We start from the raw sequence: 144,179 nt of genomic DNA on the forward strand, positions 1-144,179 counted from the left end.
AGAAGTCAATTGCCAAAATCACATTTACAATATGTTGTGGTTAAAAATATCAGATATTCTCCATAGAGTCTTAAGTAGGTTCAGAACTTTGTGAAATGCGATAGACAACACATTGAAACATCAAATAAGTGGACGTAACAGGGAACATTCCTGATTGTGTTTGCAAATTCCTATGTTGATACCACAGGAGATTATAACCCCCTTCTTGTTTTACATTGTAGTGCACTGAGACAAAATGACATCCTTTGAAATAAACAAAAACTTTATTGATTTTTTAAAATCTTCATTGCACATTAAACCATGTTTTTACAAATAGGCACTACAATGGAATGTCTGAAATGTTAGCCTACATATAATGGTTGCAACAGCATTATTCCTTTTCTAAAGTCAATGCTTGAGAATCTTGTTATGGCTTTTTGTTGCACTTTATGGGGTTGTCCGATTGTTGATAAAATTCTGGAGACGGACTGGGGAGGGATTTTTAAATGAACAAATCTGTACTCATCTCCTCCATTGTTTCTGGAGTCCTGCACTGCTGTCTCACGGGTCTGTACCTCTGTTTGTTTACAGAGGCATGTAAGCTGCGCTGAGGTCAGCTTTCAAGCGGCCGAAGTGGCTGGCCACACCCACCCGTTCCCATATCTCATCACCAGGTACAGCGTAGCCACATAGATGACCCCATGGCGGCCGTGTGAATGCGGCTGAAGTCTGTAAGGAAACACACTACAAATTGCCCCTTAGTTGCAATGGCAAATCTGTGTAAAGAATGGGAAAATGGATCTCTCTCTTGTTTGGTTACACAGCTGTGTGTATTCAAACTTTCTGCTCTCTCCCTAGATGTAGTATGCCATGAGCAGTATTTTCAAAGATCAAGCTGAAAGTGAAGGGGTTAATCCTCCCATCTAAGAGCTGTTTAACCAAACACAGGGAGATTAGATCTAAGCTCATACAGTCTCCATAGACACACACTGTACAGGCTGGAATACACATTTCTATGGAAGGGAGTAGCTTGATTTTCTTTACAAACCAAGCAGAACTTCTTAATGAAGTATATAAAAAAATTAGATGAGTTGACTTGATGGGTTCGGAGTGCAGCTTTGGCCGTCTGACCTGGAATGTATTGCCGGACCAGTGGCGAACAGTCTCTTCAGCCTATCATAGCCATGGCTAGTTGCTAGGGGTGTTCATTGATTGGCTATTCGGCCACCAAAACAGCAGTGCAACCAGGTCATGCAGCTGAACCTGAATGGCGAATGTGGACATCAAGTCCACTCATCTAATTTTTCTAATATACTTCATTAACAAATTTATTTTTAAGGGAGGAAGCAAAATAATATCCCTACTATGACCTTACATAAAAATCAGACCACTCAAAACTTTTGATTGAAAAAAATGTTCCTCATGCTTGCATCTATTAAAATCTAACATTCCATGCCGCTAAAAGGCCACCACTGCCATATATGCGCATATGAATACAACAGAATCTTGGATGGAATCTCTAATTCTAACAATTTTTAAGATGGAACATTGGACAATTGCTTCCATACTGCTTTTTTAAAGAAGGATCTACTTCTAAGCCTACTAGTAAAACAATATATACATAAAAGAAGCCACATGGACCTTTAAACGCTCATGATTATTAAATTACAACAAAAAAGAAAAATTGATTAAAAACAGGATGTCAAAGTGCCTAAAAGTCCAAAAGTGAACGTCAAGCTGTCACCTTTGGGTTTAATATTCTCAGATAATTTTTTAATGCATCTTTATAGCAGATGAAGCTTTATTTTAGAAGATACAAAGCACAATTTCCTAGAATGGATCGAAAATTATGCATAATATTGTCTGACTGCAGCCTCCACTAGAAGCAAACTGCATACGGTTTCAGTTTTGAGTTCAATCTAAACACAGTATGAATTACACTCCTAAGCTCCCTCTAGTGGTGTCTCTGATTGTGTTCAAAGTAATTCATCAAGACAAAATTTTGTTTGGGGGTGGACATTGTAAAGTCGCTTCAATATACTGGGTATAAATGTACCAAAAAACTATTTTGGGTGCGTGTGGGTTCCCACAGAATTTGACACCCACTCACTTATACACAACACCACCTGAAAACTGGGAGAAAAATAACAACCCCCAGAGGAAACATACCTAGTGAAACATGTGGAGGACTACAAGTGAAAACCGGAAGCATGTTCTTTATTTATTATAGACCAGAACACTTACTGTAACCTAATTGGTTGTTATAGGTCTCCCAATGAATTGTCATTGGTTGTTATAGGTCCCCAATGAGTTGTCTTTGGTACTAGCTTTCATAAATAAGCCCCAATGTGGGGAGCCGTTTGTGACTAAATCAATGTTACAGAAAATACATACTCCATAAAGGATGTCAGGACATTAAATGGGGTATTAAATCTTACATGTTATATACTTGTTTTTGTCTTATTTTATAGTAATATAATGTGAAAACTGAATCACCAAAGTAACAACTACATGCAAGGGGAAAACTTAGTACAGATGATAAGTTAAGTGGCCATTACAGGTTTGAAGCTTGCCATCAGTACATATGCATGGCTTGCTCTATAGATACATTGATGAATGTGTTGTATAATTTTCCAATAAATACATAAGAAAAATATTTTCACATGAAAAATAAGGTGAATGAAAACCTATCATCTCATTTTTTGCCATAGGCAAACAGATAAATTATATTACATGACACTTCTGTCCTAATTTCTTTAGTAAAAACATGAAACACAGAGTAAAATATGCTCTATGATCATCTTGTGATCGTCAGGAAATAAAAAAAAGTCATTTACATATTGAAATGCTTATTGCAAATATTTTTGGTAATGTATCATTTTGTTAGTCATGGTATCTATGATAGTATCCCTCATGGTGTCGATAATCATCCTGGTAACCCTCCTCATATCGCTCATGAGGGTAACCGTGGTATCCATATCCTCCATACTCATCTTCAGGGCAGCGCATTCCTAAGGATTGTTGGATGGCCATTTCCTGTCTCCGGAGCTGCATAGAGTCTATCAAATCATACACAATATCCATGGACCACATGGGTGAAGGGTACCAAGACTTGACATTTCCATCTTTGCCAACCAGAAGCATGGAGAAATATTCTGGGCTGATCTGAAAATAGTTTCTTATATCTCTCACTAAGTTGAAAGCAAGATCCTCTCTGTCAACACTGGAACTTCCTGTAAGGACAATGAGAAAATATTCCATTAATAATATCTTTCACAGACTGGTTAAATGTTCAGTGGAACCTGCTGCATCGAAGAACAGTACTTTTGGGAATATTTATGAATGCAAGATCAGCCCGTCCTGTGTTATGGGATGACCACACTGTGCGCACAGGATTCCTTGCATCATGTCTATCTATGATGCAAGGAATCCCAGCTTCCCCCTTTAAATAACAGTGTTGACATTGTAATTAATTGATTGATTGATTGATTCAATGCTGCTGTTTAGAGGCGAAAGCAGGGATTATTTGCATCATAGATCGATATGATGCAGAAAGTAATGTTCCTGCAGTGTAATAAGCCTGGCTGGCTGGATGGGTCAGTTTGTAAGTGTCAAGAAGGACCAATTAGTAGTAATAAGTTCAGTGGTAACCCATGAAGCGTGAAAACGGGAGATGTGGAATCTTTTTGCCAAGAAAATCCCTTTAATTTGTTTTATTTTAGATATTAGATTTTTTAATTTATTTTTTAAGGACAACTTTGGATTTAATGAGATTGTTGTATTTTTCTTGAAAGTTCACAGATCTGTTTAACACAAAAAAACTGGTGCAGAAATATGAGAGAAGACATCAGCGCAACTCTGACTGCCTGTATGTTTTCTTCTTGCAGGCACAATCTTAATTGATGCCACTAGTGATGTCATTTGATCTGCTTGCCACATGTTATATGTACAATACATTTGGAAAGTCTTCTGAGACATTTTGTTATTTTGAGGCGTTGGGCTAAAATAAAAAAAAACTAATTAAAAAAAAAGTAATTGGGGGCAGAGGGGCCTTGGTAATAGAGATGACTGAAATGCCAGTGGTTACTCTGGATGAGATACAACGTTCCTATGTACCGATAGAATTAAATTCCAGAAGGTAAACCAACACTGGCAGCCAATCTGGACTTTACAGTGGACTGAAAACCAACTTGAAGTTTGCAAAAAATGCACTTCAAGAAACAAGATCATTTGGTCTGATAAAACCAATAACTATTTTAGCTTCAATTATAAGCATCATGTCTGATGCAAACACTGTGTATCAGCCACCATGCTACTTTGAAGCATGGTGGTGGCAGCATCATGCTGTGAGGTTTATATTTTAGTTGCTGGGTGGTCAGGTATGAGGGAAAGCTGAATGTAGCAAATCACAGAGATTTTCTCCATAAAAATACATCATTGAGAGACCCAGCCAGATTGACCCAAACATTTGTGAAAATGGCTGTCCACCACCTGTCCCCATTCAACCTCAGGGAGATGGAGACAATCTACAGAGAATGGCAAAGACTCCCCCAAAAACATGTGTCCACGCATTATTATAAGTTTTTACTTTTCAATAAATTGACAAAGATTTAAAACTTTCTATTTTAACCTTGTTTTATGGGTTTCCTGTTTATTTTAGCACAAGGCTGCAAAATAACATAGCAAACTGTGAAAAAGTGATGGGGTCTGGAGACTTCCCCAAGGCATTCTATAAATAAAGTTTATTTGTTGCTTTTGTGTTTTGGTTCTTCAATATTTTCTCTTTGGCTAGTTATGGGTTTTCACAAATCAAGAAGACTCCAGAAGAGATTCTTTCTTTTTTTGTCAATAGATCTTACCTACATAAACTTTTTATCATGAAAAATATGTAAATGTAGTAGTGTGAATAAATATTTTCCTAAAAACCCTTAATGAACCTAAAATAAATGACTCTATTAGGTACTTACCATTGATAGGGTAGAGCTCTAAAACACCACCGCCGTCCACACCAATGCCAACCATTTTCAAAATGGCCATGTGCCGTAAACCTAAAAGGAAACAACAACAGTCATTGTACCAGAGTCTTTTCATCATAGTCTGCTATCTTTAAAAATGACCTTGATAAACTAAAGATGATATTTCTAAAAGTCTAATAAACATGGTAAATTTATATCCCATGACCATAGTTGTCAACTTATTATCTGAGTCTGAGTGACACAATTTACAAGGAAGCAGGAACTAGAGAAACAGGGAAGGGAAAACTGACCCTTATTCTTAGGGTGAAGACACACGTGGCGTTTTTAGATCGGAAAAAAACGCATTCGTTTTTGAGCAGTTTGAATTAAGATAATTGGTGAAACATGTCAAAACCGCATGCGTTTTTTTACAATCTGAAAACGCACTAAAAATGGCCCAAAAACGCCACGTGTGTCTTCACCCTTAGGGTCAGACAGTAGGTGTTCTCTTTATGGAGAGATTGCCAGCTAAGGTCACCTGTACGCAAAAGGAGGCAAACATATTTCCATACTTCCCAGAATTCCCTAGTGGAGCATCAGCTTTAAAGGGGTATTCTCATATGGGCATTCACATCCAGATTCATTAATCTGCCATATACATACATTTCTTCAATTAGATGTTATTAAATTTTTTTTACCTGTGTGAAGATAATTTCTCATAAATGTAGTCTTATGGTCCCTTAGAAACTAGACTGTGTCCCTGGATACGGCCACCTCTGCTGGAGGGATTGCACAAAGAATCTAAAGGTTTTTGTATATGAAATGTCCGGGAGTTACTGCATGTCCTACAGCCGTCCCGTGGTAATGATCGCTGAATCCAGGAGGTCAGGCAGGGCTCAATAGCGCATGTCTGGCCACTGCTGCCAGAGTGCGGGGTGGTTGTATCCGAGGAAGCTATCTCGTTTCTAAGGGACAACATGGCTACATTTATGAGAAATTATCTTCACACAGGAGCATTTTTATTAATAACATCCAATTGAAGAAATGTTTAAATATGGCAAATGAATTAAGTTATATGTGGATGCCCAGATGGGAATACCCCTTTAAGGCTAAATTCACACTGCCGTGAGCCCGCCGCACCGTAGTACGGCGGGCACACGGCAGCGCGGGGAGAGGAGGAGGAGGTGAGCGCAGCTCACCCCCGCCCCTCTCCATAGAAACTAATGGCGCACGGCGCCGTAATACGGGGAAAGATAGGACATGACCTATCTTTCCCCGGGCTACGGAGCGGTACGGTGCCGCACGTGTGCTGCACCGTACCGCTCCCGTACAGGGCCGTGAGCCCATAGGAGTGTATGGGGGACGTATATCGGCCGCATATACGTCGGCCGTATATACGTCCCCCATACTGTAGTGTGAATGCAGCCTAAGTCTCCACATGCCGTTCAGGTGGCAATCTCTCCATAAGGAGAACACCTGCTATCTGACCCAAGTCAATAGCCTCTCACATAGCCAATCCAGTTCCCTACGCCGTACTGAGGAGACCCAACCAGGTCAAAACAGTGCTGTCTACAGTTGGGAGTCTGTTCCTTATGGAATAGATATACTGGTTTGGCTTAATCCCACACCATATTTTTAGACTTCGTGTAGGTCATACTTCGTGTTAAGGGGGCATTGTTTTCTATTTAACACCTTGGGAAATATATTTGCATACTTCCCCTACTCTTAGGCTAAATTAGTGCTGCTGGTGATGGTCAGCTTACCTGGGCTAAGACCAGACCTGACAACTTCTCTCTCTCTCTCTCTGAACACAAACACCTTTCCAGATAGTTGAGAAAAGAAAGAAAGAAAATAAACACAGGCAAAGGGAAACAGATAGGCCATAGGACATCAGTTCAGATCCTGACACTGAGCTCCAGAGATGCAGTAGGGAGATGGGAGGAAGTTCCACAATGTCAACTATCACTGCGGCTTCCCACCAGTCAGGTCTTTATGGCGGAGTGTGCCGATGGAGGCCATATGAACGCCGCATACAGTTTGCAGCAAAACACATGATTCTGTTATCTGAAGCGGAATGTTTGGAGAAAACCAGACGCTGCTCATCACCTGCCAAATACAACCCCAACAGTGAAGCATGGTGGGGGCAGCATCAAGCTATGGGGGTGTTTTCTAGCTACAGGGACAGGACAACTGGTTGCAATTGAAAGAAAGATGAATGCAGCCAAGTACAGAGATATCCTGGATGAAAACCTCTTCCAGAGTGCTCTGGACCTCAGACTAGGCCGAAGGTTCACCTTCCAACAAGTCAATGACCCTAAGCACACAGGTAAAATAACAAAGCAGTGGCTTCAGAACAACTCTGTGACCATTTTTGACTGGCCCAGCCAGAGTCCTGACCTGAACCCAATTGAGCATCTCTGGAGAGACTTCAAACTGGCTTCCATCAACGTTCACCATCCAACTTGAGGGAAATGGAGAGGATCTGCAAGGAAGAATGGGGGAGGATCCCCAAATCCAGGTATGAAAACTTGTTGAATGAAGATCCATGGCTGTACTAGTGCAGTCTGTACTATGTGCAGTTTGACTGTGTAGTGTGCAGGGGGCGGCATATTAAAACTGGTCAGCGGTCTTCATTTATCTGGCGCCCCTGCACTGCTCTGGAAGTGTGCATCTTTACAAGGAAGACACTTTATAAATACATGTACAAGCAGCTTGCATTCTTTTCTGTGCAAAGTCAGACTAAAAACTGCTGCAAACGCTTTAATAAATGTGGGCCAATGAGTTTCTGTGTTAACAAGCATTATTCACTGGCTGGCAAACACATAGCACAAGATTACCAGAAACACTAATTAATAAGAATCTTGTTAAAATGTGTGAATGTTAGTTGCTTCTATCTTAATAATTATCATTTATAATGGAGTTAGTGATTCTAAGGTTGGGTTTGTCATGTTTAGTTTTTAAAGCCAAAACTAGGAGCATATTGACAATTCTGCTTCATTATTTTATGATCCACATTTGGTTTTGGTTTTGAAATTGGAACCTGAACATTTGAACACAATATTAAATAGCATCTGTCACCAGATGGCTAGACAATAGCTTAATTTGATCTTTAGTTTGTCAATTTGATTTTGGTTTGTTAGATTTTTATAGCTTATACAGTTGGGAAAGGGTTATTTCAGGATATTAGGGATCTGTATATCATTTTTTTTAACATAAAGGAATCTGATAATATTATTTATGGTGAAGCCTGGTATGCAATGTAATTAAATTTGGTGGGGGTATGATTGCTTTTTATAATAATTTATTAGTAGGCCTACTGAAATTATTTTAGGATGTGAGACAGGGAGAAGTTATTGTGCATAAAATAAATTAATGGAGGGAGGCCCTGGAGGAAGGCCACTTTGATATGCAGTGTGTATATATAGTTCAGCGGGTATTGTTTATAGTTAATACAATACACAGTTATTCTTTTAGTGGTTTTTGCTTTGTGTATAATGCAGTTTATTCCATGTGGTCAGTTGTAAATGGTAATTTTTAGTTAGGAGAGGTATTGTGTGTAGATTTCCTGCGATAGCCAAAATATGCAGAAGTCGTCATGAAGTTATATTCACAATGGAAATGAATTGTCACCTGTAAATTGTTAAATCCACAGAGAGATCTCCATCTAAGGGATGCCCAGATGTTTTGTAAGCATTTGTAATATTTTTTGTACCCAATTATTCTAGGTGTGCACCTTGTATTTGTGCTCTTTATTAAACTCCAAATTTGTGTAATCAGTATGAACTTTTTGCACTAGAATTGTAGAGCTAAATGTGTCTAAAAGGGAGTCCTATTAATATTTTGAACAATTTCAATGTCTAAAATAGGTTTTTATGCAGACAACACCCCAAATATGGGGTGGGTAGAAAAAAATATTTAGATTATTTTTGAGGTTCACAATGCCCTTTGTACCCTCTTAAAGATTAGATGAGAAAGACAGATCGTAAGAAAGTAAAGAAATCACATGCATATATTCTCTTTTATGTTTAGCATTCTTGAATTAAAGTGGGTTCAAAGTTATCTCCTAGTCAGATACAGCGGGACCACCAAAATAATCTTCCCTACTCTTTTTTATTGCAATAGTTGCAGCAATGGAAAATATTTAATAAAGAAATATATATATATATATATATATATATATATATATATTTCTTTATTAAATATTAGGTACACCATGCTAGTAACGGGTTGGACCCCCTTTTGCCTTCAGATCTGCCTCAATTCTTCGTGGCATAGATTCAACAAGGTGCTGGAAGCATTCCTCAGAGATTTTGGTCCATATTGACATGATGGCATCACACAGTTGCCGCAGATTTGTCGGCTGCACAGGATGCGAATCTCCCGTTCCACCACATCCCAAAGATGCTCTATTGGATTGAGATCTGGTGACTGTGGAGGTACAGTGACTGTGACTGTGAGTACAGTGAACTCATTGTCATGTTCAAGAAACCAGTCTGAGATGATTCCAGCTTTATGACATGGCGCATTATCCTGCTGAAAGTAGCCATCAGATGTTGGGTACATTGTGGTCATAAAGGGATGGACATGGTCAGCAACATGGTCAGGCTGTGGCGTTGCAACGATGCTCAATTGGTACCAAGGGTCACAAAGAGTGCCAAGAAAATATTCCCCACACCATGACACCACCAGCCTGAACCGTTGATACAAGCACGGTGGATCCATGCTTTCATGTTGTTGACGACAAATTCTGACCCTACCATCCGAATGTCGCAGCAGAAATTGAGACTCATCAGACCAGGCAACGTTTTTCCAATCTTCTACTGTCCAATTTCGATGAGCTTGTGCAAATTGTAGCCTCAGTTTCCTGTTCTTAGCTGAAAGGAGTGGCACCCAGTGTGGTCTTCTGTAGAGATGAGCGAACATACTCGTCCGAGCTTGATGCTCGTTCGAGCATTAGCGTACTCGAAACTGCTCGTTGCTCGGCCGAATACTTCGCCCGCTCGAGAAAATGGCAGCTCCCGCCATTTTGCTTTTTGGCGGCCAGAAACAGAGCCAATCACAAGCCAGGAGACTCTGCACTCCACCCAGCATGACGTGGTACCCTTACACGTCGATAGCAGTGGTTGGCTGGCCAGATCAGGTGACCCTGGGATAGACTAGCCGCTGCCCGCGCTGCTCGGATCATTCTGTGTCTGGATGCCGCTAGGGATAGAGCTGCTGCTGGTCAGGGAAAGCGTTAGGGTGTTCTATTAGAATAGTGTTAGGCAGGAGTGATTCAACAAGAACCCAACAGCCCTTCTTAGGGCTACAATAACGTTATACTTTTTTTTTTTTTGTTTGCTTGTGGCTGGGCTTGCTGGCACTAGTAGTGCAGCTAGTACCATATTGTGAGGAATTTGCAGGGGGACTTGCTACCGTTGTGTTTAGCTCTTAGTGACACACATATCCACCTCAAACACCAAAGTGGGAAAATTTATTAGGGGTTTGATTTCAATTAGGCGCAGTCTGCCATTTACTTTTTATTTTACGTTTATTTTTTCATAACTCAGCGTCATCTCATCTGGCATAGCAGTGTGCTTTCATACTTGGCTAGAAAATAGCCATAGGAGAATCCAAACGGCTTACTTACTCCTACAATAGCGTTATATATATTTTATTTCTGGTTGATCTGCTGGTGGCTGTCCTTGCTGCAGTGCATCTACTAGCCAATTGTGAGGAATTTGTAGTGAGACTTGCGACCGGTGTGTTTAGCGCTTAGTGACGCACATATCCATCGCAAAGACCGAAGTGGGAAAATTTATTAGGGGTTGGATTTCAATTAGGCACAGTCTGCCATTTCCTTTTTATTTTACGTTTATTTTTTCATAACTCAGCGTCATCTCATCAGTGTGCTTTCATACTTGGCTAGAAAATAGCCAAAGGAGAATCCAAACGGCTTACTTACGCCTACAATAGCGTTATATATATTTTATTTCTGGTTGATCTGCTGGTGGCTGTCCTTGCTGCAGTGCATCTACTAGCCAATTGTGAGGAATTTGTAGTGAGACTTGCGACCGCTGTGTTTAGCGCTTAGTGACGCACATATCCATCGCAAAGACCGAAGTGGGAAAATTTATTAGGGGTTGGATTTCAATTAGGCACAGTCTGGCAGTTTCTTTTTATTTTACGTTTATTTTGTCATAACTCAGCGTCATCTCATCAGTGTGCTTTCATACTTGGCTAGAAAATAGCCAAAGGAGAATCCAAACGGCTTACTTACGCCTACAATAGCGTTATATATATTTTATTTCTGGTTGATCTGCTGGTGGCTGTCCTTGCTGCAGTGCATCTACTAGCCAATTGTGAGGAATTTGTAGTGAGACTTGCGACCGCTGTGTTTAGCGCTTAGTGACGCACATATCCATCGCAAAGACCGAAGTGGGAAAATTTATTAGGGGTTGGATTTCAATTAGGCACAGTCTGGCAGTTTCTTTTTATTTTACGTTTATTTTGTCATAACTCAGCGTCATCTCATCAGTGTGCTTTCATACTTGGCTAGAAAATAGCCAAAGGAGAATCCAAACGGCTTACTTACGCCTACAATAGCGTTATATATATTTTATTTCTGGTTGATCTGCTGGTGGCTGTCCTTGCTGCAGTGCATCTACTAGCCAATTGTGAGGAATTTGGAGTGAGACTTGAGACCGCTGTGTTTAGCGCTTAGTGACGCACATATCCATCGCAAAGACCGAAGTGGGAAAATTTATTAGGGGTTGGATTTCAATTAGGCACAGTCTGGCAGTTTCTTTATATTTTACGTTTATTTTTTCATAACTCAGCGTCATCTCATCAGTGTGCTTTCATACTTGGCTAGAAAATAGCCAAAGGAGAATCCAAACGGCTTACTTACGCCTACAATAGCGTTATATATATTTTATTTCTGGTTGATCTGCTGGTGGCTGTCCTTGCTGCAGTGCATCTACTAGCCAATTGTGAGGAATTTGGAGTGAGACTTGCGACCGCTGTGTTTAGCGCTTAGTGACGCACATATCCATCGCAAAGACCGAAGTGGGAAAATTTATTAGGGGTTGGATTTCAATTAGGCACAGTCTGGCAGTTTCTTTTTATTTTACGTTTATTTTGTCATAACTCAGCGTCATCTCATCAGTGTGCTTTCATACTTGGCTAGAAAATAGCCAAAGGAGAATCCAAACGGCTTAGTTACGCCTACAATAGCGTTATATATATTTTATTTCTGGTTGATCTGCTGGTGGCTGTCCTTGCTGCAGTGCATCTACTAGCCAATTGTGAGGAATTTGTAGTGAGACTTGCGACCGCTGTGTTTAGCGCTTAGTGACGCACATATCCATCGCAAAGACCGAAGTGGGAAAATTTATTAGGGGTTGGATTTCAATTAGGCACAGTCTGGCAGTTTCTTTTTATTTTACGTTTATCTTGTCATAACTCAGCGTCATCTCATCAGTGTGCTTTCATACTTGGCTAGAAAATAGCCAAAGGAGAATCCAAACGGCTTACTTACGCCTACAATAGCGTTATATATATTTTATTTCTGGTTGATCTGCTGGTGGCTGTCCTTGCTGCAGTGCATCTACTAGCCAATTGTGAGGAATTTGGAGTGAGACTTGAGACCGCTGTGTTTAGCGCTTAGTGACGCACATATCCATCGCAAAGACCGAAGTGGGAAAATTTATTAGGGGTTGGATTTCAATTAGGCACAGTCTGGCAGTTTCTTTATATTTTACGTTTATTTTTTCATAACTCAGCGTCATCTCATCAGTGTGCTTTCATACTTGGCTAGAAAATAGCCAAAGGAGAATCCAAACGGCTTACTTACGCCTACAATAGCGTTATATATATTTTATTTCTGGTTGATCTGCTGGTGGCTGTCCTTGCTGCAGTGCATCTACTAGCCAATTGTGAGGAATTTGTAGTGAGACTTGCGACCGCTGTGTTTAGCGCTTAGTGACGCACATATCCATCGCAAAGACCGAAGTGGGAAAATTTATTAGGGGTTGGATTTCAATTAGGCACAGTCTGGCAGTTTCTTTTTATTTTACGTTTATTTTGTCATAACTCAGCGTCATCTCATCAGTGTGCTTTCATACTTGGCTAGAAAATAGCCAAAGGAGAATCCAAACGGCTTACTTACGCCTACAATAGCGTTATATATATTTTATTTCTGGTTGATCTGCTGGTGGCTGTCCTTGCTGCAGTGCATCTACTAGCCAATTGTGAGGAATTTGGAGTGAGACTTGAGACCGCTGTGTTTAGCGCTTAGTGACGCACATATCCATCGCAAAGACCGAAGTGGGAAAATTTATTAGGGGTTGGATTTCAATTAGGCACAGTCTGGCAGTTTCTTTATATTTTACGTTTATTTTTTCATAACTCAGCGTCATCTCATCAGTGTGCTTTCATACTTGGCTAGAAAATAGCCAAAGGAGAATCCAAACGGCTTACTTACGCCTACAATAGCGTTATATATATTTTATTTCTGGTTGATCTGCTGGTGGCTGTCCTTGCTGCAGTGCATCTACTAGCCAATTGTGAGGAATTTGTAGTGAGACTTGCGACCGCTGTGTTTAGCGCTTAGTGACGCACATATCCATCGCAAAGACCGAAGTGGGAAAATTTATTAGGGGTTGGATTTCAATTAGGCACAGTCTGCCATTTCCTTTTTATTTTACGTTTATTTTTTCATAACTCAGCGTCATCTCATCTGGCATAGCAGTGTGCTTTCATACTTGGCTAGAAAATAGCCATAGCAATAGGATAGCATCGTTTGGTTTTAAAAACTAAAAAACACAAAAAAAAACTAAAAAACAAAAAAAAACACAAAAAAAAGTAAAAAAAAAATTAAAGTTATAACTTTCATTTTCAAAATGTTTAACCCGAGGGCTAGGGGTAGAGGACGAGGGCGGGGACGTGGGCGTCCAACTACTGCAGGGGTCAGAGGCCGTGGTCCTGGGCGGGGTGAGACACCACCTGCTTATGAGGGAGCAAGGGAACGCCGCAGAGCTACACTCCCTAGGTTCATGTCTGAAGTTACTGGAACTCGTGGTAGAGCACTGTTGAGGCCAGAACAGTGCGAACAGGTGATGTCGTGGATTGCCGACAATGCTTCGAGCAATTTGTCCACCAGTCAGTCTTCCACGCAGTCCACCCATGTCACCGAAATCGGCACTCCTCCAGCTCCTGCACCTCAGCCTCCTCCCCCCCAGTCTGCCCCCTCCCATGAAAATTTGGCATTTGAACCGGCATACTCTGAGGAACTTTTTTCTGGACCCTTCCCACAGTCACAAACCACTTGTCCGGTTGCTGCTGAGCAATTTTCCGATGCCCAGGTTTTCCACCAGTCGCAGTCTGTGGGTGATGATGACCTTCTTGACGTAGTGGAAGAAGTGTGTAAAGAGGTGTCCGACGATGAGGAGACACGGTTGTCAGACAGTGGTGAAGTTGTTGTCAGGGCAGGAAGTCCGAGGGGGAGCAGACTGAGGGATCGGAGGATGATGAGGTGACAGACCCAAGCTGGGTTGATAGGCCGGGTGAACACAGTGCTTCTGAGACGGAGGAGAGTCCTCGACCAGAACAGGTTGGAAGAGGCAGTGGTGGGGCCAGACGGAGAGGCAGGGCCAGAGCAGGTGCATCAGCGCCAAATGTGTCACGTAGTGAAGCTCCCGTGGCGAGGGCTCCCGCGGCGAGGGCTAGATTTTCAGAAGTCTGGAGGTTCTTTAAGGAAACACCGGATGACCGACGGACTGTGGTGTGCAACCTTTGCCACACCAGGATCAGCAGGGGTTCCACCACTACTAGCTTAACTACCACCAGTATGCGCAGGCATATGAATGCTAAACACCCCACTCAGTGGCACCAAGCCCGTTCACCTCCGGCCGTGCACACCACTGCTCCTTCCCCTGTGTCAGCTGATAGTCAGCCCCCTGCCCAGGACCCTGGCACAAAAACCCCATCGTCGCCTCCACGATCCTCCACAGCATCCACCAGCGTTCAGCTCTCCATACCCCAGACGCTGGAGCGGAAACGGAAATATAGTGCAACCCACCCGCACGCCCAAGCCCTTAATGTCCACATCTCCAGATTGCTTAGCCTGGAGATGCTGCCCTATAGGCTAGTAGAGACCGAGGCCTTTCGCGACCTCATGGCGGCGGCCGCCCCTCGGTATTCAGTCCCCAGCCGCCACTACTTTTCCCGAAGTGCCGTCCCAGCCCTGCACCAGCACGTGTCAGACAACATCATCCGTGCCCTGACCAACGCCGTTTCTGACAAGGTCCTCCTGACCACGGACATGTGGACGAGTGCTGCCGGGCAGGGCCACTATATTTCGTTGACGGCACATTGGGTTAACTTGGTGGAGGCTGGGACCGAGTCTGACCCTGCGGCTGGTCATATACTGCCGACGCCGAGGATTGCGGGGCCTACCTCGGTCCAGGTCTTTCAGGCCTACTATGCCTCCTCCTCCTCCCACCCCTCCTCCACCTCCTCCTCCGAACTACCATCCGTGGGCATGGCGCCATCAGTCGCTAGCTCTAGGCACAGCAGCAGTGCAGTCGCTAAGCGACAGCAGGCGGTGCTCAAACTGCTGAGCCTAGGCGATAAAAGGCACACCGCCCAAGAACTATTACAGGGCATCACGGCGCAGACTGATCTGTGGCTGGCACCACTGAACCTGAAGCCAGGCATGGTTGTGTGTGACAACGGCCGTAACCTGGTGGCGGCTCTGCAACTCGGCAGACTGACACATGTGCCATGCCTGGCCCATGTGTTAAATCTGATAGTTCAGCGTTTCCTCAAGACATACCCCAATCTGTCTGATTTGCTCACGAAGGTGCGCCGCATCTGTGCGCATTTCAGGAAGTCCAGCACAGATGCTGCCACTCTCAGGGCAGCGCAGCGCTGCCTCCAACTGCCCACTCACCGACTGTTGTGCGACGTGCCCACGAGGTGGAATTCAACATTAACCATGTTATCCAGAGTTTACCAGCAGCGCAGAGCGATTGTAGACTGCCAGATGTCAACTTCCACCAGAACTGGTAGTCAGGTCAGTCAGCTTCCTCAAGTCTACAATGAGGAGTGGACGTGGATGTCTGATATCTGTCAGGTGCTGAGTAACTTTGAGGAGTCAACACAGATGGTCAGTGGCGATGCCGCCATCATCAGCCTCACCATCCCGCTGCTTGGCCTGTTGAAAAACTCTCTGATCAGCATGAAGTCGGAAGCATTGCGCTTGTCACAAGAGACGGGGGAAGAAGATTCCCTTGTTGATAGCCAAAGCACCCTTAGGTCTGTTTCTCAGCGCATATCGGAGGAGGTGGAGGAGGATGAGGAGGAAGAGGAGGAGAATGTTGGCGAGACACAAGAGGGGACCATTGTTGAGTCCTTCACTGTTCAGCGTGTATGGGCAGAAGAAGAGGAGTTGGAGGAGTTGGAGGAGGAGGAAATGGACAGTCAGGCCAGTGAGGGGAGTGAATTCTTACGCGTTGGTACTCTGGCGCATATGGCAGATTTCATGCTAGGCTGCCTATCCCGTGACCCTCGCGTTCAAAGAATTTATTCCAGCACCGATTACTGGGTATTCACTCTCCTGGACCCACGATACAAGCAAAATCTTTCCACTCTCATCCCTGGAGAGGAAAGGAGTGTGAGAATGCATGAATACCAGCAGGCCCTGGTGCACAAGCTGAAACACTATTTACCTTCTGACAGCGCTAGCGGCAGAGTGCGTAGTTCTGCGGGACAAGTAGCGAGGGAGAGTAGGCGAGCAGGCAGCTTGTCCAGCACTGGCAAGGGTACGCTTTACAAGGCTTTTGCCAGCTTTATGTCACCCCAGCAAGACACTGTCACCTGTCCCCAGTCTCGGCAGAGTAGGGCTGATCTTTACAGAAAGATGGTGAGGGAGTACGTAGCTGACCATACCATCGTCCTAAATGATCACACAGCTCCCTACAACTACTGGGTTTCAAAGCTGGACATGTGGCACGAACTGGCGCTGTACGCCTTGGAGGTTCTTGCCTGCCCTGCCGCTAGCGTCTTGTCCGAGCGGGTTTTCAGTGCAGCTGGTGGCATCATCACCGATAATCGTACACGCCTGTCGACTGACAGCGCTGACAGGCTGACGCTTATTAAGATGAATAAAGCCTGGATTTCTCATAATTTCCAATCTCCACCAGGTGAAGGAAGCTCAACCTGAATAATTTATGCATTCCTCCTCCTCATTTTCCTCCTTCTCCTCCTCTTTGTACACTAAAGCAGAGGAAACTGGCTATTTTTTGACAGGGCCCACTGGCTCTAGCTATAGTACTTTATGCATTTAATTTTTCTGGAGGGCCACCTACCCGGTCCTCTGTTTTAAACAATTTTTGGGAGTGCCACATACAGGCACTCAATCTATTTAATTTTTCTGGAGGGCCACCTACCTGCTCCTCTGGTTTGAAAACTTTTTTGGACTGCCACATACAGGCACTCAATCTATTTCATTTTTCTGGAGGGCCACCTACCTGCTCCTCTGGTTTGAAAACTTTTTTGGACTGCCACATACAGGCACTCAATCTATTTCATTTTTCTGGAGGGCCACCTACCTGCTCCTCTGGTTTGAAAACTTTTTTGGACTGCCACATACAGGCACTCAATCTATTTCATTTTTCTGGAGGGCCACCTACCTGCTCCTCTGGTTTGAAAACTTTTTTGGACTGCCACATACAGGCACTATCCAAATTAAATTGTCTCCATAGCAGCCTCCACACGTTGTCTCCATTGCTACCTCCAAAAGTCGTCCATATAGCTGCCTCCATACATCGTCCCCTTATCAAACGAGGTGTGTCAGGCAGAAATTTGGGTTGTTTTCATGGATTCCACATCAAAGTTGTTAACTTTGTCGCCACCCTGCTGTGTTATCCACAAAATATACTGGCAAACTTTTATCATTTACCGATATTATTTCAGCGCTTCTTGCGCATCTGTTTACATTCCCCTCACCCGCCATATCCTAAACTTATAAGAACGCTACTACACTTGATCTTATACAAAAGGTTCTTAGAAGTGCTGTTTGGGGAGTAGCCTAGAGACAGGAGCTTGGATTGGCGAAAGCTCACCTGGCAGCGGAGCGCCAGCTCCATGCGCATCATGCGCTTCTTGCGCATCTGTTTACATTCCCCTCACCCGCCATATCCCAAACTTATAAGAACGCTACTACACTTAACTTGGTGCAGGCTGGGACCGAGTCTGACCCTGGGGCTGGTCATATACTGCCGACGCAGAGGATTGCGGGGCCTACCTCGGTCCAGGTCTCAAAGGCCTAGTATACCTCCTCCTCCTCCCACCTCTCCTCCACCTCCTCCTCCTCCGAATTACCATCCGTGGCCATGGCGCCATCAGTCGGTAGCTCTAGGCACAGCAGCAGTGCCGTCGCTAAGCGACAGCAGGCGGTGCTCAAACTGCTGAGCCTAGCCGATAAAAGGCACACCGCCCAAGAGCTATTACAGGGCATTCCACATCAAACTTGTTAACTTTCTCGCCACCCTGCTGTGTAATCCACAAAATATACTGGCAAACTTTTATCATTTACCGATATTATTTCAGCGCTTCTTGCGCATCTGTTTACATTCCCCTCACCCGCCATATCCTAAACTTATAAGAACGCTACTACACTTGATCTTATACAAAAGGTTCTTAGAAGTGCTGTTTGGGGAGTAGCCTAGAGACAGGGGCTTGGATTGGCGAAAGCTCGCCTGGCAGCGGAGCGCCAGCTCCATGCCAAGATCCAACTAACATAGTTTTAACTGCAGCACCTTTAATCTACTACTAGTTCACTGTCTCCATACATGGTCCCCTTATCAAACGAGCTGTGTCAGGCAGAATTTTGGGTTGTTTTCATGGCTTCCATGTTAACTTTGTCGCCACCCTGCTGTGTAATCCACAAAATATACTGGCAAACTTTTATCATGTACCGATATTATTTGAGCGCTTCTTGCTCACCTCCTTTGGTTCCTCTCTGCCACCCATTGGTTTGAAGCCTGAGTCCATTTAGGGTATGTCGCCATGCCACTCTCTAGCCTGCCGCTGCTGCCGCTGCCTCTGCATGCCGTCCCCTATAGTGTCAGGGTCAATTATTGGATGTTTTAGATGCTATCTAGCTTCATTCTGTCACTCTGTCATGGCCATGCTGTTGCCCATAATTTTGGCATAATGGTGCGATTAAGCAGCCTCAGAGGCATCCATGCATGCTGCCCCTGCTGTTTCCTGTCCATTTCCATGGTGTTTCCATCCTTTTCTGAGGTTCCCAGGTGTTTGGCCAAGCTTCCCTGTGCAGAGCCTTGGTCCCCTTGAAAAATGCTCGAGTCTCCCATTGACTTCAATGGGGCTCGTTATTCGAGACGAGCACTCGAGCATCGGGAAAAGTTCGTCTCGAATAGCGAGTACCCGAGCATTTTAGTGCTCGCTCATCTCTAGTCTTCTGCTGCTGTAACACATCTGCCTCAAAGTTCGACGTACTGTGCGTTCAGAGATGGTCTTCTGCCTACCTTGGTTGTAACGGGTGGTGATTTGAGTCACTGTTGCCTTTCTATCAGCTCGAACCAGTCTGCCCATTCTCCTCTGACCTCTGGCATCAACAAGGCATTTCCGCCCACAGAACTGCCGCTCACTGGATGTTTTTTCTTTTTCGGACCATTCTCTGTAAACCCTAGAGATGGTTGTGCGTGAAAATCCCAGTAGATCAGCAGTTTCTGAAATACTCAGACCAGCCCTTCTGGCACCAACAACCATGCCACGTTCAAAGGCACTCAAATCCCCTTTCTTCCCCATACTGATGCTCAGTTTGAACTGCAGGAGATTGTCTTGACCATGTCTACATGCCTAAATGCACTGAGTTGTCGCCATGTGATTGGCTGATTAGAAATTAAGTGTTAACGAGTAGTTGGACAGGTGTACCTAATAAAGTGGCCGGTGAGTGTATATATAAAAGATATTAGAGGAGACCTCAGACATTTTGAAATAGCACTTTTAATGTTGGTTGCCAGGACTGCTAATCTTTGTTTCTAGCTCCATAGACCTCCCTGTTTGAGAAGAAATTTTCCATAACTTCCAGGCAATAGTGCGTGTCTGGAAAACACATGTCCATTGGGATCAGTGTTTATTGGGCCAGCAGCCAAGAAGTGAAAGCAACTAAGTTGTCAGTTGTTAAAATAAATTGTTCTAAATGTCCCTTTTACTTAGAGTAAGATATACAAGTACATGCAAATGTAATGTATTCAAGCCATGGCCTAACCCCGGCTGGTCCCCTGCACTACTGCAGGAAGGCAGGACTAGATACTAGAAATAGCAAGTTGGGCCAGTAGCCATAGCAATAAATGAAGGGGAAACAAACTGCAGATGCTTGTTTTGTGGTAAACCACAACAAAAGACATATGTCTATGTTATTTATATTGGTATTTTTTTTAAGGTTTTGTTAATTACACATGATGAATCCAAGACTGATCTGAATAGAGAGCTAAGAAGTTCAAGAAGGTAAAATTGTGACTTCTCACCAGTTCTTCACCATTGAGGGCAGAAGTTATTATTGCATCTATACAATGCAATGTCCAATGCAGAAAAATGGAACTGACTAGGGTTAGCAATTGTGATGCCAATATACAAAAAAGGTTCAAAAAGTGATCCTAGAAACTACAGACCTGTTAGTCTAACTTTTGTGGTGGGGAAAATATTTGACAGGTTTGTTAGAGATGCTATCCTGGAGTATCTCACTGTACTTAACCTTATAATCCAGCATCAGCATGGGTTTATGAGGGATCAGTCCTTTCAGACTAATATGATTGGTTTCTACGAGGAAGTAAGCTTCAGACTGTATCTGGGGGATGCTGTGGATGTTGTGTGTGTAGACTTTTTTCAAGGAATTTGATACAGTTGGTACATAAAATGAGAATCCTGGGACTAGGGGAAAATTTGTGTATTTGGGTTACAAATTGGTTTAATGATAGAAAACATAGGGTCATTATTAGAGATGAGCGAGTATACTCGTCCGAGCTTGATGCTCGTTCGAGTATTAAGGTACTCGAAACGGCTCGTTGCTCGGACGAGTATTTCCCCTGCTCGAGATCGAGCATTTAATTAAAAAAACACAGTGAAGAACAATGAAGAATAGAATAAAAACAGTGAACACAGTGAACACAGGATCATTTAAGTAAAAAACACAGTGAAAAACACAGTGAAGAATAGATTACAGATGTTCGGCACATCTGCTTACTTGTCGGAAGATACGCGCGGAACGGTGCGAACAAAATAGTATGTGAAGAACAATATATATGTGTGAAGAACACATTGAAGAACACAGGGAGCAGCACAGAGACACCGGGGAGCAGCACAGAGACACCGGGGATCAGCACGGAGACATGGGGCAGCGGCAGCACGGAGACATCGGGGAGCAGCATGGAGACATGGGGCAGCGGCAGCACAGAGACATGGGGCAGCGGCGCCACGGAGACATCGGGCAGCAAAGGCACGGAGACATGGGGTAGCAGCAGCACGGAGACATGGGCTAGCAGCGGCACGGAGACATGGGCTAGCAGCGGCACGGAGACATGGGGCAGCAAAGGCACGGAGACATGGGGTAGCGGCGGCACGGAGACATGTGGCAGCGGCGGCACGGGGACATGGGGCAGCAAAGGCACGGAGACATGGGGTAGCAGCGGCACAGAGACATGGGGCAGCGGCGGCATGGAGACATGGGGCAGCAAAGGCACGGAGACATTTGGCAGCGGAGTCACGGTGACATGGGGCAGCGGTGGCACGGGGACATGTGGCAGCGGCGGCACGGGGGCATGGGGCAGCGGAGTCACGGTGACATGGGGCAGCAGAGGCATGGAGACATGGGTTAGCGGCGGCACGGAGACATGTGGTAGCGGCGGCACGGGGACATGGGGCAGCGGAGGCACGGAGACATGGGGCAGTGGCAGCACGGAGACATGGGGCAGCGGAGGCACGGAGACATGGGGCAGCGGAGTCACGGTGACATGGGGCAGTGAGTAAGCAGATGTGCCAAACATCTGTAATCTATTCTTCACTGTGTTTTTCACTTAAATGATCCTGTGTTCACTGTTTTTATTCTATTCTTCACTGTTCTTCACATCTGCTAACTTGTCGGGAGATAATATACGCACGGAACAGTGAAGAATAGATTGCAGATGTTTGTATACATCTGATAACTTATCAGAGGACATTCTTTTTCAGTTAATTAACACATTTTATTCCCGAACCATGGTCCCCTTGAAAAATGCTCGAGTCTCCCATTGACTTCAATGGGGCTCGTTATTCGAGACGAGCACTCGAGCATCTGGAAAAGTTTGTCTCGAGTAACGAGCACCCGAGCATTTTAGTGCTCGCTCATCTCTAGTCATTATTAATGACACATTGTCAGATTGGTTTGATGTTACTAGTAGAGTGTCACAGGTGTCAGTATCGGGCCCCCTTCTTTTTTAATATTTTTATTAAAGACCCCATAGAGAATTTACAGAGTTAAGTTTCAATATTTGCAGATGAAACTAAGCTGTGTAAAGTAATTAACACGGAGGCGGATAGTATTACAGAGGGATTTGTGGAAGCTGCAGGAATGGGCGGAGAAATGACTGATGAGGTTTATTGTAGATAATGGTTATGCACTTTCCATTGAAACAAATAAGTACAATTATGTTCTAAACAGTCAGTTACTTGGTAAAACTGCAGCTGAAAAAGACTTGAAAGCAGGCAGCACTCCAATGGTGCAAAATTCAAAAAAAGGTGGCGATGTTTTGGTGTCTTTCACCTTTAGGCTTGAGAAAGGTGATAAGACACTGTAATGTCGCCACAATTTCACCTCTTTTTGAATTTTAGACCATTGGAGTGCCCGCTTTTTACAATTTCTATCTATCTATGTATCTGAAGCAAACAAAACACTGGGGGACATTTATGATCAACTTTCAAACGTAAAACTGGCATATTCTTTTTTTTTCATTTGCTGCACTTCTTGTGCCTTAATTTAAGAAGTGTCAGTGCCACAATATCGGTGTTTTCAGACACTCTTCTTCTTGTTTTGGGCACAAAATTGTGGCTCTGCTTATGAATCAGACACTTTTTTCCAGCTTCCAGTGGCCAAGGAGAAGAGAGCCCGGCTGTGGACATAACAGTAATGATGGAAGGAGCATCTGGAGTGGACATTTCATTAAAGGGGGACAACTGGAGTGGACATTTCATTAAAGGGGGGGGGCATCAGGAATGGACATTTCATTAAAGGGGGACCCTGCCGGTGGTCATTTCAGTAAAGGGGGACTCTGCTGTGGACATTTCAGTAAAGGGGGACGCTGCTGTGGACATTTCAGTAAAAGGGTACCCTGCCCGTGATCATTTCAGTAAAAGGGGACCCTGCCCGTGGACATTTCAGTAAATGGGTATTCTACGGTGGACATTTCAGTAAAGGCAGGCTCTGCTGTGGACATATCAGTAAAGGCAGGTCCTGCTGTGGACATTTCCGTAAAGGGGGGGCTCTGCTGAATGACATTTCATTAATGAGTAGCAGCTGCATTTCCCAACCCAAGGGTTGTCCTCCAGTCAATAATTTTTCCCATTTATTTTTTTTGTGAGGGGGGGGGGGGGCGATTTAGGACCCTCGGGTTATATGTGAGTATTTAGAGTATGAGGGGGAGTTCAGCTGCATGATGCACAGAGGCCGGACAGCCAGGGGTAGCATCTGCATCTCCAACACTGTCTGGAAGACCTGGACTGGATGGCAGTCGCGGTGGAGGTTTTCATGCAGTTAGGGAATGTTCGGCTTTTCTTAATAGATGGGTTATAAGAGCACGATTGTAGTTCATCATTAAATTACTTTTATAAAAAGTACAAGACTAAGGATATAGAGTAGTACTTAAGTTTTAACACCGGACACATGTTTTTTTGGATGTTGGTGGGGGGCCCTAGTAGTGTGAGCAGCCCGGGGCACATGGGACACTTAATCCGCTACTGTATGAACATATGTGCAGCAGTTTCTTCCCTGAGGGGGTTGTACATGTAGCAGGGGCTAGAGCTATCTTACAGACACATATTGTATTAAAGTTGTAACATATTTATGACACGTGCTATGATAGGTTCATAAATATGCTGCCGGCTGGAAATCATTGCCAGGAAAACACACAACATCCGCACTACACTGTTGATGGGTGTGATATTACAGTAAAAAGAAAAGGCAGGTATTATGATCTTAGCAGGCGACTTTAGAAAACTTTAGCATGCGCTTGTTAGGCACAAGAGGAGCATGCATATAATATGAATATAAGGACCCACATATATGGAAGTAAGGACCCATTGACTATAGGTGTTTAATGAATGGCAACTGACAGTGCAGCATTTTTATCAGCGCTTATTTTTATAGAGGTTAGACTTACTTATCCTGGATCCACAGGAAGGGACCCCATCATTCAAGAGAAAATCCTTGTGTGAAGGAAGCACTAGTTTGCATTCGCTTCTATGGGACTGTTGTTTGGGGATCTTTTATAGAAGTATGACGGTGACCATTGTGCACCAGCACTTCATTTACATTTCACTGTTCATTCACTAATAATAATAATTCTTTCATTTATATAGCACCAAAAGATTATGCAGCGCTGCACAAAGCATGCCAAATTGGTCCCTGTCCACATGGGGCTCACAATCTAAACAACCTAACAGTATGTTTTGGAGTGTGGGAGAAAACTGGAGGACCCAGAGGAAACCCACACAAACACAGAGAGAACATACAAACACTTTGCAGATGTTGACCTGGGTGGGATTAGAACCCAGGACCCTGGCGCTGCAAGGCAGAAGTGCTACTCACTCAGCCACCGTGCTGCCCACTAATCTCCTTATCACAGTGGTTGGACCCCTAGCTATCTGAAATATATTGCCTTTTGTTTCAATAGAGTCTACATTATGTTTCCAACACATACAGACATAATCCCCTTAAAATGTTAATTATCTTTGTGATTAAAATTACAATAATGAAGGTTGTAACTTGAGAATAATTCAGGGTTACTACTGTGATGTTGTTACATAGTGACTTATTGTAGACTGTAAATGCATGAAATCTTTATTTATACAATGAAATCAGAGAGAAGGCCGGTGGCCTTTATCTGCAGCAGGCATGTTTCTATTGTGCATTCTTTCCTAGTGAATCATGAAGAGAAAGTTGAAGGTACGTACATGTACTATCCACTACACAACTCCCCCCCACAAAGTTTAGAATTTTTTTCTACATAAACAACTTGATTTTTCAGCATTTTTACATAAGCCAGAAATTGAAGTAGAGGAAAGGCAAACAACATATGAAATTCCAGCTTTATACTTCTCTACCATAACTCATACAGTAATGAACATTGCCAGATTGTGTAATTTGAAATTTATTTTCCTATGCATATGACATATATATAGGGCATTTGTTCTAAATAAAGTCTCTTTATGACCTTAAAAGAAGGTCCGCAACACGTTTGGATCCGCCGGTGGTCACAAGAACAGGGGCACAGAATTGTTTCAAGATGCTGCATAGGTCAGGAGATATTGGTACATGGTAATGGTTGGCTTTTGCTAAATTGGGGTTACTTAAGGTAGACCTATGCTGATCATTTGTCATCCCTTAACTGAGCTTGATTAACCTGTCAGTAGAAACTGACCATATAAACCACATCCAGTAAGATATTAAACAGCTTAACTCCTTCCATGCTTCTGTTATAGTCTAGTGTGGTTGCAAGTGAGATGAAAATTGGTTGCAAGAAGGCTGAGAGTTTAGCATTGACATCAAGCTCTTCCCACTTCAGATTGCCCCCCCCCCCACATCAAGTTTCATTGATACCCTCGTGTCCAGGATAATCACTTTCAATGTTTTCTGATAAGGTGCACCATGTCCTTCACAGCAGAAAGGATGTTCTGAGGATGGGAGAGCTTGACTTCACTGCTGAGTTCTTCATCTCTGTTGATGTTCTGAATGATGCCATCACATGAAGGAAACACAATCTGGGGGTGTTAAACTACTTGACAACATACTGCTAGTGGTTTAGTATGTCAATTTCTGCTGACTGGTTCCCTTTAATGTAATGCTCAAGGCTATACTGAAATCTGGGTGATGTTGGGATTGTGGTGATATCTATTCAAATCAATGATAGAGCAACAAATAGGCAAGCAACCAGCCATGGCTATTTCTTTTAAATTATTAATTATTTTCTTAAATTATTAGTAATTATTAAATACAAGATTCACACTGGTCTTATTACTTGTGTATAGAGATGAGCGAACACACTCGTTCGAGCAATAGCGTACTCGAAACTTCTCGTTGCTCGGACAAATATTTCGCCAGCTCGAGAAAATGGCATCTGCCGCCGTTTTGATTTATGGCAGCCAGAAACAGAGCCAATCACAAGCCAGGATACTCTGCACTCCCCTCAGCATCACGTGGTACCCTTCGATACCCTTCGTGGTACACGTCGATAGCAGTGGTTGGCTGGCCTGATCAGGTGACCCTGGAATAGACTAGCCCCTGCCCGCGCTGCTCGCATCATTCTCTGTCTGGATGCTGTTAGAGAGAAAGCTGCTGCTGCTGCAGGGATAGCGTTAGGGTGTTATATTAGCTTACTGTTAGACAGGAATGAGACTACAAGAACCCAACAGCCCTTGTTAGGGCTAGAATATTTTTTCTTTGCTTGTGGCTGGGCTTGCTGGCACTAGTAGTGCAGCTAGTACCATATTGTGAGGAATTTGCAGGGAGACTTGCGAACGTTCTATTTAGCTCTTAGTGACACACATATCCATCTCAAACACCTAAGTGGGACAATTTATTAGGGGTTTGATTGAATTAGGCACAGTCTGCCGATTTTTTTTTTACTTTTATTTTTTTTTCAAAACTAAAAAAAATTACAGTTTACACTTTAATTTTGAAAATGTTGAACCCGAGGGCTAGGGGTAGGGGTAGAGGATGAGGGCATGGGCGTGGGCGTCCAACTACTGCAGGGGTCAGAGGCCGTGGTCCTGGGCGGGGTGAGACACCACCTGCTGATGAGGGAGCAAGGGAACGCCGCAGAGCTACACTCCCTAGGTTCTTGTCTCAAGTTACTGGGACTCGTGGTAGAGCACTGTTGAGGCCAGAACAGTTCGAACAGGTGATGTCGTGGATTGCGGACAATGCTTCTAGCCATTTGTCCACCAGTCAGTCTTCCACGCAGTCCACCCATGTCACCAAAATCATCACTCCTCCAGCTCCTCCACCTCAGCCTCCTTCCCCCCAGTCTGCCCCCTCCCAGGAAAATTTGGCATTTGAACCGGCATACTCTGAGGAACTGTTTTCTGGACCCTTCCCAGAGTCACAAACCACTTGTCCGGTTGCTGCTGAGCTCTTTCCCAATGCCCAGGTTTTCCACCGGTCGCAGTCTGTGGGTGATGATGACATTGACATAGTGGAAGAAGTGTGTAAAGAGGTGTCGAACCATGAGGAGACACAGTTGTCAGACAGTGGTGAAGTTGTTGTCAGGGCAGGAAGTCCGAGGGGGGAGCAGACTGAGGGATCGGAGGATGATGAGGTGACAGACCCAAGCTGGGTTGATAGGCCGGGTGAACACAGTGCTTCTGAGATGGAGGCGAGTCCTCGACAAGAACAGGTTGGAAGAGGCAGTGGTGGGGCCAGACGGAGAGGCAGGGCCAGAGCTGGTGCATCAGCGCCAAATGTTTCACGTAGTGAAGCTCCCGTGGCGAGGGCTAGATTTTCGGAAGTCTGGAGGTTCTTTCAAGAAACACGGGATGACCTACGGACTGTGGTGTGCAACCTGTGCCACACCAGGATCAGCAGGGGTTCCACCAGTACCAGCTTAACCACCACCAGTATGCGCAGGCATATGAATGCTAAACACCCCACTCAATGGAACCAAGGCCATTCATCTCCGGCCGGGCACACCACTGCTCCTTCCCCTGTGTCATCTGTTGCCTCTGCTAGTCAGCCCCCTGCACGGGACCGCGGCCCAAACACCTCCCATGCGAAAACCACACCTTCGCCTCCACGATCCTTCACAGCATCCACCAATGTCTCCATGCGCAGCATTCAGCTGTCTATACCCCAGACGCTGGAGCGCAAGAGGAAATACAGTGCAACCCCCCCACATGCCCAAGCCCTCAACATCCACATCTCCAAATTACTCAGCCTGGAGATGCTGCCCTATAGGCTGGTAGAGACCGAGGCCTTTTGCAACCTCATGGCGGCGGCCACCCCTCGGTATTCGGTCCCCAGCCGCCACTACTTTTCCCGATGTGCCATCCCAGCCCTGCACCAGCACGTGTCAGACAACATCATCTGTGCCCGGACCAACGCCGTTTCTGACAAGGTCCACCTGACCACGGACACGTGGACGAGTGCTACCAGGCAGGGTCACTATATATAGCTGACGGCACATTGAGTTAACTTGGTGGAGGCTGGTCTCTCAGGCCTACTATGCCTCCTCCCACCCCTCCTCCACCTCCTCCTCTGAATTACCATCCGTCGGCATGGCGCCATCAGTCGGTAGCTCTAGGCACAGCAGCAGTGCCGACGCTAAGAGACAGCAGGCGCTGCTCAAACTGCTGAGCCTTGGTGATAAAAGGCTCGCCGCACAAGAGCTATTACAGGGCATCACGGCGCAGACTGATCTGTGGCTGGCACCACTGAACCTGAAGCCAGGCATGGTTGTGTGTGACAACGGCCGTAACCTGGTGGCGGCTCTGCAACTCGGCAGACTGACAGATGTGCCATGCCTGGTCCATGTGTTAAATCTCATAGTTCAGCGGTTCCTCAAGACATACCCCAATCTGTCTGATTTGCTCACGAAGGTGCACTGCATCTGTGAGCATTTCAGAAAGTCTAGCACAGATGCTGCCACTCTCAGGGCAGAGCAGCGCCACCTCCAACTGCCCGCTCACCGACTGTTGTGCGACGTGCCCACGAGGTAGAATTCAACAATAACCATGTTATGCAGAGTTTACCAGCAGCGCAGAGTGATTGTAGACTGCCAGATGTCAACTTCCACAAGAACTGGTAGTCAGGTCAGTCAGCTTCCTCAAGTCTACAATGAGGAGTGGACGTGGATGTCTGATATCTGTCAGGTGCTGAGTAACTTTGAGGAGTCAACACAGATGGTCAGTGGCGATGCCGCTATCATCAGCCTCACCATCCCGCTGCTTGGCCTGTTGAAAAACTCTCTGGTCAGCATGAAGTCAGAAGCTTTGCGCTCGTCACAAGAGACGGGGGAAGAAGATTCCCTTGTTGATAGCCAAAGCACCCTCAGTTCTGTTTCTCAGCACATATCGGAGGAGGTGGAGGAGGAAGAGGAGAAGAATGTGGACGAGACAGAAGAGGGGACCATTGCTCAGTCCTTCACTGTTCAGCGTGTATGGGCAGAAGAAGAGGAGTTGGAGGAGGAGGAAATGGGCAGTCAGGCCAGTGAAGGGAGTGAATTCTTGCGTGTTGGGACTCTGGCGCATATGGTAAATTTCATGCTAGGCTGCCTATCCCGTGACCCTTGCGTTCAAAGAATTTATTCCAGCATTGATTACTGGGTATTCACTCTCCTGGACCCACGGTACAAGCAATATCTTTCCACTCTCATCCCTGGAGAGAAAAGGAGTGTGAGAATGCATGAATACCAGCAGGCCCTGGTACACAAGCTGAAACAGTATTTCCCTTCTTACAGCGCTAGCTGCAGAGGGCGTACTTCTGCGGGACAAGTAGCGAGGGAGAGTAGGCGAGGGGTACGCTTTACAAGGCCTTTGCCAGTTTTATGTCATTCCAGCAAGACACTGTCACCTGTCCCCAGTCTCGGCAGAGTTGGGCTGATCTTTACAGAAAGATGGTGAGGGAGTACGTAGCTGACCATACCATCGTCCTAAATGATCACACAGCTCCCTACAATGACTGGGTTTCAAAGCTGGACATGTGGCACGAACTGGCGCTGTATGCTTTGGAGGTTCTTGCCTTCCCTGCCGCTAGCGTGTTGTCTGAGCGGGTTTTCAGTGCAGCTGGTGGCATCATAACCGATAAGCGTACACCGATATGCGTACACGCCTGTTGACTGACAGCGCTGACAGGCTGACACTTATCAAGATAAATAAATCCTGGATTTCTCAGGATACTGCCCCATACTGTCGCTCTTAATCATGGAAGTCGTCTCCATGGCTGACTCCACATGTCGTCCCCTTATCAAACGAGCTGTGTCAGGCTCATTTTTCGGGTGTTTCACCAGATACGTTATGGAACTTGGTCACTATGTTGCCACCATGCTGTGTTATCGACTAAATATACCGTCAACCTTTTGTTGACATAGGAAATCATTTTAGCGCTTCTTGCTCACCTCCTTTGGGTCCTCTCTGCCGCCTTAACCAGGCAAAATACTGATACATACAGTGCTACATGTTATCCTCGCCAAAGGAATTTTTAAAATTGGTTTGAAGCCTGAGTCCATTTGGGGTATGTCGCCATGCTCCTCTCTAGCCTGCCGCTGCCGCTGCCTCTGCATGCCGTCTTCTATAGTGTCAGAGTCAATTATTGGATGTTTTAGATGCTATCTAGCCTCATTCGGTCTCACTCTGTCATCGCCATGCTGTTGCCCATAATTTTGCCATAATGGTGCGATTAAGCAGCCTCAGAGGCATCCATGCATGCTGCCCCTGCGGTTTCCTGTCCATTTCCGTGGTGTTTCCATCATTTTCTGAGGTTTCCAGGTGTTTGCCCAAGCTTCCCTGTGCAGACCCTTGGTCCCCTTGAAAAATGCTCGAGTCTCCCATTGACTTCAATGGGGCTCGTTATTCGAGACGAGCACTTGAGCATCGGGAAAAGTTCATCTCGAATAACGAGCACCCGAGCATTTTAGTGCTTGCTCATCTCTACTTGTGTACAATCATCTGAAAGTGAACGAGTAACAAACTCAACAACTTTGTGCTACAGGTAAATCACATATCCACTTTTAAGAAAGAGAGAAAAACAACCACAATGGTATAAGGGTACCACACTTGTCGTAATCTGCAGTAAAGCCCATCCTCCCCCAAAAAGTCTGCAACATTTGAAGTTGAATGGCAATGGAATTACCCGAGTAGCCGGGGAGTCACACCAATTTCCCCACACTTTATTGAACTTCTCAGGGCAACCCCATCCCCTGTACATCAGGTCATGAAAAGGAAGAACCATATTTACCAGTTTCCTCCACATTGTGAGCAAAGTAGCATCCAAAATAAAGCTATTGCCTCCTTAAGGAAGATCCAAATGTGGCCATGATTCCTTGTCAAGAAACCAAGGAGACAAATTGCAGGATTAAATGGGAGAGGGATGCTTGTTACAGTGGACAGTAGGGAGACTACCTCCTGTCAGAAGGAATGTATTATCCAATGGTCTTGGCTATTTCTGGTGCTCCATTTGACTAGAATGAAGGGAGTGCTATGAACCTGACCACCACTCTATTCAAGAAAGTGAGAAGGTCTGTAAACCCTCTTTAAGGATTTAAACTGCCTGATCTTTTTGTTCCACAAAAGTATTGGCAAACTATCATGAGTAGCACAATATCCAAACCTTGATTAGAACCTATACCTACTAAGGGGAATGCTGGTGAGATAGCAGTTGGCTGAAGAAAGGCTTGGTTTGGGGAAGTAAGAGTTCTCCTTATGGAGACTTATTGGCAGTCTCCATAAAGAAAACTCTTACTTCTCAAACCTAGTCAAAAGCCTCTCACTCAGCCAAACCACTACCCTATACTGTACTGAAGAGACCCAACCAGGTCAAAACAGCGCTGTCTACAGTTGGGAAGCTGTTCCTTCTGGAACAGATATACTGGTGGGGCCTTAATCCCACATGTTATTAAACGTCTTGTAAATCATGGTTGTCGTTGAGGGGGCTGCCTTTCATTATCCCATCCTGAAAAACTTATTTTCATATTTCTCCAAAAGGCTTGGTTGTCAACCTGTAACTTTTCCTGTTTCTAAAGCTGATCTTAGACATGACGATTAAATTTACAGTTAATTTACATATTACTAAAATAAAGTTTTAACAAGTTAGGTTAGGTTCCAGGATTATTAAATTACAGATTAGGGCAGAGGCAGGCAGCAGCAGAAATCTACCATCAGATCTACTTATGTTAGTAGATTCCTCATGGTAGGTTTCCTTTAACATTTTACAGCCTCTTGCTGAGGCCAATTGTAGGATGCAAAAAAAGCCTCGATTTCAGTGACCAAGGTAGTCACATCCCTTTTACTATTCTCTTCCACTGGATTTACTTCTACTCAAGGAGAGATGTTATAAAGTTTAGTGTGGGGACCCACCACATTATGGGGTGCTGCTACATCTTTGTAATGCACGCTGGAGTCAAAATATATTTATTTCACTTCTTCTATAATACCAATAAATATAAAATTGACACGTCACCAAAAGTTCAAAATAAGAATATATTTTTGGACATTAGACTTACCCATATTACAAGCTTGTCCACTTAAGGCATAAAGCTGCTGCTGATAAGCCCATTCTTCATCATTGGCGGAAGAAATAATGAGCAAACGTCTTCTCCAGCGGAACCTTATGAAGAATTAAAAAAATGTGTTAAAAAATGAATTATTCAATGTGTTCAGTGTACAGTATAAGTTGAATTATCTGCCAGTTTTAATAAATTCCCCCCAATGTTACCTAAAAAGAAAAAATTTGAGAAGCTGTGATCGTTCTTCAGGTGTAGGACTTGGGATCTTTACTGTTCCTTTACCGCCTTTAATTTTTTTGTATGGACTTATCATACAGCAGAATATTTATGGATGCTACTAGTTCTTCTCCCCTAAAGATTTCTTTGGAAGCCCATGCAGCCTATGAAGCAGTTTGGGGTGGTCTTGAATATTTGTCAAGGACTTGTGCATCTGCCTAGTAGTAAATACTGAACATTATGCCGTAGCCAGTGATGTGTGAACAGATCTTGTACAACAGCACATATTGGGGACCATACTGGCGAACAAGCCTTGATAAAATCGCAATTCCTGGCACACGGGTAGGAATTGCAACTATTTTCCACTGTACTGTACTATGGTCTCTGCCAGTTTTCTGGCAGCAACATTCTCAGCCAAATTGGACTTAGGCTAAACAAGACCAAGTTGGCGGAAAAACATTAGTGGAAAACCATCAGGGATGCAGGGTGGTGGGGGTGGTGATCAATACCCCCTTTATGTGCCATGTATGTCCCTAAAAGAAATGGTTTTAGGGTAGAATATTGCAGTTTTATAGCATTTGACTCAATATTTCTGTTTGAATTTCACCTTTATGACTTTGTATATCACCTTTATGAATTTAGATCACATTGAGGTACAGTATGGCACAGTACAGCTTGAAACTTATAAACCACTGTAATAAAAGGCAACAGAATAAAAGTAACCCCTAAAGGCTACAAAAACCAACACACTTTATTTTTACATGGACAGCTTTTCACATGTGCAGGACTGCCATATATTTTTTTAGAAAGTACCACTTTGAGCATGTCCTCTGGATATAATACACAATCCTCATTGAAACAGAGTTTAGAAAAGGCCCCATTGACTTTTTCCCATTATTTTTTTAAAGACTTTTCTGTTCACTTTGAACATATCTGGCAGTATGCTTGCAAAGAGAAATGTCTCCTCTGGAGGGTAACGCTACATTCTTTATATTTTACTAAGAGAAAATAGCTTTTTTATATACTGTGTGATTAGATTTCCAACACAGATTGAACCAATAAAATCTTTGTTCTACTTTTTCCTTTTCTTTTAAATACCCTTTTTAAAAGACGTTAATTTGCAAATGTAATTTTCCTTCTGTAAAAAGATGAATAGAAAAAAAGTATAATTCCTCTTGGCTGAGTGCTGGAAAATGTATTGAAGCAACAGACTTGAGCTGCATTGCATACTTGGAAACTGTTCATCTACAATGATGAAAATACTTTATCTTTACCCATAGGACTCCAGCAGAAAATCCCCACACTGCTCAATATAAATATTGGGAGGAAAATCACAGATTGTCTGTTAATTGCAGTAATTAACAAAGACAAGCGGGTTCTTTGTTATAGTAGCTTTAATGCCACTTTACAGAATTAGAGACTTCTGAAGGTGTTAGCTAAATAAGAAGGAGAAGCAAATATTTCAAATATAAATCAGTGGGCTGTTCAGTATGTCCATGGGCCAAATGAACAAAGGGGGAGATTTACTAAGCTATTTGTGCCAGAAATCTAATGTGACTTGGCATACATGTTTTGTATTCATTAAATACCAAAATTTGAGAGAAAGATCTGGACTGCACATCCACACATTATACAATGATCGATCTATCTATTGATTTAATAAATCAAACTTACAGTTCAAAGTTACATTTTGATCAAACCTTGTTTAAGTGGGTCTTTATGCTAGTGGATGCAACATCACATATTCGCTGCAAAACAGCACCCTGTGGGACCAGGAGCCAGCAGCCCAGTGGTACCCACAGTACTCACAGGATTAACCCCTATGGACCCCAGCAACCTAAAAGAACGCAGTAGATAAACAGTTGCTGTAATGTGAACAGGTCTTGAATGTTCACCATTCTATGCGGTCTCAGAAAGTGAGAGTAAGGCCCCTTCCACACTAGCGTTGCATTTCACGTCAGGGTGCAATGCGTGAAAAACTGACGTTTTTGGCTGCGTTTTTGTTTCATTTTTCCTTGGAGTAATTAGCGTTTTTGCGTTTTTCACGCGCGTGTTGTTAGCGTTTTTTTTGCGTTTTCGGCGCATTTTTCACGCGCGAGTCAATGGGAGACTCGAGCATTTTTCAAAGGGACCATGGTTTGGGATTAAAATGTGTTATTTAATTGAAAAATAATGTCTTCTGATAAGTTGCAAACATCTGCGATCTATTCTTCACTGTTCCCCGTGTATATTATCTCCCGACAAGTTAGCAGATGTGAAGAACAGTGAAGAATAGAATAAAAACAGTGAACACAGTGAACACAGTGAACACAGGATCATTTAAGAGAAAAATACAGTGCAGAACACAGTGCAGAATAGATTACAGATGTTCGGCACATCTGCTTACTTGTCGGGAGATACGCGCGGAACGGTGCGCCCAAAATAGCATGTGAAGAACAATATATATGTGTGTGAAGAACAAATTGCAGATGTTTAAATACATCTGCAATGTGTTCTTCACACATATATATATTGTTCTTCACATGCTATTTTGGGCGCACCGTTCCGCGCGTATCTCCCGACAAGTAAGCAGATGTGCCGAACATCTGTAATCTATTCTGCACTGTGTTCTGCACTGTGTTTTTCTCTTAAATGATCCTGTGTTCACTGTGTTCACTGTTTTTATTCTATTCTTCACTGTTCTTCATTGTGTTTTTTAAATTAAATGATCGTTCTCGAGCAGGGGAAATACTGTTATTCTGGTCACCTAGCAACCCTTACGTTTAAAACGCATTGCACTCGCAATGATTGCGAGTGCAATGCGTTCTTGATGCATCTCCATAGACTTGAATGGGGCGTGAAAAACGCGCGTGACACGCAAAAGTAGAGCATGCTGCGATTTTGACGCGCGTGAAAACGAACGCAAGCACGTGCGTGAAAACCAACGCTAATGAAGAAAGACCCATTGAATACAATGGGACAGAGTGCAATGCAAGTTCTGCGCGTCAAATGCACGCGCAGAACTCGCGCGTGAAAAACGCCAGTGTGGAAGGGGCTTAAGTAAGCAGGCACCAACTACATGAAGCAAATAGAATGAAGTGTTGGTGCCAGGAAAAAAATATTAATCTAAGATATCTCAAATCGGTTGGATAGCTTATGGTGAAACATATGGGGTATAGAATGCAGCAACACATGATTTTATAGTGGGATAAAGTGTTCAAAGTCACTTTTATTAATTTTGCCTATCTTTTGACTATCTGGATCTAATATAAGGATGTTATGTTTCACTCATATGCAAATTTGAATCAAATAAAGCTACATATTAAAGTCTTGTGCTTCCAATGGTGCCCATTGGTCTTCCCTTCCAGAATTTTTGTAAATATCTGTAGGGGTCACTTGCTAGTGATCAGGTTGGGGTGACTGCTGAAACTGCAGTGTTAGATGGCTGGTGGAAAAAAAAGGTAAGTAGTAATTTTTTGTTAAGATATTTTTTTTTTTTTAAATGGATAACCCCTTTAATCCAGACACATTTATCAGGGCTTGAACACCAGAAGCTCTGAAATAATTGCAATTACTGCTGAACCGCCCATAATTGTGATTATTTCCCTTTCTGCCATCTCCAAGCCAAGGGGGTATGAAGAGACCTGAAGGAGTGTACAGCCTTTCTGCGCCTGCGCCCTCTCTGTAAGGCCTCACTCACAAGCCTATCTGCGGGGATGTATATGTGGTCACAAATTTCACATATACGTCCCCATAGAAGTCAATGACGGGCCGGCGGCAGTACGGTACCACACACGTGTGGCACAATTCCGCGCCATACACCGGGAAAAGATAGAGTACGCTCTATCTTTTTCCGTTTGTGCGGCCATGCGGCGCTGTTTTCTATGTAGGGGGGATGGGTCACCTCCTCCTCCTCTCCAGCACACGGCGGTATGCCCATAATGAATGTTCCCTGTGAATGTATCCTGTACCCTATCATATGCTGCTGTACGAGCACCATACTATGTTAAATTTCACCCTTTAGGTTTTTCTCCAAGCCACACCAAAGTGCAGTGAGATCATTTTGAGCATTCATGTGGTATTGAGCCCAAAGGCAGTGAAACTTCTGAAAAAAGTATATAAAAAATTTCAGCAGAACACAACTCATTGACTGACTGATGCCTTTGTCTAACAACTTGCTGATAAATCCTGGGAAAGGTTACAATGACAGAAAAGTGTTTACAACATTGTGCTGTCGGTGAGATTGTGTGTGACAGTAAAAGGATTACTATATTGATGAACAATAACACTCCATTGTTTAGGGCAATTTATTATGGTAATGTCTATTTATATATTAGTAGAAAATGTAATCATCATGAAATGAGAAAACAAGGCAGTAGTTGTTGTTATTAGAAAGGTAACAGGGCTCGTAAAAACAGGAAAGTCGTCTAGGTTGAGTCACTAATATCCTGTGGTAGAGCACCTGCTTTATCCATTCTGTCCTTTTGCATTGAGAAAAAAAAAGTGTGACCCCAAAAATTTATGTATTTTTTTATGTATCATAAATTACCATAAAAATGCTCTATGTGAATAGCAAGCAGCCAAATGTACCTTAAATGTAACTTGGGTATGATGTTAGAGGAGATAACTGAAAAGGAGTCCCTACTGATTTTGTTATGGGACTTCAGTCCTCAATATATCTATTTTTATTGTTTATTCCATTTTTACTGAGCTAATTTGAATGGAAAAAATGGAAACTGGATATCTTCTCAACCTGTGGTTTAGATACCCAAATCACCATGTTATATGCCTGCCTGGTGGTGGCCGCTATCAAAAAGCCAAACCTTTTTACTTATGTAGTATGAGTCCGTAGGTATTGCGTCTGTGCAGTTAAGATGGGGTGTACAAGGGTAGCTGAGGGCATAAGCTTGCAGTAAGCATACATGTATATATTTTTTTGTGGGCACAGAGAAGTGTCACTATTAGAATAACCCTTTAAGCAATTATTTAACTCTTTAATTGCCTAAACAGTGCCCAAACTACAACCCAAACCATCTTATTTACTGCAAATTGCCAACATAGCAAATTAAAAGGGTATCCCCAAGAAGACAAATTTCTTATATGTACTCAGGACAACAAAATAACACATTCTCTAATTCACTGCTATTAAGAAAAATACAGCATTTCTCAGATATAAGTCCAGTCTGTCGCCATCAGTCCTGGTGTACACAATTTCAGTTTCCGCTAGACACAACTCAGTAACTTCTTGCTTGGGGTTGGGTGGCCGCCATCTTGGATGAGATCGTGCAGATGAGATTTCTGTCTGTCTATGCTGTGTGGCTGTAGTCACGCCCCCTGCATAGAGCTCAGAGACACTCACCGATTCACATCCTGTCAGCACATGATGAGCAGAGAGAGAGGCTGCAAACTACCAGCTACAAGGAGATAAGTGATCTGGGAAAAGGGGGAGGCAGGCATATGTCTGTGAGATGTAGTAGAGTCACAGTTTAACAGTGTAATGGTCTATCAACGTCTGTGTAATCATCTCATACATCTCTGATCTGTCTCATCTCTGTGTCAGTTTGTTAGTACAATGTCAGTAGCCAGATGAAAGTTCATATAAACCCTGTATGCTGATAATGTAACCACATTGTCACCCCACAGAACTAGATAATACAGTAAAGTGACTTCTTAGAGAAGCCCCGCCTACACCCTGGGATTTTGCACTGAGCACCATAGAGAGTCATAGGAGCTAAAATAAAGGGTTAAAATGATCTTATTTGTGTTAACATCACTAGGGGATTGAAATGTGAGAATTTTCTTCTGTGGGAAAAACCCCTTTAAGCATAACTTATTACTGGATAATCTGCCACAGCAGTAGAAATGAGCTCCAAGTTCCTCCTCTGGCACCTGTGACATACAGTAGGTTCGCCATCACTGCGCTAAACCCAAGGGGAATATGTAATACTGTTTATGAGATGTTTAGAAACACAGTGATTTGTTTCTAAGAAGATGATTGTGTTGTGATTGAAAACAGAATTTATATAAAGTGGCGGACTGGCACTTTTTCAGTAGAGATGACTGAATTTATGCTTCATTTGGAACTAAAACCCAGAACTGAAAAAAAAAATTGAACTACAGATGTGAATTGTAATTCCTGTTTATGACCCAATGGCAAATGATTATGTTAAAAACAGGCATTTTTCAGTGTTTTAAATTAATTTAATAAAATTTGGCTTTATTTGTCAGAATTACTTTCACTTATGTTTGATTCATATGATTATCATAATAATAGGAAATATAAGGGTATGTGCACATTTGAATTTTTGGAAACATAGTTGGGTTTGTAAGATTGCATTACTATATATACTGAGAGACCAGAAATACACCTGCAGACATGGGAAATACATGCTGAAACTCATAAGGTGCATATTTTAAGTGTGTAAAAAATAAGTCATATAAAACTTTATGTACATATCATGATACAAATTAATATGAATCAATAATTCCATTAAAAAGTGATACAATGGGGCACATTTACATACCCGGTCCTGTCGCGATCTCCGATCCGGACTGTCCGACGAGGTTGAAGTTCGGCGCGATTCTGCATGTGACGCTTCCCCGTTGAGGTCCGCCGGAGTTCACCTTCTTGCGACAGTGCATGTCTTGCGACACAATTTGAATTTTAAATCCCGTGCATAGTCCAAACCAGTTGGGTTGTCTGACGGCCACGCTCCCCGATTTGTGTTGCATGACAGTTGGCGCGATTCCGCCAAAATCCAATCGCGTGCGCCAAAAGCCCCTTTTAAATGCGACGCAAATCAGAAATAGTCAGGAAACCCGACAGAAATGTGCCGTGCGGACCCTTAGTAAATGTGCCCCATTATGCATGGAATGCATGAAAAAATGCGCAAATGTGAATACAGGTTCTAAATGATTGCAAAGATATATATATATCAAAAACATTGTAAGGTGTTTATTCTGAAGCTTACATGCATATTATGGACACCTTGGTAAATTGTATGCCTACCCATGGCTGTGTGCTAGTTCTTTGGGTGTCACTTTGTTTTAAGGGCATTTTCACACACAACTTGATCAGCCTGTGATCACTGATTTTTTAGAGTCCTGTGTTCCAGGCTTAGCACGCTGCAGGGAACTGGGCTCCTTGCATCATGTCAATCTATAATGTTGGAAATCCCTGCTATCCCAGCAGCACAGGCATTGTAATTAATTACAGAACCAGTGCTATTGGGGTGGAAGCAGGGATTCCCTGCATCATACATTGATATGATGTAGGAAATCATGTCCCTTATGTGAGGTCAGCCCGCGACATAGGACTCTGCGCGACCAATGATCATGGGCCAGTTACACTCCTCTGTACCATTTTTGAGTATTTTTTACCTGTGTTGGATTATGAAATATTCAGTTCTACAAACAATGGCATCATTATCGCATAAATGTACGTGTCAGTTCATCCTGCAAGAAAATGCCTCTTTTGCTGCTCTCAGAATATAGTGACTAGGAGACATTTTTCAAAAGAATTTTATATTTGCAAAAACTATATAAACCTGGGATCTCCATGATTGTAATAACCTGCATTTAAGGGGAAAAAATTACCTGTAGCTGACCTCAGTGGTCACATTGCATTTATTCAGAAGTGACCACTAAGACCAGCCATAGGCTTTGTAAAAGGGCACATCTGGAGAGGAGAGTATTTATCCCTTTATAAACAGGTCTTGTATAACACTTTGTAAATGTGAGGGGCATGATGGGATTACTTATGGGTGCTACTAAGCACATACCATTAATAATTTAATTCTGTGTGCTTCAAATTAATAGTAAATTAACTCCACAATGTCCTTCACATAAATAACTCACATAACATGGTCAAATAAGGGAAGAAAATGGTCTTAGGGGGTTGGAAACTCTTATTGCCACCTGGAAAGACTGCAGCTTGTACAGTCCAAGTCATTGATGCTAATGGAAGGTCATGTGAGTAGACATTCTGTAGCCTGTCACATTACCTATTAGAGTGGCCCTTATTGAACAGTTAAGCGAGTTGAAGGGTCATGTGACTAGAGCTTCAGCTGCCATGCCTGGCAATGCTTTTCAGCGACAGGCAGTGATAGTTTGGTGACATGACAGTGGGTTTGGGTACACAGTGGGATACAGGCAGTTACAAAGAGGACCCCTATCTTCAGCAGTCTCATAGAAATGAATAGAGGAACTGTCAAGTGTTTACAACATTGCTTCGTTCCCATGGGGCCCCAGGAGCATTTTGTTCAGACATTTGTTTTGATTAGACAGTTATCCCCTCTTCTTTCTTTAGTGGGACAACACCTTCAAAAACATCATCTACCCAAACTTTTTATCACAATTATTATTGATAGGAATGCTAAAAAGTCATCCTGAACAAAATTCTTGTAGTAAAGTGTTGTAGATGTATGTGACATCCTGTATATATCTATAATGGGACCTAAGATTTAAACTATCATACAATATTGTGTACTAATATACTGGGGTTCATTAATTTTATCATCTTTGGTCCAGGCAATGGACTAATGTCATGAATCTTAGAACTTTCATGTACATATTTTATAGATTAGTGGTAGTCGGGACTTCCTTCCTCCAGCTTTATTGCATTTATAACATTACCAAACCTCTCAAAGACCTCTTCCTGCAGAAATTAAACCTCCCATTTATTGGGAGGTTCCAAAAAGGAATGGTGATCAGATGTTCCTTTTCCTATTTCTTGTGGGTGGCAAACTTGCAACATATGTGAGTATTAGTATTTAAAGGGAAGACACATGTTAGCTTTTACATGAATATGTTCCCATCCGGATCAATTTGAGCATTGGATTAAGAAAAGTCAGAGAATGTTTAAGTGGATTATCTTCTTTTTGAAGTAAAAAAAAACCCTGTACAAATGGATATGACTTTGTAATTCTTCACTGTCAGGTGCAGTTTGTGAGAGGAAATATATCAACTGTAAGCTATACTTTCAGGTATACACAGCGCTATTCCTAATGATTTGGGACAGCGTTTCCTACCATCCTTCAGTTGGTACTGTGTTTTACTATATATAACTTGGGAAGTAGGGAATAAGGAAATACATTTTACAATTACAATTCCATTAGACTTTTCCTGCTCACTGTAGAGTCATGATTTCACATTATATTAAAAAGCTATTATGTATAAGCAGTTCAGGTTCATATAGTTAGACAATTCAACAGAATATTTTTTGGTGAATTGAAAATGTAATTTTTCTATACAAATTTTCATATATACATTGTGGTTTTGGAGATATATTCTTGGACGATTATTGCATTATTACATGCAACTTTCAGGTTGGTAAATATTTTGTGTGGGAAAATATACATAATAATATACACATGTGAATTACAAACACACAGATTCATACACTCATATATACACACATGTATATACTTATATACATAGAGCATATACACACTCAATATCCCAGATGCTGGGGACCCCTGATACTATTGATACTGCTGTAGTTACGCCCCTGATACTTGTGGATATATTGGTAGATTATAAATTAGAAACTAATGGGCATTATATTGTGTTACTGATTACAGTATCTGTTGTGTTACTGTTTACAGTATCTGTTGTGTTAAATACTTGTACTTGTTGTAAAACATTACTACTATATCATGGTAAATTGTTTGCACTGTTGTGAGATCATCATGTAGGACCACAATCCATGGGTGATTTTAGGTCTTGATGGCCATAGATATTTTAATCATGAAATAAAGTACATGTATGATACATTTGTGGTGCTATATGTTTATTTAAAAAGTACTTGGTATATCAGTTGTGGCATAAATTATATTATAGAGTAGAGCAATGTAGATGTTTTAATAACCACCAGCAGTTCAAATTAACTAAAAAGGTGCTCTGTTGGGCTACTAATTGGTTGTCTATAATGTAGCAAAATAGCGTTTATCTGAATAGCACATATATTATGTAGATAGATAAATGTTGTCTTTAGGTGAATAATTTTGTTTAATTTTTCTTTTATAAGGATGTAATAATAATAATCATTCTCTATTATATAGCACACACAGATTATGCAGTGCTATACAGAGCTTGCCAAATTGGTCCCTGTCCCCAATGGGGCTCACAATCTAATCAACCGACCAGTATGTTTTGGAGTGTGGAAGGAAACCGGAGGACCCGGCAGAAACCCATGCTAACACGGAGAGAACATACAAACTCTTTGCAGATGTTGATGTATTGGTGGATAAATACATTTTATTCAGTAGAATTGAAAATACATTAGGAATGGAATCTACAATATTCTCATCTCTTTTGGAGATGCTTACCTTGAAAGGAAACTTTCCAATGACCTTGTCTTGTCTTCCCTTTTACATGTAATCCCATCTCTTTTCTGCTTTTCCATCTCCTTAATTCTGGATTGGAATGTATCAACAATATCAAACACTGACTTCATGGCAATAGGCACTTCATAATATTGCTGTGTGATGAAGCAAAGCAAATGAAAACATAAACATATAAATCAGCAATTTTATTTCATTTAGACAATTCAGATAAAATATAACATTTTGTTCGACACTGAGGAGCTGTAAAGTTTAGTGGTATCACCCACAGAGTAGAGTTTTTATCAAGGTCCAGCCACAGTCAGAGAGTCTTGTCAAAAACTATTTTACTTTCCAAAAACAGCCCTTATCTACACCCACAGTACTTATTTATACAGGTCATACATTACTGTATATTGTCACAGTGTCCATAGAAATATTGGGTAAAAAGTTTGCTTAAAAGAATCCAAGAAAGCAAAGCTGATAGTTGACTGGTTGCTGGGTTTGAATGGCAGCAGCATGCTGAGCATCACTGCCTGTAAGGTTGAATGTGCACAACCGTGTGCTTAAAGGAGTATTCCTATAAAGCCAAGATTCTTAAATATACTCAGGTTAACAAAATAACACATTCTCTAATTCACTGTTATTAACAAAAATATAGCATTTTACAGATATAATTCCATCCTGTCTCAATTAGTCCTGGTGTAATAAATTTCTACCTAGAATCCGACCGTTAATCTTCTGACTATGGTCGGGCATGGAAGATTCTTCTTACGAATAGCTTCTTCTGTCTGCATGCTGCAGTGTCTTTCTGCCTCCAGCCCCTCCCAACATACGTTCCAATAGGAGCTTACACACAGACACTCACAGACCCTTCCTGCCGGCAAGCAGCAGTGTGAGAAGACTTTCTCTTTAAGCTTCAGATAAGATCTTTACAGCAGGGGATGGAGTTATAGCAGAGCTGACTGTATGCAATAGCTGAATAGCTGAGAAATAGCAGATATATTGCAGAGCTGGAGTGTCATTGTGTGTTATATCCAACTCATAGATCTTATCATCTCTCATATCTGATCTGCCTCATCTCTCTTTTTCTTTGTGTCAGATACTAGTAGAATGTTCAGAAAGTATAGATAAACCTGCACCCTGATCATCCAAGCACTTTGCTAGCACACACAATCTCATAGCAATATCACTGAACCAATTTTTACAGACATATACCATGTGTAGGATGGCTGATACACAAGTGTCCCTCCTATAAATCCATAATGACCAACTTTTTACATAGAGATACAAAACCAAACAACATCAAGAGTATTCAGGTCCAACAAATCAATACTTTATTAAGAAATCACATTAAAATACATAACAGTTATAGTTAAAAATGTCAAGAATAGAACAAGACTATATTGCCATCTGACCTAAGTATTACCAAAGAGTATAATTCAAAATATATAAGTGCATAGTGCATGTAAACTCTTTAATGGATAAACATTACTAGAAATGAACTTATTGATATCTCATAAAAGGAATAAATGCAACACAATGTCAATGTTTTAGTTATGCCAAGTATGTACAATCATACAGAAGCTAATTGCACATACCCATTAAAAGAACTCCTGGAAACAAGGCCGTGGTCAATATTCCCTACGGCCTTGTATCCAGGAGTTCTCTCCACCAAGCCTGTTTTAACCATGCTCTTTTCAGCTGTGGTTTGCCAGAGAGGAGCCAACCAAAAGTCCAAAAGCCACACCCTAGTTAGTCAACTCCTCATGCTTGCAATAGATGAGCAGCTCTACAGGTAGTCACAAAACCAACAGAAATGAGCAGTAAGAGTTAGAAGTCAGAAGCAATTGACCTAATAAACCACTACCAGTATGTTGTCAAGCAGCTGCCAAACCTTTCAGATCATATTTCTTTCATGAAGTAAGATGTAAGTCGGCTGTATAAAGTCAAGGAGGTGGTGATTTTGATACTGAAGTCAAGTTCTCTCTTCCTGAGAAAACCCCCATTACTGTAATTGATGGTAATTGATCATCCAGAGACATCACACCTAGATATACAGTATATGATTTCTATGATAAAGGGGTAGGTATTCAGAGCTCCCCATCTTGACTTCAGTGTTGATCTCTCCTCCTCCTTGACAATATACAACCATTTACAGCTCACATCAAAGAGGATTTTCTGGAGGATACCAGATACCAGGATATCATGAAAGAAACAAAAACTAGATGGTGTTATGCTGCCTGACAATATTCTGGTAGTGGTTTATTAGGCCAATGACAGGTTCCCTTATAGTCACTAGCAACCTGCACCTTTACATTAAGTGGAGTCGTTTACAGGACCCCATCCTCTTCTTCAGTTAGCCATATGCTACACCTGGATTCCGGCCTTGGCGAGTATACGTGTGTGTGAAAGGGGCCCTAGGTCGACTTGATATTTCTAGACAAAAGTATATTATTGAAGCTTTTTATTAGACTATATGGCATACCCTTCATTGTGATTTGCTTGTTTGAGCTTATAAATAAGTAGCCGTTTTGGCCCTTTGACAAGAACTTTCCGTTACCCACCAGTGGGTTTTTATCTTTGCTCACTGAGGAATTTTAAACAGAACGTATTTTATTACAGAGTTGGTATGCCATCTATGAAATTAAACATGTTAAGTTAAAACATTCCTAAAGCTGCAGTATTTTTATATGTATTGAAAATGAATGTCCATTGGATGAAATATAACAATATATTCACACTTGCAATTCTTTTGCAAAAAGAACTTTTATGAAAAGTTCTACAAACAAATTTGTACTTGTATGTTAAATGGCTTTTTCAGTCACACAAATTTCTGTGAATATACCACAACTGCTAATACTGCTTACAAAAATAATTATGCAATGATTAATTACCTAATAATAAAGTAACATTATAAGTATTGCTTATAACATACGATTGCCACTTACCTTAACTCTCATATCTAAATCCGTAAGTACCATGAAGAAATCATTGTAGGTCATGCCATACTCTTTCCTTAGTTCTGTTATTAGCTCACGGTCCAATAACTCATCATCTCCAATTACCTTCATTGGTTTTTCATTATCTACAACAACAAATACAGACAGTCCCAAGTTACATACAAAATCGGTTCTTTTGATTTGTTCTGAAGTTGAATTTGTATGTAGATTGGAATTGTATATTTTAGAATTGTAGCTCCAGAAAAAATAGTTTTTGTCCCAGTAACAATTGGATTTTCAACATTTTTTGCTGTAATGGGACCAAGAATTATCAATAAAGCAGATCATTGCAGTCTGGGACTATAGTAATGAATCGAGAGAGCTTCACCAAAGGTCACAATGGGCAGAAGGTCAATCTGTAACTAGGGGTCGTCTGTAAATTGTGTGTCCTTAAGTAGGGAACCGCCTGTAAAATATTTTTAAAATGTTTTTTCTTCAAATTAAAAAGATCACTTAAAGGGGTATTCCCATCTGGGCATTCACATTTAATTAAATTTATTTTCCATATGTAAACATTTCTTCAATTGAATGTTAATTAAAAAAATGTTCCTGTGAGAAGATGATTTCTCATAAATGTTGCTATGTTGTCCCTTAGAAACGAAATGGCTTCCTTGGATACAACCACCTCACATTTAAGCAGCAGTGGCCAGACATGGGCTGTTGAGCTCTGCCTGACCACCTGGCTTCAGCAATCATTACCATGGACGGCTGTGGGACCTGCAGTAATTCCCGGCCATTTCATATACAAAAACCTTTTGTTTCTTTGTGAAATCCCTCCAGCAGAGGTGGCTGTATCCAAGGACACGGTCTTGTTTCTAAGGGACTATATCACTACATTTATGGGAAATTATCTTCACATGGGAAATTTTTTTTTAATAACATCTAATTGAAGAAATTTATAGATATGGAAGTTTAATTAAACTGAATGTGAATGCCCAGGCGAGAATACCCCTTTAATGAAACATATTGAAATACACAGACAATTCCATGGCTTTGCCTATCCCAGGATTATACTGGCTGACCAAACTATTAAACTATCCTAAAATGAATCTTGTTTCTGATACAATAATGACTACTTCAAAGTTGTAGTTGTATGACCCGATTTATAGCTATTATTGATGTTTTTAATAACATTCAGAGCCTTTATGTAATGAAGACATCTGTTACTATCCTGTTACACTTCTAAAGGGAGACTTCTGACTCCACCAAGTACTACAATCTGCTTGCTGCATGTTGTAAAGAATTGCTCTGGGATTTCCAACATACCTTTTATTATTTCTGCTCATTATGCCATTTCCAAGTTATTCCTATTTTAATCCATATGCTAATACGTAGTTTGTTATGAATCATTGTAATGAATGATTTCTTACTAAATCACTCCCCTCTTCTTCCAGTATTGCCCCATGCATCTCATAAGACATATTTCCTGCTTATCTTATAGAGAGGGTAATGATCCAAGCAGGAATAGGAGTGCTCAACAGTGCATACACGGCAGAATTTTAGGCTAGGCTAATGTATTTCACAATGTAGCAAGTTTTGACAATCTGACTTTATTAACAAATATAATATATTATTTAAAGAGCATTTTCAGCAAAGGTTAATGCTTTTGAGGGGTTATTTGAGCAAAGGTAGTAAAATGTTAATACAAATTCACCTCTCTGATCCACCTGTAATGGAACAAAAGCTCCGGTGATCTTGCTATTTAAACACCTTTAGTGTAGTTTAGTGCAGTTACCTTCCCCTTTTCTTGTTTACTATTGGCCAACACCTGACTGTGGCAGTGTAATGATGGTTAGGGGGGCAGGGGGGGAAGACAGTGAGCCCTAAACTGAGCCCCCCCCCCCAAACTGTCATCTGCCTCACGTATCCTTAGGTGACATGGGACAACCACAAAGACGGTTCCTCCCTTAGCCACATTGCGGACACAAAACAAAACTCACAAACAGATAACACAGAAAGTGTGGTCAGGGGTCTAGGTTCCAAGGAAGATAGCATATACAGGACAGAATCAGAGTCCAAAAAGGGTTAATCAGAGGTTCTACCGAAAGGTACAACCAAGATCAGAAAATCAGAGATGTCAGAAGAAAAGCAACAGCAGTAAACAAAGTATTTTCACAGAAAATAAGCAGATCCAGCCCAAACTAAAACCAGCCCTGAATGGTAACTAAAAACTTTTAGGGGACTGCTCCAATCAATTGGAGATTAAGTCTGTCCATCAAAACATTAACTAATCTACTCCATACTTTAAAACCCTCGCCAAAGTGAAACCACATTTACCAAGTTATGTAAACCATCATATTAACCTACTTCAAAACAGTGGAGCAAGATACCTGCTTGATAATAAATCTGTTCTGTTGTTTTTTTTTTTTTTTTTTTTTATTGTTTTTTTCTTTATTCCTCTTAATTTTTTTTAAGCATAACAAAAAGTGTATAAATATTCACATTTGACACATTAAAATCTGTTCTGTTGTTTGAAAAAAATAGACATTTCCTATAACTTTCTGCCTGATATGGTTTTAATTTCTGTTGCAGATTCTGCACTGCAAGAGGGAGCAATTGGTACCTCACTGCTGGTACATTTTTATAATCCCTGATATACATTATATGTGATTATATAAGGAAGCAGATTTGAGGTAGACATCAAAAGCTCACATCAGCCATGCTTTATTTAAATGACTCAAGAAACATATGAGACTATGAGGTCATTGTCTGAGGCATTACTCATCAAACTTCCCATCATCTTCTGGGGTTTCCCCTAGAGACACATTCTCATACACTGTTGCACAGTCATCCTTGGTTGCTGATGCATAGTTTCCATTCATATCATAAAAAGGGGCTCAGAATGTACAGTCATTGGGATTTAGTGATAAGACGTGGCAAACACCATGACAGTGATCTCATACCGTTACATATATATCTATTCCTATAGACTACAGGGAACACAAATCAGTAGAAACATGTTGTGCGTTTTAATGCATTTCATATCCTTGTACGGTAATTTAATAAGGTTTATGTTGGTTTTGTCTCTTTGAAACAACTCACCAGGGGATACATAAAATGAGTGTAATTTAATCTACTGAATGGGGTAAAAGTACATGAATCAAGAGAACGGTTTGGTCTCTAGGGTGATACTCATGGCATGCAATTTATGCAAGTTCAGATATCAAACATTTGCTTTTCAAAGTTCAGGAAGAAAAATCTTCAGAACAAGAAGGAACATGTAATATAATAAGATAATTTCCTGCTCCAAGGCAACATAAGAAGAACAATAACAACTATACAGGTAGTCCCCAGTTTACATACAAGATCGGTTATGTAGGTTTGTCCTTAAGTTAAATTTGTATGTAAGTCGGAACTGTGTACTTTATAATTGTAACCCCAGTCAAAAAATTTTTGGTTTCTGTTACAATTGGATTTTAAAAATGTTTTGTTGTCATCAGAACCAAGATTAACAATAAAGCTTCATTGCAGACACCTGTGATAACTGTTTATTGTGGCCTAAGGATAAAGTACGGTAAATTACCAACACCCAGAGGTTCCTTTGTAACTAGGAGTCGTCTGTAAGTCGGGTGTTCTTAAGTAGGGGACCGCCTGTATTGAGAAGTATAAGTTATTAATGTTATACAACCTCAGACCTGGTGAGGAGTGATCCAATTTCTGGTTTTCAACAGTTTTTGTAAGTGACTCCCCCATGTAGTGTATTGTCAAACAGTGAACAAGCAGCCTACAACATGGTGGACAAATTAAAGTGCCATAATTGCCAAAATAATAAATGTAAAGCCAGGTTTTCAGCTCCCTATAGTTTAGTTGTGAAAGAGGAATGGTTAAACAGCATAGAGAGAAGGACTGGGCCTCACCAGGTAAGTATATTCCAAGGAAGACAAAGAAATATGCTCCAGTGTCCATATGCGCATATGTGGTACAAAAAGTTACTTAGGTGTTTTGGGCTGAGAAAGAGTCCTTAGTCACTGAGACTCAGCCTAAAACATCAAATACTTTTGTACCTCTTATGTGCACATACGTTTTAAAAATGTACAAAACCCATGGAATAATGAACATTTTGATAAATTGATCAAAATCAGCATGTGACATGATAAATTGTCTGCTTTTTACCAGGAATGTTAGACAAACAGTATTTTCTTAAAAGGCACCTGTCACCTTAGGATCCTCTGGTTAGCACAGAATCTGGCACATAATAACTGATTCCCTCAATCACTCCCAAGATTCAACCAAAAAAACAAACCCTGTATGAGCCTTAGTGGCAATATGAGGAGCATCTATGCTTTTAGTGCTGTAATAGATGTCAGCATTATGAGAAACAAATATAAGATATGGACTACTTAGCTGGCCTACTATAAAGCACATCGGAAGAGAAGCCATAAATGCACATTTCGCTATGTCAAAAGTGTATCTTAAAGGCTACCAAATATGTGTTTTTTATCTACGGTATTCTGTGGATAGGTGAAAAATGTAAGATCACTCATTGTCCTACCAGCGGGACCCCTACTGGTCTACTCTCCCATCGTACCTATGTTTGATAATCTTTCTTTAAAACATATCTAGAAAGTCCTTGGAACATATTTTCTGGTGATTCCAGCACACAGACACCCAGTGGTTACATATTTATGTTGCACCTTTTGTCTGTGGTTGAACCTTTTCAATGATAGATATAGCAAATGATGAGGGAGATGTAATGTATACCACAGCTTTAGAGATGTCTCCTGTGGAAACCATTGAATCATTTTATTTCCTTGAACAAAATATATTTTGTCAAACAGCTATAGCTATAAAGAGATACATTGAGATGTATAACGGGACTGCTATAATTATTGACGAAATCAGCAGAAATGTAATTTCTCCGGAATAAACACTTCACACATCTCTCTGTTTGTTCACAACCATAAATTAGGGGCTTACTGGTATCCAGCTAGAACGCTAAAACAAAACCAGCAGTGTTCACAGGTAAACATAGAACACATATTCATGACTATTTTGGGATGTGAAGAAGTTATACAGAAATGGTTGGAGGTTTGGTACTGACATACTGTGCCAGGTGGTTGAGGTATTATGAAATCTTGTTTATATAGCCCATAGAATATTACTTTTAGATCTAAGATGTAAAAATGCACATTGGTTTCTTGATATGAACCTAAAATCCAACTTATCATTTACATATCCAACCTACAGAAAATCCTATGAAAGACTATAGAAAATATAGGATATAGTACTGTTAATTACAAATGAATGATGCGTATTTGCCTTGGAGTTAGTGATGTGACCTCCAGTGTTTTCTGAAGTTTGAGGTTAAGCTGACAAATAGGGAAATTAAAGAAATCTGATATGTATGTAGCTGCAGAACAGATCAGGGCAGGCTTGAACTAACCTTGTGGTCTGCAGATGTTATATTACAATGCTTTATGTTATCTTTTTGTGGTCCCCCACAATGTGCCCCACCCTTTTTATAATGCCCCCTTTTGTGGCATTCCAATTGTATAAGGCCTCTCTGGCCTTTCACTCCCTTATTCCTATAAAAAAAAGATAAAGGCCCAGATTTAACAAAAGTGAGGCAAACTACACTACGTGCAGGGTGCGCTGAATATTGAACAGTGGCGCACGGTCTTCAATCATTGAATAACTATTGCTATTACCACTTTATTTTTGGTGCACCTGCATCATACAGTGTGCGGGACAATTCTGTTAACATGTCGCAAATACTGACTAACCACTACCACACCCCTTTAGGTGCACAGTTTTTCTTTTTTGTCGGACACAGATAAACCACAGCACAAAACTGGCGCAGACACTTTATAAATACAGTTGGTATAAAAAGTATTCAGACCCCTTTAAATTTTCCCTCTTTGTTTCATTGCATCAAATTGGTCCAATCCCATTAATGTACACATATTTTTGCTAATTTATTAAACAAGGAAATAGAAATATCACATGGTCATAAGTATTAAAACCCCTTGCTGTTACATACATATTTAACTCACATGCTGTCCATCTCCTTCTGATCATCCTTGAGATGGTTCTACTTCTTCATTGCAGTCCAGCTGTGTTTAATTAAACTGATTTGACTTGATTAGGAAAGGCACAAAAGTACTGAGGTCTAAGGAACTGCCCAAGGAGCTCAGAGACACAATTGTGGCAAGGCACAGATCTAACCAAAGTTACAAAAGAATTTATGCAGCACTCAAGGTAATTAAGAGCACAGTGGCCTACATAATATTCAAATGGAAGAAGTTTGGGACGACCACAACTCTTCCTCAACCTGGCTGTCCAACCAAGCAATTGTGGGAGAAGAGCCTTGGTGAGAAAGATAAAGAACAACCCCAAGATCACTGTGGCTGAACTACAGAGAGGAAGTAGGAAGATGGGTGAAAGTTCCACAAAGTCAACTATCGCTGCAGCCTCCACCAGTTGGGGCTTAATGGCAGAGTGTGCTGATGGAAGCCTCTCCTTGGTGCAAAACATATGGAAGTCTGTATACAGTTTGCAAAAACACACATAAACTCCCAGTCTATGAGAAATAAGATTCTCTGGTCTAATGAGATGAAGATGGAACTTTTTGATGTAAATTATGTGTGGAGAAATCCAGGCGCTGCTCATGACCTGCCAAATATAAACCCAACAGTGAAACATGGTGGTGGCAACATCATACTATGGGGGTGTTTTTCAGCTGCAGGGACAGGACAACTGGTTGTAATTGAAGGAAAGATGAATGTGGTCAAGTACAGAGATATCCTGGATGAAAACCTTACCCAGAGTGCTCTGGATCTCAGACAGGGATGAAGGTTCACCACAAGGAAGAGGTCCCCAAATCCAGGTGTGAATCCCCAAATCCCAAGAAGACTCATGGCTGGACTAGCTCAAAATGTGATATTTCAGTTTTAGTTGTTTAATAAATTAGCAAAAATATCTACATTTCTATTTTTTTCTGTCAAGATGGGGTGAAGAGTGTACAATAATGAGCAATAAAAGGAAGTTTTAATCTTACCAATTTGCTGCAATAAAATAAAGCGTGAAAAACATGTACAAGCTCCACATGCCTTCTTTGCAGTGCAAAGCCCGACAGAAAACTGGCGCAGCCAATAGATCTGGGCCAATAATCTAATTCTCACTTCTCTAGCCTTCCCCAGTGCTATGTGGCCAGCAGGCACAATAATATGTCTACATCATGTTTTCTTGCCTGAGGATGTCCAGAGGGTGAATGGCTCTAACCTTAATCCCTTTTCTGTGCTTGAGGGCTAAAATAGATTTGCAATCAGGACATACACTCACCGGCCACTTTATTAGGTACACCTGTCCAACTGCTCGTTAACACTTAATTTCTAATCAGCCAATCACATGGCGGCAACTCAGTGCATTTAGGCATGTAGACATGGTAAAGACAATCTCCTGCAGTTCAAACCGAGCATCAGTAAGGTGATTTGAGTGCCATTGAACGTGGCATGGTTGTTGGTGCCAGAAGGGCTGGTCTGAGTATTTCAGAAACTGCTGATCTACTGGGATTTTCACGCACAACCATCTCTAGGGTTTACAGAGAATGGTCCGAAAAAGAAAAAACATCCAGTGAGCGGCAGTTCTGTGGGCGGAAATGCCTTGTTGATGCCAGAGGTCAGAGGAGAATGGGCAGACTGGTTCGAGCTGATAGAAAGGCAACAGTGACTCAAATCTCTGAACGCACAGTACGTCGAACTTTGAGGCAGATGGGCTACAGCAGCAAAAGACCACACCGGGTGCCACTCCTTTCAGCTAAGAACAGGAAACTGAGGCTACAATTTGCTCATCGAAATTGGACAGTAGAAGATTGGAAAAACGTTGCCTGGTCTGATGAGTCTCGATTTCTGCTGCGACATTCAGATGGTAGGGTCAGAATTTGGCGTCAACAACATGAAAGCATAGATCCATCCTGCCTTGTATCAACAGTGGTGGTGTCATGGTGTGGGGAATATTTTCTTGGCACTCTTTGGGCCCCTTGGTACCAATTGAGCATCGTTGCCTACCTGAGTATTGTTGCTGACCGTGTCCATCCCTTTATGACCACAATGTACCCAACATCTGATGGCTACTTTCAGCAGGATAATGCGCCATGTCATAAAGCTGGAATCATCTCAGACTGGTTTCTTGAACATGACAATGAGTTCACTGTACTCAAATGGCCTCCACAGTCACCAGATCTCAATCCAATAGAGCATCTTTGGGATGTGGTGGAATGGGAGATTCGCATCATGGATGTGCAGCCAACAAATCTGCGGCAACTGTGTGATGCCATCATGTCAATATGGACCAAAATCTCTGATGAATGCTTCCAGCACCTTGTTGAATCTATGCCACTAAGAACTGAGGCAGTTCTGAAGGCAAAAGAGGGTCCAACCCGTTACTAGCATTGTGTACCTAATAAAGTGGCCGGTGAGTGTATAATCATCACTTTCAACCATCAACCGACTAATTATTAACCAGTGTTCGTGTGCATTTCAAATGTATTGCAAAGTATAATTGTAATAATTTTAGGTACACCAGAAAATTGGTCTATATGCCCTCTTAAATCTACCCATTTGTGTGAAAATCCCAGTAAATCAGCAGTTTCTGAAATACTCAGACCAGCCCTTCTGGCACCAACAACCATGCCACGTTCAAAGGCACTCAAATCACCTTTCTTCCCCATACTGATGCTTGGTTTGAACTGCAGGAGATTGTCTTGACCATGTCTACATGCCTAAATGCACTGAGTTGCTGCCATGTGATTGGCTGATTAGAAATTAAGTGTTAACGAGCAGTTGGACAGGTGTACCTGTCCGGTGAGTGTACAAACATTTCAAGGAAACAGGCCTCATTCTATACAATTCCTTCCCATTTATACATGTGTTTAAAGGGAACCTGTCATCAGAAATTCACCTAATAAACCAATACTAGTTTGTTTTTGTTTGAAGTGAGATGTAAAATGGTTGTATAAAGTCATGGAGGTGGAGAGTTTAGCTCTGTAGTCAAAATCTCTTCACCTCAGAATGCCTCCCACGCTGTGATGGATATCATGCACCAGACTTGAGGAGACCTGGTTATTGATGTCTGTGGATGCAGGACCATCAATTATAGGAGTTGAAGGGGTTGTTTTGAAGTAGGGAAAGCTTGACTTCAGTGTTAAGCTCTCCGCCTCCTTGACTTTATACAACCATTTTACATCACAATTCAAAGTTTATCAAAAGATTAATGAAACTTGACCTGGAAGTTGTTCAGCTGCTTGGCAATACACTAGTAGTGGATTATTAGGTCAATGTCTGCTGACAGGTTCCCTTTAAGAGAGAAGTAAGAGTGTGTGCAGTCAATCTGCATGCTCTCTACCAACCTATTCAGAGTACAGGCTGTTCAGTGGGATTAGCAGGTATTATTGTCTTTCAGGTTTTTCCAAGAAATATTGTTGTGACTTAATGTAATAGTTTTTATTTTCAATACATAAAACTAGGTAGCGTTAGTGAACAAAGTTGATGTGCATTAGAAAAGTCTGAGTAGCACTGTAGCTGTGCATATACAATAGTATTTTCCTGGTTATAGCTTTGCTGAACCTCGCGGATTCTGTCCCACTAGTTAATTGCTCCCAGCTGTTCTCTCTTTTACTTTTAAAGTTGGAAGAAAAGTTTTCCATGTTAGCTGTCCCTGCAAATGTCTACTCATACACTTTATATTGTCATGCTTTCTTTGCATACCTTTCCATGTCATTTATACATGGGATTATTACTGATTTGTGTTGACACAGCTGCTCACTTTACAGCATCTGCTTGGTTACAAGTTTGCTCAAATTGCCTTTTTAATTTTCGAGCAGTTTATTTAAGCTTTCCCTGGTGATGTTACTTTGTCTTTCCTGGCTAATCTCAAACTTGCAGTCTGTACCTGGTGACTTGAAGGCCTTTTTCACACTTGCATTGCAGATCATGTCAGAGTGCAATGCGTGAAAAAAACGGAAATTTTTGGTCAGTTTTTGCTAAGAGTCATTAGTGTTTTTGCATTTTTCATGTGCCTGTTTCAAATCACATGATTCTTCAATTGGTACCCACATGCCACTTCTGGCCTTTTTTCACATCACAACCCATCCATTAAAAAAGCTCTTGCATGGGTCTCATAGTGCAATGCGATTTTGATGCGTCAACATATACTTGTATGATGTGTTTCACATGTCTTGAGAAAGTAGCTCATGCAGAGATAATAATAATAATAATAATTCTTTATTTATATAGCATCTACAGATTACCCAGCACAAAGCATGGAAAATTGATCCCTGTCCACAAGGGGCTCACAATCTAAACAACGTACCAGTATGTTTTGGAGTGTGGGAGGAAACAGGAGGACCCGGAGGAAACCCACGCAAACACTTTAATGTGGGTTAAAAAGACAAATTGTGTGTTCGTGAACAAAAATTGCAAGTCTGACAAAGCCCATTGAATAAAATGGGTCAGAGTGCAGTGTGAATTCTGCACGTCAGAAACATGCACAGAACATGAAAACGAAAGTGTGAAATGGGTAAAGGCTTTTCCATCTGTCATGCAGTGACTACATCTGACATAAGAGCACTGCATGCACCACGCCTAATGTGGAACATCTTGTGGCACTCCTTCATGATGAAAAGCACCAGCACTAATCACAAACAGAAGTTGAAAATAAGTACACATAAATATGTAAAAGTTTTCTTCTATTTTGAGGTAGAATAGGGAATGGGGGGGACTAGAATAAAATTGCTAAACTTGTGGTTATTCATTCACTAGAAAAAAAGATGACTGAGGGAAGACCTCATTACAATGTACAAATACCTGAATAAACAGAAAAGGATAGGTTGTATAGGTTTGTTCTTAAGTTGAATTTGTATGTAAGGCGGAACTGTGTATTTTATAATTTAAATACATTTTTTTGGTCTCTGGATTTTAAAAATGTTGGGTTGTCATCAGAACCAGGTTTAACAATAAAGTTTAATTGCAGACCCTTTTGATAACTGTTAAAGCTGTTTACTGTAGCCTGGGGTTAAAGTACAGTAAATTACCAATATCCAGAGGTCCGTTTGTAACTAGGTGTCATCTGTAAGTCGAGTGTTCTTAAGTAGGGGACTGCGTTAACAAGGATCTCTCCAAAGATTTTTCATACCTAGGCCTGTGACCAGTACAAGGGGGCATCCTCTACGCCTACAGGAGAGGTGATTCTTCCATCAACATAGACAGGGAATATTTACTGTAAGAGCAATGAGACTATGGAACTCTCTGCTGCTATGGTGAACTCTTTGTACATACAATAGCTTTGAGTATTTTATTTATAATAAATATCTGATTTCCCTCCAAAAGGATGTATTGAAATAAATTCACAAATCTTTGGAGGATATTTATCAGGGCTTGCACACCAGTTTTTTGATGCAGAAACCCTGAAACAATTGCAATTTCTGGCACCATGCGATTATTCCTACTTATGCCACTTCCACGCCAAGTAAATGTAGAGGGGTGTGAATGGAGGTTTGCCTGGTGGCAGAGTGGGCAGAATTGTGCCCTAGCTATAGCCTGTGCCTTTCCAGGTCTGTACTGGTGCAAGTTATGGAGCAATTGTATGCTAAGTAGTGCCCGGCATAGTATCGTATGACAGGTGCAGCCACCCGTTGGAAACAATAAGAGGCTGGAGCCTGCTGATAAATTTGGCGTGACAGTGGGGGAAACCAGCGCCAGCGTATGATAAATATCCCCCATTGTCATTATTGTAAAGCGAATAATATGTGTCACATTTGGCTGAAACTATAGTTACTACAGTAATCTGGTCCTTTCAGAAAAAGAAAGGGGCATGATGACTGTTTCAGTCTCCAGCTAAATGTGGACTATGCACAGCACCAGACAGGAAGTCATTTCACTCTATTTAGCTGTGAATAGGGAGGATAGACAGTAATCCATCACATTTTATAACTGCCCAGCTTTATCCACTCATGTCAGCAAGAGCATTCAAACTCCTAAGTGAATCAGTAAGAGTGTAGTATATAATATTTCTACCCTGATTTATAAATATCAATGCCCAGATATTCACTACGAACAATATGCACTTGTTTTAATTTGTCCATGGTTCCCGAATACCTGAATTGCTCCCACATGTAAAGGGATTAGGAATTGCTATATAAGCAAGTCCTTTACTTGTATGCCAAGGGTCACTAGAGGTGAACCTTATCCTTAAGTCCTATCTCCATGTGTGGTACAGCACAAAAGTAGAAGGAAAGCTGCTCAGCAGATGTCTTCTTTGGAGCCACTGTTCCTTTGCACACAGCAGCCTGGAAGTGACAGTGTTAAAATGAAATTTGCAAGGGAAAATCCTGCAAGCCTTCAGAGACGGGTCTCCAGTAGCCTTTTCTTCTAAACACTTCCTTACAGGGTCTCTTAGATTAAAGAGAACATTTATATGAGCTAACAGCTCTGAAATAGTGTACTTGATCGTGTCTGCAAAATACTCCCTACCCTTCCTTGGTACTAATGGGCTTGGGTCCAGAAAATTACATAACACAAATATGCATATGCTAATGAACATCCAATGGCACATTTGGTGTTTTTTTTTTTGGGGGGGGGGGGTTGCAGTTGTGTACTATGGGGCAGCACGGTGACTGAGTGGGTAGCAGGTCAACATCTGCAAAGAGTTTGTATGTTCTCTCTGTGTTTGCGTGGGTTTCCTCCGGGTCCTCCAGTTTCCTCCCACACTCCAAAACATACTGGTAGGTTGTTTAGATTGTGAGCCCCGCTGCATAATCTGTGTGCGCTATATAAATAAAGAATTATTATGGGGCACATTTACTAACCCGGTCACTGAGAGTATCTGGAGTTCACTGAGAGTGCATTGTCCATCTATAATAAAGGGTGCAATGATTCACTAAGATTGTGTGCCTGAAATCATGAATGTGTCGCTTCCCTGCTCAGGTCTGACAGAGTTCACCATCTTTTTTGTGGTGCATAGGGCGTGCGCCACAATTTGCAAGTTAAATACCACACCCAATCCGAATTAGTTGGACCAACCGGCGGCACGCCCCCTAGTTTGTGTCGCACAGAAACCAGCTCAGCTGCACCACAAAAGGGTCCCATGCGACACAATCACAGCGCACCCACTTCTTAAATACCTGTGCAAGGCGTTTTAGCCCCAAAAAAGGTGCACAGCTCTACAAAAGTGTGCAGCGCGACCCTTTGTAAATGAGCCCGATTAGGTCAACTTTCACAGATTAAAATGTTTAAATCTTAGCAGAAAGATTCTCCTTCTCCTATTTTATTACCTAGAATAACTCAACACCTTTACTCTCCCTGTGGCAGATACACTAGAGACTTGCAGGATGGAAACCACACCTAAGTTCTATTTTTTTAACAGGATGTTAGGAAAAATATTTTCCACTGTTAACTCTAACAGTACTTGCAGGGAAGCACTGTATAAGTTATCTACAGTGTATAAGACAACACTTTCTCTAAGGTTACGACTTTTTAGAAACAGTGTTATGTTGCATTCATTTGCATTGCTCAAGCTAAAGTTGCATAGACACTCAATAAAACAGTGGTACTGACTGGAAAAGAATGCTGAGTAAGGTGAACAGCATGACAAGTAATGCATCGTCCCAAGCATTAAATCCTAAAACTACAGTATATAGACATAGAAGTAATAATAATAAGCAAGTAATCATTTTCCCGCTCTTAGCTTTTATGTACATGCTGGTGGATTGTACCATAAAGTCAAAATTATAACTCTACATGCTACTACAACTGACTAAAATATACTAAAGCTGTCAGTTTGTTCCTAGCCATAAAAAAACATAGAGAAAGAATGGTAGGTGCTCAGAAATACTCTAGGTGAAATCGTATTTCCAATTCTGCATCAAATCACTCAGGAATGCTCACCTTACATTCTTCCACTACAGTAAAATATGTTACAAAACAGTTAATGTATAAAATTCTTTGTCTGGTTTGGTCCTACTACAAATAACTGCAGAGGAAATTTCTGAAAAATAAGGCCTAGAGGGGTATTCTTGCCAGGGCATTCACACTTCATTGAATTCATCTGCTAAATATAACAATTTCTTCAATTGGATGCTATTAAAAATAATGTACCTGTGCAAAGATAATTTCCCATAAATGAAGCCATGTTGTTTCTTAGAAACGACACGGCTGTCCTTGGATACGACTAACCTCGCACTTTGGCAGCAGTGGCCAGAAACGTACTGTTGAGCCCTGTCTGACCACCTGGATTCAGCATTCATTACCACAGAACTACCTATGGGACACGCAGTAACTCCCGGACATTTCATATGCAACAACTATTTGTTTCTTTGTACAATTACTGCAGCAGTGGTAGTCGTATCCAAGGACAACAATCTCACTTCTAAGGGATCATATGACAACATTTATGGGAATTGATCTTCACACAGGTACTGTTTTTTAAAAATAACATTTAATGCAAGAAATAAATATATATGGCAGATGAATTAAATGACATGTGAATGTCCAGATAAGAATGTTCCTTTAATGCCACTTATTGCTATCTTCTAACCCCAGGATATGTCATAATTGTGTGTTTGTTGCTGCGCAAACTGCTATGACACTTTCTAATGAAGAACGGCGGACCTTGTACCTTCACGTATATGGACTACAGCATACTGTATTCCATAGAGTTCAATGAAGCAGCAGTGTGATGGTCTTAGAAGGGACACATATTTATATGGCTGGAGCGGTCTCAGCTGTCAAATAAGTTATAATTTTGGCATACCATCTAAATCGTCAGTCTCCAACTAGACTGGGTTGTAGAGCACCTGGTCTTAGGCCATGGCCAAATTGTATTAATAAAAAAAACAACCACCCTCCCCATTCCAGCACAGCAGTCCTCTCTTCCCCCAAATCTCATCCATGCCTGTGCATGGCTCTATTGCTGTCAGATGCCAATATATCATCACATTGCATCTGCCTGCACTAGAGGCGTGTATAGGAAGATGAGTTAGGGAAGAAAGGACTGCTGTGGGGCAATGGGGAAGGAGAAAATTGGATTTTAGGCTGTGACATCAAAAAGGAAGGAGGGTTTAGTGGGGGGCATTTTACAGGAAAGGTGTCAATGGAAGCAGGGGTAGAATGCTACAGGAAAGGGGACAATGGAAGTGGGGGGATGGTATGCTGCATTAAAGGGGGCAATAGAAACCATGGGAATCCATCATGAAAGGGAACAATGACAGCATAGATGGACATTAAAGGGGGTTATAGAATATTCACAGCCAATCCCTGGTCAAAAATGGTTGGGGATCACTGATCTAAATGGCTGATAGCTATACATTTCAATATTCTCCATCTGACCCTTCCTTCCCCTGACATATAACGTGGTCAGTCACAGGGGAGAACCAAGTAAGCTTGCCCGATTGAGATGAATTATTAATTAATTTTATATGAATTACCACTTTTAGCTTTGCATTTAGACAACATGTATAAGTACTTGGGTAAATTTAGATGTGAACAAATTACTTACCTAATTGGAAGTGATCGATTTTCATTGTGCTATTAGTCAGTGATCCAAAGATTGTGATAATGGAGATCTTTCTTATGGCCATCTCACAAACTGTCTCCAGATACTCATCACGTTGCTGGGAATACATGTTGTTGTCCTCCTTTGGAGTTGTGATAAGCTGTGTGATACACAGAAGATGTTAAAGAACACTGTGAGGTATATTAGTTTACATTAGCAAATTGAGCTAATCTAAGAATAGGCCATCAGTGTCAGTTCCACGAAAACACCATTTTCATGATTCCTAGCATAGGTCATGAATATAAGAATGTGCACTCACTTGCCTGACACATCCCACTAACATTTCCCCCCTACCTTTCTTCCTTATTTAAAGGAAATCAAAATCAAGCATAGATATATCATTGACACATAGATTCAGGTAGTGGGACTGTGGTAATCTTCTTACATTTGTTATGTATTTCGTTCTAAAATAAATGTTTAATATTATGTTAATGAGCCTGTGGGTGTTTCCAGAGGCCCTCAGTGTTGCAGAACATGTCTCCCCCTCCCCTTGCTCTCTTGCTCCTCCCCCTTCCTGTGTATTCTAACAGCAGCAGGATGTGCAGGTGGATGGGAGACATGTACTGCACATTGTATAATGATGTGAAAAGGCATCACTGAGGGGCTCTGGAAAACCCCACGAGAACTCCTCAGCCTCAATAGCATAATTTTAAAAAGGTCATTTTAGAAGGAAAGAAGTCATGGATAACAAATACAAGAAGGTTATTAGCACAGTCACAGTGCCTGGATCTATGACTAAGTGTCCCTTGTTTATAATGCTGATTTTGATGGTAGATTTCCTACCATTTGTTTTTATGTTTAATCCCTGAATTGAGTGGTTTAGCTCAAAAAACAATTATAAGATTATGATAATGAGGCTCTGTCGCTCCGGTTCTTCTCCTCTTACCCTAATTATGCACTGATGCAGAGAACGCTGAATTCACTGTGTTGTTCCTGGCAGACAGAAGTAATTAATTGCTGCACCATCCCCAGGCTGCTGTGTATGAGTCATCCAGCTCAGGTTCATTAGTCCTATCTGGACAGTTTAGGAAGCTCTGTGAAACAGAGCAGCCAGTATGCACCCAGCTTTCCCAAGGTGCTGAATTTTATAATTGTTTTTCGAACAAATCCACTCAGACCATTAATTAAACAAGATGTGTTTCTGCATCAGTGTAGCTACAGCATTCTTTGTGTACATCAGCTTGCTGTCCTGTATTCCACTAACAGCTGAGAGATAACAAAGCCTGATAATGTTTCTAATGACTTAACTCTTTGAATAGTCTAATTGCTTCAGAGGGCTGAATGATTACAGGAAATATCCTCTATATTACTCATTAGCCTCCTTATCTTTCTGAAGGACATCAGAAGGATTTAAGATATACTGGTCATTATGGGAAAAGTACAGTAAAAAGACACAGAGCAGCTGCTTCCCTTCGCAAAGTGTATAACAAAGTTTACCATTTTCACCTGCTCTGCTCATTTCTGAAAAAGAATTCTGATATTGTCCCCTGGTGTTAATGTCCTACCCTATTAATTAAATAAAGAGTTATCTAAAGTGAATGTTTTGCCATAAAATATGATCTATTACCTTAAATCATCTAGAAAATTCATCTAAAAATTACCATTGTCTATGTAATGGATCAGGTTCATACTGTATATAGGGTGATATTGCACAGAGGCAATGTGATGCTTGAAATGATCCCTTTGTCTATGGCCTCAGCTGTGACCATGAAGGTCACCCTGTGCCAAACAGAAATACATTGTATGCTGCATTTTGCGATTTAGGTAATGACCAGTGCATAAAAAATGTCATCAGTTGTGTCAGGCTACTGATGTAACTGTGTGATGTCTTAGGTAAAAAAAATTAATTCTAGGTGTGGTCTAAAAACCTACTATTTGCTGTGAATTTGGTCTCTGTTATTCTACAATGTCTGATTATAAAAATGACATATAAATGTTAATAGTATATATTATTTCTTTAAAGGGTCTTTTTTTTGTTTGTTGCACTTAGACCGACAACTGACTACTGGGACTTTCATGATCACAAAAGAAGTGGCTGCAACACTCTACAAAAAAACCCTCCACCCTGACAAAAAACAACCCCCCCCAAAACTGTGCTTTAAATATGTAAAATATACTTGATGATACCCTATATGCTGCTTCCCTTGCTCATTTCAGCTTCCCATATCTGAAACTGGCTTGATCTGGAATTACTTTGCTCCACTGCCCTGTAGTAGACCCAATGCTGATGGCTTGGGGGCATAGTGGTGATTTACACAGATCACTTTAGACATGGAACTAAACGTAGCACCTACATAGAAGTACCATAGCATGTAGGGGATCAGGTACCCTTGTTGACATATCTTATGCATAGTCAATTTTCAGGGTGAGGGCCACTTTAAGTTGACCTCAGATTCCCTGTGAACAAGATATGAAGGAGTATAATTGTAAACATTTATTAATCAAATCCTGACTTTTGGTCCCTTTGTATTTCGAGACATATGGCTACCATTAACTAGTGTTTGTTATATGCAATCTAGCTCCAGATGAAGAATTATTACATTAGTATGCCATGTATTGCTCATTTGTAGATACTTACACAGAGACCTTACAGTCACTATATCTGATGTCCCACAATTTAGAAACATTATTTATTCCAAACCCTTTTAAAGGGGTTGTCCAGAATTAAGAGATATGGCTTCTTCTTTTAAAATCAATACCTTAACTAACAAAAGGTTAGTGTCTGGTGTGACAGCTCAGCCGTATTATAGTGAATGAGTTGTAATACTATACTTAAACTTTAGACAGGGTGTTGCTGTTTATGGAAAGAGACAGCCATATTTTTATATCCTGAGACAACCCTCTAAAATAATTATCCTTGGTTTCATACAACATCATTTTTCCAAAAACATTGCAGGCATTAATTGCAAGTGGGAAAACATAAATGGGGAAATCTCAAGGGATGCAAATACTTACTAGAAGCCTTCTTTTGCTTTCAAAATTATCCAAGAACGTTGACAATGATCTTTTAGGTGCCTCTGTAAAGGTCTTTTTCACTGGTTTAATGTACGTTTCTTCATCAACTTTTGATGTCTTCTTATTCTTTTTGTTACGGTCTTTTTCTGGCTTGGCTTTTTTATCAGCCTTATCTTTTTTAGCAGTTTTTTCTTTCTTTGGAGGTTTATCCGAAGTTTTCTTTTTCTTCTTATCAATCTTCTCAGGTTTTTCCTCCTTCTTTGACTCTTTTCCTTTTTTCGGTGGAATGTTCGCCTCTTCTATGGTCTCTTCCACCTGCGGTGTTGTTGGTTTCCCAAGGTCAATTTTATCATCATATTCATTAGTAAATATTTTCTCAACTCCTTTCTTTTTAGATGATTTAGTCTTTTGAGGTCTTCTCTGAGTTGGTGTGACATCATGAGAACTGTGGTCTTTTCTATCTGTGCGGTTATCCCCAAACCGTCCTGTGTTTTCTTTTGTATAATGCTCTGTAGTGGTTGTTGAAACAACGGGAGCATCTGTGGGGGACTCATGGACCACTGGTCTGTTTGTTTTGCTTGTAGTAGCAAAGTGCTTTCCTGTCTGCACATGCTGTCTATCTCTGTGTTTATCAGTTCTCACAGGAAAATAGTGCCCTGCTGTTTCTGGCTTTCGTGTTGTTACTTCAGCTTGCACAGGCAGTCTGTGAGACTCTGAAGGGGTAAAAGCCTTAGTGGTCCACGGTTTTTGAGTTGTGGGAAGAACCGTTGTTGGTACCGTTGTTGGAGGCCTTGAAGGTGTTGTTAAAATACGTGTAGTGGCCTTTGTGGAAGGAGCAATGGTTGTTATTCTAATTGTGGTTGTAGGTGTTGTTGGTGCAATGAAAGGTTTTCTTGTACTCTTAACCCTAGTTGACCTTGTAGGGATTACAGTTCTTCTTGGTTCCTCCTTCTTAACTGAGACTTGAACAGTTTCAGTTGCTGGGGTAGGCTTTGAACCCGTTGTACTACTACTCCCACTTGTTCCACCACTGCTGCTGCTACCACCACCCTCTCCCCCTTCAGATACTTGCCCTTCCACTCCAGCGGCTTTACATTTCTGAACAAAACCTTTTTGCCTGAGTTTTTCGATTTTTCTAATTGGACTTTGATCAACAACTTCATACATAGCCTCTAGACGAACAGGGTAAGGATACCGTTCCTCTACTTGCAAAGTTTTCTTCAGAAGAACCATACCAAACTTTCCTTTCTCTAGTTTTAAAGATGCCATCATTTTTGGTACAATTGCTGGATCAAGAGGTTGTTCTAAGATCTTTCCTTCATTTGTAATTCGTCTTATTTTACCTCCTTCTTCTCCTTCCTCATGGAATATGACAATCTGTTGAATATGTCTTTCAGCAAGTTCACAGTACACATCATTTTTCAGAAGGCTCATCATGAGTCGGTAATAGCCATCAGATGCATGAGGTGCAGAGATAATCCATACTCTGTTTTTCCCAGCAAAACTAGCTAGAATATTAGGTGAATTTGCTGCAGATGGAAAACGTGCTGTTCTAGAGCGTGCAGATGTTGCACTGTCATCCTTTAACATCCTCGATTGTGGTTGCCTCACAAGAGGCCTTTCTTGTGTATTGATCCTCTTAACCTGTGCTCGGCTCTCATCTTTTTGCATAGTTTGTGACAAATTTCTTCTTATTAAACCCCTATTCACAGATTTATTTTGATCTATAAGGTAATGTCCATGCTGTCTATGGGAAGGTAAAGTTCTTCCATTGTGAGATGTACTTCTAGCACCACTGTTCCTCTGAAGTACTCTTCTCTGAGATTGGTCAGAAGCACATATTAACCACACTGCCAGCAAGATTGATAGGCGTAATATTAGAGTCCTATTCATTGTGCTGTACCTGCATTAAACAGAAATACAAAGTCAGTCAATAAAAAAAAAGTTCTTGCATATGAAAATAGATTGATTGGTTGATTGGCAGAATATATTGGGGCCTACTGTAGTGCTTTTTATAGGCAAAGACCAACCTGAATTTATCCCTGACATCCCTAACATCTTTAGATCACCATGGACTCAGCATGAATTCAGGGAGACTTTTTTTTTTATCTCATAAGGTTGAAAAGACAAGTGTGCTTTCATAAGAATGAAATTATTAAGAACTCCCAGAGACGTAAGTGTTTTTTTCCCTGTGTATGTGCAATTATATGTTTAAACTTTTGAAATGAAAAGTTGTATTTTAACCTTCATTTTCCCAAATGTTTTCCCAAATATACCACTACTTGGTATATGGCCCCAAAGTTCCACTTTTAAAAGCGGGAGCCTTTCCCAGTTCTCAGCATGCTGCTCTCTGCATACACACACACCTGCAGCCTTTGTCTCTGCTCCAGAATGTCCATGTAACATCACTCTCTCTCTCTGCTCACAGTTCATCCATAGTGATAGAGACAGGGAGAGGGGAGGAGGGAGGAAAATGAGTCATAACTCTCCTGCTGCAGCCTACACAGATCTCAGAGATGTAAAGAAAGAAGCATGGAGGTCTGCACTCAGTAAGTAACAGGACTGCTTAAAGGGGTATTCTCTTCTGGGCATTCACATTCAGTTTGATTAATATGCCATATATATATATTTCTTCAATTAGATGTTATTAAAAAAAATGTTTTAATAATTTCCCATAAATATAGCCATGTTGTCCCTTAGAAACAAGATAGCTTCCTCGGATACGGCCATCTCTGCTGGAGTGATGGCACAAATAAACAAAATGTTTTTGTATATGAAATGTCCAGGAGTTACTGCAGGTTCCACAGCCGTCCTGTGGTAATGATCACTGAAGCCAGGAGGTCAGGTAGGACTCAATACTGCATGTCTGGCCACCGCTGCCAGAGTGTGAGGGGGTCATAACCGAGGAAGCTATCTCGTTTCTAAGGGACAATATGGCTACATTTATGAGAAATTATCTTCACACAGAATTTTTTTTTTTTTTTAATAACATCCAATTGAAGAAATGTTTATACATGGAAGTTTAATGAAACTAAATGTGAATGTCCAGACGAGAATACCCCTTTAATCACTTGATGAACATTCAGGGATTATTTACAAGGCAGTAAAGGCACATGCATATATGGCCAACCCCTTTAGGTGATTCGTATTTATGGTGTATTTGTGTATAGAGTAATGTATGATGTATTTCTGTATTTGTGTATATATAGGGCACATGTATCATAGTTTAAGCTAAGCGAATTGTCTTTTTTTTGCGACTTTTCTTGATTTTGCGACTTTTTTTTTGCGACTTTTGTTGGCGCTCTTCAAGTGCACCTCGGTCTGCACCTTTTGCAGTGTGCCTCATGTATCTTAACTTTCCAGATGTTCTGTGCAACTTTTCACCCTTTTTGCGACTTTTTTGTGACTTTTTAGGTGCAAATCTGCACCTGGTCCAGAGCAGGTGCAAAGGAAGTTTTTTTTTCATAGACCCGATTTTAACATGTAAATTGGAATTATTTCACATGCTTTAACTGTTTAAAATTTTGCACAGTAACCTCTTTTGTCAAAATTCTTAAGTTTTTGCATAATTTTATTATTGGTTACTTCTAAGGGTCAGGTCACACGTAGCGGATTAATTGCGTTTTTAATGCATTTTGAAACTAATTCCAACATAATAATTTGCCTTATTTCATTACTGTTAACATTTGTGTTTACAAAAAGCAATATAAATGCTGCATTGATGCATGTGTTAACATTGCGTTTACTATGGGTTTTGAAAATTCAAATGTTAAAAGTAATGAAATAAGGCAAATCACCTCTCCTCAGCTGTGGCGCTTTCTCATCGGCTTGAGAAAGCGCCACAGTGCGTGAAACGGCCCCGTTGCCGGAACCTGTCTGTTTACCCCCCTGCATGCTTCCCCACCAATAAAGAACGCTTTTCATGCTTTTGGAACCGGTGAGTGCCGTCATCTCTTTCTATGTTTATGTATGGATATCTTCTTATATACATTGATTGAGCACCGCTGGAAAGTCCTGCCGTGATCACCCCTGCCCCTGGAGAGTCGGGCCACGCATTGGGCTGTCGGCGGTATCGTTGGGGCTGTGCCCGCCAGAGACTTTTCTCCATTTAATATAAATGAAGATAAGCTTCTTGTTTAAAGGAGTGGGTGTTGTCTTCCCTTATGTTGTCAATGATGAAATGATGAAATAAGAATACTGTATGCTTGCAACGTGTGATCGGTGGGAATGTGATCTTAGATCACGGTGTAATAAAAAAGTAATGTGTGTTATACTGCATTGACCCCCAGCATCCCAAACTTTTAAGATTACATTATCCATTTTCAATCCTGGGAACCCCCCATTTGGGGCGAGTCCTTACAGAGACAAAATCAACTATAGGTATACCAAACAGCATTTAGTTAGGGGCTATAAGCATTGGCATACAACAAATACGATCCATCATAAGGTAAGGCCAATAATGACAAATCTTGGAAACCATAAGACAAATCCCTACACACAGAAAGGAACTCTCCAACAGAGTGTTAAATGCTTTTTATTATATCCATTTAATAAAAGATCAAATTAGACCCTCTCTCATGATGGCTGCCAACCAGCACAGAAAGGCTTTTCTTTACTTCTCCACCCATTTTCCATGACTCCACTGACAATTCCCCAACAACTTATTTACAAGGAATTAATTTTTTCCAGAGGGAACTTATCTAATGCAAATAGGATGGGACCAACCAGGCCTGAGACACCTCTCACCAAGGCCCCTTGGCAGTTACATGGTTTCCCTCTTTTGTATACTGTATATGTGTTTAGTAACACAGTTATTATGTTGGTTTTGTAGCAGTACAACAACAATGTTTTAGGATAAAGATGGAACTTTAATAATAGTAAAGTATTGACGCATTAAAACAATAAGGCATACTAGTGACACAGTGATAGCACATCTCAGCTTTTGGTAAGACACTGTGATTTGCATTGTCATTATATAATCGATCTGAGATGTACTGATTTCTGGAAGTCAAGCTCATCTGCCTCAGAACTAAATGTTATGTAACACACATTATTTAAACCATGTAGTGATACTATTTGCCAACACATTAAGCAATAAGCAAATGTATAATTTATATGTATTATCTCAGTTTAGATTATTTATATGCTAAACATTTTAGTATGAATTCAGGTAATGCAGTTACAGTGAATACAGAACACAGCATTTTTATGATCTCCCTAGATGTAACGTCCCACTGACTCATGTCTCAACCCTCCCCCAACATTTCTTCTGTACTACAGCTGAACATTTGGTTTCCTGAAATCTTTTGGTAGTCTGTTTTGGCTCTTTGAACAAATGCTTCAATGTTACTCCATAAATTCATGTACTCAGCTGTATCAATGCCGCCCAAAATGGGAATTAAGGGTGTTTGATCTTTCTTTTGGGAAATTAAGAACATTAGAAACACAGTTCTGTCTAAAGAGGTTACTTTTCTCTAAGCAACACATTATGAGCAAAGTAAACTGCACTGGTAAGAAAAAGCAGCAGAAACTGGAACAAACTCATCAAAACTTTTCTGTAAAATATAGCGATTTCATGTCATACCCGCAAGATGTATTTTTAATTAGACAGTCTTGTAAGCCATGCTTTTCGAGAGCTTTCTACAACTTTCAGTGCCACAACACAGTGTATGAGCACACATACAGGACCTAAATCTTAAAAATCAAGTTGCGCTTCTATTATAGCTACGCATGTGTGTATAGCGTATATTTTTTCGTCAGCATGGATAATAAATGAGATTATACAATCAATAAAAAGTATTGGGGGAATTAAGATATTACCTTGTCTGTTCTGCTAACATTTACACCTCCATTTCTATGAGTTGATGGAATCTGTTGTCCTCCTAAGTCATCTGCTTGTTCAGATGTTTGTCGTTTTCTTCCTCATTTTCTTCTTCTTGGTCCTTTGTTTGAGGGAGGGATGAGTACAGATTGATAGACGTGCACTCCTGACTGAAGGAAATGACACAACTTTTTCTTTGACTACTGTTTATTCTTCTCCCGACTCCTGTTTCCTGTGGACTTTTAATATTTAGTTTCAGTGACAAGAGTTTAGAGAGGAAACATCTACTCCACCGTAACACACATTCACACAAGATCTGCAGTCTCTGCAAGTCAGAGAAAAAATTTGGGAAGAATTTAACTGATCAGCAGAACACCGCCTCCTGCCCAATGGAAGCAATGAGGGAGGGCTGAGGACTGAGATTTACTTATGGGTCTGAAACATTACACATCATCAGAAAGTAAGAAGGGATGTTAGCTGCAAATCCCACATTGCATGGCTTTAGAGTTGTTTTACACAACTAAGAAGAAACCTTGCAAAAATTAAACTAACTTTCTTGCATTATAGAATAGAAATTAGGATTGTAACTTAATAACATACTCATAATGAAGTAATATCTAACTTTATTTTACATAAAAAATATACTCTGTATAAAGTAGAATTTGGGCATGCCCAACCGTCCCCTATACCAGCTATGTATTGGGTCATGGTGATGGGTCAGATTGTCTGGGCTGCCTGGAATTAGCCGGAGTGGAGCATCTGTGTCCCTGTAAAAATACAAGGGGTGAGGCTCCAACGGATCGCAGCGCGGGACACCAGAAGTGCCAGGGGAGGTGAGTACACATTTATTTTTTTTTAAAAACTATGCCCGGATCTGAGTTTTTTTAACATTGGAAAACCAGTTTAATTCTAAGCAGTATGTGTGTGAGAAACCAGGCACTGCTCATCACCTGCAAAATACAATCCCAACAGTGAAACATAGTGGGGGCAGCATCATGCTATGGGGGGCAGGGACAGGACGAGTGGTTGCAAATAAAGGAAAGATGAATGCAGCAAAGTACATATCCTGGATGAAAACCTCTTCCAGAGTGCTCTGGACCTAAAACCAGGATGAGGGTTCACTTTCCAACAAGACAATCACACAGCTAAAATAACGCAGCAGTGGCTTCAGAACAACTTTGTAACCATTCTTGACTGGCCCAGCCATATCCCTGACCGCAACCTAAGGGAGCATCTCTGGAGAGACTTGAAAATTACTTCTACCAACGTTACCATCCAACATGAGGGAAGTGGAGAGGATCTGCAAGGAAGAGGCAGAGGATTCCCAATTCCAGCTGTGAAGAACTTGTTGCATTATTCCCAAGAAGACTCGTGGCTGTACTAGCTCAAAAGGTGCTTCTACTCAATACTGAGCAAAGGGGCTGAATATTTATGTCCATGTGATATTTTAGTTTTTCTTGTTTAATAAATTACCAAAAATATCTACATTTCTGTTTTTTTCTGTCAAGATGGGTATGCATATATATAGATACAGGCAGTCCACGGGTTACATACAAGATAGGGTCTGTAGGTTTGTTCTTAAGTTGAGTTTGTATGTAAGTCGGAACTGTATATTTTATCATTGTAATCCCAGATAGAACTTTTTTGGTCTCTGTGACAATTGGATTTTAAAAATGTTGTCATTAGAATCAGGATAAACACTAAAGCTTCATTACAGACACATTTGATAACTGTTACAGCTGTTTATTGTAGCCTTGGACTAAAGTACAATAAATTAACAATATCCAGGGGTCCGTTTGTAACTAGGGGTCGTATGTAAGTCAAGTGTTCTTAAGTAGGGGACCGCCTGTATATATATATATATATATATATATCTCTCTCTCTCTATATATATATATATATATATATATATATATATCTCTCTCTCTCTCTCTCTCTCTCTCTATATATTGTGACACAGTCAGGGGTTTGTTGCTGGATGGGAGGTATTATCCTCTCAGCTTGTGTTGCTCAGAGTAATGCAGCAAGCTGAATTCAAGCACCGGTCCAAACCGGGTTTTCAGGGTGTTCCAGCTAACAAAGCTGAGCTGGAAGTGTGCACAAGAGAGTGGAGTGAGCTCTAGTCTCAGGGAGAGAAGCCTGTTCCAAGAGCAAACACGTGTCCTGTCTAGGAGGACAGGTTGGCTGTTTTGGACTTTAAATGGACTAAGTGCTATGCAGCAGCTTCTGCAAGGTGTGAACATACACCAACAATTTGGACTATTTGTGAAGACCCTGCTACTGGGTGAGAAGGCCAAGCCTGGTCTGTATGTTTATGTTTTAAACAAGCATGAAGACAATGCTGGATTTTTGTTCCATTTGTTTTGTGGTGTGAATAAACACTGAACTGAACTGAGAACTGTCTCTTTCCCTCTGTCTGCGACCGCTACCTAGCTTATACCTGAGCAATACCCCACAATTGGTGGCTTGGAGCGGGCAAAACGCAGTGAGGGTGGTGCAAAACCGGAGTTTTTTTTTCTGGGCACCATTGCATGTCGTGGATTAAACCTGCAAAGTTTCAGCTAGCATCACGGGACAAGATGGAGGAGCTGATTAAACAACTTGTGCAAGCTAATGTTCAACAGCAGATGGCACACTCTGAGGCTATGCAGGCCCAGCAACAGACTAACGACTTACTGCTACAACAAATAAAGGCGCTGCGTGAGACTCCAACAGTGGTGACCCAGCTACAGCCTGCGGCCAGAGAGAGAGTCCGAACTGCGCTGAGAAAACTGACAGCGGAGGATGACGTAGAAGCCTTCCTGGCGGTGTTCGAGAGAACGGCAGAGCGTGAGGGGCTGCAGCCTGACCAGTGGGCTGAAGTGGTGGCCCCGTTCCTGACTGGCGATGCGTTAAAGGCATATTTTGACCTCACTCAGGAGGATGCCCTGGACTACAAGAAGTTGAAAGGTGAGATCCTGGCACGCATGGGGGTCAATGTTTATGTGCGGGCCCAACGTGTATATCAGTGGGGGTTTGTGGAATCCCGAGCTGCCAGGTCTCAAGCTTATGACCTACTGCACCTGGTAAAAAGGTGGCTTCAGCCTGAGACTTTAACCCCAGCCCAAATAGTGGAGAGGGTGGTGGTAGACCGTTTTGTGCGCACTCTGCCGGTTGCCATTCAGCGCTGGGTAGGTCAAGGTGACCCAGGTAATTTAGACCAGCTGGTTGGTCTGGTGGAACATTACATAGCCACCCAGGACTTTGTGCGGGACTGTACCCCTACACGTAAGCCACCCCGTCCCTCACCCCCACTTGCAGTGACTGAGGAAAAGCCCCGACCTTCTGCTGGGAGTAGCTCCCCAACGATGTCCAAACAACGTTCCACAAAGATTCGTGAGGTCCCCACACTCCGCTGTTGGCGCTGTCATGTCCTGGGACATGTGGCTGCAAATTGCCCCTTGGCCTCCGAACCTATGGACTGTGGGTACGCTCGCCGTACTTCCTTCTATGCACGGCCTGTATGTACCGCTGACGTCCTGGATGCGGATAGGGCACCTCCCATGTGCCCAGTGTCCGTTGATGGGTGCAGGGCTAATGCACTACTTGACTCAGGGAGCCTAGTGACCATAGTACGGGATACCCTGGCGCTACCCTCTCAGTTCACTAGTCGCAAGGTTCGAGTATTGTGTATTCATGGAGACTTAAAAGATTATCCAACCGCACTGGTGGTCATAAAAACACCTGCTGGGAGGAAAGTCCACGAGGTGGCAGTAGCATCAAATCTGCCCTATGACCTAATTATAGGAAGAGACTTTCCATTATTCTCTGCACTATGGCCATCGTTACTGCATGTCAGTCCCCAGGGGTCAGGGAGAGCAATAGCTGAAGGTCATGTTCCAGACCTAGAACCAGAACCTTGGGAACCCGAGGCGGAAGGGCCAGCGGTAGGGGTGACCGCCACTTCGGTGGATGATGGGGAGACACTACCAATGAATGTAATGGTTGGGGAAGTAGAGGACTTGCCGCCAGGCCCTGAATTGTCAGACTTAAACGTCTCTGGTGACAATTTTGGTACGGCGCAACTCCGGGACCAGACTCTGTCCCGAGCCTGGGGGAATGTGTTAATGGTTGAAGGTGAGCCACAACAACCAGGAGCTGAGGCAGTTTTTCCTCGTTTTGTGGTTCACCATAATTTACTGTATCGGGTCACCCAACTACGGGGTGAGAATGTTGAACAATTAATAGTGCCTCAGGCATATCGTAGGATGGTACTGGATCTTGCTCACCAACATGTTTTAGGTGGACACCTTGGGCCGCAGAAAACCCAGGACCGTATACTGCAGCGATTTTACTGGCCCAGTGTGTTCAAAGAGGTGGAAGAGTTTTGTAAGTCCTGTCCGACCTGTCAAATAACTAGCCCCCAGCAGCACTTCCGCAGTCCCCTAGTACCCCTCCCAATTATCGAGGTACCTTTTGAGAGAATTGCCATGGACCTTGTGGGTCCAGTACCTAAATCTGCTAGGGGTCACCAACATATTTTAGTGGTCCTTGACTACGCAACCCGGTATCCAGAAGCAGTGCCACTGCGTCATACCTCTGCCAAACTTATAGCTAAGGAGTTAATGGAGATGTTTTCAAGGGTTGGGATACCTAAGGAGATTCTGACAGACCAGGGGACTCCCTTCATGTCGAAGGTCATGAAGGAACTCTGCAAGTTGCTGGGGATTAAACAGTTAAGGACTTCAGTTTACCACCCCCAAACAGACGGCCTGGTGGAGAGATTTAATCAAACTTTGAAAAATATGCTGAAAAGAGCAGTGTCCAAGGATGGAAGGGACTGGGATCTGCTTCTGCCCTATCTTATGTTCGCAGTGCGAGAGGTGCCCCAGGCCTCTACTGGGTTCTCGCCCTTTGAATTACTATATGGCAGACATCCCCGAGGTTTGCTGGACGTGGCCAAAGAGGCATGGGAGCAACAGCCCACTCCGCATAAGAGTGTCATTGAATATGTCACTAAGATGCAGGAGCGGATGGAGACAGTGTTGCCCCTTGTCAGGGAACATATGGAGGCGGCTCAGCGAGCCCAGAGTCAGGTCTACAATAGAGTAGCTAAGGTGCGGAGCTTTAACCCAGGAGACAGAGTCTTGGTGTTAGTACCAACGGTAGACAGTAAGTTCCTCGCAAGGTGGCAAGGCCCTTACGAAATTCTGGAAAAGGTAAGCAATGTAAATTACAAGGTACATCAGCCAGGGCGGCGGAAGCCAGAGCAGGTCTACCATGTCAATTTGCTAAAGCCTTGGAGAGATAGGGAGACCTGCGTTGGGAGCACCCCGCAGCCGGTATGTTTAGGGGAAGGGAAACCAGTACCTCCAACTGTTCCCGGGGAAGCGGCTGCCACAGTGCGCATTGCTGACAGCCTTTCCCCTAAACAGGCTCAAGAGGCCAAGGAGTTCATTAGTCGGAACACGGACGTGTTCTCTGACCTCCCTGGACGTACTTCCGTAATCCAACATGACATTGTCACGGAGCCCCAGGCAAAAGTCCGGCTGAAGCCGTACCGGGTGCCCGAAGCTCGGCGACAAGCCATCACGGAGGAAGTACAGTTGATGCTGCGGCTGGACGTAATTGAAGAGTCAAGAAGTGAGTGGGCAAGCCCAATAGTTTTGATACCCAAGCCAGATGGGACGCTACGTTTCTGTAACGATTTTCGTAAACTGAACGAAGTGTCCAAATTTGATGCTTATCCCATGCCCCGGGTGGACGAGCTAATTGAGCGCTTAGGACAGGCCAGGTATTTTTCTACCTTGGACCTCACTAAAGGGTACTGGCAAGTGCCCTTGACGGAGGCTGCCAAGGAGAAAACTGCCTTTATCACACCTGAGGGACTATTTCAGTATAAAGTGTTACCCTTTGGCCTACATGGCGCCCCGGCCACGTTCCAGCGTTTAATGGACATTGTGCTTCGTCCACATCGGCGTTACGCGTCAGCGTACCTCGATGATATTGTCATTTTCAGTGCTGACTGGGAGAGTCATCTGGCAAAAGTGCAGGCTGTAGTAGACTCCCTCCGTAGGGCCGGGCTAACTGCTAACCCAAAGAAATGTGCCATAGGGCTAGAGGAGGCACGGTACTTAGGCTATATCATTGGGCGTGGAGTCATCAAACCCCAGATGAATAAGGTAGAGGCAATACGGAGTTGGCCACGGCCTGTCACCACCAGGCAAATAAAGTCATTCCTGGGGATGGTGGGGTATTATATGAGATTTATTCCCCATTTTGCTACTGTAGCGGCTCCATTGACAGGGCTCCTGAAGGGACGTAAGACAGTGATGGTTCGCTGGAATGACCAAGCGGAGAAGGCTTTTTCCGCTTTGAAGTCGGCCTTGTGCGGGTCACCAGTCCTGGTGACACCCGACTTCAAGAGGGAGTTTGTAGTACAGACCGATGCCTCTGAAGTGGGCCTCGGTGCTGTACTATCTCAGGAAATTAATGGGGAAGAGCATCCTGTTGGGTTCCTGAGTCGCAAGCTCACCCCAGCCGAAACCAGGTACAGTATAGTGGAGAGGGAGTGCCTAGCCATCAAGTGGGCACTCAAGTCTCTCCGCTATTATCTGTTGGGGAGGAAGTTCCGACTGGTGACTGACCATTCACCTCTCAAGTGGATGAGCCAGGCCAAGGAGAGGAATGCTCGGGTCACCAGATGGTTCTTGTCTCTACAGAACTTCAAATTCACAGTGGAACACAGAGCAGGCCGGCTACAGGGGAATGCAGATGCCCTGTCCCGGGTGCACTGTCTGGCGAGTGTTCATCCCCTCAAGGTTGAACAAAGGGAGGGGGTATGTGACACAGTCAGGGGTTTGTTGCTGGATGGGAGGTATTATCCTCTCAGCTTGTGTTGCTCAGAGTAATGCAGCAAGCTGAATTCAAGCACCGGTCCAAACCGGGTTTTCAGGGTGTTCCAGCTAACAAAGCTGAGCTGGAAGTGTGCACAAGAGAGTGGAGTGAGCTCTAGTCTCAAGGAGAGAAGCCTGTTCCAAGAGCAAACACGTGTCCTGTCTAGGAGGACAGGTTGGCTGTTTTGGACTTTAAATGGACTAAGTGCTATGCAGCAGCTTCTGCAAGGTGTGAACATACACCAACAATTTGGACTATTTGTGAAGACCCTGCTACTGGGTGAGAAGGCCAAGCCTGGTCTGTATGTTTATGTTTTAAACAAGCATGAAGACAATGCTGGATTTTTGTTCCATTTGTTTTGTGGTGTGAATAAACACTGAACTGAGAACTGTCTCTTTCCCTCTGTCTGCGACCGCTACCTAGCTTATACCTGAGCAATACCCCACAATATCTCTCTCTCTCTATCTCTCTCTCTATCTCTCTCTCTATCTCTCTCTCTATCTCTATCTCTCTCTCTATCTCTCTCTCTATCTCTCTCTCTATCTCTATCTCTATCTCTATCTCTATCTCTATCTCTATCTCTATCTCTATCTCTATCTCTATCTCTATCTCTATCTCCTTTGAAAATTTTTAAATCTACTATTGACTTTCTTTGTTATATAACTCTCTCTTCCCCTCACAAAATCCACACCAGACCCAAGTCTTATATTTACATAAAATATTCTATGGGATTTTTCTTATATACAATACACTGGTTTTTAACTGGAGATTCTAATTTTAAAGTGTTTTATGGTACTTAGAAATAGGCCAAATGGCAGTTTATGGTCTCAAGAAAGAAAGAAAACAAATACATAGCACTATGCAGGTCCCTATTGGTACAGAAGTGACAAATCCATGGTCATTGTGCACTGGAGGCTAAGTCACAGGCTCCCACAGTCATGTGCCGTTTATTGACACATAATAGTTTGGGAGTGACCTCATCATATCTGGTCAGAGGGGTACTGAAGTAGAAGTGTAAAGTTAAGGTGCTGGGCCCAAAAGCAAAATCCCTAACTAAAATGTATTTTTTATATAACGGGTCTATTTTGTAAGCAGAAGAAACACCTTCTGGGCCATCTGAGGCCCCTTGCCCCAGAAGTGGCTATACCTTCAAGTTGTTCTCCTGACTGGAAGGTTGAGGACCATAATACCGGAGATGCAGCCAAAGAACCTTCAGAGATAATGTTTTTTTTTTATTTTTCTAGCCACAAGCCACCATCTAACCTGTATTGACAACTTGACAATTTTTTTAAAAGCGCAAAGGAGTAAAATTTTTTGTGGTATGTATAAGAATTTAATCTGATTGTCCCTGAATCTGAAGATGCAATGATTTGCTAAATTCAAAGATTTACTTAAAGAGATTTACTTAAAGAGAACACTGCGGCGGGGTACAGTGTCATTGTCAGAGCGCTCGCAAAGCTGTCTGACGTATTAATGAGGGGGCGGGGTAGGGGTGTGGCTAGGGGCGGTGACTGCTGGCCTATGGAGTGGGCGGGGCAGTCCGATGATTACATTGTACCCCGCCGCAGTGTTTGATAGTGTTACCGGAGGTTTCCGGTAATGCTATCACTCTAACACTGTGGCGTTTGTTCAAGCACTAAGAGATGCTTACTTTAGTAAGCAGCTCCTAGCGCCGACAATTTGGGTGACAGGTCCTCTTGAACTACAAAGTTAAACTTTCTCGAACCTAATGAAGTAGAAATTTCACAAAAAAGTGAAACATTCTTATTATTAATTACCGATAAAAAGGAAAGCTCATTAAACAATAGAATGAGGGTACCACGCCCCTTTCCTAAGCATCTTGCATTGAGAGATGCACCTAGTGAAAAATTTTCAGTATGGCACCTGGAAATATGGCATACAATTTCTATCTTGTGTCAGATTCTGTTTACATCCGGAACTCACAAGTACCGAAGGTGACATCACTGTGATGTCTATGGTGACACTAGGACTTCAGGGTCCTATAGTTGGAATTTTATGATAAGGGTTAACAATTGTAAATAAATTCACTACCAGAAAAAGAAGGAGAATTTGCTTTAAAAATAAGGAGACACAAATATCTATGTGGCAAATTCTGTAGCTGGAAGAAGTCTTCAAAAGTGGGCCAGATGGAGAAAACAAATGACTGCAAAGAAAACGTCAACTGTGAGTCATTGGATTTAATTGCTTATTGTGTCTTTGACTTCGCCTGATCAGTTTTTTATTCTGAAGACAGAACACATGGCTTGAGGCTTCTTTGTCAAGTTATTCACTAGGGAAAATTGTATTGTGGTTACAGAATAGGAAAAGTATGTGCAGTACTGAGTATTGGACTGTGCTTTACTGGACCATCTTAAAGGGATCGTTGATTGGAGACCAGAAGAGATCTGGCCCCGGACCCTCACACTGATATTTACTGAGTGTACAGAGCTAGAAGCAAATACCTCCATTTATTCAGAAGGGGCTGAGCCGCTGTACTGTTCTGCTGCTCAGCTCTGATCTCTGATAGCATAGCCAGGTCACTACACTACAAATAATTATGCTAATGAACCAGAAGGGCTCTGGGAGCGATACCAGAGCCCCTCAGGACTACAGATTCACAGGCTGTTACACTCATACCTGATGTAATCTCACTGCAGCAGAGGAAGTTTAAGCACACAGTGGTAGGGGAAAAATGCTTGAGGATCTGGGTGAAAAAATTGCTACATTAGCCTATCATCCTTTAAAAACTGTTGTGCCAGTATTACAACCTACCACAAAGGTGGTAAATGTCTGATTGGTTGTGGTTTAATACCGGTTCAGTGATTGCTATGATTGGTCAGTGACATCACTGTTCAGACACAGATACCGCAGTGAGCCTGATGAGGAACTTTTAGTTCAATCATCGTCATCTAGTAAAAGTGATGAACCTGTACCAAGGCGCACAAAGTCAGACTAGAGCTTGCACTAATGACACAGATTGGCTGTCCACAGAAACATATACTGCACGGATTCCAGATTTTGGTTTTGTGCCAGAAGATAGACACAACAGGTTATTGTGAGGCAGCTTTTTTCAAGTTCTTCTTTTCAGAAGACTTAACTAATTAATAGTCCACCAAACAAACTTGTACTCTGATCAATGAAGTGATGGTCATCTAATGTACAGTATGACACACCTATGTATCGGGACGTGATGAAGTGATGGGCATCTAATGTACAGTATAACACACCTATGTATCGGGACGTGATGAAGTGATGGTCATCTAATGTACAGTATGACACACCTATGTATCGGGACGTGATGAAGTGATGGTCATCTAATGTACAGTATGACACACCTATGTATCGGGACGTGATGAAGTGATGGTCATCTAATGTACTGCATGACATGCCTATGTATTGGGATGTGATGAAGTGCAAGTGATTTAAGGCTATAATGCGCCTTCCTTCATTATAATGACAACTCACTATATCCCCCATCAAGTGACCCCAGCCATGATTGGCTATTTAAAATTGTTCCTCTCATCAACTTTCACTTAAAATTTACAGGCATAAGGCTGATAAAGACCTGGCGATTGATGAGCCCCTGGTGATATTCAATGGGGGATTAAAATGTAGATAATATCTCCCTAGTAAGAGAGGCAAATATGGTATGAAAATTTATAGAATCTATAGAATAAGATCTGTGAAAGCAGCTGTGGCTTTATCCACCATTTTTGGGTATGTTGTATACATTATAGGGCTACCACATCAAATGATACCAGCAGGATTGTTACAGGACAGCACTTCCTGTCCAAATTGTAGGTGGAAGTGACTTGTACTTTGACCGCTGAGGCCACTGATTAACCTCAGCAGTCACATTACCAAAGACCCTTCTGAAAGGGTCAACAAGGACTACAGTCCTCCATAAAGGGTCAACAAGGGACCACTGGGGAGAGGTAGGCACCTTTTTATGCCTCCAATCTGTCTGGGTTAATTAAACAGACATCCATAAAGAATCTGACTTCTAGTTGACACTCTTAGAACAGTGACGTGATTCTGTCTACCCTTTAAAGGAAACCTACACTTCAAATGATCAGTGCTTTCCGAGAGCTTGGTGACATCACCAGCTATCGGGAGCGAGGGAGGATGGGGAAGCAGTTTCACACACGCAAGGTGCGTGCATTCTTATGATCGTGACCAAGCGCTGAGCGACCTGTGTCAGGGGCATAGGTGCGCTGAATGGGGTCATTTGATTAGTGTTTAAATAGATTCTTTGGTGAAACTACAGATTTATCTGCCTTATCAAGACCACCTCCACCATCAGCTTACATTCCCCAAGGTAAAGGTGTGTTTAGGTCAAAATGACCATTTTGAAGTGGTAGGTTTCCTTTAAGGAGGACAAACTGAGATCTTGAGCATCCATATGCCTTATCTGCTGAAACCTGACAGAGATCTAACAAGAGACTCTTCTGGCAAACATAGAAGTCTATAGACATTGCTCCGCATACATCTGGACACTTTTATTGGTTCAGAAGTGTACTGCTATTTGTTGAAGTAAACGTATTGTAAATTGAACCTTAGTGTGACAAACAAGAAGGGGCTACCATATGAGATGATGTCACCACAGATGTCACCACAGAATTATTAAGAGTTTAATAATGAGATTCATGACCTGATGATTTTTTCTAATATTTCTTTAAGCAAAAATATTTCTATAGCTAATCTTTTCAAATCCACCTGAATATGTAAGTCAAGCGTTCCTCACCATTGCCTGAGAGCCATTTACAGCAGGGTAGACCAATCCAATCTTAGTACAGAACCGATGGACACATTATTGGAGACAGATGTGGATCTGTATTCACTAGATTTTACAGCATGTAAAGTATGTTGGAGTAATTTAGAAACAGATGTGATGTATTTTTCTTTACTATTATATTATGTATCTGGAAAATGCAGTTACTTTTTATTTTTAATTTTAGTAGGTATACTTCCAATATGCAGAATTGGGGATGACGATCTACTGATAGCACACTGTGATTTATTTGAAACCTGTCAGCCACTGATTTACATGTAAATGAGTGGAAGACATGTATAAAAAGCAAACATTTCTTGACACTATCCATGGCCTGAATGCAGATAAATCATATGCAGATGATCATTTCAGTGTGCCATGGGCGTGGCCAGTGCTCTCTTTCCCAGTTTCAACACCTAGCTCCTCCCACTAAGCCTTGATCGACAAAACTCTGCTCCGCGTGTAGCATAGTGAAAAAAGGGAGCAATGGACCTCCAGTCCATGCATTAAGGCCACACATTACCTACAAAGCCATATGTTTCGTTTATGCGACAGGGGAGATGACTGATTTCCTTTCGGAAGCTCTGCTGATCTCTCCCTGCCCCCTTTCTCATTATTTACAATGTATCTGTGTATTTGGTTGCCGCCCGTGTCCATGTAAGAAAAGCATTCTACAGAATTTTACTTACAATAGTCACAAAACTGCATGCACCGGCTTCTCTAATAGAAGCTGCACTTTATGAATTCGACTCCAGTTTCAATAATGTTATAGGCCATGTGACACCGTCAAATGACCAGAAAGTACTTACAGAGCCTTCCAACCAATATATAGTATACTACGGTGGTCTACTTAAAGTATTCAGACCCCTTTACATTTTTCTCTCTTTGTTTAATTGGGGGTTATTGGTAAGATCCAAAAAGTTATTTTTTGGCTAAATAATGTACACTCTGCACTCCATCTCGATAGAAAAAAACCCTGAAATGTAGATATTTTTGTTAATTTACTAAACAAGAAAAACTGAAATATCATAAGATTATAAGTATTCAGCCCCTTTGCTCAGTATTGAGTAGTAGCAGTTTTTAAGCTAGTACACGAGTCTTCCTGGGAATGATACAAGTCTTTCACACCTGGATTTAAGAATCCTCCCCCTTCTTCTTGCAGATCCTCTCCAATTCCCTGAGTTTGGATGGTGAATGTTGGTGGAAGCCATTTTCAAGTCTCTCCAGAAATGCTCATTTGGGTTTAGGTCAGGGCTATGGCTGGGCCAATCAAGAATGATCAGAGAGTTGTTCTGAAGCCACTTCATTGTTATTTTAGCTGTGTGCAACCAGTTGTCCTGTCCCTGCATCTGGGGAACATCCCCATAGTATGATGTTGCCACCACCATGTGTCACTGTTGGGATTGTACTTGGCAGGTGATGAGCAGTGCCGGGTTTTCTCCGCACATACCGCTTAGAATTAACACCAACAATTTCGATCTTCGTCTCATTAGACCAGGAATTCTTATTTCTTACAGTCTGAGAGCCCTACATGTATTTTTTGTAAACTGTATGCAGGTTTTCATATGTCGTACACTAAGGAGAAGCTTTTGTGGGCACATTCTGCATAAAGCCCTGACTGGTGGAGGGCTGCAGTGATAGTTGACTTTGTGAAACATTCTCCCATCTCCCTGCAGCATTTATGGAGCTCAGCCCCAGTGATATTGTGGTTCTCATATACCTCTCTCACCTGGTTGGTTATTTTGACTGGATGGCCAGGTCATGGAAGATGTATGATTGCCCCAAACTTCTTCCAATTAAGGATTAGGGAGGTTGTGGTGCTCTTAGGAACCTTGCAGTGCTGCAGAACCTGGCCAGATCTGTGCCTTGCCACAATTCTGTTTCTGAACTCCATAGAACTCATAATTCTCATGTGCTCTGCCATGCACTGTGAGCTGTGATGTCTTGTGATAGCCATGTGTGTGTCTTTCCAAATCAGGTCCAATCAGTTAAGTTAAACACAACTGGAGTTGTGTTAGATGTGTGTGTGAGCAAAAAATAACTTGTTTGATGTTACCATTGAAACAATGGTTTGATCTGCATTGAAACTGTACCTGTACCCACTGTATATTTTTTAACAACTATGGAAATAATGCAACTTGTGCCAACCCTAGTTTAACCCCTTAACAATGTATGACATGCTATTTTGTCACTGCAGTCACTGTGCGGATCCCCTTCTTTACACAGAGGGTGTTTGCTTTATTATATAACAGCCATCATTAGTGCTGTTATATTCGTTCGACTGTAGCAGCGGTACTATATGGGTGGAGCTATTTTGATGACTATTGTTGCACCCATACCTACAGCAGTATTGTCTAAAACAAAAAGTAAACTAGAACACATTTAAATATAGATAAACAAGATAATCATAAACATATTACAAATTCTTATTAGGTATTAGTATCTATTAAAATATAAAAATGATTTTCCTATTTACTGAGCTCATGTCAAAATCGTGTATTTGTGCAATTCTGTCATACTTTAGAGTTTTAATAAAATGTGATCAAATGGCTCCTGGATGTTCCCAAATCATTAAAACTAACAGCTCTTCCCACAGGGCACTGTACAAGGATAAAGAAAAGTGTTATGGTGGTTATAATATGGCAATACAAATGTATTTAGTGTTACAAAGAAGGTATTATGGAGCCCTCTTCATGCATGGCGGGTGTTTGCTGTATTATGCCGATATCAAGTGCTATGGCACTGAAAGGATGGAAGCGAATGGGTGCCGGTGTCTATGATTCGATCTGTCGCCCCTATGACATCATTTTGGGGGTGGCAATCGTTTGGAAGAAAAGCAAAGTGCCAATAATGTCAGCCAGTAGTATTGTACTATAATGTTTCAACAACTAGACCTCATTGGGTACTTGAAAAATTTGTTTTAAAGACATGTAGCATTTTTGGTGCACTTTGTTCATGTTGCAGAATAGTGGTGCAGACAGAAGTGCACCTCAATTATAAACAAACACTAACAAACCCCTTTAAGTGCACATTTTTTCTGTCTTGTCGGACACAGTGCAGCCGCGACACAAAACTGGGGCCAACACTTTATAAGCACACATGCAATGTTTGCAGGTTCTTTTCAGTGCAACGACAGAAAACTGCCATAAATGCTTTAATAAATGTGGTTGATTATGGATGATTGTCTGAGGAGATGTGAAATTCAGAGATAGCAGTGCAAAAACAGTAACATTTTATTTCCAAAACGAGAAAACCATAAAAAAACATAAACATGGAATATTCCTGTAGCCTGACCCATATAATAATGGTAACATGCTACTTGGTATTATATTTTGGATCCCCCATGAGAAAGAGTTTCATCAACAGGGTATAACCACAAAATTGGGTAACTAAAAAATGGATCTTATAAGCCCTCATATGACTACATTGCCAGAAATGTAAAGTTTGTCAAAAATTGCTACATGATATAAAAATTTGTGGGGTAGGGAAACAAATACATGAGTAATATACAAACTGTACTATACTAAAGAGAGATTCTGTCCATCACAGCGTATTAACTATTAGTAAATCAGATGGATGTGGTTTAAAAACAATCAAAGCTGCTAGGAAAGGAGTACAACAGTGTTCAGGCTAGCAAAGACAGAATGTAACAAAATTATCACTGCCTCCTTGATCAACAGGTCTCATTTCTAGGACATACTGCTGTTTGGAACTGGTACTTAGTGACCGTCTACCAATATTCAACTACAGAAGTAAAATGCTGTGTTTACTTATAGGAAATATTGTGTAAATTTTTTTAAACTGTGCCTGTTACATTCATGTCATGTGACCAGGGTGATGTCATCTTAGGCCCTTTTTCCTTCACTTTAGTAACTATAGGCAATGAGTATAAGACAGCTTATGTGTGAGGTAATGTTATAGATAAAGATAGATATAGAAAGAAATAGATATTTAGAAATAGATATAGAGCAATAGCTATAGATAGCTAGATAAAGATATAACCTCCACACTCCTACACCCAATGTCTCCTTCATTACTCTGCACACCATTTCCCCCATCCCTCATCCTGTCTCCCACATTCTCCAAAAGCTTTGGCAATGTAAAATTTAATTTGGTCCTGCCTGTAAAGCTTTATTGAATTTGAATTTAATACAGATAGATAAAAATATATAGAAAGGGATAGATAGATGATAGATAGATAGATACTCCAGTCACATCAAGAGCTGCAGTCTTATCCTTGGCATTATATACTCCAGTCACATCCAGAGCTGCAATCATCTTTCTATTGTTAATTATATCCGATGACTGCAGTTATTACCAAGAGCAGTTATTTACTATCCTGGGCAACACCATGGGCTACAGCTAGTATAAGATAAAGCTGATTTTATGGGAATGTAAGGGAAACCATTATCAGTTAAAATAAGGACAGCATTTAGTTAATAGGACTATGGGACTCATTAAAACTAACAGCTCTTCCCACAGGGCACTGTACAAGGATAAAGAAAAGTGTTATGGTGGTTATAATATGGCAATACAAATGTATTTAGTGTTACAAAGAAGGTATTATGGAGCCCTCTTCATGCATGGCGGGTGTTTGCGGTATTATGCCGATATCAAGTGCTATGGCACTGAAAGGATGGAAGCGAATGGGTGCCGGTGTCTATGATTCGATCTGCCGCCCCTATGACATCATTTTGGGGGTGGCAATCCTTTGGAAGAAAAGCAAAGTGCCAATAATGTCAGCCAGTAGTATTGTACTATAATGTTTCAACAACTAGACCTCATTGGGTACTTGAAAAATTTGTTTTAAAGACATGTAGCATTTTTGGTGCACTTTGTTCATGTTGCAGAATAGTGGTGCAGACAGAAGTGCACCTCAATTATAAACAAACACTAACAAACCCCTTTTAGTGCACATTTTTTCTGTCTTGTCGGACACAGTGCAGCCGCGACACAAAACTGGGGCCAACACTTTATAAGCACACATGCAATGTTTGCAGGTTCTTTTCAGTGCAACGACAGAAAACTGCCATAAATGCTTTAATAAATGTGGTTGATTATGGATGATTGTCTGAGGAGATGTGAAATTCAGAGATAGCAGTGCAAAAACAGTAACATTTTATTTCCAAAACGAGAAAACCATAAAAAAACATAAACATGGAATATTCCTGTAGCCTGACCCATATAATAATGGTAACATGCTACTTGGTATTATATTTTGGATCCCCCTTGAGAAAGAGTTTCATCAACAGGGTATAACCACAAAATTGGGTAACTAAAAAATGGATCTTATAAGCCCTCATATGACTACATTGCCAGAAATGTAAAGTTTGTCAAAAATTGCCACATGATATAAAAATTTGTGGGGTAGGGAAACAAATACATGAGTAATATACAAACTGTACTATACTAAAGAGAGATTCTGTCCATCACAGCGTATTAACTATTAGTAAATCAGATGGATGTGGTTTAAAAACAATCAAAGCTGCTAGGAAAGAAGTACAACAGTGTTCAGGCTAGCAAAGACAGAATGTAACAAAATTATCACTGCCTCCTTGATCAACAGGTCTCATTTCTAGGACATACTGCTGTTTGGAACTGGTACTTAGTGACCGTCTGCCAATATTCAACTACAGAAGTAAAATGCTGTGTTTACTTATAGGAAATATTGTGTAAATTTTTTTAAACTGTGCCTGTTACATTCATGTCATGTGACCAGGGTGATGTCATCTTAGGCCCTTTTTCCTTCACTTTAGTAACTATAGGCAATGAGTATAAGACAGCTTATACATTGACAATAAAAACTACAACTTGCAGAAAAAAGTCCGTCCATTGACCGAAAATCTAAAAATGATGGGTGTCAGAATATGACTGCTCGAAAGTGAACAAAATAGTGTACAGTGTACAAATCAGTGCGTCAGTGTGGAAACTACATGATTACATATATTGCTCAAAAAATTCAAATAAACACAAAAGGTTCTTACAAAATATGTTCAACATAAAAACATGATTCAAACAATGTCATTTCCTGATGGCACATTCTCTTGAAGAAAAGGCACATAGAATATTTAATTGTCCTCGAGATAAATGATATTTTACTTATCTTTAGATTAATATAAGTGTCTGTTCTTAATTAAATCTATAGTCTGTATTCTGTTACATAATATAGTTTTCTCACCATTTAGTGCTGCTCATTCTTCTGTAGATGTAATAGGTGCGGGCAATATGCCAACATTGCATTATAGAGTAATTTCTTTGAACTACATGCATCTCATTACCAGTTGTCATTCTCTCATTTAGTGGTAATGAGCTTTTAAATAATTACCTTTTACAGAACGATTATTATTACATCTGCTCTGTGCAGCTTTCTCTATATCATGAATAATTCAGGGACCTTGTTTCTAGGCAACCTAAATTTTAAGCTAATCATATGGAGTTGTGAATACTTGTATTGTATCTAAATGTATGAAAAAGAACTTCAAATGAAAGAATGGAAAGTGAAATATTAGCATCATCGCTATTTTACAGGGGTATCTTAATTAAGACACTGATGGCATATAGCCACGATAAGTCCAACTGGTAGAGGTCCGTGTGCCGAAACTTGAAAACAATGATGGAATTAAGTTTAAGGAAGTTCAAAGAACATTAATCCATTAATATAACAGAGAGAAAAAAATGTTAAGCAGTTGGCATTACTGAGTGGGTGTCACAGAGTCAACATCTGTATTTTAGAGGGAAATGGGGTAATTTATCTGTAGCCAGAAACTTGTGCCTTTCTTTTGTTGGGAGGGGGGGGCTTTGAAAAAAAATTCTCAAATTCTTGTTCAACCCATTCTGATCTTTTATGCCAACAGGAGATTGGATTCTAAAGTGTAACATTTTTTTTACAAATTTCCTGTGTTTGTTTTTGTAAACATTAACATCTGGATTTTAAAAATAAATCAGCCTATCAACACTATAAAAGTCATACACTTTGTTCAGATGCGGCAAACAAAGTTGCAAAAGTTGAGTAAAAAAGAGTAAAACCTAAGATAAATGACCACCAATGTGTTTCAACACATTGGGGGCCATTTACTAAGGGCCCGAATTGCGTTTTCCCGTGGGGTTACCTGAATATTACCGTTTTGCGCCGATTTTCCCCGAATTGCCCCGGTTTTTTGGCGCACGCGATTGGATGGTGGCACATCGGGGCCTGCATGCACGCGACGGAAATCGGGGGCGTGGCCGTTAGAAAACCCGACGGATTAAAAAAACTGCCGTATTTTTTTTTTTAAAAAAGTGTCGCTTGACACGCGCTTACCTGCACCCAGGGTAGGACGCTGAACTTCAGTGAACTCCGACGGACTTCAGCGCAGCAGCGACACCTGGTGGACATCGGGTGAACTACCTTAGTGAACGCGCCGCTGGATAGCGACAGGACTGGGTAAGTAAATCTGCCCCACTGGGTACAATCAGGTGAGCATATCACCTTCGGAGCATGTACAAATAGGTAGCTGAGATCGCATAAAAAACCTTTACCTTAAAGGAGTTTTCCACTAATTTTATTTTCCCATGACCTCACAGCTTTTCTCTCGGAAGATGCTAATGTAAAGGGAACTGCCTTACAAATTAGCTAAAAGAAGCGGGGGTGTTCTTATCCTATCCTGGAAAACTTTTTTGCATGTTTTCCTAGAATCCCCTATCAGTCTCCACAGGCTATCAGTCTCCACATGGCTATAAGGCGGCCTTAATTGGCACTCTCCATAAGGAGAACTCTTAATTCCCGACCCTAGTCACGAGCCTCTCACCCAGCCAAACCAGTTCCATATGCTATACTGAGGAGACCCAACCAGGTTGAAACAGCACTGTCTACAGTTGGGAATCTTTTCCTTCTGGAATAGATATACTAGTTTGGAGTTAATCCTGCATCATGAAAAGTCGTGCTTTATGTTAAGGGAGCTGCCTTACAAGGTACGTAGCTAAAAGTGTTGTGGTTTTCCCGATCCCATCCTGGAAAACGTATGTGTTTTCCAAGAGCGAGAGGGGTAACTTTTGTCTGATATGCGATCCTTTTATTTCATGGTAAATGGATTTAGTTTATGGTTATAAAGCTACATAGTGACTTTTTGACACCATACCTTAAGATTAAAGAATAATATAAAAACTACAGTGTCTAAATAAGGTGACAGGCATTTAAAGGAAACCTACCATGAGGAATATACTATCAGAAGAAGATCTGATGGTAGATTCCTCTTGCCTGCCTATGCCTTAATCTGTAATTAAATAATCCTGGAAATCTAATTTGTCAAAAAAAACTTATTTTAGTAATATTTAAATAAACTGCAGATTCTACTGGGCATGTACCAGCCTTAGCTACCAGTGCCTGACCAGGCTAGAACACGCTCCAGTAGAATCTGCAGTTAATTAGCATTTTACAAAAATAAAGTTTTTTAACAAGTTAGGCAAGTTTAAGGATTTTTAAATTACAGATCAGGGCAGAGGCGGGCAGAAGGAATCTACAATCAGATCTACTTCTGATAGTAGAATCCTTATGGTAGCTTTCCTTTAATGTAACAGTGCAAAGCAGAGACATTTCAAAAGCATTAATGGTAAGTAGATTCCAAAATGCACCATGTTAAATATTATATACACTCCATGATAGATGGAGCAAAGGCAGAACACAATATAAATATTATTTTGCATTTTAACCCCTTCAGGGTTATTTTAGCCTCTATGACGCGGTCCCATTTTTCAAATCTGCCCTGTGTCATTATAAGTGGTTATAGCTTTGGAACGCTATGAGATATCCAGGGGATTTTGAGATTGCTTTCTTGTCACACATTGTACTTCAAATTAGTTTAAAAATTTGGATGATATCTTTTGTGTTTAGTTATGAAAAAAACTGAAATTTGGCAAAAATTTTAAAAATTCTTTATTTTCAAAGTTCTAAATTCTCTATTTTTGAAGCAGATAGTCACAGCACCCAAATAAATTCATAACTTACATTTTCCACATGTCTGCATTATGTTGGCATGGTTTTTAACATTCCACATATTTTACTAGAATGTTACGAGGCTTCGAACTTTGGGTGCCATTTTTCACATATTTTGGAAAAACTCCAAAACCTGTATTTAGAAGGACCAACTTTCAAATGACTGTGAGAGGCCTAAATAATAGCAAGACTTTTTGTAACGTTTGTTAATCCTTTAGGTGTTTTATAGGGGTAAAACAAAATGGAGGTGCAGCCTACGAATTGTAATATTTTTGGACAATATATTTGGACATTTTGGGTGGAAAATGAAACAGTTGCAATGGATTAAATGACAAAAATGCTCCACAAAGTTTGATACCCAATTTCTCCTGAGTACACAATACCTCATATGTGGTGGCACTTGCTGTATGGAGGAACGGCTGGGCATAGAATGGAAAAAGCACCATCCAGAGCAGATTTGCATTGTCAAATTGTACAGACTATAATTTTTTTCTTTTTTAAATGTGGATCTTATTTTTTGCCACATTAGATGTACTTTTCTGATACATAATTTTGGGGCACTACAGATAATTAATTAAGATGTCATTAAAAGATTTTTTTGCTTTGTTTTTTTGGGCCGTTCACTATATCATGTTTATATAAGTTGGGGTCAGGGCTCTTCTTCATCTGTGAAGGGGAGACATTTTATCAAATTCTGCAGAATAATTTTATGGTGCAGTTTGTAGAGGATCCCACAAGAGGTGATGCATTGTTGGACCTTGTGATTTCTAACAATGTTGAGATTGTCCAAAATGTCAGTGTCCGGGAACCCCTTGGGAACTGTGATAATTTTCCTCTTAAACTGTAAAAAGCAAAATCAGGTGGGAAAATTGAAATCAATGGGGCACATTTACTTACCCGGTCCTGTGGCGATCCAGTGGCGCGTTCTCCGACGAGGATTCGGGTCTCACTAAGGATTCACTAAGGTTGCGTGCCCGATGTCCACTAGGTGTTGCTGCTGCGCCGAGGTCCGCCGGAGTTCACCATCCTATTCCTGGTGCATGTAAGTGTGTGTCAAGCGACACTTTATTTTTCCGAATCCGTCGGGTTTTCCGACAGCCAAACCCCCATTTTTCGTCGCATGCTAGCCACCGGCGAAGCGACACAATCTGATCACGTGTGCCAAAACCCCAGGGCAATTCGGCGCAAAACGGTAAACTTCTGAAAACCCGCCGGAAAAAGGCGATTCGGACCCTTAGCAAATGTGCCCCATTGAATTTTAAGAAGGCTAATTTCCAGAAATTCAGGGCTGCACTACAGAATATAGACTGGGATCAAATATTGTCACATGATGATAATAATGTTAAATGGGAGAAATTTAAATCTATCCTGGGTCATTATACTTCTAAATTTATTCCTATAGGTAACAAGTATAGAAGGGCTAGATTACACCCCGCCTGGCTTACAGTTACAGTTAAAAGGGCAATAAATTATAAAAAGCAGGCATTCAAAAAATATAAATCTGATGGGTCACCTGAGGCTTTCAAAACTTACAAAATACTTACCAAAATCTGTAAGAAGGAAATAAAATCGGCCAAAATACAAAGTGAAAGACTGGTGCATAACAAATCCTAAGAAATTATTTAAGTATATCAATGCAAAAAAAAAAAATGGTTCAGAACAGGTTGGACCCCTTTATTCTGAAAATGGGGCATTGGTGACTAGAGACCAAGAGAAGGTGGAGATACTAAATCGCTTTTTTTAGCTCCGTTTATACAATAGAAGAAAGAACTTCTGACTTGGGTGGTGCCAGTGGGGGTCATGGACCCTGTAATATACTAGACTGGCTGAATGTAGACATGATCCAATCTAAGCTCATAAAATCAATGTGTACAAGGCCCCTGGACCAGATGGGTTACACCCCAGAGTTAAAAACTTTAAAAAACTCAGTTTTGTTATTGCTGTACCACTGTCTAAAATCTTCAGGGATTCAGTAATATCTGGTGTAGTGCCAAGTGACTAGTGCAAGGCAAATGTTGTGCCAACTATAAAAAAGGCGCTAGAACTTCGCCAGGCATTTCAACGACGAGCCACAAAAATTAAAAGGCGTTAGAGGGTTTCAATTATGAGGAAAGATTAAAACAACTACATTTATTTTGTCTGGAAAAGAGGCGACTATGAGGTGACATGATTAATTTATATAAATATATGAATGGTCCATACAAAAAATATGGTGGTAAGTTGTTCCAGATTAAATCAAATCAAAAGACAAGGCAGTCCTGGGGCACTTGCAGAACTTGTGGCTGCTCAGACGAGGAGCAGATCCCCCAGTAAGTGGCACAACGTGTCCAATCTTTAGGGGGGAGGGCACCCTTACATGCCGCAGTTTTGCCTGACTGTGGCGTGTAAGGGGTTAGAATTCCGATTGCGAATGTTAAAGAGCACGGTGTCAGCTGTAATATACATGTGATAGCCGCTGCTTCTGGTGCTGGCTCTGTTCATGAGGCAGAGCCAGAAGCGGGATGTGATAGAATGTCCCGGTGGGGGAAGTATCTTCCCGCATGGATGTACTTTTACAACCTTGTACGTGAACGGGTTAAAAGGGTTGCACGGGCTATAAACTATATATCCATTATAGAAAACAAAAAACAAAACAAAAAAAGCTTATCCTTACCTCTTCTGTTGCTCCCATTGTCCGTGGCTCTGCCTGTCAGTGCCCCGGTAGCATGAACAATAAATGGGTAGAAGGGACATGCATAAGGTTTTGTTAGGGGATTCTATAGCTTGACCTCCTCCAGAAGAAGTCACATAACTTCTGAATATAGACATTTGACTGTAAATCCCACCTAGTTAGTGCTCATTATCCCATGTATTACAATGCCTTGCAATCTCTAACCTAGAAAGTAAAAATAAGTTAAAAAATACATATATAAAAATGTATATAAAAATATATACAATATGTAGCCTGAGGAAGGGAATAATTATTTGATGGGTTTTTTTTATATTCCAATAAGCAATTTGCCAGGGTAATGTCAATGACTAGTCCCAATGTAACATTTCTTTCATCTGTCGGATGAAACGATTCAGTTAGCAAGAACTTAGAGTTTACATAGCATTGCTGAGGTCCTGTATTATTTACAGTACACAGTACTTAAAACAGCCACAGGGAGTCAGCTCTGACCACGTGAATTGAATCAAATGTTGGTTAAATTGGAAACTGCAAGATCCATCCACCTATCTGTCTGGGCATTCTGTCATTATGGGATGCTCTAAATACTAACTGTATGTTAGGTTTTGTAATAATCACAAAATTGTGGACAGCTTTTCCTTTTGAAAAGAACATTTTGATGTGAGATGTAGGTTTTGCCACAATGCTACCAGGAACTACATTGTAATGCACTGATAATAATATTTTTTTTTTACTTTGGCTTTTCCTATAGCTTAGGAGATAACGCCATCATGGTAGAATGTGACCATCAAAATCTTTATGTACTTTTAAAATAATTTTTAGTGTTGAAATGTATTGTGGGAAGTGTTTTTTTTTTCTATTGCAGTTCAAATAGACCAGACGTGTTTGAAGGAAAAAAATCTAGCAGTACAGACGTTTTATAAAAACAACGTCTGATTCATTAAAAGAACACATAATATTTTCCAGTTCACCGCTGGATTATTTAACGCACTTTATTTTACATCAAATATTACTTGTTTGTTTATTGATTTCTTTCCAGTTTGAAGTAGACCTTACCTTTCAACCAATACGAGACGTACATAAGAGCCCTTCAGACGGTAATGTTTTATTTAGAAATTTTTATGCATTCCTAAACTTTTCCATCAAGAACATGACATAAACAACTTCATTTTAAAAGGTAAAATAGCCACAAATATAACTTAAAGGAAATCTACCACCAGGATCAAGGATTATAAACCAAGCACACTTACATGCAGGTGTGTGCCCCCTGTTTTTACCAAAAACAATCATAACTGTAGATGCCGGAGCTCCTCAGGCTCATTTGCTAAATTTTTACAAATTTTTTTTTTGTAAAAACTACAGCATGAGAATCTTAAAGAAAAATGGATCCTTGGTTTCCAATCCTTCATCCCAGTGGTACATTTCTTTAATCCCTTACACATAGAACTATGTCATGCTTCAGTTGTGGGTGATTGGAGAGGGTTTACGGGCTGAGTACCCTTCATAGCTGGTAAGTGTTTGCTGCATATTGCAGAAAACACTTACCGGTAACACCCGCGATTGTTGCTAGCTTGGGCGCTGCAATTTTGGCTTGGATCGTCGCTCCTCGTGACCTCACCAGGGAGCGACAATCCATTGCTATGACAGCCTCGGGTCACACAAAGACCTGAGGATGTGTCTTTTTCCACAATGTATTACAATGTTTAAAATCACCATATACTGCCATATTGTAGGATCAACCTAGGAGTTGTAGGACAACCTAAAGTTAAGGTAACTTCGGGGGTTTGAAAAATAAAAACAAAAGCCTAAAAATTCAAATCACCCCCCTTTTCCTAAAACTGATATAAATAAACAGTAAATCATAAACATGTTAGGCAAAATGTCCAATCAAAATATAAAAATGTTTGTTCCTGGCGTTTAACCCTGTAAGGAAATTAGCACCCAAAGTTGAAAATGCCACTTTTTTGCCATTTTGAAAAATATAAAATATGCAATAAAAACTGCTTAAAACGCCGTACAGTCAAAAAAATGGAAGCATTGCAAACATCAACACAAAAAATCCACACAAAATCACACAGCTCTGTACATCAAAGTCTAAAACATTATTAGCACCAGAAGATGGCAAAAAAATTTTTGTTGTACAGGAGGTTTTAATTTTTGTAAATTTATGAAAACATGATCCAAGCCCACAAGAAAATGGCGCAAATACATTTTTTCACCAATTTCACTGCATTTGCAATTTTTCTGCTTCCCAGTACACATGGAATATTATATACCATCACTATGAAGTGCACATTGTTACACAGAAAACAAGTTCTTATAGAGATCCTTATATGGAAAAATATAGATTTTTGAAAGTAGGGAGTAAAAACTGAAAATGCAAAAACCAAACAGGGCCTGGTCTTTAAGGGGGTTAATAAACCTCATACATGACACTAAACACTAAAACAGTGTAGTGCAGTGTTTCTGTGCTTTGCCATTAAAAGAAGGATTTTTGAAATTCTTTATAAACTTGCAATGTACATCAGAAGCATGCATGTAAGCTGTGACCAATGCATTTCCCACCGTTGGCTTATACTCAAGTCAATAGGTTTTCCCAGATTTTTGTGTTAAAATCCGGTGCCTCGGCTTATACTTAGGGTGGCTTATACTTGAGTATCTTTTACACTGCCAGACAGTGCAAAATACAATATTAATGTTTGGAATGACTTTCTATTGGTTTGATTGTACTTTATGGATAATACCAATGGTTTTGAACCATGGCACTTGGGAGGCTTAGACAGAGGGTCAGTGCACAATAGAGATAGTATTAGGACCTGCTTTCTAATGGTTTGTACATAATGTAGGAATAATGGTGGTGAACCCAGGGGCGGATTAACACTGCAATGGGCCCTGGTCTGTATGAATATTATAGTCTATACAATTTTTGAAATCACATCCTACACATGGTGCTAGAATCAAGTTCTGCCTACTTTCAAACTGTGGTTTCATGACATTTGGAGTACCTTGAAAGGTCCTGAAATGGCTCTTATGTACATGTGAATTGAGAGCAGGAACAGATGTATGAAGATTTCAAGGGTGAAGGTCCTTATGAGTATAACATTTGGTGGTTGGGTGGCCATCGGCTGCCTAGAATGCTTGGGCCCCAGGCTAGCACCCAAACCACCTCTATTATATCCACTACTGATGACACTAGGTGGAAGGGTAGGAGGGGCTACAGAAATGAAGGCTTAAGTAGGAGGGGGGGGGGCTGTAAAAAGCAGGAGGGGCTACAGAAAGAGGGCAACAGGTAAGCAACAGGAAGGGGTCATTACTTGTGTGTGGACAACTGAAAGGATGGGCTTTGTACTTAGCTGACTAAAGAAGGGGCATTATAATATGAGGAGATCACTTAATCAGGTATTTGTGAGCACATAGGGTTTGTGTGGTAAGGGCACTAAATATATATAAAGGTAACTATACCTCATGCACTATATTCACACACCATAACATATATAGCTTAAAATTTAACTTACTTAAAGGAGTTGTCCACTTTCAGCAAATAATTGATATTGTATGTGTAGGGAAAAGTTATCCAATTTGTCAATATACTTTCTGTATAAATTCCTCACAGTTTTCTAGATTTCTGCTTGCTGTCCCTCTATAGGAAGCTTCTACATTTACTCCACTGTGTAGAAACCTGTCCATGGTCATGTGATGTCCCACAGGTGCATGAGCCGCTATTATCACAAAGAATAATAGGAGTATAGGAGAATAACAGCTCGTTTATCCAGTGGAAGCAAACATAGAAGTTTCCTATAGAAAGCAGTGATCCAAAAAACCATGAGGAATTGATGCAGACAGTGTTTGTACCAGTTTTCTGTCTGACTTTGCTCTAGAAAGAATGTGCAAACTGCTTGTACAGGTATTTGTAAAGTGGCTGCATCAGTTTTATGTTGCGGCTGCACTGAAGACTGAAAAAATGTGCACCCAAAGGGGCGTGTTAGTGTCTGTGCCTCAATTCTGCAGCATGAACAAAGTGGCCCAATAAAATAGTGCATTCTGCCGGAGCAGTGCAGGGGCCGCCAGATTCATGAAGCACGTGCACCACAATTCATGAACCAGATGCCTCCTGCACACAGGCAAACTGTATATAGTGCATATAGTAACATGGGGGGGAATTTATTAAGACTGGCAATCTAAATCATAATCTTAAAATTGCCCTCGCCTGAGTTCAGGTGCTTGTATCTACTAAGAAATTTCGGCCTCTTAGTAGATTTGGGCACAATCTCTGCCAGGTCAGACCTAAGACTAGGGAGGATATTTATCAGGACCTCTGCGCACCGCCAGTGGCGCAGAGGCCCTGAAATAATCACAAATGCTAGCTTATTACTAGATTTTGCGATTATTTACCCCAATCCGCCACCTTCACGCCAGGCGCGGGGCGTTACTGTCCCCGCGCCTGCGCACTCACTGCTGCCGGCTACTTTTCAGACGTAAAAAGTCGCCGGCTGTGCTTTTTCTACGCCAGGCCCTGCCTGGCGTAGGATAAGCACTGCGCTGCTGGCAGCGAATGGGTATTCGCTAAATAACTGCCCACTCCAACACTGCCCAAAGAAAATTTGCAGAGAAGGCATGATGAATCTCCCCCTTTGTTTCTGGATAATATGTCATCTGTAATCTTCATTTTCCAGCATATCTCATCTCGGCAGCCTGTAGCTGTAGTTTGCAGTCTTCCTTGTCCTGCTTGGTGTAGACCTAGCTGCTGTGACTCACTTATCCTTTCCTCCATTAATTCAGTTTAGTTAAGTGGAGAAAAAGAGCCTTTATCTAATAAGATATTATACATTTTCTTGTGTATACTTGTACTATTTATTCATGCAAAGTTTTTGCACTTTTACAATAAATTTCTGCACACTGCAAACTTTTAATGAATAATGGAAATATGAGATAAAAATGGTGAATGTGGCCTTTACTTGAGAGCCATTCTCTAGGAATTGTAAAGCTTTGTGGTTATTGTGGTCAAATTCCCTGATAACAGCCTTCAGAGCTGACAGCAACTATCTCAGGCTTTAAACACAGCAGTTGCTCTATGATTTCATGAAATAGCATAACATTAAAAACATTTCTGTACAGTTTGACCTAGCAGCGAAAATGAAGGCAATTTGACATAAAACAATTTTGCATGAATCAATTCTTGTATATTGTGATGTGAAATGTTTATCATACTCTTAATGGGAATAAGTGGGAACTTGCGTCCATGCTAAGTACAGCTTTCGCAATCATAAAAAAAAACTTAAAGAACTATAACACTCTGTAAACTTTAAAGTTTTCTTGCTTTTGTTTTTTTTCTCAAGCTCAGAAGATTCTAGAAAGTTTTTTGACCAGCACATACAGGGGATTATTTAGATATTTTCTAAACTTTTCTATTGCTGCCAAGTGCTGAATTCTGTAAAAAAAATGTCTAGTGTCACCTCTAATCTCATGATTTATTTAGTCACTTATTGTAGTTGTAAATAGGATTTCAGAAAAAAATTAAAGTACATTCTGTTAGGGTTGGGTAACACAGAAGACAGTGGATAGTGTGCCCTGCGCTTGCCCCAACCTCTGTCCCTTCCTATAGCCCCCCCACGCTAAACTGTGGGGCGACTACTTGAAGTCTCAGAATACACTGATTAAGTGTGGGAAGGGAACAACACGAACAGACTGACAAACATAAAACACAAAAGAGTAGTAAACTAGCCGGGGTCACAACGAGAGGGAACGTCAAGAGCAAAATCAGTAAGCAAAGGGTCAACGTCAAGAACTAGCCGAGATCACAACAATACAGAACACAGGGCAAGTCAAACCTATAGCAAGGAGCAAGCGGTGAAAGGGATTTCAAACACTGGCACAGGTAACTAGTGAAGCTGCAATTTATGCAGCCAGAACTCCACCTCCAGAACCTGTGCCCCTCTGTGTGTCGCGGTCCGCGCTGCCGCTGTCCCACTCTCTGGCCTGGACTCACCTCTACACGCTCCTGGCTGTACTCCTGCTTGGCCGCGCGCTCCCACTGCTAGGGCGCGCGCGCGCCGGCTCTTTAAGACTTAATGGGCCAGCGTCCTCCTGATTGGCTCATGCTAATCCGGCTCGCCCTTATATTCCGGCACCTCCTTTCACTCCCTGCCGGATCTTCAGCATCATTCCTGCTAAGAGAAAGCCCTCCTGAGTTCCCTGTGTTTCCTGTGTTCCTCTGTGTTCCAGCGTTACCAGCAATCCTCTGTGTTGCTACCATTTCTGTAACCTGCTGTGCCTTCCAGGGTTCCTGTCCAGCGGAATCCACTGTCTGTGCCAACATCACCAAGTGTCTGTGTGCCAGCGTTACCAGTATTCCTCTGTGTTTCCTGCTGTCATCTCAGGTTTGGACTGTTTCCTGCTGTACTACCTTGGCTGCCACCGCGGGTTTCATACCACCTCCCGCGGTGGTCCAGAGGGTCCACAGACTCTTCCAAGAGACTTTTACACACTTTCCCTCCTCAAGTGTGACAGATTGGAGCTGGACAACTTCAAGGAATTAACCCCTCATGGTGCAGAACAACAAGGCACAATCGCAGACACCATGCAGAGGTACCACAACTCCCAGCAGTCGAGAACACAAACCCTAAACAGGAGCAAGGTCTTAGCAGCCACTTCCCGAAGTGCGCACCAGAGACCACTGGTTGCGGATGAGAGGTTGAGTCTGTGCGGAGACGCTTAAAGGTGTATTCCCATCTGGGCATTTACATTTAATTAAATTCATTTGCCATATGTAAACATTTCTTCAATTGGATGTTATTAAAAATAATGTTCCTGTGTGAAGATAATTTCTCATTAATGTAGTTATTCTGTCCCTTAGAAACGAGATTGCTTCCTCGGATACGACCACGTCATACTCTGGCAGCGGTGGCCAGACTTGCGCTATAGAGTCCTGCCAAACCACCAGGATTCAGCGGTCATTACCACAGGGTGGCTGTAGGACATGTAGTAACTCCCGGACATTTTATATACAATAACCTTTTGTTTATTTGTGCACTCAATCTATCAGACGTGGCCGTATCCGAGGAAGCTATCTCGTTTCTAAGGGACAGAATAACTACATTTATGATAAATGATCTTCACACAGGAACATTTTTTTTAATAACATCCAATGTTCCTAATTGAAGAAATGTTTATATATGGCAGATTAATGAAACTGAATGTAAGTGCTCAGATGAGAATACCCCTTTAAGGGTTGGAGAATGCTGCTAGCACCACTAGAAGAATCGGAGGAAGGACCAGAAGTCCCAGCGTTCTCCCCTGTGAACCTGACACATTCTTCGTTTAGCTGCCAGTTTCCTACTGTTGGACAGTTTTCCTATAAACACACAATACACAATATTCTGCTGCATGTTGGTTCTGAGATTGGGAAGAGTAGAGATCAGTAATCATTAGGAGAACAAGGGGCAGTGCCCATAAAGTGACTGACTTCTGGGAATTATGGTTTTGTGGGGTCAAGAACATTTCCCTTTAACATTTAACAGGGGGCTTCCACTTTGGTGTAGCCTTTGTTGAACACCTGCTGAACACCTGGACTCTAAATACATATTATTGAAAATTCCATATAGAAAAATTGAAATGATACTAGGTGCCCAGGTCTACCAGCTATACAGACCTACTAAATCTATGACCAAATCCCTTGTCGGACATATATCATCTAAGACAAAACAGTCTCCTCATGAGCGGAGTACACATATGAATACATTTACAAAAATAGCAGATGTTTTTGATTCCCATTACTTGACATTATACAAGGCAGCAAGAGACGATAACCTGTGAATTATTCTCTCCACTGGGTCCCATTATTCATTCTGTTTTACGACGCTTAAGTTTTTTTCATTTTTGTTTGGCTCATATGGAGATTTCATTGCATTTTATGAGGTAAAATTCACAGTTAGGTTATTTTGTCTAGGAGAATACATTGGCCATTTGGGAATTTCTGAGCTATATATTTTACACTTCAGAGAAATGGCTTTATGTTAAGTCACACAGATTCTAGCTATAGTTTATACAGTATTTAATAATATTAAGCATGAAACTAAAGAAGATCTCTTTAGTCCGTAGGGTATTGCAGATTTATTTAGGATGATCAGACTTATTATGAAGGATGAATATTGATAAAGTCACATTTCTGGTAATCTATCATGCATCACTAATAGAAAACTAAGAAAAAACTGAATAACAGCACATTTATATACAACCTATATACAACCATATAATAGAAATAGTGATTCATTATACAGTGTGTGATGTAAACACATTGGGGCATATTTACTTACCCGGTCCATTTGCTATCCAGCGGCGCATTCTCTGCGGTGGATTCGGGTCCGGCCGGGATTCACTAAGGTAGTTCCTCCGATGTCCACCAGGTGGCGCTGCTGCCCTGAAGTTCCCCGGGGCCCTTTTTGTTTTTTAAATGCGGCAGTTTTCTGAATCCGTCGGGTTTTCGTTCGGCCACGCCCCCGATTTCCGTTGCATGCATACCAGCGCCGATGCGCCACAATCCGATCGCGTGCACCAAAATCCCGGGGCAATACAGGGAAAATCGTTGCAAAACGGAAATATTCGGGTAACACGTCGGCCACATTTACTAAGAACAGTGCAAACTGCACTAAATGCAGTTTGCCTGTGTATAGTGCAGGGTGCGCCAGATTCAGGATTTCTGGGTTTTTCATGAATCTGGCGCTCCCTGCATTGCCCCAACAGAATGCACCAACTATTTTTTGGTGTGAGTTTTTTTGGGGTTCTGTGCAACACAATTGTGGTGCAGACACTTCTTAAATACATGTGGAAGCAGTTTGCACCTAAAATAACGTGGAAAGTCCTCCATAAAATTGGCGCATGGTCCTTAGTAAATGTGCCCCATTTCTGCTGACTTTAATGAAGAATATGCCAAGTTTCCCAGAAAATAAGACCTGGTGCAATAAGGCCTCCCCTGAAAATAAGAAATGGACTCACAAGAAATTCAGCATGAAATACATGGAGAATTATAAGGATGTTATAGAGATTGAGCGCATAATAGTCTTTAAATAAAGATGTTGCTTTTTATTCATAAATAATAGGATTGTAGTATGCAGCATAGATTATTGCACATGGAAGAGTCACAAGAAATTCTTGATGAATTCAGATGGTTATGCTCATGTATGTGATCACATGACTACAGTATTTGATAAATGTTAATTTTTTTGTTCAACAATAAATGTAAATTCCTGTTCAGGTAAAAATAAAGAAAATAAGACCTAGTGCCTCTTTAGGAGCAAAAATGAATGTAAGACAATGGGGCACATTTACTAAAAACTATGCGCAGTTTACCTGTGTGGTGTGCAGAGATTCAGGGATTGTGGCACCCGTTCTTCATGAATCTGGTGCTCCCTGAACTGCTTTCTGCAACACACTTCTGTTGGTGAAGCACGGTCCAACAGTAAACGTACATTTCAGTGACAAAATTTGTGTTACGTTAAGAATACACAAAAGGGTCGCAAAGTCAGACAGAAAACTAGCACAATGGGGCAAATTTTCTTTCCCAGTCCTGTTGTGATTCCCGATCCGGACAGTCCGACGAAGATGAAGTCCGGCGCAATTCACTTCCCCCGCTTAGGTCCGCCGGAGTTCATCTTCTTCTTCCCGGTGCTTATAAGTGCGTGTCTTGCAACACAATTTGAATTTTGTCCGCCGGCCACGCCCTCCGATTTGCTTCGCATGAAGGTCGGCGCTATTGCGGCAAAATCTGATTGCGAGCGCCAAAAAACCCCTGTTAAATCTGGCGCTAAGCGGAGATCCTTGGGAAACCCGATGAAAATGCGGTCTGCTGACCCTTAGTAAATGAGCCCCAGTGACTTTAGTAAATGTGCCCTACTGTCTTATATTCGGGAAAACATGTTATCACTGGTTATTGGAGAAAACATAAAAAAGCACAAACAAAAATCTAAGGAGCAATAATAAGGAACCCTTGGAAGTACATCGGGCCATGATATTTTTGCATACCTTGCATAATACAAGGCTGTAATATCATAAAATAATTCAAGCTATAATGTAATGTAGGGCTTAAAAGGGTTTGTGGAAATGATAACCTATTCACAACAGTCCCAACACCACCAATGAGGTCAAGCAGCTACTCTGTTCAACTCTATGGAGCTGCCAACGAAGGCTAAGCTCTTTCTTTGGCAGTCACACTACAATAATAATAATCTTTATTTATACAGCGACATCACCGTTGCACTTTACAACATTGAGATAAATCGAGTAACGGCATGCTAAACTTGCCACTCCATTTACGATTCCTATGATTGGGGTCTTGGCAGTCACATTTCCCTCTAATCAGATACTTAGTAACATATACTTACCGTATGTAACTTATCTCTTGGAAAATATTACAATTCAGCATCATTAGTCTCTCCATCTTGCATTTTTAGTCTAGGACAATTTGCAGTAAAATATAAAAATAAATGATAAGCTCAGTTTTTATATTTTTCATGCTTTCTGATTCTAAGAAGAGAAGTAGCTATCTGTCAAATACCATTCTCATCCATATTTGCTGTCAGGGTCTAATATGTTAGTCACCTGGTCCCCTAAAGTAAATTATTCCCTTTTTCTCATTGAGATGTCCTATACAGTCACACGTACAGCATAATAAATGCCTGGTAGTTCCACCCTAATTTATACCTTTTCATTAGTCATTGGTTTCCAAGTCCTTATGTGGACAGTTACATCACTTATGACCTCCCTGAGTGTATGCTTGGAGGAGGCCTGGGATAGATGCAATAATTTGCATCCATCCCGAATTAACATTTATGGCCTCTGCCGAACATCTATATCTAGCATGAGGGAGCTTGCAGAATGAGACAAAAGCATGCCTCCTGCCAGTTTAGGTCTATAGATATACTCAGTGTATACACTCAGAGCATTCCTATCATATGTGCTAAGGACATGAAAAAAAAGGTGTGAATGTAGCCTAAGAAACAATATTTTTCTATATCTTTTTCTGAACCATTGATGACCTATCCTTAGGTGTATTCATCAATATTAAATCGGTGGAGGTCTGAAACCTGGCCCCTCCACCAATTAGCTGCTTAAATTGTCAGTATCACTTCCACTTTCCCTAGATCTATTTTATGGTTCCCCTGTTTTTATAACTTCTTCTCAAAATTGAGGATAAACATAGACATTACAAAAGACATTCAGCTTCTGAATAGTTTTTCTAGATGCACTGTCCCATGATGGGAAATTCTGGCAAGTGTTCAAAATTCTCCAGGACAAAGGCTTTGATGTCTGAGCTCTGGTTCTCTTAGGACCAACTCATCACTTTCTGTCAGTCTTAACAGGCAGGTTCACACAGGCACAGGGACACACAAATATTAGTTTTAACCTTTAAGAAATACTCAGCCATGTAGGTTTATTAGGGATAAAAATTACAGTGATGGGAGTTTTTTTTTATAGATAATATTAGAGAGAGAAAAGTTACAGCTTGTTTTAAGAGAGATGACACATAAAGTGAACACAGTTATGTACAACTTATACACGAGGTTATATTTTACTCAAGTGCGAAAAAGAACAACACCTCCAATAACTATTTTTCATATAAAGGATAATCATAAAAAGCATTTTACAATTCAAAACACATGGGACCAGATTTATGAAAGTATTTTATATATTTATAAAGTGTTTGCGCCAGTTTTCTGTCTGAAAAGAACAAGCAAACTGCTTGCACATGTATTTATAAAGTGTCTGTTTTGTATCGAGTCCGGCAAGACAAAAAAATGTGCATGCAAAAGGGTGTGCTATTTTGTGACTATGGCTATAACAAAGATATCAACTTTTTGGGGCTCGGAACAATGGAGTATGCTAGCATATTGCTAGAATTTGTGATTATTTCACGCCAGCTCCATGCCAGAAGGGGGCATGTGTAAAGGGGGAGCGTGTTCCTTTACATGAGCCAGCTCACTCTCTGCACCATGTGGGACCTGACATAGAAATAAAACGTGACACAGACACCCACCAGAGGCCTAAACTTCTTGATGTTTCTGTCTGATCCAGAGGGGAGGCTGGGCTATCATATGCCTGCGCATGGCGCACCCACTACTTCGCACTTTGGCAGACATTTATCAAGACCGGCATTTATCATGATGGTCTTGAGAGCCCCTTACCACTGTGTATCATGCACCTAAAATATAAAGAAGATCAGGCTTCCTCATATATTCAGCGCAGGGCTCGCCACAATTGACTCTTGTAGGGGACTGAAGTCAATTCTAGTGAACTTTCCGGAAACTCGGCATATTGTTAAAGATGAAAAATTGTTAAAACCATTGGACCCTGTTGGCCTTGCTTTTTCCTGCCTTTGTCTTTTGGGAACTGATGAGGGCAGCCTAAAAACTCTATTTGCCCAAGAGTTTTTGTTCAAAAGAAGTAGAAAAATATGTAAACCAGGGGTTTGCACCTTTTTCTATGCCAAAATGACTATGATAAATGAGCTCCTTTGTTTTAGGCCCCCATGAAACCATTACTACTTGGTTGGTTCAAATCTACATTTAATACATTCTGTATTCTGGTGTATTATACCAATGTACTAGATATTGGATACAGTTGTATAGTATTTTAAAACATAACTCTTACAGCTAGTATTGGAGGTCACATTCATTAGAGTGAATAGAACTCATCACAATCCAACCCATGTCTTTCTGGAAGAAAGAAGCCATGATTTTACAATCCTGTAGTACCCCTTTAGTTTGTATATTCACAGTACCACCTACCAGGTACCAGTTATCATGCTGAGTCATGTTGAGTGAAACAAGGCCATAATTGAAAAATAGTGAAACTGGAACAGTGAGTGGCATTTATTACAAAAGCTATAAAAATTCTGAAAGTGTATAAGCCACAAAACTAAATTATTCAGAAAAGCAAAGACTGTACTTATAATTAGATGCTATTGTGATGCAGTGTTAGGAGCGCTCTTGACCAGAGTTCATTTTTGCATAACTCTGGAATGGCTCAAATGCTCAATCAATTGCAAGCAAATTATATTTAACCAAATCAGGATAAATTTATTAATTATTTATTAATTTCTATAAGAAAACACTGTAAATTCTAAGTAATGCATTAATCATCAGTAATACAGGAAAATGTATCAACTATAAATAGTAGAGTATGTTTTATAAGATTCTTCATACATATAGCAGTACCAGGCTGTTAAGGAGGTCGCACTGGTTTCGGACGCCATCTTGACTATTGTCCGCCATCTTAGATACAGCGGCCACCTTGGGGGGGGGGGGGTATGCTTCCCTTTTAGAAGCTATAGAGTTAAATGTTTTAATTCAGCTATTTTTCTCATTTAAACTGTTGTTTGCCTTTTCACAATATCCTTGGCATTTCTTACCGTCCTTCGGGCCTCTGTATTCTTGTTATTTATTTTGGTTATGAAGAAGCTTCTAGGAGCCATTGTGTCGATAAGCATGGCTGTAAACAAGGCCTAGTCATTTTTCCCAGAATGTGCTGGTACAAAAACATAATGGCCAATAGAATCTAAGTGTCTTATCTCCATTCATACAACACCCCTTTGATGACTCTTCTGTCTGATATATATTATGCATTTTGATTATTAAAGAGGAGAAGATCTTGACTAAGAGATTGACATGTCTTGGTCTCTATGTTCAATCAAGGGTTAATTAGGACTCACCTTACAAAAGTCAAGAGGGCTGTTGGGGCCCTGCATAAAAATCCCTAACAATATTTGGCGTCCATCTGGGTGGGTTTAGGAGTAAGCAACAACAACACCGAGACAGCCTCCGTGAAGTGTCCCCGCCGGCTTGGTGAACAGAACTGACCAGAGAGCTCTCAGGGTAAGAGATTAATTTTTTTTGTCTACCTTGATATGTCACTTCTGGTTCACTGGTTGGACGGACCGGGTAAGACTGTCTCTGTGTTATGTATTTGCCACTGTTGTTCACTGTAACCTAAGCTCAGAGTTTTTGGCAAAGAACCACTTTGTAAGGTGATGGACAGAGACTGGACAGAGATTGGACAGAGACTGGACAGAGACGGATGGTCAGACAGTCTGTGATGTTAGCTGAAACTGTGGGAAGGGAGGGAGTAACCCTTAGAGGTCCGCACTGCTAAAGTAGGAGATACTTTGTTGTGATTGTCAGATTATCATAATGTCTATAGTACTGTTTGACTAGTGTCAATAGGGTTGCCCATAGAGGTATAGAGCTCAATTTGTGCACGTGCAGCGGAGACCCACTCTGATCAAGTGTGCGTTTAGCTTCATTTTGGAGTCTGAACGACTTTGTGGATGACTGTAAGAACTAGTAGTGACTTGGTAAAGAGTCAGTAAGAGAGTTGACTTGGTAAAGAGTCAAGGAGAGAGTAGTTCAGTAAAGAGAGTTGATTTGGTAAAGAGTCAATAAGGGAGACTTGGTAAAGAGTCCTCTGTGGAAGTCTGGTATCTAGTTTCTTTGGGGTCGGTCACACAAGGTGTCGGATTCGTTGTATCTGTGGGGGACAGGTTTGGCAGTGTTGCAGTTGTAGACATTTGTGATGGGAAGTAAGCAAAGTAAAGTAAGCCAAGGGTGCGGACCTAGAAAAGCAACTCAGATTGTGTCCCACAATGAGGGGAAAGATGCACAGAGAAAGAAGGTTGTTGAGTTAAGTAGAACTGATGGAAAAGTGCAAGTTGACATGATCGGACATAAGGGCTGGTAGTTTTGAAATAAAAAGTATTGAAGGTTTTGGGATGTGTCAGATGATCTGATGATTGTACAAGTGAGAAAACTTTGCAAACAGACACTTAGAGACTCTGACTGACGGACGGACCAGGACAGAGTGACAGGAATCCTTCAGAGTGCCCAATGAAGAAAGAGACGGGCGATAAGGGACATTTCAAAGTTTTTGATGTGGAAAGAATTTGAGAAAAAGAGATTTTATTATATTTTCCTTGGAGTGAAAAATGGCCCCTGTAATGCAGACTCCACCCCTGTATCTGGTGGTTAGAGAAGATGACACGCCCTACCATTCTTCAGTGGCGGCCATCTTAAGACAGTTTATTTCTCAGTGGCGGCCATTTTAAGTTATATTCCCTTCAAGTCGATGAAAGTTGATTGCTGTTGGCAGCCATAAAAGCTGTTGTGGGGCTCTGTAGGATAACAGCTGACCATGCTTGGGGCATCTGCTAGGGGTCTTGGAGTGAGGGATGGAGGTTGTTTGAGTATTATTCAAATTTATTGATCCCGACAATTAGAGAAAAATTACTATGAAAAAGTGTTACAATGTCTCCGGTACCTGCTTTCTGGCATTAAAGGGGTTAACAAAAGGGTGGGGGCTGTTGGAGCTGCGTTTTGTTTTGTAAAGGACTGACATGTAAGTCTAAGGCTTTGCCTGAATGCTGTGTCTTTCTTATCTACGAGAGAGACAATAGTGACCTTGATGTTCACGGAAAACTGAATTTCTCCATATTGAGTTGCTTGGAATCTGTGTTCTGTTATCTCGTGGTTTACAGGCTAGTGAGAACATTTACATTTGGGAGGGGTAGATCGCTGCGTTTAGACTTCTCCCTGACAATCTAAAAAAAAAAAAAGACTTGAAGGAATTTATTTGTTTGTGGAACAAGAATACAGTATGATGTGATGTCCTCCTGTGTACCCCATGAACAGACTAAGCAAGAACGAGCCCCCCAATTGTATTACAGAACCTATGACTGACTTTTGTTCCTTTTTGATTAAAAACCATCTTAAGTGTACCTGGATTTTATTGAGATGTTGGAGTCTGGCCAGAACTTTATAGGTAGCACAGAACACTGGGCTGGAGATGAGGTGGAGTACATTGACGTACAGAGGGAATAGAGGATGTTTCACAGACCACGCCAAAGTGAGATTGACAACATCTCCGGAAGTCTCAACCGGCCAACCCAAGTGGGCGTTGCGGGGAGGAGACATTACTTTAGTGAGTGGCGGAGACGGCCCCACAGGGCAAGACAAAGGGGGTGGTTACGGACAAGGATGTTAGCGAGAACAGTCCCCCTCCTGAACGCCCCCCCCAGACAGAGTTAGTGCCTTTCATTGTAGAACTCTCCTCTGCTAGTCCGATGATGATTTTAGCCCATTCCCGGTCAAGAAAAGACTCAGAAAGAACAGCAGGACACATATAGCATGGTCCATGATCTCTAAGCTGCCAATGAGTGCACTGAAGCCCAGTGCTCCCTAGCCCAAACTGGCAGCAGTCCCTGAGAGTGACATATTATTCACTGTTATTGATTTGGCAAATGTTTTCCTCTCTGTGCCCCTACATGAGGATTGCCAGTACCTATTTGCCTTTACCAGTTCAGTATTCCAGTATAGCTGGTGTAGATTCCCACAAGGGGGGTAAAACTCACCCAGCCAATACCCCACGGCCCTACAGGGAGTAGACTGACAGACTAGCCCCTTACTGGATGTTCTCCTTTTCAGTATGCGGATGACCTACTGTTTTTGTTTGCCAGGATGCATTTATTGACCTTATGTGTTTTCTGTTCCAGAAGGGTTGCAAAGTTTTCTGAGACAAACTCCGGTACTGCCAGGAGAAGGTGGCCTTCCTAGGCCACTGCTTCTCAGCCACAGGCAGATACCTGACAGAGGAAAGAAAGCTGGAAGTCCAGAATGTGCCCCTGTCCCGAGGCCCTAAGCCTCTTTACATGATTCTAGGACTGGCCAGCTCCTGCAGCCTGGGATAAGGTTTGCTGCCTCCAGACCAATGCTGCCCCTTTCTGACTGAATTGCCTCTTCCCCATTTGCCCTTAGTCAGGAGGCAATTGATGCATTCCATAGCCCTAAGCTGGCAAATCCTGTCTGCCCCGGCCTTAGGCACACGCCACTGAACCAGACCTTTTATTTTATTTTGCACGGAGTATCTAGGAGACAGGTGTCCTAGCCCAGGAATGTGGTGGCCTCCCCAGTGGCCCACTATTAGGCCCGTTTAGACTCAGTCATGAGGGGAGCCCCTCATGTGTCAGTAGCTGCAGCCAGCAATCTGCTCAGCAAGGCCAGTGAGTTGATCCTAGACCCTAGATCACTCAGTTACTGTGCAAACCCCATATACCTTGCACAGTGTCCTCACCCAAGTACAGCCCAAGCATCTGAGCAAAGGCCAGACAGCTCAGACTCCAGTGCGCACTCCTGATGCCTCAGGATACACTCATAAGGTGCACAGCTCTGAATCCTTCATTCTGTCACCAGTCTTCCAGGATTCAGAGAGGGGGGAAGAGAAGGGCGATTAACCCAGATGTTGAGTTTTTTTCTCTTAGATGGCTCCAGGTCTGCAGGAGAAGACAGACGGTTCTACACTGGATATACAGTGGTCAGTGGCGCACATGAGGTAGTACAAGCAGAACCACTCTCTCCACACAGGTCAGCGCAGGAGGTGAAGTGACGGCACTCAGGGAAGTGCTACAGCTGGTGGAAGGTAAAAGGGTGAACATCTATACTCAAGGTATAGTTCTGGGGTCTAAACACGACTATGAACCCATATGGAAGGCTAGAGATTTCCTCACCTCTGCAGGGACCCCCTTTAAGCATGGCACGCTGGTTAAAGAGCTCATGGATGCTCTCTTACTTCCATAAGAGGTGAGCATAATAAAAGTAAAAGCACACACAATTTGGTAACTCCACAAGCCAAGGGCAAGTATGTGGCTGACGGGATGGCGAAGGCAGCTGCACAGATGGAGTCCAGAGACTGTCCTGAAGTCTCAGCGGTGAGTTCTGAGCTAAAAGTTTGATCCACAGGTGTTCCAGTCCCTGGTGGCCCGAGTGTCATCAGAAGTGAAGGAAGAGTGGAGGAAAGCTGGAGCCCAGATGCCAATGGGACCTGGATGCTGGGAGAGAGAGTGTGCCTGCCCGGAGCCCTGCACCCGACAGTATGTCAAGTAGGCCACGGACACACACACATATCCAAAATGGCCATGCTAGTGCTCATAAACCGCAAGTGGTTTCCCCGGGCATTACTACCCCTGTCACTAGACTAGTGAAAGCCTGTATAGTCTGTGCCCGCCACAACCCGGGTAAGGTGGTAAAGTCCCCACAGAAGGTGACACCCAAGCTGCTGTATCCCTTCCAGAGACTGCAGATGGATTTTATCCAGCTACCAAAAAGTGGTACGTAGGAGTACGTGCTTGTGTGCATTGATCTCTTTCCAGGGTGGCCAGAAGCTTCTCCCATGACCAAGGCTACTGCCAGAGCTGCAGCCAAGAAGTTGGTGAGTGAGATTTTTCTGCAGGTTTGGACTTCCAGAGACCATAGAGTCCGGTCGCAGAACCCACTTCACTGGACAGGTAAAGACCTAAAACCTTGTCCCTCCTGGGTATAGAACAGGCCCCTTGCCCTTCCCAAGTTGGTGGTGGTGCGTTTGAGATACTTTATATGGCAGTTAGAGATGTGGGAGGCCATGGAAGTAACAGAGAAACCATGGTGCGAGTGCTTTCCTGCTGCCCACTATTCAGTTAGGACCACACCCACCAGAAAGATGGGATTGCCCCCCTTTGAAGTACTTTTTTTTGGCTGTGCACCCAGACTAAGCCCCTACTTCCCACAGACCCTATAGCTGATGGCAGGAAACCAGGTGGAATGTGCCACACAGTTGAGCCAGGCCTTGGAAAAGGTCCGCAAAGTGTTTCTGATTCCTTTTTCAGATCCAGACAGAGACCTCAGGACGCATAACCTGAAGCCTGGAGACTACGGGTGGTGAAGACACACCAGAGAGACAGTCTGGAGCCTCGCTACGATGGTCCTTTCCAAGTCCTGCTGACCAGTGCTACGTCTGAAGCTAGAGGGAAGTCAGCACGCTTCCACGCTTTCAATTTCAAACTTACTTATTCTTCTTGCTAGCTGGTCTCTTCTGACTGACTGTATGCTCAGGGACACCCCAACCAAGACTATCACTGTATCTATAGGGGTGACCAGAATGCCCCCAGGGTAGGAGACTTTACCTACGGTTGGTGCAACAAGACAATGACCTTCTTTAACATTGACAGCACAGGTAACCCTGTATTAGCAGTGTCTGATGTGTACAGGATTTGTGGGGATAGGAGAGTCAGGTTAGGCCTAGAGGCTGGGAAGGTGAGTGTGCTGTGATAACATTTGTACATTCCTTCCTCGTGATCCCCAGGGATAAGGTTGATCAGACACATAAGAAAAGGTAGAGAATCCCAAAGGATTCTGGAGGTCTGAGAGGAGCACCTAGATGACAACGTTTATATAGATACAGTGGGAGCACCAAGGGGGGGTTCCAGATGAGTACAAAGCCCACAATCAGATATGGGCAGGTCTTCCCCAGATCATTATTCCCCAGAGAGCTATGAGTAAAGATGTTGGTTGGGTTAACTGCTTTTTATTGTAATCAACAGAGATTTGTGAATTATATCGGAGATGCTTCCCAGAACCGCATGGCTTTGGACATGACCCTTGCTGAGAAGGGAGGAGTCTGTAAGATGGTGGGAGTGGCTTGTTGCATGTACATCCCAGATGACATCGCCCCCTATGGATCCATTACCCATGCTCGTGAAAAGATTGAAGGACTGTCCAGGGACCTCAAGAGAAACTCTGGGGTGGACACTTTGCCCTTCACTTTGTGGTTGGGGGATTGGAAGGGTTTCCTTTAAGTGGGGGTAATATTGGGGATTGTGATTTTGCTCTTGTCACTTATTGCACGTTGTGTGGTCCCCCTCATCAAGTCCACCATGTCCCAGATGGCCGTCCAAGCGGTAAGAACCACGACAGGAGAAGTGCCCGGAGCGGAGGATGATGCTGCCTGTTTACAAACCTATGGACTATGGGAACTCAGTGATGTGATTTGAGTGTGCAGGCCTGTAACCCCTGAGTGACTGGCCTCCAGGGGATCTGGTGAAGAGTTAACAAGTCCAGCAGGTAAGGGCTTAGCCTACCTGTGGGTACCTGGAGCTTGAGGAGGTCGCTCAGGATGGAGTTACAGGCCAGCAAAGCTCAAAGGGGGGAATTGTTAAGGAGGTCGCACTGGTTTCGGACGCCATCTTGACTATTGTCCGCCATCTTAGATACAGCGGCCACCTTGGGGGGGGGGGGGGGTATGCTTCCCTTTTAGAAGCTATAGAGTTAAATGTTTTAATTCAGCTATTTTTCTCATTTAAACTGTTGTTTGCCTTTTCACAATATCCTTGGCATTTCTTACCGTCCTTCGGGCCTCTGTATTCTTGTTATTTATTTTGGTTATGAAGAAGCTTCTAGGAGCCATTGTGTAGATAAGCATGGCTGTAAACAAGGCCTAGTCATTTTTCCCAGAATCTGCTGGTACAAAAACATAATGGCCAATAGAATCTAAGTGTCTTATCTCCATTCATACAACACCCCAAATGCTGATCTCTATGTGTTAAAATATAGCTGTATCTGTTTGAAATAAACAGTTTGATTTGAGTGCATTGGAAGACCGACTGTGTTTTTCATTTACTCTGTCAGCTCGCTGCCGGCAGCTATCTCATCCTCCCTCAAAGGGTTAATTAGGACTCACCTTACAAAAGTCAAGAGGGCTGTTGGGGCCCTGCATAAAAATCCCTAACACAGGCAAACAAAAAGGTTTGCTCAAGCTAATGACACAAGAGTTCACGTGTTATTTTAGTCTGCTGGATTAGTCATATGAATGAGTGTAATAACCAGCCACGTCTTTGGATGACATTCTATTTCAAGATAAATCTGTCAATAAAGCAACATTGAACTGTCAAAAAGTTGCCAAAAAATTAGCAAAAACTCTTATATGTAGGTACTTCAATCCACTCCTCCTTTGCTGAGTTAACTATATTCTTAAAATAAACTTTTATAGAATGGGAGGAATTACCATCAACTCCCATTACCTCAACTAAACTCTCTTCTGGTTTTCTGGCGGACTTTAGTAAATATACCAAAAAGGGGCTTTTATGCCCTTTTCTGTCCCTGCCCCCTAAACAGCTGGACAGGGGATTTGTTACCTGCCTTGTGTGCTAGAAAACTTGCTAACAAGGCATAGTAGATCTTCCCTCAGGTGTTTGAGAAAAGAGCAGCTCCATAACAAATACTTATTGACAGATCTGTCCACAGAAGTATACGATACCATCAGGGATGCCTACCTACCTAATCCTAATAAAAATGAACACCATAGTGCTTAACCCAACTCATACAACTACTCTCATTCACAAGTTTTAATAAGTTAATTGATTCTAATATTTTTAAAAGGAATTTCCCACGATAATGATGACCTAAGCATAGAATTGGTGATAAATATCAGATCTGTGGGGGAGGGTCCAACACTTGGGACCACCAACAATCAGATGACTTGACTGCCCTCACCTGGAAATGCAAATGAAAATAGAGCCACAATCCAGTTGCTATTTCTTTATAGTTGTTACTGGAGATGTACAGTAAGACTGTTAATCTTAATCACATCTGCATCAGCTGTAGTAAAATAAAACCTAAATATACAGTCGCTTCAGCCCTTCTTTTCGAGCCCTGAAGAAATGTTATTATATTTGCATATTCCACAAACCATTTCCAAAACAAATTCGGCACTACACCATTTACTGAATGCTGCCAAAGTAATTCACTGGTCTAAACCTGATGTTCTCCTGTATAAATGACAAGATAAGCAATATTCTTTCCAGGATGTGTGGGTACTGCTATTTATTCCATGTTGCCTTTTGGTTAATACTTTATTTTTTATTTAAAAAAACAAAAAAACAAAAACAGAGCTGTAGAGCTGTGGTTCTGGTAAATAGTTGCATGATCAATGTGGAAAATTGATGTTTTCATTTGTTTTCTACATTTAGTGTATTTTACAATACAATGTTTATGTATATCACTGTAGAGGTATATTAGATTTGTCATCATAATACAGTGGTATCAAAAACATGGACAAAAAGGGATAACCCAGGGGGTACCAAAATTCTCTAAAACTCATTTTTAATTGAAAGGGAACATTTTGTGACAATGTTGCTTCTATCCATCTTTATTGGAGACTAATAACATGAAAACTCCATTTGCACATAGCAACAAACAGAAGACTAGATTTTTCTCCTTAGTGATCTCCTTAGTATGGAATAAGCAAATAAGTTTTCCAGAATGGATAAAGGTCAACTATGCATCTAGTGCTACCTTAAAGAATTCTGCTACCTATACAAGGTGTGTAAAAAGTCCCAAGACACACTTTTATTTCACAAACAAAATGGAGAATGGAGTTCTGAATACCACAGCAAATAATATGTGATCTTTTAGGCTACATCTGTTAATCTGCCATATTAGGTCAAGGGCAAGTTGCATGGAGAAGTTGTCATGTACCCTATCCAAGAAGACCGGTATTGTCCAGAAATCTGCTGCAATCTGATCTGCAATATCTCTCCTATTTCTAAAGTTATGATCACAGAAAGTTCAAAGCTTTTGGGCGCCAAGATTGCCCAACCGCATTTCTAAAGACCCTTCATCTCGGTGTCAAGTACCATGGACAACTCTGTTAGCAGGTCAAATAGCTGTGCATCACAGGGAACATTCCCGATTGTTGTTGATAACTTTTAAACCACAAGAGGCATTAAAAATCTTATAGCAGCAATTGATCACTATATTTCGATGACCACATACATAGATGATCACCTTCTATTTGAAAAACTCTCCCTTGATCAAATATAGCAACTATCAAGATGGCATGGCCATGTTCCAGACATAACATAAATGATATGTCTACTTAGTCTTTACTTGCTAAGGTATTCAGATATGTAATGTTCCCTTTCGTATCTCAAATGAAAGGGCGTCCCGGAGCTTTTAACTCCCCCTGTAGTTCAATGCTCAGCTTTCAAGATCTTAGCAATGACCAAAGACATTAAAAACAAAAGATCATCAATTGCAAGACATCTTCCTTGTCTTAATGGAAATGTCCTCTTCATGCTCTAAAATATTTAATTAGATGTTTCCAATCCTGTACTAACAAATTCCCTCAAATATATTTTTATAAGAACCAGAGCTTTGTTTTTCTTGAATCATCTGTATATAGGCTGATTTGTTAAAGTAAAACTTGTTCTTTCACCAGTTATTACAGCATTAAACTACTACTTCTAGCATTACAATTTTGCAATGTTGAAATTGTCTACTTACATATAAAAATAACCTGCTTTCAAAGTCATATGAACATGAGCAGAAAAGAGTCAGATGACTCATTTTTAGAGGCTATGACTTTTATATATTACCATTTACACAACCGAGGGCTTCTTTTGTATTTTATTGGCACCATTTGAAATTCATACGATGTATATGATAGTTGACATAGGCTTCAATAGTATGGGTTTTATTGTATTTCATTGTTCAGTGTGACGAACCCCCACTCTTGAGATATGTCACACATAAAGCCCCGTCCACCTAAGCAACACCTATCTAAAGAAAAAAGCCATTCCGACCAAAAAATGCAAAAAACATATATATCTTTATTAGCTAATCAAATGATACACAATTTAAAAACAGATAACAAGCTGGTCACATAAAAGGAAAACAAGGACACTACACAAAATCACACGAATATTGCAGGGTGATATATGGGGGTGGGTGCTACTCTCCTGAGAGAGGTGTGCCCAGAGAGATATGCTGTAACTTAAGTCCAAAAATGAAATATCCCTGTGGTAGTCTGGGATCAATATCAAATATTTAAAGTGCATGGTGCCTGTAATTCCCAGATATAACGTAGGACTAGTTAACATATTAATTTACATTAAATGGGCATACCTTGCTGTAAAAGCACATAAATTCATTACAGCCTATCACAATAGCAGCAAAACAAACATTTCGCACATACCCATTGTTGCTGGTTCACCTGCTGTCTGAAACAAATGCCCCGACGCACGTAGGGGCATTTGTTTCAGACAGCAGGTGAACCAGCAACAATGGGTATTACCCCCCTAGGGAAATACCCCCAGACAAAGGCTAGCGCCGAAACGCACGTCGGGGCATTTGTTTCAGACGGCAGGTGAACCAGCAACAATGGGTATGTGCGAAATGTTTGTTTTGCTGCTATTGTTATAGGCTGTAATGAATTTATATGCTTTTACAGCAAGGTATGCCATTTAATGTAAATTAATATGTGAACTAGTCCTACAATATATCTGGGAATTACAGGCATCATGCACTTTAAATATTTGATATTGATCTCAGACTACCACAGGGATATTTCCTTTTTGGACTTACAGCATATCTCTCTGGGCACACCTCTCTCAGGAGAGTAGCACCCACCCCCATATATCACCCTGAAATATTCGTCTGATTTTGTGTAGTGTCCTTGTTTTCCATTTATGTGACCAGCTTGTTATCTGTTTTTAAATTGTGTATCATTTGATTAGCTAATAAAGATATATATATGTTTTTTGCATTTTTTGGTCGGAATGGCTTTTTTCTTTAGATAGGAGTTGTATTTTAAGTTTAAGCCAACCACATTGCGTATGTAGGAGCTAATAATAGAAGTGGAGTATGATGAGAAGACCCCAGGGGGGATATACATAGAATTTAGATGATATTGTACTACTTCTTTCTCCACTATATGTATATATATATATATATATATCTATATATATATATAGATATATATATATATATATATATATATATATATATATATATATATATATGTGTGTGTAGCTGCACCATTGGTGTTACCTAAGCAAGATGGCACGTTTACTCTAATTTCTACTCACTCAGGCCTGACACTGGCTTCAATCTCACTGCCACCAACCATACTTCTATTTTTAAGTTATGATAATAAGTCAAATAGGCGCCTGTCTACAGAAATCCCTCAACAATTTGGAAACCCAGATTAAAGAATACACTTTTAGTTGGTTTAAACTGTGGGCCAGAATTTTGGGCGCACAAATGATTTCCGGCAAGTCACGCTCCTTTCTTGCAAGGCCATACCCACATCAGATAAGTCGGAAAAGTGCCCAAAAAAGTCTAAAAGCCTTAATAAGTATGATGACGACATTTTTTGCCGCAAAAAATTGTGACACAAGTGCTTTAATAATTCTCCCCTATGTCTTCCGACGCTAAGTTTTTTAAAGCTACGAACAGAGACTTATTATTAATTTTTAATGGTTTAATACACAAAAGTGCTGTGCAAGAACAAAACATACAATTGGCAGATTAAAAATGGTTTAAGGAATATACATTCCATATGCACCCCCTTCATGCAATGATGAATTCCCCAAATAACTGACAATGGCCATGTGAATAGCCCCCTAATTTATTGTGGGGGGATTTTCCTCGCACCCTCCAGCTTGTGACATCACTGAGAGAGGGTTGTTCATATGCTAATATAAAATAAAATGCCCCCTCGTTGAGGCACATTTTTAGGTGTGTTTGTTATAAAAACTCATAATTATTTTGAGAAAATGGTTACGATGATGCAACCTTCAATTGACTGGGTACTGTCACAGTCTCAGGGGAATAGTCAGTGGACTCCCTGGACCACCGTGGGAGATAACAATACTAGCCGCAACCCGGGAGCGGAGTCTAAGTGAACCCTTGGTCTTCGGCAGAGCCCGTCGCAAAGCGGTATGGTCTTGCTGCGGCGGGATGTCACCAGGTCACTCCGCGGGTGCGACTAGTCCCGTGGTGGCAGTCAAGGTAGGGAGACGGGGACCACAGATGGCTGGCAGGATCACGGATGGCTGGCAGGACCTCGGATGGCAGGCAGGACCTCTGATGGCTGGCAGGACCTCGGATGGCTGGCAGGGCCTCTGATGGCTACTGGATTACTGGACCGCCACAGGATACCAGGACCGCCACAGGATACCAGGACTGCCACAGGATAACAGGACTGCCACAGGACACAGGAACACGGAACACCACAGAACACCACAGAACACGGGAACAACACGGGAATCACAGAATCCAGGAGTCTGGAAATGCTCGGGAACACGGAGGGCTTTCTCTTCAGTAACATGAAGATCTGGCAGGGAATGCTGGGAGTCGCCAGGCTATATAGTAGAGCCTTGATGCCAGCACCAATAAGGAGGAGACTGGAGTTCCTGGAGAGTTCCTGGACCACATGCCGGGACCCTGGAGAGTTGAGTAAAGGCGAGGGGGAGCAGGGCAGGACAGCGGAGCACGGGTGCACCCGCAATCTGCAACATGGATCACGGGGAGACACCCGTGACAAGAATAGGACCAGGGGGCTGCGTGGCACAGCAGGACACGGGTGTCCCCGCGATCCAAGACCCGTGACAGGTACTTAATCAATTTGGGGTTGCTAGGCTTAATATAAGGTTTGTCATTTGACCCTGTTGCTGCTAGATTCCTGGAATTTAAAATATATGTAAAGTAGAGCCCTCCTAACCCAATCCTGTTAGTGGGGCCTCATAACTATAAATTTGTGCGCGCTATATAAAGAATTATTATTATTATGTATAATTATTTCTGAGTTTTTAAAAGATATGTACCGGTAATTCATTTTGTTGCCATTGTTACACTTCTTGCAGGAATGGAGCTGCCCCAAACTCTTCCCTTGTGATACTATGCATAGAACGTGCTATCTAAAGAGGTGTGAACGGCCACACTTTATGCACAAACAGACTTTCACTTAGTCTTCTAAACTTCAGGGCCGCTATGTGGGAAGTCGGCACCAGACCAGGCCTATGTCTGAATCCTAAAGTGTAATTTAGATTTGCAAATGCGGATTTATACTAAAAAAGGGTGAGTTTATGACTGGCTGATTATGAATGCAAATATAATTACCAAGGGGAAGGGGACTTGAAACCATAAGTTATGGCTATACTTTATACAATTACCACATGCAGTACCATTGATCTTTTTCCTTAGGCTGATTAGGATTAGAGATACCGAATTTAAATAGTTTCCTGAACACATTTTTCACAATCCGAAAACTCCCAAGTTATGTCTGGTTTATAGCCATAGTCTTCTTTCTCTTTATCTTCAGAACACAACATCAGTATTGGGGTGGTGGGGGTGCTATCATGCTATCAGTGCTATCATGGATTAACATAGGCAGGACAAGGTGGTAGGACGAGGAGTAGCATACGCGACTAATTCAAGTAGAAGTGGTCCCAGCACCCAGCTAGGAGATCCTCTCTGGGAGTTATGACATCAAAACCCTATGATATACGATTATATTGTGGGGTCTCAGGAGCTGAACTCATGCAGCAGGAGGAGTCTACCTGCCGGGAACTATGACTGTCTTCCAGGAGCAATCTTATTTCACATTTTATTCCTGATATAGCTAAACAAGGCTAAGTATTTATGAAAAAAGGTTAAAGGACACCTTTAATTTTCAGGACTTCTTTTATTATAACTCTATACTTAACTAGATACATCACAGGAGCACCTCAAACACCTCATCTTTTAATTTATTCACTCCCCTAGTTTTGATACAAGTCCCACCCGATCCTGCCTTACTTACGCAACTTTCTACCAAATAGGACTTTCATAACATGGTATTGAAGGTGAAGCAGACCTGCAAGGCCAGTATCGCTGCAATCCAGCAAGATCTTAAGCTACTGGGGGAGGGTGTGGAAGCCGCAGAAGGAGCTCACGATAGTACTAGCCAATATGTTGCCCTCCTGCATGACACTGTACTGCAACAGTCCTGCACTTTGAGAGAACACCTGGAGGACCTTGATAATAGAGGTCGTGGCAGAACATCCGAGTACAGGGCCTCCCGGAGGCGACTGGAGACCATCTTCCAATCACCTTGGAGGCCAACTTCAACATGATCCTGGGGGAACAGCCGTTCCATTGCAAGTTTGTCAGAGCCCACAGAGCTTTGAAGCCCAAGGACACTATTGCAAAGCCCCGTGGCTTTATTTGTTCCCTGTATGATTATGAGCTTTAGGAAGCCATTATGGCCAAGTCCTGCTCTCGGAAAGACTTTGACGGGTCGCCAATCCAGCTATACCCAGACCTCTCCTGGATAACCCTGCAAAAGAGGCGAACCTTGCGCCCCCTTCTTCAGCAGCTCCAAAACAATTGCATCGTATATAGGTGGGGCTTCCCCTTTGAACTTATGGCTATAAGAAATGGGAACACAGCAACACTTCACTCTATAGAAGATATGCAGGGATTCTGTGACTGCCTAGTCATCTCACCACCTGACATCAGACTGGGAAGTTTTTGCTCCTCCCACACCTCTGGTGTGGCAGTCGGGCCCTCAGAAGAGACGTTGTACCCTGTTGGCACCAGAGGGATCCCACCCTCACTTGCCTCCCCACGGTTCTTCTCGATCCCTCTCCCTGGGACAATACAAGCACTGCATCTTTTTATCTTGGTTCTCAACTGAGATTTATATTCCCATGCTGGCCTGATGTTCTTGACATTTGCTATTTTTGTGATTTACTCTTATTTTACTTTTCTTGCATTACTCATAGCTGGTAGACATGGTTGCTGGCTGGACAGTTCCTGACTGGTGGCTCCCTCCGGCACATCTCCCACCCTCGGTGCTTAGTTGGTTCTCACTTTCTGCCGGCGTACTAGAATTGATGTTACTCTTTAGATTATTCTGACCACCTTATTCCTTCCCAGGACATTCTCGTTCTGGTCTTTGAAATATTTTTGAATTTTCTTTTGATTGTAATTATGTTCTCTATGTGTCTGCGTGGTCCCCCCTCCTTTTTGTGTCTCTCCCTTCCACAGGTCATCACTGATACCCTCTGGTACTTTGTCCATGGATGGCGGCAAGCATTCTCCAAAACACAGATCCCCTCCCCGGCACTCAAACAACATAAACTGCAGAAGTCACATGCCCCCTTGGAGAAACCCCATGGTTAAGTGCATTACATTGAAAGTTAAAGGTCTCAATTCCAACAGTAAAAGAAGACTCGCCCTTAATGAGCTTAAGTCTCTGTAAGCTGAAGTAGCCTTTATCTAAGAGACACATTTTGACAACTCCTCGTCTTTCAACTTTGCACGCAGATACTTTCCTTTCACCTACTCTGCCCCCCTAGACAGTAAGAGAGCGTGAGTGGCTAATATATCGTTGTTCATGGTACAATTGGAGGCAAACTGAATACTTTCTGTAATGTTTATGCCCCTAACATATGTTAAATTCGCTTTGTCACTAGAGTCCTAAAAAACTTGCCACTTTCCCCTCAGCAATTCTCTTACTGGGAGGTGACTTCAATATTATCTTTTCTGAATTGGTTGATCGTCAGTCTCTGAACCAGAGGCCAATCTCCCCTGTCCTTAAGTGACTCTCCAGAGATGTTAGAATTCTTATTCGCAGTCACTCACTGTACGATCTGTGGCGTATTAACCATCCAACAAATAGGTCCTTCACCTTCTTTTCTCATTCTCACCAGACCCACACTCGCAGTGACTATTTTTCTGGTAACATTATGTCGGTCCTAAATTTAGCTGGGGCAGATATGGAAAGGATTACCTGATCTGACCATGCCCTGTCATGGTAGAACTCAATCTGATGGCCAGGACTACTAGGCAGTGTCACTGGTGTCTGAATGAGAGACTCCTTCAAGCCCCCCACCTAAGAGATGAACATCTTGCACACCTCAAATTTTTCTATGATCAGAATGATGGCTTTAATGGCTGACCCCTTTACAAGAGAGGAACGCTTACGCTCCTTTTTGGACTCTTGTAACCTTCCATCCCTCCCCATCCAGATGGTTGCATCACTTAACGAGCCAATAACTGAGGAAGAAGTGTCTGGCTTTATTAAAGACCTCCCAGGGGGTAAATCCCTAGGTCCAAATACCATTACTATCGGTCACCTTGTTTAACTCTTTCAATGGTGGGCAGCCCATTCCCTCGACTATGACCCACTCCTTCCTGACTCTTATCCCTAAGCCAGGTAAAGACCCCCTAGATTGCAAAAGCTATAAGCCAATAGCCCTACTAAATTTGGATCTTAAACTTTTTTCCAAAGTCCTGGCGACCCAGCTTAATTACTGGCTTCCCTCCCTGGTCCATAAAGACCAGGTGGGTTTCACTCCATGTTGGCAGGGGAAGGATAACACCCGAAGAGTCATTGACTCGATTGATGTAGCGGACAGACTGGGAAACTCTCTCCTACTTTTAAGCCTTGATGCAGAAAAAGCCTTTGATCACATAGGGTGGCCTTTCATGTTCTCAACGTTAGAGCAGTTTGGGCTGCGGATACCCTTCCTGATGGCAATCCGAGGTATTTATGATACGCCCTCGGCTACTGTGAGATCCCCTCATGCCTCCTTGGCTCCCTTCCCTTTATTGAATGGGACTAGACAGGGGTGCCCGCTGTCCCCTCTCCTTTTTGTATCAAGCATAGAGCCCCCCGCTGCGGCTATCCGTCTCCATCCTGATATTAGCGGCTTAAAGTTCGGGAAAAAGAAAATTACATTGTTTTTTGGGAGATGTCCTCCTGATGCTAACTTGGCCTCACATAACACTCCCAGCCCTCCATTCTCTTTTGACAGAATTTGGTCTTCTCTAAGGTAAACAATGCTAAAATGGAAGCCCTCCCTATACATTTTCTGCCAGATCAAATTGCCTTACTTAATACCAATTATCCCTATCAGTGGGGTACAGAGTCCATAGGATATCTGGGAACTTGGCTGTCCTCCACATACACATCCCTGTATCGACTTTCCTCCCTAATATGCGCACATACGCTCACTGCTCTCCAAATGGTCTGCACTCCCACTCTCACAATTTGGTAGTATTTCAGACATTAAAATGACCATCTTACCTAAATTACTTTATCTTTTTGAGACCCTCCTTGTCCTGGTTCCACTTAAAGATGTTCGCTCCCTGCAGACTTCTATCCTGGAGTTTATTTGGGCTAATATATGACACCGAATTGCTAAAAGTATCCTTCTAGCCCCCAAAACCAAGGGAGGCCACCCCCTCCCCAATCTTATCTACCACTACTGGGCTACCCACCTCCGTAGGATCCCAGCATGGTCCACGCTCCAGGCATATTCTAAATAGATGGAGATGGAGAAGCTATGGCTTGCTCCTGGCACACCCTAATTCCCTTCTCTGGAACAACCCTTAGTCTCCTCCCTCCTCAGCTCTCTTGGGCCCTATGGCACTGACTAGAGACATCTGGAGACTCTGTAACAAGTGCTTTTCTCTTGCCGCCCCCAACTTGGTGAAGACTTTTGTACTCCAAGCTACCGGTTGCGCAGCCTGGCACCATGCTGGCCTTTTCCACATTGCCGATCTGATGGATCCCACAACGTGAACTCTGATACCCTTCCCGGACCTCCAGGCTAAGCACAACCTCCCCCCAACTTCCCTCTTCCCCCTTCTAATGGAACCTGTTAGTCCACACCTTAAGATCCTTCTCTGCTCACCACTGCTCACCCAACAGGAAAAGTCTTGGGTCCCTACTATCTGGTACTACAACCAGAGCCCTGGAGAAGCCATAGCTTCTCAAGGGGAAGTCATAGGTTTATGGTTCTGGTATCATTAGATCCAGGTGAATCCCTGGATCGCATTGATACCAAAGCTGACCCATTTGCTATAGTCCTATCAAGAGATATTGATATCTAGAGCCCCGGAAATTGGACTATTGTGATCTCCTGAAAAAAACTATTCCAAAAATGTATTTGTTCTTCTGGTGAGATAGACCATTACTCCATAACCTAGTGGTTTGAGTTTTCATGGTCCTTTGCCTGTTTGAGAGTGGGGGGTGGGGGGGATGCCTGGAGACGATTTGACTGCAGGGGTCTTTTGAAGCACGGACACCTGCTGTGTGAATGTAAACACCCTAGCTCAAATAGGCCAAATAAGCTGAGGCTGGCGGAAAGTGGTGTAGGAAAAGGTCCCCCTCCCCCTGGTCACATTTATCACGACATGTCTAAGAGGGATACTTATGGAAGCGAAACAATATCTGACAAACTTTGGCCTTTAGTCTGGAGACATGCAGCTTAATCGGCAACATGTGCAATTAATAAAGAAAATAAGTACAAAATACTTATGCAACACCCCGGAAGAAGCCTTGAAGTGAAACCTGGGTCGGGCGAATCTGTGAGCTAGCGTCCCGCAATTGATTGAGATATGCACATTTTTAAAGTATTTTTGTGAGTATGATGAGTACAATAAATTTTAAACATTTTTGAACATACTGCACTATGGGGGTCATTTACTAAGGGCCCGATTCGCATTTTCCCAACATGTTACCCAAATATTTCCGATTTGCGTAGATTTTTTCCTGAATTGCCCCGGGTTTTTGGCACACGCGATTGGATTGTGGCGCATCGCCGCCGGCATGCATGCAACGGAAATCGGGGGGTGTGGACGTATGAAAACCCGACAGATTCGGAGAAACAAAAAGTGTCGCGGAACACGCACTTACCTTCACCAAGTATAGGACCTTGCACTCCGGGGGGCATCGGCGTACTTCATCGCAGCAGCGACACCTGGTGGACGTCGGAGGAACTGCCTTAGTGAATCGCCGGTAGACCCTAATCCACCACAGAGAACGCGCCGCTGGATCGCAAATGGGCCGGGTAAGTAAATCTGCCCCTATGTGCCTATAGTGGTACCTTCGTTGAATAAAAACATAAAAACTATATCAGTCGTATACGTAGGAGAGCACGCTATGAGCCTCAAGCAAGATAGCACTATGGACATTGTGCATACTATCGAGAGTGGGGGTTCTATAGAAAACGTTTCACTACAAACAGGGAGAGAAGATGCAGGTTCTTTTTTCACACAATGTAACTCGAAGGATGAGCTACAAGTCCTGAGTACAAAAAACTTAGAATTAAAGATTACCAATTTGGCGGACCGTGAAACAAGGCTATTTTCAACTTTAAATTCACTACGATCCTACTGCACAAATGGACGGGTGCCTAGAGGCCTGAGGGTCTATAAGGAAGCCTCCCAATTTGCAGAAGACCCTGCCTTTATGCTAGAGTGGAAGCAATTACATCTACAGCATTCGATGAACCTCACAAAACTAATCCTAAGAAGAAACAAAATCGAATATGAAAAAGTAACATAGGATCTGTGCAAAGCTAAAATTGAATTAAGAGGAAGAATGCCAGAAACCTATGTACAAACCTTTATCAAAAAACTTGAAAAAAGGTTAAAAACAATCCAGGCCGACATAAAAGATAGTAAACGAGACAAATACTTACGAGACAAACAGGATTTTGACTCGATTGGGGAAACCGACACCAAAGGAGAACAGTAAAAAAAACGGGTGGATAAAAGGAGACAAAAAGATTATTGGACGACGGATTCGAAGTCAAGTGCTTCAGAGGAACCGGTTACAACGAAATCGACCGTGGACAGAAAGATGAATAGTAACGAAACATCCTCCATCCCTTTAGGACATCCACGAGGAGAGGAAGGAGGAAGCGAAAAGGGGAACAACAAAAAAAGGAAGCAAGTCTCCTGGAGACGATAAAAGAAGAAGATGAAACAAGAAGAACAGAAGAGGAAGAGCAAAAAGATGGACTGACCATAGTTAACTTATCAGGACTTCACTTAAGTAATAGTTGTATTTCTGTGCTATCAAAAGGGCTGGGATTTAGCCTGGTACAAAAATTTGACCAGGTTAACTTTGAGGTAGACCTTTTCAATGGGGTAAGAAAGAGGTACGCAAATCATGATTTAGGGAAAAGTAAAGAAAAAAAAATAGGAGAAAATCCAATCGAAATAGGCCCTTTAGGATTCTTTGTGCACCAAGTCCAGAGGAGACAGAATGCCTCCTAGCCATTTCGGAACCCGACGTTCCGAGCTTTAATAAGGAAGGATTTTTTAAGGGTGGTAATCCCTCCACATTCAACCCTCCCATTCCGCCCGGCAGTGTCTTAGACATTTTCCAACAATGTGTATTACAGGATGTAAAAGAATTAATTCACGACAGTGATTGCGAAAATATATCAAAAAGTGAGAAAGAAGCCCTTGTATGGTTAAAAGAAAATAAAGAAATTATTGTAAAAAGAGCTGACAAAGGGGGGGAACGTAGTGGTGTTGTCTTACCAGGCCTATATACAAGAAGCTGAACGACAATTGTTCAACACATAAATATACGAACAGTTAAAAACAGACCCCACTCTAAAAATAAAAACAAAGCTAATTTCTTTATTGAGAGGATATACAGAGAGAGGTGTTATTTCACAGTCGACAGCAGAAAAACTAATACCAATGTATCCACGAAAACCGGGATGGTACTATTTACTAAAAATTCATAAATCGCTCACTAACCCTCCCGGTCGACCAATTGTCGCCGAAGTGACCGAATCCTTATCAAAATATATTGATTGGATTTAGAGACCCTTATTGCCCAATATACCCTCTTACCTAAAGGATACAAATGATTTTTTGAAAGCATCTAGAAGTTGCGTTTAGCGAAGAAACTTTCACCTGACCACCATCGATGTGGAAAGTTTATATACAAGAATCCCACACACAATAGGAATTGAGGCCATTGAGAAAATACTGATCGGGGCAGGAAAAGATCCTAACTTAATTGCATTTATTTGTGAGGCCACACACTTCATCTTATCCAATAACACCTTTAAATTCCAGGAAAAATGGTTTAGGCAATTGGATGGAACGGCTATGGGGATTCCCATGGCATGTACCTATGCCAATATCTTCTTAGCCTTTTTTGAGGACAAGTACGTCTATACAACAGAGAATATATACCTGAAATCCATCCAATTTTACTATCGCTATGTAGACGATATTTTTATCGTCTGGTCGGGTACACAAAAAGAATTCCAAGATTTTGTTTCATACCTCAATCAAAATATCATGGGTATGCATTTTACATACAACTTTGGGGGAGAAAAAATTTAATTCTTGGATGTGGAAGTGTCAGTTAGGAATAATGAAGTGGTAACAACCATGTTTAGAAAATCCACAGCCACTAACTCGTATTTGCATTATACTAGTTATCATCCCCATCATGTAAAACTTTACAAGTAGGAGGCATAAATCATAAAGTGAATTCCTTTATTACATGTAAATCTTGTTTCACCGTTTATGTCATCTTCTGTCCATGCGGACGCTTTTATATAGGCAAAACTACTAGGACTCTGTTTACCCGGTTCAGAGAGCACAAAACTTCTATTATCAATGGCAAAGGAGCTCCTCGGTTAATAGAGCATGCTAGGACGGCACGTAATGGCAACCCTGATACTTTGTCATTTGCGGGTTTGGAATTAGTACCCGCCCCGGTTCATGGGGGCGATAAACAAAAACAGCTCCTGAGAAGAGAGGCATGGTGGATAATAAAAACAGAAGCCCTTGGGGCCTTGGGTCTTAATGACAGAAACGATATGGGGGTCTTCTTATGAAGTAAACAATTGTCCTTCTGAAAATGTAACTTCATTAATGTATTGTTATGCTTGTATCCCTTGGCTCCCCCTTTCTTGATTGTGATTGGAGAGTAATGTATTAAGCTTACGCCCATTGTACGATAAGTCCTCGCATAACTACACTACCTAGAAAGAACAGATCCTAGTCCCCTCTCAGGTCCGTGCCAGTCTCTCGGCCGTGTTATACATCCTCCCTCTATAATGTATTCGATATCGTATCCTTCAATCTCCTCCCCGAAGTCGTTACACCACACCCCCTTCTATGACGCGGAAGACACATGATCATGCCTCACAATTCAGTCTCCACTAAGCTCCATTTCGCCTTCAACTCATAGATCCGCCCACTTAATTAGTGATTGGAGGAAAATAGAAAAGTAGTTTCCCTTCTGGTCCGATGCAGCATTTAGCCTTTCCATGGGTGTGGCCCAATTTCGACTCCTCCCCTGTTTATGTTTTTAACCAATTGTAACGGCTTAAGGTTGTGGGTGTGTTCTGACGACGTCAGTGAGTTTTGCATGGCGGCCAACATAAATTGTTTGGAACACCGTGCAGTAGCAGGCACATGAAGCACTAGGTTAGCGCGAAACGATTTGTCCCTCCAACTCTCACTTTTTCCTGCTGTCAAATGTCTCTCCCTGTGAAACAGCATTTTTTAACAATGTGAAATAAAAGAAAAATAAATTTTTAAAGAAAAACGTGAGTGCCGACTATTTTTCTATCTTCCTTACGTGTTTCAGATAAAAGACTTTTTTCATCTTTATTAAGTCAGAGCACCATCTGTGTTTTTTTCTCCCAGCAAAGATGGACTCTCTAAGAAATAGTGTTTGTTAGCCCTATATGCCAGAGGCTAACACTCTAAATCGAGGCTACAAGCAGTGCCCCTATATTTTCTTTAATGTCTCCTCGGGGTACCTATATATATTCCTTCCAGAAACATTTTCCTATAAGGACGATAGATGAAGTTTGGTGAATAACGTGGTGGTATCGGTATGAACAGGGACATGCTTTTATCAGAAGGATCTGCCTATCTAGTGCCATACATTGGTTGAAGAAAACTTAACAGCATAAGGACTGGGAGCCTCGGCCAGAGTAAATAATCTCTTTTCTCTATTCTCTTGGATCTATATTAAGACGTTGTGGACCAGTCTTGTACCGTGAGTAGTTCCATGTGGGCGAATTGTGCACCACCCATAATTGATTTATGCAAAATACTTATGCACTGGTATCACACTCCCCAACTACTGCACACCCTTAACCCTGCCCGTCACACTTGCTGGAGGTGCCACGGATCCCATGCTAATGTTTTCCATGTCGTCTGGTATTGTCCCTTGCTTACACCCTTTGGACACAGGTACAATGGACTCTCTCTCAGGTTCTTTCGATAGACTTCCCGCTATGTCCAAAAACCTACAAATATTTTCCCCCAACCTCTTGTTTTAGTCTTAAACATTCTCACGGCCGCCAAGGGGCTTATTGCTAAGTCTTGGAGAAAGGCTACTCCCCCCTCCCGATATGAGCTGTATGCTCGCATAAAGGAAGTCAGGTCCATGGAACATTTATCAGCTACCCGCCAACATAAGGCAGATAAGTTCCATCTTATCTGGGACCCCTGGGACTCATACTGGATTAACCAGGACACCCCCTAAGTGTGGCTTGTGGTTTTCCACCCCCCATCCCTCTTTGTACTTCCAGTCTTGTCTATGTCTGTCTTGTCAGTTCTATTTTTTAGTGATCCTCTTCTGGCCAAGTGCCCCGGGGCAGCCCGATGTTCTTGACAGTCAGATCCCTTCCGGGTAAACTGCGCATACGTCATTATCATGGCGACCCATAGAATAAAAAAATATCCTATTTTTATGGTATGGTAAACGGCCCAATAAAACCCTCAAAAAAATATTCTTAAAAGTTAATGATTTTCATTTCCTCCACCAACAAAGAGTTAATAAAATCTCACCAATTAGCTATAGATGCCCCAAAATTATGTACCAGAAAAGTTCATCTCATGTGACAAGAAAAAAAAATTATAGTCTGTACAATTTGCCTGCGCCCATACAGCAGGTTACCACCACATATAGGGTACTCAGGAGAAATTGGATATCAAACTTTGTGGAGCCTTTTTTCATTTAATCCATTGCAAATGTTTCAAACTCCACCCAAAATGAAAGAATTGTCAAAAAATATTACAATTGGTAGATCGCACCTTCATTTTCTTTTAACCCCTATAAAACACCTAAAGGGTTAAAAAACTTCTTAAAAGTGGTTTTTCATACGTTGAGGGGTGTAGTTTCCATAATGGGGTAATTTATGAGTCTCGCTATTATTTAGGCCTCTCAGCAGGGCCGGCTCCAGGTTTTAGTGGGCCCCTGGGCGACAGTGCCCTAGCGGGCCCCTTTATGGGCCGCCCTCCAGTAGTCACACTGCCCCCCCATCCCCGTGTACACATTCCTCCCCTCCCCCTGTATACACACTACCCCTCCCCCTCCTGTATACACACTGCCCCCTGTATACACACTGCCCCCTCCTCCTGTATACACACTACCCCCCTCCTGTATACACACTGCCCCCCTCCTGTATACACACTGCCCCCCTCCTGTATACACACTGCCCCCCTCCTGTATACACACTGCCCCCTGTATACACACTGCCACCCTCCTGTATACACACTGCCTCCCTCCTGTATACACACTGCCCCCTGTATACACACTGCCTCCCTCCTGTATACACACTGCCTCCCTCCTCCTGTATACACACTGCCCCCTGTATACACACTGCCTCCCTCCTGTATATACACTGCCTTCCTCCTCCTGTATACACACTGCCCCCCCTCCTGTATACACACTGCCCCCTGTATACACACTGCCCCCCTCCTGTATACACACTGCCCCCCTCCTGTATACACACTGCCCCCTCCTCCTGTATACACACTGACCCCCTCCTGTATACACACTGACCCCCTCCTGTATACACACTGACCCCCTCCTGTATACACATTGCCCCCCTCCTGTATACACACTGCCTCCCCCCCTGTATACACACTGCCCCCCCCCTCCTGTATACACACTGCCTCCCCTCCTGTATACACAATGCCTCCCTCCTGTATACACACTGCCCCCCCTCCTGTATACACACTGACCCCCTCCTGTATACACACTGCCCCCCCTCCTGTATACACACTGACCCCCTCCTGTATACACACTGCCTCCCCTCCTGTATACACACTGCCCCCCCTCCTGTATACACACTGACCCCCTCCTGTATACACACTGCCTCCCCTCCTGTATACACACTGCCCCCCCCTCCTGTATACACACTGACCCCCTCCTGTATACACACTGACCCCCTCCCTGGCCCCTGTCATGTCTCCCCCTCACCTGATGGAGCTCTCTCCGTGTTGTTACTGCTTTCCCCGGCAGGTCATGTGACCATGACATCATCAAAGGTCCTTCAGCCTTCAGCCTTTGGGAAAGCAGTAAGTGCAAATGCTCTCATCGCGATCTGTGTCTGGAGGACACAGATCGCAATGAGAGAGGAAAGGAATCTCTCGGGCAGCAGGGCAGATGTCTTGCTGACCCGAGGAGAGACGGGGGCCCGAGTGGGCCCCTCCAGTACCCTGGGGCCCCGGCACTTGCCGGGTTAGCCGGGTGCTGGCGCCGGGCCTGCCTCTCAGCATCAATTAAAAGATTAGCAGGTCCCTCTAAATTCAGGTTTTGGTAATTTTCCCCAAAATTTGAAAAATGGCACCTAAATTCTGCGCCTTTTACCATTCAAGTAAAATATATGACATCTTAAAAAACCATGGCAACATAAAGCAGACATTTGGGAAATGTAAGTTTTGAATTTATTTGGGTGCTATGACTATCTGCATCAAAAGTAGAGAATTTAGAACTTAAAAATAAAGATTTTTCCCAATTTTTGCCAAATTAATTTTTTTTCATAACTAAACACAAAAGATATCATCTAAATTTTCAAACTAATTTGAAGTACAGTGTGTCACGAGAAAACAATCTCCCTAGATATCTCATAGCGTTCCAAAGCTATAAGCACTTGAAGTGACACAGGGCAGATTTGAAAAATGGGGTCGCGTCCTAAAGGCCAAAATAGGCCAAGTCCCGAAGGGGTTAATTATAGTCATGCTCTGTGGATGTTTTGCATTATTTTGCTGAAAATGTAATAAAAATACAATTTAAAAAAAAAGTTCAGGTGCTCTGCGTAACGGTGACATAGCCATAGGGCCCTAGCATAATTCTTATAGGCCTTTATTGCCTTAGTTTATTATTATTCTTTGGTGGGGGACACACTTTAGGGGGACAGTTAATGTTTTCTCTGGTTGTAATTAAAGTTATGTCTTATGGTCTGGAATGAAGTTCACAGACGCATCTTTTTTTATTTTGAGAACATTTGTCACTAATTACTTCCTGTAAATGCTGGATTATAAGCCAGAGTTATAGTTATTTATTGATTAGGATGCAGTTCTTTTCAATTAGCTGCTTTCAGATCTTGTTTTTGGCACAGATTCAGTGTATATGCCAAGAAAGCTTCCGACGTATATATTAAACATGTCCATAGAGTTATACTGGCATCCCGTTTGTCTCCATCTGCTCATTATATGTTGCATCCAGAATTAAACACTGAATGAAAATGCATAGCTGACTGCTCTATATTATCCTGCTTCTTGCAGAATAAAGCAGTACGCGCTCAGTAGTATGGCATCACTCATACCTCCTAAATTTTGAAATGGCTGCAGAGAGGTGGTGTGAGGGTTACATGCCACAGAAAATTTATTACATCTTAGCCATGCCTTTTCCCCTGCCCGTTACCCCACCCCCACACAGTATAATTTCCCCCTTTATGCCCCCCATATCCCCTTCACATTGTGTCCCCCCAGTTCCTTGGCCGTATTGTGCGCCCCTTCCCCAGCCAACTCCCCCTCTCCTTTTATCACCCCCAGAAAACTCCCCCTCCTGTTGTGGATGCCCAGCAGCTCCCCCTCCTGTTGTGCTCCTTATCAGTTCCCCATCCTATTATGGTCCCCCAGCAGCTTCCTCTCCAATTGTGGCCCCACACAGCAATTCCCACTCCTATAGTAGCCCCCTAACAGCTCCAAATTCATACCCTGCCCTCTCTCCTCCTGAAATATTATACACACAGATACACACCTTTCCCTGGAGCAGCTCCTCTCTGATGCTGCTGTGTGTATTGCTGAACCCGGCAGGCAGGATGACATCATCCTCACATCGTGCCTCCCAGCCTATGCTACACAAAGCAGTAGCAGAGGCACAGTGATGAGGTAGAGAGCAGATGCCTCTCTGCTTCATCATTGTATTCCATTTTATCGGCATCTGGAGGTCACTGATAGAGTTGTCTTCCTGGGACCTACGGAGCGGGACAGCTGGATATAGGATAGTTGGGAGGCATGCATTAGTATGGCATCCATCCCCAGGCTCCGCTGGGTGTACGCCATGGTTGTGTCATACAGGAGTCCCTATACATCGGCGGCAGCAGCAAATCACTATCTACTGCTGATGTTCACATCTCCTCCTGCTTTCTTAGGATGTTTTGCACTGTATGAACATGAAGTGAGATATACTACTGCCCTCTGTTTTAAGGGAATCCTTACAATGGACGATAAATGAAATATGGACATAGCCTTACACAACAATATTAAACAAAACCGTTACAAAATACAAAACTGCATTACATCTATAGCTCTTATGCAAAGTTATGTGTTACTGTGGTAACCGACTACAATCAATCCCTGTGCCTAGTGATGAATAGCAGTAAAGTTTATGCCTAACCACCTCTTCATTCCCACTACTCTTCACTACCTGAAGAACATTTCCTAGATTAATTGTTTTCTGAATACTAACTCAATGGCATTTACAGATGAGTTGGGTCCTGTGAAAAGCTTTTACATTTTGTAAACTCCATGGGGAAGGGAATTATAATTGTATGGTAACACTATGGAAAACAGCGTGGTTTACTGCATGTACTTATCTGGTTTCTCCAGTTGGTGGTGCTAGAGGTTTTTCTTCTTTATCAAGTTTTTATGGACTGAAAAAAATCTTTTATGACTAGTACATCATGTAATAATGCATTTCAATAATAAAATATGATGAAATGAAACACTCTTATGTCTAATTTGACAACTTCATCATAACCTAGACATGCACTTATAAAACTACATCAGACAGAAAGAGAACATGGCAAATAAAAGTACATATATATTTTTATGCATTTCGCTCTGAATTCAAGATGAATTTAGAAATGAGTCCATGTACCAATTACAGTCAATATAAAAATCATTTTTCCATTGTATAAAACCTGCTTCTAAGATATACTCCAATGTGCTTCCCCTGTGTGCTTTATTGGCAGCTGGCACACTTAAAGCAATACCTCTGCCAACAGGGAATGATAAACAGGATAAAATCTGACACTGTGTAGAACTGGAAACAACACATATACATAAAATGGATTCATCCAGGATACATATTTATAGCAACCTCGTATCATTCCCCCCCAGACTGTCCAAAAGTTTCCATGATGCCATTGCAGCGCAAGTAATGTAAAAAGTGGTTCAAATGTCTATGATTTGGAAAAATAGATCCACAAAGGTCATGTCATGTAGCAGAGCTGTGCAATATTTCATTCTTTCTTATAAAAACAGAAGATTGCACACCACTCTGCATATTGTACAATATCCCTGCAGGGATAGAATAAAGCTGAAGTAGGATGGAAACATTATTGCCAGATATGACAATAACAGAAAAACACGAACAATGAAGATTTGGGGAAAAAAATGAATACATCTACAGATGTGTTCTCATGTGCTTTTTCTTCCAATTTATCATGAACCAAGTTCAACGCAGCAAAGCCAGGGTGCAATTCACAGAATCACCACTAGGTGGCTGCAGATGCAAACATAGACAAACACATACACTCACGACACAGCCTGTCACTCAGCTAAACCAGTTCCCTACACTGTACTGAAGAGTTGCAAACACATGAAAACAGTGCTGTCTACAGTTGGGAATCTGTTCCTTATGGAATCAATATACTGGTTTGGCTTTAAACCCACATTATGTTATTAGGCTTCCTGAAAGTCATGCTTGATGTTAAGGGGACGGACTTACAAGGTAGCTAAGAGGCATTGGGGCACATTTACTTACATGTCCGCTGGAGTTCACCGAAAGTGCATTGTCCAGTGATAGTGCAATGTGTCGCGATTCACTAAGAACGTGTGCTCGATATCATGAATGTGTCGCTTCCCCACTCAGGTCTGACAGAGCTCACCCTCTTAAGTGGTGTGTGTAACTGCATTAGCTTGCGGGACAATTTAAAAGTTAAATCCTGCGCTCAGTCCGGATCGTCCGACGTCACTCCCCCCAATTTGTGCCGCATGGAAGCCAGCACAGCTGCACCAAAAAACAATTACATGTGACACAATCCCAGCACAGACACCTGTTAAATACCTGTGCAAGCCATGCAAATCAAATGCCATGCGATCCCCAACCCTTAGTAAATGAGTCCCATTGTTTTCCTTACCCTATCCTGGAAAATGTACTTGCATATTTCCCAGAATCCCCTAGTGTTTCCATAAAGAGATATCTTAACATCAATAAATAAAAATGTTGCCTTGCAGAGCTTGGATTCCTTACTATAGGGATTTGTGGAGACTGGAGGATTGTGAAGAAAAATGGCTGACAAAGTTTAATGTTGATAAATGTAAGGGGATGTACTTTGGCTGAGGAAACAAAAAGTATAAATCTGTTGTAAACAGTCAATTACTTGGTGAAACTGCAGCAGACTTGGGGGTATTGGTGGATGGTAAACTTAATTTGACCACTTAATTTGAAGCTGCAAATAAAGCAAATAATATTCATGGAATGCAATTATGGGAGACAGTGTATAAAAAGGGCATAGTATAACTGGAACAGGTGCAGAGGAGAGCAACCAGCATTATTTGGGGAATGTGGGGACTACAACACAACAGATTACAAAGTTTGGGTTTTTTCAGTTTAGAAAAAAGACGACTGAGGGGAGACCTCATTACAATGTACAAATACCTGAACGGACAGTACAAGGATCTCTCCAAAGATCTTTTTATACCTAGGCCTGTGACCAGGACAAGGGGGCATCCTCTACACCTACAGGGACTCTTTCCTGTAAGAGCAGTGAGACTCTGGAACTCTCTGCATTAGAGGTCTAGATGCCTTTCAATTACATCTTATTGGAAAAAAATATTTTGCTACTTTAATGTTGATCCAATTTAATATTCAGGTTTGGGAAAGAATTTTTCTCTTATTTGGACTTAGGTAGGTTAAAGGGAACCTACCACGATCTACCTATAGAAGGTAGAAGGGTGGTAGGTGGATGTATGGGACATGTGGATAGCCCTATTTAGAGCCAATCCTCACGTCCCGCTATCTTTTAAAAACTTTTATACCCTAATATGTAAATTTTCTTAAGCCGCTACTGGGGCGTACAGTAGCCGATGCTGAGGCTACACCGCGCGGCTACTCCACGCCCCAGTAGTCTCTTTTCTCCTCCTACCCTGACATCTTCGGTGCAGAGCTCCTAGTAGCTGTGCTCCCTCGCATGCACAGAACGGCAGGCCTGCGGCTGTGCAGCCACTGCTCTGAAGCCGGAGCTACTGTGCATGCGCAGAACTCCGGCTTATCAGACGAGGGCACGCAGCTTTTGAGGATCTGCTTGTTGAAGATGTCAGGGTAGGAGGAGAAAAGAGGCTACTGGGGCGTGGAGTAGCCATGACGTGAAGCCTCATGTCTGGCTACTCCACACCCAAGTAGCCGCTTAAGAAAATTTACATATTAGGGTATTAAAGTTTTAAAAAGATAGCAGGGACGTGAGGATTAGCTCTAAAAAGGGCTATCCTCACGTCCCATACATCCACCTACCACCCACTCTACCTTTATAGGTAGAATCGTGGTGGTAGGTTCCCTTTATTTTGCCTTACTTTGGACAAACAGTGTATAATTTATAGGTTGGACTTGATGGACCTACGTTGTTTTCCCAAACTTAACTACTGTGATACTATGTAAAGTAATACAATAATAATACCACTGAATACAATTAAAATGGAGCTTGACATGGCTCTTACAGAGAGACTGTGATGTGATAAAACCCTTCTATAAGATGTGTAATGTATGCTGAAATATTAGTTCTTTTTTGTTTGTTTCCTTTTTATAGTATGGCGCTAATAGCCTGTATTGTCATGATGTCATGATGTGAGTGACATTTCCTGTGGACCCTCTCTGACTGTCACTCCAGATGGACTATAGCAAGTGGAGAAACTTTTTCTGTTATCATATTACTCTTGCCTGTCATCATATCTCTATTTAGTAAATTCTTCACATAATAAATGGTGTATAATGGTTTTATTGATTTTCTAAATGTTAAATTGGGTTAAAATGAAAGAAATGTTGCTGATTCTTATAAACAAGTGTAAATCTCAAAGATCATGAGATCTTAGTACCATATGATTATCACTGTGAAGGTTATTGGGACGTCTGTTGTTTACCAGAGAAGTGATGCACAGATTGTGCAGTCTTTCTAATTAGTGTCTTAATATACACGCTAGTCAAAGAACAAAAATGTAAGTTTTTTCAGTGAGAACACTTCATTTAGACCATTTATTTCTATGTAAGGGCCCATTCAGTTACCATTATTGCAGTCAGCCTGACGATCTGTTTTCCGAAATAAAACATCTGACCAATAGAGTCTAATATTAAAAACAGTCTTTTTATGTCCTTACCATTACTGTGTAGCTAGATGCCATTGTAGCCACACATCCCAGCCTTCAGAAAAATCCAAAAGGAAACTCCAGCATCCAGGTAAAAATTATTTAAATCAAATCCAGAATTTTATTAGTAGAATAGGAAATAAAACATATCAGGAGAGTCACATAGTCTGACACATTTTGGACGTAGTATGGTCCTTAGTCGTAGCAGTGAGGACCAAGCTACGGACCATACTAGGTCAAAAACGTGTCAGACCATGTGACTCTCTGATATGTTTTAATTACTTTTCCACTAATAAAATTTTAGATTTTATTTAAATTATTTTTGCCTGGATGCTGGCGTTTCCTTATGGATTTTTCTGGTTTACCCTCCTCTTGCCAGAAGCCTCTCCCTGCATCGGTTATCCAATGACATGGCTGTTTTGGGAGGTGAGCAGAACCACTTTTTTCTTTCTTCACATCCCAGCCTTGGTTATTGTGTCTTTCTTATTGGTGCTACGATTGGAAATATAGTTGAGCACATATAATTCACTATTGTCCTAACTATTATAGTGATGTATTGTAATTGGAGACAATTACCGTATATACTTGAGTATAAGCCGACCCAAGTATAAGCCGAGACCCCTAATTTCAACACAAAAAACTGGGAAAACCTATTGACTCGAGTATAATGGGAAATGCATTGGTCACAGCCTTCCCGTATATAGTCTGCCCAGCCCCTGTAGCATACAGCCTGCCCAGCCCCTGTAGCATACAGCCTGCCAGCCCCCTGTAGTATACAGCCTGCCCAGCCCCTGTAGTAGGAAAAAAAAATAACACTGTACTCCAATGTCCCCCGTAGGTCCTACGGGTGACATCAGAAAGGTGAGTTTTGACTTTATTTTTAGTTGACTCGAGTGTAAGCTGAGTTACAGTTTTTGAGCACAAATTTTGTGCTGAAAAACTAGGCTTATACTCGAGTATTTATGGTTTTTGCTATTCATTTACACATAGCATAAGTGATAGCTACTACCCTTTGTAACTGCTTGTAAAGTGCATAGTCATTACTGATTTGTTGTATTGTTTGTGACATGCATACCCTGTGTGCACATTGGGATAGGGTGGTGTGAGAGTATGGGTCCTACAGGGATTTATAAAATATACTTTTTTTGGCCCTTTAACTCCTCCAGTGTCGATTTTATATGGTTATAACATTTGACTTTAACTTACCAAAATGATTTCGCGATCCAATGGCGCATTCTGTGTGGAGGATTTGGGTCTTCCGGCGATTCATTAAGGTATTTCCCCCGATGTCCACCAGGTGTCGCTGCTGTGCTGAAGTTCGTCGGAATGCACTGAAGTTCACCAATCTGGGCCGAGTGCAGGTAAGCGTGTGTCAAGCGACACTTTTTTTTAAAATGCAGCGGTTTAAATGCGCCACAATCTGATCGCGTGCACCAAAAAACCTGGGGCAATTCAGGAAAAATCGGCGCAAAACGGAAAAATTCAGGTAACCCACCGCAAAAACGCGATTCGGGGACTTCGTATATGACCCCCATTGTACTTCATGTTAGTGGTAAATGTTGGTTGATATGTTTTGCATTTATTTATAAAAGTAACCAAAATTTGCCAAATGTTTTGAGAAATTTGTCATTTACAAAATTCAAAACTATCTGTTTTTAAGATTTTACATTTTACCACCCTAAAATGCCTTTTATTCCAATACCATGTTAGACAGCTTACAAATCAAACATCATTTTTTAACCTGAAATTTCTAAATTGACATTTTTGGGATATTTTTTAATGAGTTTGAAATATACATTATTAGAATCCTCCTATCAATACCTTCATTTTCAAAAGTACACCCCTCAAACTGTACTATTAAAAACTGCTGTTAGGAAGATTTTCATCTCTTTGAGCTCTTTGTAGTAATTAAAAAAAAATGAATGTGAAATTTAGTGTGGTTTAATTTTGTCGGTAATACGTTCATTTAGCCATAAAATTTACACATTCCCAAAAGATAAAAGGAGAAAATACATCTTAAAATTTTTATGCAATCTCCACCGAGTAAGGAGACAACATACATATTGGCGTAAACAGGTGTCATTTTTGTCCCATAGAACTAGGTGGATTTTTTTGGATGCATTTTTTAGTAATACCATTTGAGGCTGCTATGCCCTAAAAATGTATTGACTTTTTTGGAAGGCAAAGGTGAAAAGCATCAATTTTGTAATTGGTTTTATTATGACCAGCAAAAAATCATATTTTTTGGTTTAACCTCTTGGCAGTCTGTGCCGTATTATTACGATGTGGAGTCCGGCTAATAGCACTCCATGCCGTAATAGTATGTTGTGGAGCAGAGATTAACCGGATTTGGAAAACACAGGATGTCATCAGTAAAGTCCTGCCTGCCTGTGACATGACATTTCAGGCAGTTTGTCAGCCTATGTATCAGCATATGCTGACAGTTCTAATATGTTAAAAATTAGAACAATGCTCAACTCTTTAAAAAAGCAAAACAGTACTTTCAGACTTGAAGTCACTCATACCACTCCACAAAGTTCAGGAATGGAAGACTCTTGGAAATCTATTTACCAGCGGTAATTACCAAATCAGGTCCACACTGTCAGCGTTAATCCACCTCTGTGTTTTTCCCTTCTGTATTTTACAACAGTTGTGGATCCTACATAGGGAAATAGACCAATCGTGCAGATCACCCAAGTTTAGGGACAAAGATAGTTTTTATTAATATACACACAAAAGAGTTAAAAAATGTGCGTATTGTCTAAGAACTTTAAAAAACGCCAAAGCATCTCTTCGGGCTTCTTCTGCGGCATGGTGCTTGACGTAACACTAGGTGTTTAAATAGACAATTCGGCTCAAGTTTTAACCATTAACTCCACTAACAATGGATATATTGATACATGAAATCCTTGGTTTTGCATAGGTAACATTGTATCAACATGAGTTGTAACACTTTTCACAGTTAAAGAAACAAAGGAGCACTTTAAACCTTTATTGGCTGCACAAAACAATGCAACACTTTAACCTTTCATGTTCCAGAAAGGGAATGGAACCTATTTCCTCTTTCTAGTCTACAGGTTCTATAGGTTATATTCTCCCTTTAATATCCAGTAACAACATACCTATAAATTAAAAGAAAGAACTCTTAAACAAATGGACCCTACTCAGAAAAAAAAATCATAGTTTCTTTTTAAAAATAAGAAGAATGCATAGTTTTTCTCATACATCAGGGCAGCACACTCCAAAACATACTGGTAGGTTGTTTAGATTGCGAGCCCCATGGGGACAGGGACCATTTGCCATGTTCAGTTCTGCGTAATCTGTAGGCACTATATAAATACATAATTATTATTATAAATCTAATTCTCATATTCATATTTTAGGAAAGGAATTATTTTAATAAAGACCAATCACATTATGAGTACAAGTACACACCTGTTTTTCAGCCACTAAGATTCCTCTTAAGGGGACACATCCCAATACATTGCATATCCCAGTAGTTCTCTATCTGGTCTGCTCTGTATTTAACTGACTAAAAGCAATTATACAGTTCTCTTTCTAGTCCTCCGTATGTCCTCCTCCAGGTCCTCCTATCTACTTCACCAATCAAAATCCATCCATTACTTCTTACTAGACTACATCTCTTCTCAAGCTGTTCTAATACCTTGCAATACATCAGAATGATTGCTAGCTTATGACCAATAGTGTGACAACTAAAAATGTAAAAATATTATGTTTTTAAATAAAAAGAAATTAATAAATTAATAAAAAGCCCCCAAAGCACTGTTACATATAAAATTTAAAAAAAGTGAAAATTACCACACAAGCCCCACATATAAGGTATTGCTGTGCCCGTAAAGACCTGTACAATCAAACAAAATCACTGTTCCCTTTGGTTGTATTCGGCCTAGCTTGGGTGGTTGCTGGATGTGGAAGGGGTTGGGTGGATTGTTCTTGTATTAATGGATAATAACAATAATGTATATTTGTATTATATAATATATGTTGAAAGAAATGAAAAATGCTAATTAATTTTTTAAAAAACTACATTTGAAATCACTGTTAAAAAAACACACCAAAAATTATGATTTTTTAATCTATTTTGTCCCACATAAAATGGATCATAAAAAGTAGTCAGAAAACATATCAATACTATTGTAAAGTACAACATGTCAAGCTGTCAACCATGGCAATTCAAAAATTATAGATTTTTTTCTCCACATTAGGTTTTATTCTACAAAATTAGCAAAACGTAAGCAAAAATATAGAAATTTGACATCATTGCAATCATAATGACCTGTAGAGTATTTCTAACATGTTACTTAGAGTATACAGTAGACGCCCCAAAAAAATCGCATCTCAACTCACAAAAACATTAGCCCTTACATGGCACCATTAATGGAAAAACAAATATTTTATAGCTCACAAAAGTGCACTTATGAACCAACTATTCTGGGTAAGGCACGACACTTCTTCCCTTCTGTGCCTCGCTGTGCATGTGGGGTGTTTCCTTACTCGGGAAAAATTGCATAAAAAATTTTAAGATGGGTTTTCTTTTTATCATCTATGAATGTGTAAATTTTAGGGCTAAATTAGCAGATTACAGGCAGTCCCCTACTTAAGAACACCTGACTTACATACGACCCCTAGTTACAAACGGACCTCTGGATTTGGGTAATTTACTGTACTTTAGTCCTAGGCTACAATAAACAGCTATAACAGTTATCACCATTAACAGTAATGGTGCCTGTAAGTAAGATTTAAAGTTTATCCTGGTTCTTATGACAATCCAACATTTTTAAAATCCAATTGTCATAGAGACTAAAAAAATTTTGACTGGGGTTACAATAATAAAGTATACTGTTCCGACTTACATACAAACTCAACTTAAGAACAAACCTAGAGACCCTATCTTGTTTGTAACCCGGGGACTGCCTGTACAGACAAAATCGAATCATTCTAAATTTCACATGCATTCTATTTTAATTACTATAAAGACCTCAAAAGGTTTAACAATCTTCCTAAAAGCTGTTTCTGATAGTTTGATGGGAGCGGATTTTAAAATGGAGGGGGGTTTCTAATATAATATATTTAAAATCTGATTGAAAATAATAGTGATCCCCACAAAGGTCCACTCCTAAATCTCCTTGTCAACAAATGTTTGACAAAAAAGCAAAAACACAATCTTTGAGTTAAAGTGTACAAAACTTATAACCATATAAAGCGACGCATGTCAGATACAAAAAATGTAGCTGATCCTTAATCTACAAACTGGCTGTGTCCTGAAGGGGTTAAACCGTTTTTTTTTTGAGTTGTGGGATTGGAATAGGACATAGATTCTGAGGGGATTTGAATTGGAAAGAAGAATTTCATGATTTTTTCCAGACCTTGCTTACCTGCTTTGTCTTTCACTTTACCTTGTAGAGTGCAGCGTGTTACAGCACAGCACACCTTTTCGCCTACATACCTCATCTTATAAGGCAGTGGTGGCGAACCTATGGCACTGGTGCCAGAGGCGGCACTCGGAGCCCTGTATGTGGGCACCCGGACCATCGCCCCAGCATGAAGTACACCAGACAGGACTCA

At 41.6% G+C, this 144,179-nt stretch overlaps 1 protein-coding gene across 1 annotated transcript; it reads right to left on the reverse strand.

Annotated features, from left to right (window-relative positions):
• Positions 1–244: 244 nt before the first annotated feature.
• Positions 245–70,596, reverse strand: CCDC80 (coiled-coil domain containing 80). Its single transcript, XM_072137752.1, has 8 exons — positions 70,251–70,596; positions 64,431–66,333; positions 61,419–61,575; positions 45,879–46,015; positions 42,934–43,085; positions 32,408–32,511; positions 4,947–5,027; positions 245–3,212 (listed from the first exon to the last, which is right to left on the reverse strand). Exons 1-8 carry the CDS (start codon positions 70,268–70,270, stop codon positions 2,863–2,865), a joined length of 2,904 nt encoding a protein of 967 aa, XP_071993853.1. The 5' UTR covers positions 70,271–70,596; the 3' UTR covers positions 245–2,862.
• Positions 70,597–144,179: the final 73,583 nt, after the last annotated feature.

The sequence above is a fragment of the Engystomops pustulosus genome, chromosome 2 (assembly GCF_040894005.1).
Source record: "Engystomops pustulosus chromosome 2, aEngPut4.maternal, whole genome shotgun sequence".
Classification (NCBI taxonomy): Eukaryota; Metazoa; Chordata; class Amphibia; order Anura; family Leptodactylidae; genus Engystomops; species Engystomops pustulosus.

Excerpts from the sequence above, each read along its gene's own strand:
- CCDC80 (XM_072137752.1), bottom strand. The coding sequence starts at position 70,270 with ATGTTAGCAGAACAGACAAG. Across the intron at positions 32,512-42,933 it reads TTGGAAAGTTTCCTTTCAAG|GTTCCGCTGGAGAAGACGTT; the intron begins GTAAGCATCTCC and ends ATTCTTCATAAG. Across the intron at positions 5,028-32,407 it reads TGGACAAGCTTGTAATATGG|GTTTACGGCACATGGCCATT; the intron begins GTAAGTCTAATG and ends GTTTCCTTTTAG.